Below are 144,179 nucleotides of genomic sequence, written 5' to 3' on the forward strand. Positions count from 1 at the left end.
AGGAAACGCAAGCAGGGCAGATGACGATTATTGTTGTGGGACAAATATACACCCCAAAAGGTGCAACCATTTTAAGAGTGTACACTCTTAGAAAAATTTACACCCTTTGGGGCGTATCTTGTCCCACAACAATAATCGTCATCCGTGCTGCCCGCGTTTCCTTTCTTTAACGCTGCGAACCCGGTACTTTCCAGTCACGAACGGCATGCGCCTTATCAGTGTGACGCAGCATTCTCGACAGGAAAGTAGCGAGCGCCGAGTTTTCAGGAAAGGAAACGCAAGCAAGGCAGATGACGATTATTGTTTATTGCTCAGGTCTCTCCTCAGGACCCCACACACACGATTATTGTTGTGGGACAAATATACACCCCAAAGGGTGCAACCGCTTTAAGAGTGTAGAGTCGGAGAATTACAGCCAGAGGTTTTAATGGAGAGATATGAAGGAGAGATTGCTCACGCAATCCTCTATTTTGTAGCCGCCCCGTTCTGTTCCGTCTATCAAAGAATACTCTTCTGTAGATTTCTCTACAAAGCGCTAATAGCTATCATCGTCATTAAAGCGGCGGCGCTAAGAGCGGCTAATCTCGCCAAGACGTTCAAGTTTCGAGTTGCAGAGCTACATAGGATGACATAGGTGTGTAGGTGTTCAGTGGAGCTACTACAAGCTGGTGTTCTACTACACAGAAGACGCTACCAAGCGCGAGAGCTGACTCGGCAAGCTGGTCCTTTTACTTTTTTTCGTTCCGATACAGGGACGCTACACGACGCACGGTTACCGTTTGCCATCGCCTGTCGTCACCACCCTGTTGAGCTCTAAAAACTGCCAAGCTGCCGATTTTAAGCATGACTAACGTCGTCATGCGACAGTCTAGCTCTTTGGACGTCGTAGCCAAGAAGATTAGGCATGGTAAGATCCGAATGTTTCAAGGCGCGCGGCCTAAATGTTGCGACGCAATGATTTGCTATTTCGTGTTTTCCTTCGTCCACGTCGTTTAATCGCATTTTCAGACGTTTCAGGTGAATCCTAGTACCACCTTCGTGAAGCATAAATATGAAAAGAGCACGAAAGCCAGAGCGTGGCGGTCTTAGTAGCGCAGGGACGCAGCTCGCGCATTAAAAGCAGCAAAATTTTCGAACAGCGCGACACAAGACAAAGAGGCACAGTGCTCTGTCCTGTGCCTCTTTTGTCCTGTGTCACACTGCTCGGAAATTATGCTGTTTAAGATGTACCAACCAGCCCAGGTGAACACACCTTTAGCAAATTGAGCAACTTTCAAGATGAGCTTTGAATGCGACTCTGTCGTGCACACATCGCGTCTTGATGGCACTCGAGAAATTCGGTAGACTTCATATAGAATATGACAGCCGCCCATGAATAGCTTTTACAGCTAAGTGCGATTAGAAGTATTCGAAAACGTTATATGCCAGTTTTTACCATGTCCTGAAAGAATTGGACCGTTCTCACCAAGTTTCTGTAGGAATGGGGGCATGCTAGCTAACTGAGTATTGTTAAAGTACCGTTTTCTGCTTTGATTATGCGCTTACAAAATTACCCCGCTGCCCTGGGAGAACCAAAGGTGATAGTGATTCTATATTTGCGGAGAATCGGGGGGCAATGTTATGGATAATGTGTGCCAACAGTTTGGACAGTGTAGGTTAATCACATCCTATGTAGGAGATTTTACAAGTGTTCCAGAGCTTTAAAAGCGTATATTGCTAATCGTGCAGGAAGTTTCCCAATGACCTGGAAGAACAACAGCATGTAGCAAAGTTGAAACTTTGACACAATGAACAGTATCTTATGCATTATGCATGTTCAGAGTGCCAAGAGTGTCATTTAATTACAACTTTTACACATTCTAAAATGTTTGAAAGCATCGTACAGCCGTTATGAGCGTTGTTCCCTTAGTTCCAAAGAGAACTCCGTCACACAAATTGACGTTTGGTGAAAATGGGGCAAATGTTAAGTGTAATGTAATACAAACTTTATCAAGTTTCTGGCTTAACAATAAGAGTTGCAAATGATTACTGAACCCAAATGTTTTCCCCTGTTTTCATACATAATGTGAGGATTGTAGCTGGTTGCCCCAATGCCCTTGGTAATCTAAATGAGGCACCTTGTTTATATTTGGTACCCACCGCAGTTGATTAGTGGTTATGGTGCTGGGCTTCTAAGCACTAGGTCGCGGGATCGAATCCCGGCCACAGCGGCCACATTTCAATGAGGGCGAAATGTGAAAACTCCTGTGTACTTAGATTTAGGTGCACGTTAAAAAAACCCCAGGTGGTCCAAATTATTCCAGAGTCCCCCACTACAGCATGCCTCATAATCAGATATTGCTTTTGGCACGTAAAACCCCATTATTAATTTTTTTTATATATTTGGCAAAAATAAAGGGCACATTATATGTGATGAGTAGGCAAAGTTCAAAGTGTGGGTTAATTGTGACCTCTGCAACAAATGATGTATGCATGTGCTCCGGAGCATTATGATTGTGTTGTACGAGTCTACAAAATTTAATCTGCTGCTCCTTGAGGACTATAAATGCCACGAAGATAAAATTTAGCAATAATTGGGAAACGCTGTAGTAAATCTGTATGCAAATGCATATGGATCAAATACAGTCTTTGTAAAAAATTATTTAGCAGGTGAGCCATATTAAAGCAATATTTTAAAGTGTGTCATTTAATTTCAGGCAACATATTTGTAATGAAACTGCTCAAGAGGAACAGCTTTGCTGGAAATTGAGCTGTGATTATACAAGGTCACACAAGTCTGCTGTCATTCTTTTTCTCCTTTGCTGAAGGGGGAAGTCCACGCAGTGTCATGCTTGAGGATCGTTCAAGGCACCCATAGAAAGTTCAGCATGCCTAGGTTTCCAGCTGTTGACTTGCCTGCCTACAAATGTACTTCACGGACATTGCCTCTTGGTGCACAGAGTCTTCTATGGGGGCTTAGCACTATGTCAAGAACCATGTGTCATGAATTGTGCACTATAGTAGGATACAACTTAAAAAAACAGCAGTTGGCAACCAAGGCACGTGGACCACTCGGGGTTGTGTTACTCCGCCAGCCAATCATAGAAGCAAACAAAATCGTCGTCATGTGACCTTTTCAAAATGGCGTCATACTTAGTACCTCAGGAGCATGTGCTGTTCTTGAAGAGTCTATTCATCGGCGGAAGCGATGAGGCGTGCAAGAGACATTGGACAAAGTGTATGGAGTGTAAACATTTCACTCTTCGGATGTCCGCGGTACATTTCATTTCACTGCTGAGCCCATTTCGCTCATTAAACTTCACTGCCAACTGAAGTGAAACTTGACAATAAATAGTTGCAGCGAAGCAAGCATTTTATTTCACTTCAATAAACAATTGGGCGTTCACCATTCCGCTATAATAGACGAGTTAAAACGCATAAGATTACGTGCTTATAATTTTATTTTTGTGGTTACCACCTTATTTAGGTAACAAGGAAAGTTTGAAATAGAAACTATTTGCAGCCTCACGGAGGAACAGTGGCTGGCGGTTATGAGGGTGTGGGCGAGGCTTCACTGCAGACTTAAGTTGTATCCAACGATATGTCGTGAACCATGAACCAAAAAGAAGAAAACAAATAAATAGAACCACTGTATCATAATCACATGTATTAAATTTCAGCAATGCTCAAATTACTTCAAAAAATGCTCAACCACCGTTAGTCAGATACTAAAGCTCACCTGTGTAATTTTCTTGTTACTTCAATGACGAGATGCTGCCTGTGCAGATGCCAGGAATGTTCCCCATCTACTATGTTGAACACTCATAATTAAAATGTTCACCCCACATTGTTGGCTGAATTGGTTAGATGGCATATTCACTTGCAAAGTAAGCTATGCCAATGGCATTCAGTACTGTTATAAGAAAAAAATTTCATTGAAGAATATTTGTGTCTATACCTAAGCTGTTGCAGTATGTTGTACAGTTAATCTATCACTGGGCACTATTTTTCTCGGCACAGGTGCTAGGCTTCTAGGTGCTTATGCATTGTCATTTAGGTGAGAAGACAATAAAAATTCTTCTTACTTTTGCTATGTAAAATGCTTGCAGGTACTTTAAATGCAGCAACACTTTCATTAGCTTCTTGTTGAATGCCGGTCAAACATATAGGTTATTTACAGTGTTCATTGTTGTTTTGACATCACTTAAGGAAGGACAGGACATATTTCGATGTAAATGAAGGGAATACAGGCATGTGTTTGAATTTTGCACGAAGGAAAAAAAAAATATCATGCAGGCTCATTGAAACTTCATTTCATAAATTAGTTACAACTTTTTGAGTGATTATCCCACCCTCACATTGCTGCCTACTAGGCTTCTGGTTAGCTCAATCGGCAAAGTGACTGCCCAAATGAGGCAGTAGGACTGGATTTGAACTCCAGTTCACTACAACTATTAGTTCAACTGAGACCCGCCGTGGTTGCTCAGTGGCTATGGTGTTGAGCTGCTAAGCACGAGGTCGTGGGATCGAATCCCGGCCATGGCGGCCGCATTTCGATGGGAGCAAAATGCAAAACACCCGTGTACTTAGATTTAGGTGCACGTTAAAGAACCCCAGGTGGTCAAAATTTCCGGAGTCCTCCACTATGGTGTGCCTCATAATCAGAAAGTGGTTTTGGCACGTAAAACCCCATAATTTAATTTTTTTAGTTCAACTGAGATGCCTTACTTTCTTTTGAGAAACTAGCATGGTTTCTTTGTAGCTTCCTGCTACATTTCAGTCTGAATTGACCAATCAAACACACCAAGTTCCTATGGATACAACCACTGGAATTCACTGTTAATGTTTGCCTATAGTATTCATTCTGGATGAGTTAACCTTCTTTTGAAGGCAGAGGACTTGAGCAAGGAAGAGCCCTCCAACTGGTTTTCCCTTTATTTGATATAGTGTTTTAGTGCGGAAACCTTTTCACACAGACGTAGGAGGGGACACACACAAGCGCTAACTTTAAACAGAATGTTTATTGGAAGCCGGATCGCTACTTGTATGTTTATTCCATGCAACAATTCTTTCCTTGTTAAAGATAGTGAAGGCATGCTAACAGAATCTTGGCCTAGCTTCTCAGTATTCAGTTATCAGTCTTGTGTTAAAACACTATATCAAAAATGTTGCACCAACAAAGCTAGAAGTCAATCCTTCGCTTTATTCCTAAATTCTGAAATAACTGATTTTTCTTTCAGGCACTCTTTCACTTGACTCTCTCAAGTATCGGGCCTTAGAAAAGTGGTCTCTCTCTCAAGTATCCAGCCAGGTACGTGTTGTCAGCACATTTCATTATACATATCCAAAATGTTCTGCCTGTGAAGGGTAAGGATGCACAATTGTGGAGTAATTTGAGCTCAATTGTGAGATCTTTTGTTACTCAATTAAAAATAGCTGTGAGATTAAGTCCTATTCATTTAGCATTGCGCTCATGTGTTTTTTTTATCTGCCTGGTATTTCAAATTCCGTTGAACTAAGGTCACCTTTACGTCGCACCAGCTGTAGTGTGCTGGTTTTGTATACGTTGGTGCATGTTCGATCCCCAGTCATGGCACCTGCATTTTAATAGGAGTGGAATGCAAAAAGTCTGTATGTTCAAATTTGGGTGCACATTAAGGAGGCCCTGCAACACTTCTTTAAAACTGGGAACACACTAAAGTGAGTGCAATGCCTTTCAGTAAAATATATGCCCGCAGAAATTTTTTAGGACTTACAGGGCAACTCTGGAATTTTTTTTACCATATTAGAATATTGTCATGTTCAAATGGCATTGACAGTCTTGTCACCGGTAGACCGGTGGTTCAATTTGCTTAGAAATTCATCAATAATTTTAAAGAACCAATACACGAGATACCGAAAGAGGTAGCCGCTTCGTGCGACATCACAATGAGTCGATGATGTCAGATCCTACACTACCATAATGTAAAAACTCAGAACACATGCTAAACACTTAGTGCATTTAGCGCTAATGCCAAAGAAACTAAATTGATGACGTCTCCTGACGATACAGGGAGCTATTAGATTTTCCCAAATAGACAGCGGCAATTTCAGCTACAATTTCAGCAACAGTGGCAGTGTGGTCTCTGACGTCACAAACACAGGGTGTCCAGTAAAAAGTCATAAATTGGGAACGCAAACAATCTTTAAAATTCACTTTCAAGATTTCTTTCCGTGCTGCGCTTATGGTAACCCTTCAAGGTTGGCATCTCACAAAGGAGCAGGAGGTGACAGGAGTGGTGACAAGATGGGCAGGGCGCATTAAGAATTGCTGCTGCCTCTTTTGCTACAAGATTGGAGGAGTGTGCATGCATGTAGGAGCAAGTAATTTTTGATTATGAACAATTGCCCAGTGGCTGGCATCTATGGGACCTGCTGTGGTAGCTGAGTGGCTATGGCATTGCTCTGCTGAGCATGAGGTTGCAACTGTGATCCGGGCAGCAGCGGCTGCATTTTGATGGGGGCAAAATGCAAAACCACTCATGTACTGTGCGTTTGGTGTACTATAAAGAACTGCGGGTGGTCAGAATTGCTCCGTATCCCCCACTACGCCGTGCTTCATAATCATCAGATCATGGTTATGCCAGGCAAAACCCCAGACTTTAATTTTAAATTTCATGTGTTTTCCTAAGGGCTGTCATAGGGCTGGATATTGCAGCACTGCATACACCATGGAGGAAGGAAAAAAAACTAGGAGGCAGCGTCAGGCGATTCTGCTAGCCTCGGCAAGCCAACTTCCTCTGAAGCCATCCCTCCCGCCCGTTGGGGCCTGGGGCGCAGTGGTGCCTTTTGGTTAGGAATAGGCCCACATTGTTGTCAGACCATTCGTGTTTGTTTGGTATGTGGTAACGATTAGTGGCTTAGTGGCGCCTGCTGTCAAAGGTGTGGAGGCACGTAGGAAGTATAACGCATGAGTTTCTGCTACCACGGGCATCATTCTTCGCTTCAAATGCGTTACGTTGCCTTGAAATGTGGACAAAGACTAGGGAGCCAGACCCATGACGACATAATTTTCCTAGCATCACCTGCGCTTAGCACCGCAGTTAGTCTGCGCTCTCACCGCGAAACACGTCCAGAGTATGCTGGTCCAAGCATGGTCTATTGTTTAGTCAAATCTGCTGCCTGTCACCTATATAGGATGAGACGAGATCTTTCGCGGGATAGTTATTTGTCGTGTGTTTTGCTTAGTAATAGGTTCTGCTGTGTGTCTCTTGTTGTGAAAGAGATACATAGCATTACCCTGCACTCTAAACACTGAAGTCGTCGTCTTGAGATTTATGCACACTGTTTTGTAAGGTTGTGTGCTGTGATGTCCTTACACTGTTGGAGACGTGCCTATTGAGTTCTCAGTAGTCTTTTGAAAGGCAGAAGGCATTGAGCAGAACGACAGCGTTGACTGGGACCGTAGAGACCCAGCTAGCCAGCCAGTCCATCGTTGGGCACAATATGAGACAAATTTTTTCACATGGAAAAGCAGTTGCTGCGGACCTTGGACGCTCACTTAATCGCCTGCCGGGGCATAAGATCCGGGGCATAAGAGCCGGGGCATAAGTTTGCCGGGGCATAAGATCACGGGATCAAGTCCCAGCCACATCGGCCCCATTTCAATGACGAAATGCAAAAACATCCATGTACTTTTAGATTTAGGTGCACGTTAAAGAACCCTAGGTGGTCCAGATTTCCATTATGGTGTGCCCCATAATCAGATCGTGGTTTTGGCACTAAAACCCCATAATCTAATTTTTTAGGGGCAAAAGACGTCGTATTGTTTCCTAGAAGATGCTCCCAAACGCAACGAATCGCCTTCGGAAAGGCGGCTTGGTTGCCTTCACACATTTGCAACGTGAAAGGTTTCCTCGTTTCCCTGAAACTGCCCCAAAACGCGACCAATCATCCTTGAGGTGGCCGTAACGGGTTGTGCACAATGCTGGTTAATTACCCGACGCCTTCGTTCGCTACAGCCTTGGCGTCTGTCTGCTGCTTGTTTAAGCGGCGATCCGCTTGGTGGTTTGGTGCATTACCAGACTGACATAAGAGACTCGACTGCTTCACACACTTGAATTCCTTCACTCAACCTCTGAATGCTTTTGCCACACCTACTGTGTGCGGATGTTCCAAAACCATCATAGCAGACGCAACCAAAGCGAGCCGGCTAAATCTACCACTTGCCTACCACGTGAGGGCCTATTTCCCATCATCCCATTCCTCTAAAGTTTTTATGTCTAGGCTTCATAATTGTCACGTGATGCTCCTTCCTAGTCCTTTCTTTCGTCCATGGTATACACATAGCAAACTGTGTATGGCAGCGGGGGGGGGGGGGGGGGGGGGGGTTAAATGTTTGAAACATGTTGCAGAGCACCTTTCAAGAACATCGTGCTGATCAAAAGTAATTTCGAGACAGCAAGCTTAAGCCGGAGAACCTTACACGGTGTTCCAGGACGCAGACACGGAATGGAAATAAACCATTCAATGCTTTAGTGTGGAAGAAGTGCTTCAAGACAGTGCTTGTGTCCTTGAGAACATGTGACTGCAACAACCTTGGCTGTGCTCAAGTTCAGTGAAGGTGCAAGCAGCATTGAAGGAATTTACTTCTAAACATTTACATAAACGGTTAACTGGACCCAGGTTGTTGCAGTTAATAATCCTGGCATCATGGTGCACTGGTGTGTAAACTTCAAGGCAGTGGCACCACAAATGTTTTCTTTTTTGAATTTTTTCTGTCTTACTAAGCCTGTTCTCAGAGTAAAAGAATCAGTATTGTTATTCCAAGAGCTCCTCTAAACTCTAGAAAAAATAGGGACAGGCCTCAGAGGCTGTAAATAATTTAATAAAATAGCTTTTCTACAGCCAGTTTTGGTATTTTTCCCAGGAGGAGATTGTCATGACACAGTGTGTGGTCACATGGGAGCAGTACATTGAGACGTATTGATACACGCTTGGTTGATCCATATGATGCTGCTTGTTGTGAGGGCCGATGCAGCGGCATAGATGATTGTAGTGTTCTGCTCTCAGTAAGGTTCGTACCAACCAACTGGCCCAACTTGCCGTTCTGCTCTCATGTGACCACATAATGCATCATGACATCACATCAAAGTAGAAAAGAAACAAACTGGCTGTAGAAAAGGTATCACCGTATATCAAATTATTTAGGGCACTATGAGGCTTGATAGTATCTTTTCTGGGGTTTAGAGGTGCATACCTGGCCTTCACCTAAAGGGGAAGAAAAAGAAATACTCAGAAAAATTTGTGTCACTACCCCTTTAATCTTTCTCTTTAGGGGAGTTGGAGGAGCTTTCTTGGAATGGAGTTCGGCGATCTCCTTGATGGCTGAAGGAGCTGTTTTTGTATTAAGTTTACGTTAACATGCGCTTAAAAAAACTTGCATTGCGTGATATAAAAGCTCAAACTAGGTCTGAACAATTTTGTTCTCATGGAGGGCATATATGGCTGGCTTGCACATCCTGCTCTTGGTACCATTTTGATTTTATCTGCTTGAATCGCTGTGTGCTTTATTTCTGTTATCTAGGTGAGCTTGCCACATTTAACAAGTCAACTAAGTGAAACTGAAAAGTTGTGTGTCAGATTTAGTGCAGAGCATTTATATTACAAACTTTTCTTGGTATCAGTGACTGTCATGAGCCTCAAGGAAGCATGGATTATCTGTACCCTTCCATCTTTTAGCAGGTATCTATAGACATTGGAAATCCTGCCATCAACAGTGCGAATTCCATCTACCATGCAAATTCTGGTGGCCTGGATCCGACACGAGCTCACAGCCCATTCACTGGAAATTGCAGTTCCATCACAGTCACGTGAGAGGCTTTAATCATCACAAGATAAGCACTTGCACTCTGGGGGTTCAAGAACATTGTTGCAAGGTGCTGTGTGCACCACTTATTCATTTTGTTCCAGCCATGACCGAATGCCTTTCAGTGTTAACCTGTCATTGTTAAGACATGATACAACAAAAACTAAAGCTTCTTAAATACATTTAACATTTGCATATTAAAAAAATAATAATAAAACATTATGGTCTTGTACAGGGCCAACATTGATAAACGAGAAACGTTAAGTAAATTGCTTGTTTTGCTAAATGACTGTTACTATCAGCTTTCATTGCTACTACTGTAAACACAAAATTGAAATAAAATTCATTTATACATTGAGATATAACCTAGGCCTTGAGCAAAATCTCTGTTGCTATTGCTACTAGATGAGTGAAATTTACAGGTAATCGATAAGTTAATGAACTGGTTTCAAAAATGCTGCTAAGTTTTTTCTACACAAATTAAGTTTATTGTATACAAGTTTCTTTGTTCCAAATTTTTTAGATGACTGGCAAAAAATGTTTTACAACAAGCAAATTAAAAGTTATAAGAATATGTTATTGAATACTCAGAGTGCAATAAGCGTTGTTTCATCTTTCTACCTGTATTCTATCCAAAGTATGAAAGTTCCAAGTTGTAACTTGACATGATTTTTTTTTTTTTCAGTTGCTCAAAATTTCAAAAGGTTTCAGGGTGTGAAAACATTGTATAATAAACTTACTGCACTCCTTGGAAGTATAGCTATATAATTTAAAAAGAAAGTTATTCAATTGGATTATATGCCTCTCGGTATATGCTGATGACCAAAAAGAGTTATATTAGAAAAGTGGAAAATCTAATCGCCCTGCGAGAAAAGCATTTTATTGACCTGGATGCAGGGAATTTGGCACAAAATGCAGCAGGAAAAGATGCTTTTTCAAACGAGACCAATATGGCCTGGCTCTGATGAGCGATTTTCTAATAGTGAACAGCAAATTGGGTCATTTTCAGTGTAAAAATTGAGCATTCTGTAGGATAAAAACGGTGTCTTTTACTCAACAACACATTGTTAAATGTTAATTGTGTTGTTGCCCCCCTTAGGACGAACGAGGAGCTGAAGTAAGCAAGAAAATGCAGCATACCAGCTACAGAACACAATACAGTAAAAACTCCTTAATTCGACCCTTGTTGAAAAATTAGATAATTCTCATCCTCTGGTCCTGGCAAGTGTATGCATTGTTTAATGGCACCACTTTCGTTGATTTGTATGCCATGGTCATCAACAGGAACCATTAGGGAACGGTGAAACTCTTCATGCCTATTTGTGCCTTGATAGCCTTTATTCTTGTGCATATTGCAGCACGTGACACTGCGTTGGCTCTGTCTTCAGAACTGTGTAGTTGCCATCCATGATGTTGATAGCAACCAAGGTTTCAGCCACAGTGGTTGTGCCAAATGGTAGTTTCATTTTGACTTGGTATACATGCTGGCTGCATGTTTTCAGAACTGCAGTGTTGCTGTCCATGATTGCGTCGATAATGATTGTGGTTTTGGAAAGGAAATCTTGAGACCCTCGCCGCTTCGAGCACTGCTCAGTTGCGGGATGAGAATTGCAGCTTCTGCACTTCTTTTGTGCAAAATAAAAACACAATTTGTGGACTCACTTGATAAGTAACAATGTGTTGATGCAAGCATTTGTTTATTGTTCTCTTGATACCCTCAATAATTTGATATTCAGTTAATTCAGACATTCTTTCTGGTCCCGTGAAATCTGAATGAGAGGTTTTACTGTATAGCATTCACTACCTGCTGCTAATGTTTGTCTCCTCTTATTTCTTTCGTTGATTTTAACCTTGCTCCACACATCCAAGTTACGCAGCAACTAGCCCAACATAATACTCTACTAATGTCTAACAATAGTTGGCCGTTTGTGAGTTTGTGTGTGTGTGTGTGCACTTCTGTGCATGCATGCTTGCCCCCCCCCCAAAACTACTATGTGTATACTGCACTGCATAAACATTTTTTGAAATCATGACGAGGTGCAGCCCTTATACGGTGGCAGGCCATTTTGGCCCTATTTTTCAAGCCACACATAATCGCTTTGTTCAAAAAAATGGCAATTCTATTGTTTTCATAGCACATTTATTTATTTGTGCGTGCATGCCACGCCAGCAGCATCCGTATAGTCCTCACCGCTGCTTAAGTTCGGTTCAGCAGCACACTTATGGATGCAGTTGACGTCAGTGCCACTCAGTGTTAGATATGGTGGCTGCGACGTCAAAGCTTTTCACAATGATGTTCAAAGATAGCGCACGTCACGTGCTCGGAATTCAAGAGCATGCACACAACTGCACCGATGCTCTCTTCAGTGGCTCAGTTGCCGTTTTAAGTTTCTTCACAATTTGGGCTACCAAGTTGCAGGTGCAGCTTTTACAAGTGCGGCCCTTAGCCAAGTATATGTGGTATGTGCACCCTTAAACTACAAAAATTTTGTCCTGTGCAAGAACTAACTGTTGCAGTGCACATCATATGTGTGCCACTTGTCAAAGCTTTATGTTTAAGCTACCTTAAATGGTCAGGCGGTGCAGCAATTGGCTCAGCTGTCAGCGCCACTGTGTAATTTCCGCAAAACACTGAGGTGGCCACTTCTACTGAGGTGCGCTTTCGTGGCACTCGCTTGAAATGTGGCAGTCATTCTGAAATGTGGGTTTAAGACAATCGAAAACATTGAGGCCCATTTTCGGCCACCAATGCCTGAGAAATTATGGCAGCTTTACGACTATAACCATGAATACTGTGTCAAAGAAGTAAACAGCACGGACATTGCAGCGAAGTGCTTAAATTAAATAAATTATGGGGTTTGACGTGCCAAAAGCACAATCTGATTGAGGCACGTCTTAGTGGGGGAATCCGGAATAATTTGGACCACCTGGGTTCCTTAACGTGAACCTAAATCTAAGTACATGGTTGTTTTGCCATTTCATCACCATCAAAATGTGGCCGCTGCACCCGAGATTGGATCCCGCAACCTCTTGCTTAGCAGCCCAACATCATAGCCACTAAGTGACCACTGCGGGTCACGAAGTGTTTGTCACAACAAAGCAAGCATGCTTACGACATCGAACTCAAAGTAAGTTAGCGAATAATGTTTAATATCTTTAAATAAAAATGTTTTATGCAGTTGTTGCTTTATTGTGCATTTTTAGGGATGCTGCCTGCTGGTTCCTTCTCTTTTCTTTCTTGTATTTACGTCTTTGTTCGTTTAACAGAAATTGGCAAGAGCGACACTTACTTGACGCGCTGAACTGAGACGTCCACTTGAGCCGTCGGATTGCCTCCCACGGTTTTGAAGGGAAGTGCTACAATTTGATGCCGACATCCCCTTTGCAGTTGTGACAATCCTTAATGCAACAGTATGTACGCTTGTCCTTTTCATCCACACTTCTCATGGAGGAGCTTCCAAGAGGCCACGGTGAATCCTTTGAAAAATTGGAAAAGGAGGCTTTCAGGCAGGCCTGAGCGCAGTACAGGCAATGGTGAAATGGTGGCAAGGGCCTACTCGTGGTTGCTCACCACCGCTATAGGTGGCGCGACATGTACAGCCAAACTTCATTGCAGGGTGCCTATGCCGTTAGCATATACTGAAACTGCATAGGATTGCAATATGCAATTCTCCATAGCCAATTCCTAAACTTCATCGTCATCAGCAGCAACAGCCTGTTTTATGTCCACTGCAGGATGAAGGCCTCTCCCTGCGATCTCCTATTACCCCTGTCCTGGACCAACCAATTCCAAATAGCTCCCGCGAATTTCCTAATTTCATCGCTCCACCTAGTCTTCTGTCACCCTTGATTGCGTTTCCCTTCTCTTGGTACCCATTCTGAAACCCTAATGGTCCAACAATTATCTAACCTGCACATTACATGACTTGCCCAGCTCCATTTTTTTCTCTTGATGTCAATTAGAATATCGTCTATACCAGTTTCCTCTCCGATCCAAACCGCTCTTTTTCTGTCTGTTATGCCTTTCTGTCTGTTATGCTCTTTCTGATATGCCTAGCAGTCTTCGTTCCATCGCTCTTTACGCGGTCCTCAAGCTGCTTTGTCAGTCTCCAAGTCTCTTCCCCATATGTCAGCACTGGTAAAATGTACTGATTGTACACCTTCCTTTAAGCTTCCTAAACATGGGATATTTCCAAATGCACATTTTGGAACCGTTATTTAAGCCATTGTTAGAACTGCAGGCACCCTGGGAACAATACATTCTACTCATTTTCATTCAACTTCACATTTTAATTTATGCTGATAGTAGTGCACAATGTGTTTAATGTTCTAACATATAACACCATTAATGTGGCTTTTTCAAGGTGGCTGTGTTCTGAAACACGGAAGGCAACAGCTCTTTCTTTAAATCTTTCTCAACCTGTTTTAGTGCAGACGAGATGGATGGCAGCTTCCAGCCTGGCGAGATCGGAGAAAACATCTTCGAAGGCCGTCTAAGCGTGGCTCTCGTCGCACAAAGGGCAGCTGCAATCTTCCCGCTCTCATTATCTCACGAGTGGAATACTTGTGAGCAGACCACCCCGTCACGTGTAGCTCTGCTAAGCAGTACTCTTTTTGATTCGATTTCACCTTGTGAGCAGACCACCCTGTCTGACTTTTTGTTTTGCATTTTTCTTGTGAGCAGACCACCCTGTCTGTCTTTTTGTTTTGCATTTTTCTTGTGAGCAGACCACCCTGTCTGTCTTTTTGTTTTGCATTTTTCTTGTGAGCAGACCACCCTGTCTGTCTTTTTGTTTTGTATTTTTCTTGTGAGCAGACCACCCTGTCTGTCTTCTTATTTTGAATTTCTCTTGTGAGCTGACCACCCTGCACTGTAATGGTCAGTGAAGTAATTGTTTCTTCACTTGTAGTTTACTATGTGAAGCCAAAGAGCGTGCCTTTTATAAAAGAATCCTGTGATATAACTGTTGAGAAATGCAGCTTTTGTAGCAATAGTGTCTTTGATGCTCTAAGTGCCTTGGCGTAGGCAGCTGTGGAGCTGCCGCATCTCTGTAGCTCAGAAGATGCGCTTAGTGTCTTTGTGGAATTGACCCTCTACATTTGTCATAATCATGACATAAAGGAGATAGATTTGCCAAAATTTTCAAAATTTGTTGGTTTGTCTCAAGCTGCACTTTGCAGCTTTAGGGCTCATTCACACCGGTGACTTGCAGAGGTCATGTGACTGCAGTTGCAAAGCTTCTGAACCAACCATATGTTCAGGAACTGTATACGTTGACGCGCACTTTATGTAGAGATAGTGGTACAAGCAGACGTGAACAGCATCAATGACGCAATATTTTGATGTTGCAGCAGACATGTTGCACTTACCAGGTGACCTTCGCTCACAATGAGTCGCTCTTTGGTAACCAGTCATGCTCAGTCGTGCAACCTGTCAATCGCCAATGTGAATGAGTCCTTAGATTGTTGTGGAGTATTACAGCAAAACAGCTCAGTGCACATTGAACATGGCAGGCAAGCCACTGGTGCAGAAGAGCAAAACTAAGTTGAAATGACAGCCAAATGGAGCAAGACATCAGCCAGGATTGATGCATCCATGTGACATGTCATGCTGACCACGCTGTAATCCTGGCCAAAATGCGTTCTCTGTGTTTACAAATTTCAACGCATGTAAAGAAAGCTAAAGCTGCACCACGCTGGCATTGCGTTGTGGCAACAGTGGGGCTTTTGTGTGGTGGGGTGAAAATGAATGCGTTGATGCCAGGCGGCAGCATGCGAAAAAACACACCACAAATGTGTCCCATTTGGTTGTCACGTGGGCACCAAGATATTGTCGTCAGCTTTCCTGACTTTTTGTGCTTTCAGCAGTTGTTGCTTTCCATATTTTAACATTTCTCAAGAAACAACGAAACATATATGTCAGAAGTATTGTGGTATTTTGTGTTATGCCTCAGTAGCTTAGATAAGAAACCATCAGTGTACACATATGAAAAGACATTTTATTGCACATAATGTTTCAGTCAAAATTGGGTTGTAACATCCTCACACACAGCATGTATGTGCTTGTGAACATAGCAAATTATTTCGATGAAACTGTCTAGCTGGGAATCTTGTTCATTTGTTGGCTGACTTGGTAAAACCTTGAAATTGGTGAAACCTTAAAATTTTGAAAGCATAAAGAATATCCCCAAACCAATGATAATTTCTGGCTGTGTTTTTGTAGTGATGAAAATTTTTATTGCCAGTTTGAATTGTTTTGAAAGTGCACACAGCCCATTGCTTGCATTTATACATTGTCCTTTAGCCACAACAGTGAAATGTTAAGAACAAGCACTGTTTCATGGTTCTGTTGACCAAAATAAAAGATTAGTTCATTAAAAACAAGCCATTTGTGTCAGGCTTTTCCTCTATGTCACTTAATAACTCTGCATGATATTGTTGTATGCAAAATACCTTTCTGTTTACTATATATATATATATATAAATATATATTAATATATTAAACAAAAAGGTATTGCATTATGGGTCCTCAGAGCTAAACTGCTCGGCAATTTTCCGCTGCATCGTGCCAAATCACCAGGATAGGGCAATAGCCCCTGGAACACTCTGTGTCTTATGTTGTTCGCACTGCATAGCCCACCTACTGTGCACACAACTTGCATGTTCCAAGAATGTATCGCTAAGAAACCATACGTAAACCAGTAGTATACAAAAATATGTGCGTGCATGCTGGTGAGAAATTTTAATAACTGGTGAGGTTACGCAAGTGAAAGGCCTGGCATGTTATTGCAGGTTTAGTAGGTCATGAGAGATCCAAAAAAGAGAAAATACAATATTGCAAACACATTCACTCGCACAATGAACTCAAATGTAGGCAACAGTGACAGCAGAAAATGAACAAAGTGAATAGTGGAACAGAAGGGCACACCTTATTTGACATTATAGAAAGAAAGCAATAGCAACGAATAGCTTCGAAATGTAGGTACCGTATTTACTCGATTACGACGAGTTTTTTTTTCATGATTTTCATTGCTTGAACTCTGCCCTTGCATTGCATTCAAATAACGGAAAAATTGATAATTTTAAAGCAAATATTCTAAATCTCGTGGTTTTTATTGTTATCTTGGCAACCTGTACGTCCCAATCCAATCCGTAAACAAGTTGACTGAAGTCAAAACTTAATTTTCGTTGGAAGAGACGCCATTTTCGCTGTGCTTGTGACTGGTGTTACGGTTACAGTGCTGCAGCACCCTTCAGCCTTTCGTGCTTGGACTCCGTTTATTCGTGACATTATGGCAACGTAGTGCATTCAGTATGATGCTCGCTTTAAGAGGCGAGCAATTTTGACGGCCGAGAGGGTAGGAAACTCAGCTGTGACTTGGCAGTTCGACGTCAATGATTCAACAATTGCCGATGGCAAGACCAATGGAAGGCCCTCTTTAAATCTGAGGCCGGCCGGAAGGGCTCTGTAGACCTCGTAGTGACAAAGAAAAGACAGTCTAGGTTAGTCTTAGTCGTTGTTGACCATAATAAAAAACGGTAACGTAACCGGGAATGAATAAGTTCGTAATATGTCTGCCTTTTCACCACAGACGGGATATGATATTGACATGTGGACTTGTCTTTTTTGGGTGAGCACTTTTCACTGTCTTAACAAACGCGCCCGCATATTTCAGAAGTTTCTCGTATGTTATCAATGGTTCTATCTGTTGTCTGTTATCACCGAAGCTTGTGTAATGTGATTGCATGTGCTACGCAAATTCTGTAGAACTTTCTGGAAGACACACAGGTACCAGCAATTACTCTGGAACCTTCTTTGACTTGTATAAAAGTCGATGCGCTTCACCAGCAGATCAGGTTTTCGACAATCGCCGGTGTCTTTGCTCATTGAGTGCAGCCTGTTTTTGAGGGCACAGGTTCACCCAATAAAACGCTGCTTTCGTCACTTACAGTTTTCCTGCTTTCTTCACCATCACTACCACATGATAATATCTTGCTTTATTTAAAATTCCAACAGCTCGCCCCAGGTCACTTCGGAGCTTGTCAACATGAGGCGTCCGTGAAAGGTTTTCTTGAAATGTCACCCTCAAAAATCTAACTGATAGATATTGTTCGATGGTAACATTCTGGAATTTTAGATCCAGTTTTACAATTGGGTGGGTTCCTCGAGACCGGAAGAGTAAGTATTTCGTTTTGCTGATGTTTAATTGGAGTCTTAGATTGAAGTCACAAATGCAGACCTGTTAGCCATTCGTTAGCTAGATGAAATACCTCTCTTATGTCAGCATTCATGTCATCTGCATATAAAATTAATTTCGTATTTTTGTAAATGTTTACAATATCATTAATGCATAATAAAAATAACCTAGGTCCAAGTAATCATCCCTGTGGTACACCAAATTTTACAAGTCCTCTGTCAGAGTTTACGCCATTTATGCATGTAAATTGAGCTCTCAAAGTTGAGTAGCTTTTTATCGAAGACCAAGCTTTGCCACGTATTCCACAGTATGGCAATTTCGTTAAAAGCACATCGTGTATATCATCATCATCATCATCAGCCTGGTTACGCCCACTGCAGGGCAAAGGCCTCTCCCATACTTCTCCAACTACACCGGTCATGTACTAATTGTGGCCATGTCGCCCCTGCAAACTTCTTAATCTCAACCGCCCACCTAAACTTCTGCCGCCCCCTGCTACGCTTCCTGTCCCTTGGAATCCAGTCGGTAACCCTTAATGACCATCAGTTATCTTCCCTCCTCATTACATGTCGTGCCCATGCCCATTTCTTTTTTTTTTATTTCGACTAAGATTTCATTAACTCGAGTTTGTTCCCTCACCCAATCTGCTCTTTTCTTATCCCTTAACGTTACACCTGTCATTCTTCTTTCCATAGCTCGTTGCGTCGTCCTCAACTTAAGTAGAACCCTTTTCATAAGCCTCCAGGTTTCTGCCCCGTACGTGAGTACTGGTAAGACACAGCTGTTATACACTTTTCTCTTGAGGGATAATGGCAACCTGCTGTTCATGATCTGTGAATGCCTGCCAAACGCGCCCCAGCCCATTCTTATTCTTCCGATTATTTCAGTCTTATGATCCGGATCCGTGGTCACTACCTGCACTAAGTAGATGTATTCCCTTACCACTTCCAGTGCCTCGCTACCTATCGTAAGCTGCTGTTCTCTTCCGAGACTGTTAAACATTACTTTAGTCTTCTGCAGATTAATCTTTAGACCCACCCTTCTGCTTTGCCTCTCCAGGTCAGTGAGCATGCATTGTAATTGGTCCCGTGAGTTACTAAGCAAGTCAATATCATCAGTGAATCGCAAGTTACTAAGGTATTCTCTATTAACTCTTATCCCCAATTCTTCCCAATCCAGGTCTCTGAATACCTCCTGTAAACACGCTGTGAATAGCATTGGAGAGATCGTATCTCCCTGCCTGACGCCTTTCTTTACTGGGATTTTGTTGCTTTCTTTATGGAGGACTACGGTGGCTGTGGAGCCGCTATAGATATCTTTCAGTATTTTCACATATGGCTCGTCTACACCCTGATTCCGTAATGCCTCCATGACTGCTGAGGTTTCGTCAGAATCAAACGCTTTCTCGTAATCAATGAAAGCTATATATAAGGGTTGGTTATATTCCGCACATTTTATCACCTGATTGATAGTGTGAATATGGTCTATTGTTGAGTAACGTTTACGGAATCCTGCCTGGTCCTTTGGTTGACGGAAGTCTAAGGTGTTCCTGATTCTATTTGCAATTACCTTAGTAAATACTTTGTAGGCAACGGACAGTAAGCTGATCGGTCTATAATTTTTTCAAGTCTTTGGCGTCACCTTTCTTATATATTAAGATTATGTTGGCGTTCTTCCAAGATTCCGGTACGCTCGAGGTCATTAAGCATTGCGTATACAGGGTGGCCAATTTTTCTAGAACAATCTGCCCATCATCCGTCAGCAAATCTGCTGTTACCTGATCCTCCCCAGCTGCCTTCCCCCTTTGCATAGCTCCCAAGGCTTTCTTTACTTCTTCCGGCGTTACTTGTGGGATTTCAAATTCCTCTAGACTATGCTCTCTTCCATTATCGTCGTGGGTGCCACTGGTACTGTATAAATCTCTATAGAACTCCTCAGCCACCTGAACTATCTCATCCATATTAGTAATGGCATTGCCGGATTTGTCTCTTAACGCATACATCTGATTCTTGCCTATTCCTAGTTTCTTCACTGCTTTTAGGCTTCCTCCGTTCCTGAGAGCAGGTTCAATTCTATACATATTATACTTTCTTATGTCAGCTGTCTTACGCTTGTTGATTAACTTGGAAAGTTCTGCCAGTTCTATTCTAGCTGTAGGGTTAGAAGCTTTCATACGTTGGTATTTCTTGATCGGATCTTTTGTCTCCTGCGATAGCTTACTGGTATCCTGTCTAACGGAGTTACCACCGACTTCTGTTGCACACTTCTTAATGATACCCGTGAGATTGCCATTCATTGCTTTAACACTAAGGTCCTTTCCCTGAGTTAAAGCCGAATATCTGTTCTGTAGCTTGATCCGGAATTCTTCTATTTTTCCTTGTACTGCTAACTCATTGATCGGCTTCTTATGTACCAGTTTCTTCCATCCCCTCCTCAGGTCTAGGCTAATTCTAGTTCTTACCATCCTATGGTAAGACGGTATCATATGTATCGTGTTGGACACATTCAAAAGCCTTTCTGAAGTCCAGAAATATTCTCAGTGTAACTATTTTCCTTTTAGTATTGTCTAGTATGTGCTCTTTTATTTCAAGAAGTGCACTTTCAGACAAGTTGTTTTTTCTGAACCCAAATTATTCGCTTGCTATTGTTTATCGTCTGAAAGTCTTTCACGTATTATGTTCTCCGCTATCTTTGTAAAAATAGGAAGCACTAAGATTGGTGTGTAATAGTTCTTGTCTTTAACGGAACCACTTATATGTATTACGGCCACACGGGCTAGCTTCATTGTGTCTGGGAACACTGCGGTCTTCCTTTCATCTCGCGTTACATTTGCAGTTTTTCTTTTCCGCTTAGCTGGAAAGTCGGCCCTTGCGTTACAATCGTGGTCGCGTTACATTTGAGTAAATATATAGTAATGCATTTTTCACAGGGAAAAAAAAAAAACATTCTTGTTGCCTACTGTGTGTGTATACCATGTGTTCCACGTAATTTGTGCCAAAATTTAAAAATATCAAAGTGCCATGTAGCTGGACTAAACCAAGATAATGTTTGCTGTCGCTTGGAGCAAGTCAGGTCATCTTTTTGTATATTGCCTAATTACATCATTAGTTATGAATTAATGAACTATCAAATAACATATTCAGCAATAAATGAGAGGAGAGGAGGTTAACGAAGGGGCCCGATTTTGATTAGTCATATCATAAGAAGCCAACAAACACTGACACCAAGGACAACATGGGGAATATTATTTGTGCTTAATAAATGAAATGAAACAATAAATTAACGGGAATGAAAGTGGATGAAAACATATTGCCCAAGATGTTTCTTCTTCCACTTTCATTTCCATTAATTTATAGCTTATTTCATTTATTGAGCACAAGTAATATCCTCCGTGCTGTCCTTGGTGTCAAGTGTTTGTTGGCTTCGTATGATATTCAGAGCAGGTGTCAATAAGGAAATTGTAGAATACCCTGAAAAATTCCTGATCAAGCTTTCTGTTGCTCAATATGTGCTATATAAAAGTTATTTCCAAGCCTGAAAGAAGCCTGTGATAAGCTCTGCAAAACACATGTAACAACAAAAGTAGGCAGAGCCAAAATTCACTCGGATTACAAAACACTGACTTGAATAGCTCACTGAAAAAATAGCAATATTAAAATGAAGCCAGATAAAGCACTAAAAATTCCTTGTTCCATGTGACAATATGGTCACACGAGGATTCTCTTGCATGTCACCTGTTGATATTTAATGGATTTAGAAAAGCTTCTAGTGGTGATGTATCACAGAATTCCAAAAGGCAACAGACCAGCATACTTAAAGGGACACTAAAAAAATAATTCTGTATTGCTAAATTGCCCTTCCACAATATCAAAACCACAACTTTTACCGCGAGAAGACGCTTGGTAAGCCAGAAAAAACAAAAATGAAAGACGGGTCATTCTCTCATGTAATAATCGACCCATTATTTTGAAATGACCGCCTGCAGGGTTCTCAAACAATGTTTTATCCGTATACACTGATTTAGTGTTTTGCTTTAGTGTCCCTTTAAAGCGGACAGCTGGGATAGTTGGAAAATTGAAATTTCATGCATTTTTACTGCCTAAAGAAAGTTGGAAAAAATAAGGACAGGTAGGACCAGGCAAGACCAGCATCGTACCTGTCCTTGTGTCTTTGCTCGTCTTTTTACTATTTCTTTTACGTGCTGGAAATGCATGAAACAAAGTGCATTTGCATTCGTGCCAACTTTGTTCCAATTCTAGCAATGTCATTGCAAAGGGTCTTTGACTTTCAAGAGTGACACAATATGGGTAGCAGTGTGTAGTACAGTTAATGCATAGTTAATGCGTTAATGCCTCGTTAATGCATAGTTGGTGGGGAATGTGGATCGGGTACACACTATAAGATGCACTAATTAACTGATAATTGCAAATGAGTGGCTATAGACTTGCCAGCCAAAGAAGAAAAAATTTAATTCTCGCTCAAATACACTCGCAATCAAGTTTTATTTGCGAGCAGGCAGCAAAAAATCTGATTTTCTCTTGCCACAAAAGTGGCCTTGTAGCGATGACGGCATCCTCAAGCCAGTTTCTTGATCAGGCCCCACTTCTCTGCAAAAGCCCTCATGATGGTCAATCCACTAGCCGCGTCGGATACGGAAGGGCCATCATCCACGTCATCATCCATGACAACAATGTGGAAACGCTAGAAGCTATGGGAGCAGCAAACATGTCATAGCTACCATGCTTTGACGTCACTATCAGTGGCGACTGCCATCCAGGAAGGGTCCATGTGCTGCAGTTTTGCAATCTATGGTCTGCGCACAACATTTTGCCGATGCGACACTTGTACATGCCAAAAAATGAATACTACGCATTAACCGTCAGCCAATATAGTGACAGGGCGAGATAGTTATCGTGACTATATTTAAACTGGAATTACTTATTAAGCGGGTACACATTGAGGTTTTACTGTACTAGAGTAGTCACCTATGGGACTGCTATATATTGCCATACAACTATTTGGCAAATCTATCGGCTTTCATATCGCACAGTAATGCACTAACCTAATTAACAGAAGATGCAATTTTTTTTTTCTTTTTAACCTGTTCATTTGACAGCAACTACTCCAGTGGGAAAGCCTCACACAGTCAGATCTCTCTCTCTCTCTCTCTCTATTAAAGAATCACAGTGCAGCCAGTATCTTTGCACTAACCGAGAACTGGACCATGCTTCATTTAGGCTCAATGGCTAATGGACCAAACCGGGCCAGGCCTGCATCTTTCCAGCCCGAGCTGGGTAAGGGCCAGGTTTGAAGCCACCTGTCTGGGTTCAGGTGGGCTAGCGCATGGAATTTCCAGGCCTGGGCCGGGCCCCAGTCAGAAAATACGGGCTGTGTAGCTGTCAAGTGTTTTTTGGCTACTGAAGCAAGAACCGCTGCAGAGAAGTAGGCTGTTGACAGGTGTTTAGTATGGTTAACTTCAAAACTATGATTGAATTGTTTGGGAAGGACTAAATGTACATTCCTTTCACCAGTGCTAATATGAAGAAGCCATCACAGAATAATAGTGAATTCCCACTCAGGAACGCTTAGTGCTAATAAAAAATTTTTGAAACCAATCCAACGGCAATGAACCATGCATACTACAAAGCTGGATGAGGAGAAGAGCTGGAGGTATACTACGTAAACCTGGTAAGGTTGGCTTGCGTGACGTCATTCCAGTTCACAAGGGGCATGACAATGACGAGCATATGAAGCGAGCTGCATGGTGTGGCAGAAGCAGCTAGCAGGGCGGTGCACTATGTATAGATCATTCTAGACAGACTGGCAATTTGGGCAAGCAAATAATGGGATGAATTTTTGGCATGTTATCCTGTGAGCTCCACAATATATGAGTGGCAGTAGACCAATCAAAAAGGTGAAAAAATTGCTTAATGATGCTGGTTACACAACAAGGGGCCAGTGCCAAAAAACAAGTGACAAGCATGTGCACGCCCCTCTGACACGTCAGTTGCCAGCGCAAAAGAGAATCTAGCTATTCTGGCTCCCAATACAACAACAATACAGCTAAGGGGTCCCCGTACTCTGTATATAGGCACCTTCTGCGCACTTAGCGCCCTGCTCAATGCATCGACAGCGACATCGCCTATGCAGACTCCAGCATCTGAAGAGCCCACAAAGCATGGGCCACACGCGCGTCCATTTTTACAATCGGCTTCACCTAGGCCCAAACTAAAGCTCTCGCCTAAACAAAGTCTAAGCCGATTCTTTATGTACTATATGTTTTAAAAACTCCCAGATCAAATGCGCGCCAGTGAACTGCATGTAACACCAGACGACAGTGCTATGTTCGCTAGCACTGACCTACTTTTTGGGTGCATGGGCCCTTACAGTATGGTACAGATTAAAGAAGCCTGTAAATGCAAATACCATTAGGCCATTCCAATGCTGACTGCAAAACTGCCACATGGTTTAATGTCCAGCCTGGGCATAGGCCCTTTGTACTCGGCATTTTTGCAACAGATGATACATGCAATTTCCAAGTAGTATGATTCTGAAATACAACAAATAGCATACATCTGTAATGCCCATTCTAGTATGAAACTCCGACGGTGAGAAGAGGAAGTTAGGAAAATTAATGCTAGTGTAGCAGTCCAACAGGCAAAGATCATTGCAAAAATAATGAGTTGTGAATTTTAATATCAGATTTTAACACACAATATCAACAGCATCTTGACGTGGAGACGACAAGTCAGCTTTCTTATTGTGGTGACATACTGAAACATTAATGTGCACTACCAGTGCATTTATTCTTCAAGGCGTGCTCTGGACAGGGACATGGAAAGGCAGAAGAGTCCTTTTTGGCGTTGTTGTTGTGTTCATACAATGGTATGTTTAGTTCACATCTTCCTCAACCACACCTTCTTCAAGACCGTTTCTTATTTTCTGCAAAGAATAAAGATGTTTGTGAAGTAATACATGATAAGCTGCCACCCATTGTTCAAGAAGAGTGTTTCATGTGGTTACAGTTAATTCCCAGCAAACAAATGAGAACTTGTACGGCACCTATTGCAATAACAACAGTGTGCAGAGCCGTTTTTCGAGCATCTGAAGAACTGGGTACAACCACCTTCAGAATCCAGCCCAACATGCAGAAAGCTAATAAATATTGGTTTGTGAATAGTAAAAATTTATCATAGAATACCATTACTTATAAAATACAAACTTAAAATATTAAACAGAATACTCTGTTGAAAAAACACAGAAATGCAAGTATGGCAAAAGAGAAACAACTTGTCCCTCAGCACTACATGCTGTTGTATGCTAGCCTATTAAACTAGTTGATTACATATGGGCACAAACTGAACACAATCAAAGGATTTGTGTGGTCATGACAAGGAAAGCTATGTGATAAAATGCATATAGAAATTAAGGTTGGTTACAAGTACAAGTATGAGTACAAGTATTAGAATAAAAGTGACCTCGTACTATTCAAAAATGTAACTGATCATTAATACAACTCGATAGTACATCCTTTAAGAGATGCAAACATGGTGATCCTTCTGCCAGAAGAAAACTTTACATCAATCAGGAGAATAAACAAAGAAGCAGCCCCCAAAAAATGCAGTGTGCTTGGCTTAAGGTCGTTGCAACAAAGAACAAAATAGATGAACTGCACCATATGCAGGCCTAGTACTAGTTCTAGAGAGTACTAGAGAATAGACAGCTTGAATCAGTCATCTGGCCAAGCTGGCTTAAAGGCCAACTATAAAAATCTGAGTGTGGCTAAATTGGTTATAAATGAGTAATACTATATACTACTGAAGCAATTTTGGCAAAGCTACCAGAGCAGGTAATTGTCATATTTTCTTATTAGCAGCTTTTACTTAACACCAAAGCAGACAACACATGAACAAGAATGTCGCTTGTGCAATTTATCAAAGAGCCGTGGACACCCATGAGCAGCCATGGACAGCGCCTAATCTTGGAGGTCATGCCAAGGAGACGTGCATTCAGAGTCGTGTGTCACTTCAGGCCAACGGTTAAGCCATCATTTTTTCCAGTTTTGGTATTGAAAACATTTACTTCTGTGAGCTTTTCATGATGCATCCACTTGTATTTCAAACTCAAAATTTTGCACAGAAGCTGCACTATATCTACACTATATAAAGTAGGCCTTTTACACGAGCCAAAATTTCTTCACAGTTGGCCTTGAACACTGGGTACCTAGAATACAATCGCCACAGAGAGGGTCTTTTCACGGCAACCACATTCCAATAATCTTAGTAATGTTGTATATTCAGATCTAACTGAATATGAAATTATCAAAAGTGAATGTCAGTTGAAAATGGAGGTATGTGGCTTGTATTCAAAATCCCAGATATTCACAACATTATTTCTGTCTCTTATCACATATCTTCGTGGTCAATGCCACAAACACCATTGTTTTGCTGCCATTTTACTAGGCAACGCACTTGTTACCTCACCACAAACCTGAGTTGGCTCAAAGCTAAATGAACAGCAGGCCAAAGAGGTAATGAATGATAAGAGCAATGTTATTACATATTACACTAATTTTTCAATAATCAGCCAATACTTTTTCTGTTCAACAGAAGATGAAGTGGCATTGGCTCTGATGAAGGCATGTGTAGATCTTTTGAAAATTCGGCCATGTTTCTGTAATTTTAACTACCTGAAAAATGGGAAAAATTATTGAAAGTAATGATTGTTGAAGCACCTGCAATGAAACTACACTGCTTTAGCTTTTAGTCGCAAAAGCTTTGTGGCAATGCTAATTTTTGGCCAATTTTATTTTTTACAAATCACCTTTGGTGACTTTTGTAATATTCAAGTTGAGGCTAGGAAGTGGAAAAAAAAAAGCTTGACTGTTCAAAAATAACTTGGGAGGACTGTAATGATCAACCATGTTTTTTAGAAAGAAATCAAAATGTCTGGCATGTTTAGAATGGAATGAGCCGACTTATGTTTGTGTTAAAGAACACACTCCTTTTGAAGCTGTCACCTTTTCATTCAAAGTTTCTATTTCATGCTAATGATCGGTCCAGAAAATTAAGTTTGCTAAGTGTACTATATTTTTTTGCTATGAAAAGGGCGTGTTCAATAAACACTTTGCAAAAACATTTTACTTTGAAAACATGACAGATCAGTTCAATTTTGTAAACATATGTGAAATTTCCAAACACAAATAATCAAAACTAAACAATGATGTGCAAATAACTTGCAGAAGCACAGCAAGGCATGTTACTGTTGAAAGACCAGCAGGACTACGAGGTTAACTTTCAACTGTCACACCAGAATGCCTCATGGGAATTGCAAGAGATATGAAAGAATGTAAATCTTCAATACACTAATTACTCCCAAAAATTCCTAAGCACTGAAATATATGAAATATATATTATTGTCTACAGAAAATATACCTGTGGAATTGCACAGTCGCAAACTACATCTAGCATTCTGATACACATAATGATGAACCCATGAGTTGTTCCACAGTGAAAAGCTTTGAATAAATTTAGGCTGTCTTCAGCATGCAAAGAAATGTTTGCGTTCTAAAATCTGTACGAGTTTGCTGTACGAAAGCTGTACGAGTTTGCTTTTGAAAAACATCATCACTGCAAGTGACTTTGGAAACAATAAGCTAACAGCTTCTTTCCTTCTATGATTCTTAAACACAACATGTCTTTTATGGCATCTAGTGTGTTGACCAATCATTGCAGCTTTATTTACGCATTCTGCTGTTAAAATTTCTCCTAGATATGATTTCTTAAACACAACATGTCTTTTATGGCATCTAGTGTGTTGAACAATCATTGCAGCTTTATTTACGCATTCTGCTGTTAAAATTTCTCCTAGATATAATGATGACAATAGTTACATTGTTGTTTATGGTGGTAGTGCACAGACAGAGGCAATATTTATTTAAACTTCTTTAGCCTGCCTTAATATAACGGATGTATTCTCCACAACCCTTGCGTAAAAGTGTCAAACAACTTTGTAAAATCAAATTCTGGGAATTGAATTCATTTTCTTCACCGCAACCAAACATCCCACAATAGAATTTCATTAACCAGACTACAAGCACCAACAAAATATGCTTTATCATTGACAGCAGATGTCACTGGATTACAGCAAACCATTTCTAAGAGCACCTTCTGAGTGCTAGACTCTGTTGCACTGCATTACCTCCACCAGTCTGATGAAGAGTGTGCCGTGGAAAGGGCTCAATCTGCAATTTTTGCTGCAACTCGAGAAGGGGTTCCTCCCAATGCTTCTCATAGTAGACACACATGAGGTTCTTAGCACTGAATCCTACACGCAGGGCCCAAGGCAGATGAACGTTGATGTAGTCTCGGCGTTGTCTAATAAAGTAGAAAAGACATTTTACTAAATCAGCTTCTGGAATGTCAGAAATATCCATGACAAGTAGCTGCTGATAATGTTATAACACAAATTCTTAAGAAAAAAAAAGAACAAATTACCACACAGTAGAGTAAATATGCAATGTTGTTATAAGCACAGTTGCACACTGAGTACTACTGCATGTCATCAAACTGTTTTGCACATTTGTTTATTAACCACTTCTGTGTCAAATGCCAAACAAAGATGGCCAAATTATTTTTAAAAACCTCAGTTGCCGACTTTTTTTTTTTTTACCGTCTAAAAAAGACTAAATCTGCTTCTGCTTGCGCTGTCCCATGGATTGCGTGCTGCCATCCACCAAAGGCACGGCTAAGCACCGAGACAAAACTAAGCTCGTCCGTGGTGTTGTTAGAAAATGCAAAATATCGCTGACGAGCTGAGCTCATTCTTGGCCGTTTTCACCAGAAATGCGTGGACGAACCCAGCTTTGTCCAAAGCACGGAGGAGGTTAATTACTTAAACCTCAACTTTAAGACACCATATGAAAATTACTGACAATAACGACACATGCACCAAACAGTCACCATGGAAAAACACAGAAATGCAATACCACAATCATGCCAGCAATTATTTGCACAGATCTTCAACAGAAAAAGAATAACAAATGCTGCAGCACTCTTGTCTCTTCCACAGTGACATTCAGGAATCTATTTCAAGAATAACAAAATCAACAGAAACAAGTCTTTCTGCCATTACAAAATGAAGATAAAACAGTATTACTTTAAGCTAAAGGAATTGTAAACGCCCAAGAGGCACACCTGGTAGCTACAGACACTCTTACAAGGAAGCTTTAGCTCGGTGCTCCTATCTAATTACATGTACGGAGAATTAGTTTTTCTCGCCAACCACTGTGCCAAATTTGACGAGGTTTGTCGCATCTAAAAGAAAAACTTAAAATCTAGTGACTATTGGTTTTGAAGTTTTGATTTATGTCGTCAATATTTTATTAAATATTGGCAAAAATTGCTAATTTTCAGAAAACAAAATTTTTCAAATTTACAACTCTAACTCAGCAATGAAAAATAACATCAGAATTATGTGAATTGAATCTAATAGTACATCTAAAGCGGACAAAATTGATATTTTACACATGAATCTCAAAAAATTTAGTAATATGGAAATACAGCCTTTGCAGAACCCTTGTACACAACGTAACGGATTCATGTAAGATATAAATTGACATATTGAATTTGTCCGCTTTGATAATATACATGAATGCCATTTACAGAACCACGATATCTGTTCTTGGTGCACAGCTATTAATTTGTAAACTTCATGTTTTTATTTATCTTTTTAACTTTAGGATTTTTGAAAATTCTTTTTAACAAAATTCAGGCCCTAAATTGAAATTCCGCTTCCAACAGTCACTGGAATTTACCTTTATCTTTAAAATGCAACAAATTCCATTAATATCAGTCCAGGGATTATTTTAGAAAAGCATTTCTGCATTTTATATGTATTTCAATAGGCTGCATCGGAGTTCGGCCCAAGCTAAAGCTTCCTCTTAGGAGTAGTGAAATTGTTATAGAATAGCTATACAAAGAAGCATTGCTACAAAGCTAGCTAACTTTAATCACATGCTCTTGTCATGGGAAAAAAGAAAATGCTTGGTGGACACACAAAGGTCTGAAAGAATGCTTTTTCACGTAATTTAGTTGCCCCACACAGGACAGCTGGCCTCCTGCTCATGGCACCATTTAACTGAGGGTAGATTTGCAAGCAGTGAGGATGTAGTGTGGAAAAGATGGTGTCAAACATAGTGGTGCCAGCTTGAGCGCTCTTACTTTATTTCCACTTCTATGGCAACGTCTGCCATAATGCGCAAGTCAAACAAGATGTGTGGGTAAGTGCACTTGCAGAATTTCACATATTGCCTAATGAGCCTCACATATGCTCAAAACATAAGGCTGCAAGAACAGCTAGAAAACAGCAACTCAACTGCCACAGATACCAGAGCTAAATTAAAGGAAAATTAACAAGCAACATTAAATTAGCTTAAACCAGCAAGCTTTACTTTCAAAATTGCATTTGCATTTATTTGGCAGAAACAAATACGGCCAAACTTCAATACATATTTTAAGTTTTACACACAAGCTAGAGCACTGGGTTTTCAATGTAACATCATGAATTTCAAAGTATTTTTGCATAATTCTCGCATCCCTACAAAGAATAAGTTCTTGAAAACCTGCTAGGCTCTGTCTTTGACTCCTGCAAATGAGAATGCCATTTGAGAAAATGAGAATACCAGGACAATTAGGATAACTAGTCCTAAGCATACATTCAAAATTCTTGACGCCACAGGATGCTGGTGCGGGAACTTCAAAAGTAGCCAAAGTTTCTCGCACATCTTTCTTTTCTGCTTTCTTTTTTTTTTCCTTACCCCACCTCCACTCATAGCATAGGTATTCATAGGTATTCCTAAAGTGCAATGGCAAATCGCACCACGTTTTGTTAAACAAATCACCTTTTCCTTCGTTCTACTAATACCTAAATTTCAGTCTACACACACTCGAAATATATTTTGCACAAGCTGTTTGCAACATCAGTAACTAAGTGGTACTGTTAATACTTTTCAGGAATGTAGTTCTGTGTTGTTGTGTGAAATGCACAAAGGAAATCAAATGTGCAACAGTGCCTCATGCCATCAGAGAAAATGCACTCAAGAAAGCATGCCATGAACATAACAGGTGTTGGGCATGGTGTAAATTTACCAGAGAGAACAGGTCAGTACCTAAAGTATCCCAAAGTAAGCCAACAAAAGCCTCTGCAGTTTTCATCACTAGAGTACACATTATACATGTTAAACAACTTTATGCAAGCAGCATGCAGAGCACAGAGGCGTAATGCAACCTTTTTGATCAATGCTTAAGGGTGAAATCAACACGAAGATTCAATTCCTTTTTCGTGCTTCATCAGTGGTTCAGTGTTGGGCTAGTTGGTGCTGCAAATCTGTTTTCTCAGTGTATTAGGCATGGACAACAGAATGGGCACACACAGAGCTGTATTTGTTCATTCAGTTGTGCCTGTCTTATTTGCTGGGAAAAGACAGATTTGTCAGCGGTCCAAGTGACACTCTGACTATATTACCAGGATCCACTGTTCATGAATAGTGAATAATAAACGACTCACTGCATTATATCAGCCAAGGATATGTCATTGAAACAGGCTTGAAAAAATTGAAAGAGTACAAATGAAGAGAGCACTAAACATTGCATTACTTTGGCTTCAGACGCATTGCTCCAAAAAGTCCACCAGTTGAGCACATGGGCAGCTTAGTGTGGATAGCTTCAACCCATTTGACAGTCACTTCACCCAGCATGTGGATTGGCATTTCAAGGATTGCATGGATCAGATCATGCACCTCGCGATACCTCTGAGCTACATAAGCCAACTCGGCATCATCAACAAACTGCACAGGAAGCCTAGAGTCGGGTGTCACATTCTGCAAGGGAAAAAAATTCCACTGAGAAATAAAAAGCAAGCAACTACCAAGCTCATCTCTGCCATAGACAATACAGAACACAAGGCAATCATATGCACGATCTGTGCAGCTTACTCTGTGCATATTCACATGCTGCTATGCATTATTTTTAAACATGGAGCAATACCTTGGTGGATATGCGACAAGAATAAATGCAGAATAGCACTGTTAAGATTAATCTTATGTTAGATTGTTTCAAACTTGACGTGTGGCCAAGCATCCTGCCTGAGTCAAGACAGCTTCATTCAGACACACACGTCTGAATGAGGCTGCCCCCATTCAGACACACGTCTGCCAGGGGCGATGTAAATACAGTTACAGCATCTTGTTTATCTTATTTTAGTGAAATGTAATGTTTTGCTTTTGTAGCAATCTGCATGGTGCTTTTGTAGCAATCTGCATGGTTCCGACATTCATCAGCACTGCATTGGCAGACAACGATTAAAACAGGTTCAAGTGTAATAATTTTCAAAGAGGCAAGATGTTATGAAAATGGATCTGTGCACACTTGTAACAGCAAAAATGTGCTGTGCTGCAGTTTTTTAGTTGAACACTTTTTTTAACACTTTTTTAGTTGAACGTAAAAGAGTAGGAATCAATATGTTTTCATGTCAGCTTAATTTTGTTCTTTATACATTAAATACACCCGAGATGTACTAAGGTCCATTTAAAGTGTTTGCTCAATATTTTTCTTTTTTCCCTGATCATTTATGAAAAGTAACTGTTTGTATCATGCAGGGCATTGTTTACTTTATGTCATTTTAACATATAACATTTTAGCTGCTAACTGTGGGCTCAGAGTTTGAGTGTCGAGCGGCACAATTTCCAGAACGCTTATAAAATTTGACATGTCAAAGTGCTACCATATTGCCCTTTTTATTTCGTACAGAAATAAATCCCAAATTACAAAATCTGCATTAAGAAATAGGAGGGTGTGGCAAGAGAAAGAAAAGAGGGGAGCGGGTGAGGGGCACACCGAACAGTAAGTCCCAGTGCTGGGAAGCCTAGTGACACCACTGAAGGATTTCATCCTTTTCACCCACGGTCAGGAGCTACACTCTTTGTGCATTTGCAATTGTTTTCTGTGTGCCTGTTCCTTATTGTGTAGTCTTAGAAATAAGTTGTACTCGGAAAAGTGCAAAGCATGCATATAAAAAAAATATGTCAGCAGCAGGACCTATGCCCCAGCAAAGGTCTGAACCATGCACTCAATTTGCTACTCTATAAAATGAACACAATTTTTTTTCACATAAATTATCTGCAGTGTCTAATTTACACTGTACAGTTTACATTCATGACATTAACATTCTGATTAAGGATAAATGCTAGGACTTAATTGCTGTCTAACTGTAATGAGGATCTAGTCAATATTGATGAAAGGTGTGAGAATAACAGATTAATATTCACATGAATAAACCTGGCTCTGTTATAATTTCTAGCCCTCAAAGTACTCCCAATCCATTTATACAGCAATATTGACACAAATGACAGTGCCATATTCTTTGGCACTGAAGCAGACAGACACCTGCAGTTGAACTTGCATGTTGTCTTACATGGCCAGCAGCATTTGCTTAAAATACTAGGCCTTACTTTAATTTCAAAATCTTTTTGTCACTTTATTACGACTTGCTCCAGTCAGATTATCTGCATCTTAATAAGGTGACAGACCCTATCCATTTATACTTAGTTCAACCCATCTAAAAACAAAAAAAATACATGTAAATAAGTACCATGACCTTCCGTTTTAAACAGCATCAAAAAACACACAGACAAGGAAGAGCACAGAATCAGTGCTGGGTTCTGCGCGCTTCCTTGTCCGTGTGTTTTTTGTCGCTGCTTAATATGAATGACCCGTACCAACTAGGTCACACCCAAACCCTTCTAAACCATTATCTTTAGCAACATTATGTCTAATGTATCTGCAATATATTGGTTCGAAAACCTGAACATTTTGTTGGGGATTCCTGTAAGTTTATGAATGAAAAGCTCTAGAGCAGAGCAGTCAGTTTCTACACAATACACCCACTTGCCTTGCGTCCTGAAAACTTCTATGAAAGCCTGAACTATGATAATTTAACTGGCACCTGTTTTATTATAGATATTGTAGGTTCCACCAAGTATACTTAAAATAAGTATACTCATATTTGTTGAATACATCATTGCTTTTTTTATTCACACTTATTATATCATGTAGTTTCTTATCGTATGTTCAAATTTGTGTTTACTGAGGTGCATGTCAGTTGTAATTATAGGTTTTGTACAGTGGAGTTTGCCAGCGACTCATACACCATCTGCCGAAACACTGGGAAGGTGGGCTCCCATTTGCCTCATGCAAAGGAACGCAAACATGTCACTTTGTGAGGCACAGTGCAATTTCAAAACACTTTTTTTTTTCTTTTTTCTCTTTTAGGGAAGAGAATAGTGACATGGTCGGGCAGAACATGAGCCCTCACAAATATGGTGAGCTAGGGCAAAGGAATGCGCACGTACCAAGATGTTGCAGGCTGGTTCGAAGTTTGAAGTTTATTATCACCTCAATACAAGTGTCTTACTACCTCGACACAAGTGTCTCGACACCTCGACACAAGTGTCTTACTATATATGTTACAGGGGGAGGTCCCAAACTGAAAACTGTCTGGGGCCTCCTATTGGTATGACATTGGCAGGCGAGTCTAAATGTAGTTGGTGTACAATTGATTTAAAAAAACATAAAGGAAACAAGCAATCTGAAAAAATAGTGCAGTAAGCACAGGATTAAGTATATCAGTAAGAAAGAGGCATTCTTTTCGGTCTGCCACCAATACAAAAACTTTCTGCCATCAAACACTGCATGTTTCCTGCCAGTACTTGTAAATTTGGCTTCCTATGAATCTGATAGTGCTTGGAGGCCATTCTTAAGAATTTAGGCCAACACAGCCATGCAGAGCACCTTACTATGTGCACCAATCAAAAAAATCCGAGGACACCTAAGCACTTATAAGTTGTGAATGCGCAAGCATTAATGTCCAATTGAACGCCACTGAGCAGTCCTTTGATTTTTGCACTGCAAGTAATGTTTTTGAATTTTGCTGCGGGCTGTTATCAAGTTTTGCAAATGGTGCAGGTAATCTTTTTGTACAGTTTCTATGTTAGTATGTTGGCTGTAAATTGAAATGATTCAGACAATATTGCTGAGAAATCACAGGCGCCGCATGCCACCAACATGCTGCGTTACGAGAGACCGAGGAAGCAGCAGTGGCCACCAAGACCAGCAGGCGCAGGCAGCAGGTAAGCCGAGTGGGGGTGAGAGAAAGATACAGCCCACACGCCGGCCAATGAGCACAAGAAGACTGCGCGTCACACAAATGTCTTGCTGCCGACAACCCGTCTCACCCTGTGGAGATGCGACAACGTATCTGCCCCATCGAGGCAAGCTGGTGAAGTGGCGTCATGGCAATGCCTTCTCCCCTTACACAACACCTGGTGTGTTATCGTGGTAACAGGTGTTCTGTTTAACCCGCTCTGCTCCGTCAAGGTGTGCAGGTGACATAGCGTCGCAGCCAATGGGAATTTAGCTGCCGTTTTTGCTGCTGCAACCATCGGCTTTTTTTTTTTTTTTGCTCAATGGGCCATTTGATGTCCTTGCATCAAAACAAAACATGGTTCTGTAAGCCAAGGGCTGGGGTGGGGGGGGTGGGGGAGGTATTCCATAAGAGTCCACCTAGTGGACATGTCCATTTCATCTGCTGCTGAAATGCTAATTGGCTGGGGGCGCCGGTCTCCTTTTGACGCGTACCCAAGCCCAGCCATTCAGAACTTGAGCAGCAGGTGAAATAGAACTGTTGACTAGATCGACACCTAAAGAATATAACCCCCCCCTCCCAACCATGGTGTGCAACCTCAAGGTATTTTGTGAGGCAAAATATGTCTTTATCCTAAGCGTGATACTGCTATGCACACAAGTCAGCATAACATGCCGTTTTAATTCTGTGAGATCACATAGCAGCTCACTTTATTCTTTAGAACCATAGGTTTCATTTTTATGCTCACACCATACCACAACCACAGCGATTTCTTGCTTCCGCAGCTGAAGTATTGGTTGAAACAATGAGCTGAACGGATGAAAAATTATCATTAATTGACCTGTGCATAAATTATTGGCAGGCCGTTAACAAAACTGTGCAATTCCCATTCACGACGAATTTGTTCCTAGTGCCTGCTTGCTAAAAACTATAAGCATTAATGCAATTGAAGCATCTAATTATATGCAAATTGGCAATGTGTACAGAAGAAAGTTCAAAGGCAGGCATGGGCAAAAATTTTACCTGGAAAGTGTGTTGTGTGACCTGCTACACTGCGACAAGTAAGCAATCACGTAAGCGAAAGGCTTCCTGAAGGGTGTTGGAAGCATGGATAATGCACGAAGACTATATGAATGCAGTGCAACATTCAGCTAACCTGCATAGCAAAAATTTATAGTGTGAGCAACTTTAGGAAGGGATTAAGACAAAAGTTAAAGTGCTTGTAGAATCACAAGGCAGATAAAGTAATGCGCTGTCCCCGCATGCACTTGGCGTGCAGTGGCTGTCATTGCTGTTTGTGCTTGATATTTTAGTTTCCACCTCAAGCATGTTGGTGAGACAGTACACTTGATTTCAGCCTTTATGCCTAGGCTGAGAAGAAAAAAGAAATTTAGTGGCAACTCTGGTCCTTAAACTTTTGCAGTAGACTGTACATATGTGGAGAGCAACCATGCATTAGAATCCCCAGTGCACCTAACTCTCGCCTTCAGAGCAGGTCAAACCATCTAAGTGAGCAAATTTCCATTGTGCCCTAAAGCTGTAGCAAAGCAAAGGGTTTGCAAGCGAATAACATTGCCAAGGAAATCATCAACAATAGGCTACACCTACAACGAAGAAGGTGTTCGCCCAAGCTCATTCGACTGAGAAATGCGTATTCACGACGCCATAGCTTGCTCAGTGCGGTTTACTTAAATAATTTGAAACAACATCCTATTTAGCTGGAAACAAATTTTCAGGTGTTTAAGCCATACAGCACACACAAACAAGTGCGGCAGTTTTTATACAATGCAAAAAAAAAACTACATTAGAATAGATGCTGGTGCAATCACAGTCATATTAAATGTTGGAAACAAGCATACAACAAGGACGATTTTATCGCCATCACCATCGTGCTTCAGCGGTTGCAACGTTGTAAAAGACAAACTAAAGCGGCACCATAGTATGCTTATTTCTACATTTCACCAGCCTTCAAGGCAGGCTAAACTTGTAAATGCCTGTTTATCTTTGTATTATTACCCTGAAAGTGCTTACTTCAGAAGACGCTATCGACATCACTGGGTCAGACGTTAATTTAAAAAAATTAAATTGTGGGGTTTTACATGCCAAAACCACTATCTGATTATGAGGCACGTCGTAGTGGAGGACTCCGGAAATTTCGACCACATGGAGTTCTTTAGTGTGCATCTACATCTAAGTAAACAGGCATTTTCGCATTTCGCCCCCATCGAAATGCGGCCACCGTGGCCGGGATTCGATCCCGCGATCTCGTGCTCAGCAGCCCAACACCATAGCCACTGAGCAACCATGGCAGGTATTGGGTCAAATGCCATTAAATTTGGACGTGTGGCAGCTCCGCCGAAAAAAATGTCATTCAGGAACTTAAGGCCTTAACTAGTGAATGCCATTTTCTGTGCCCGTGTGGCACGGGTATAATGTGACTCTGAAAATTCACATTCATTTCCGTGCTGTGGTTTCTCTTTAGTAGAGCCGACATTTAGTGCCTTTATAAGTCTGATACGTATGTAGATCAGCGCTCAGTCAGTGCCAATGTGTGTCCTCTTACTAGATCCTTAATTTCATTGTTCTAATCTCTACTGAATCACATCTAATGTCATTTACATTCTCATGTATATACCTTGATTGTGTCTGTGTGCCTGGTTTTACCAAAATGTACTCCTGCAATGCCACCTTTCAAAGACAAATTATCCACTTTCAAAAGCGCAGAAAGGTGAATGAAACATACACTGCCTCATTCCTCAACAAGCACGTAGAAACGTTGCATGTCACATTGCTCGTATTGAGACAGCCCACAGCAACTCTGGATGAAAGCCATGTTGATTAAGCATGCCACAGGTAGGGTAGGACACCTTCCTGAGCACAGCTGCCACTAGTGGCACTGGTCAGTGCTAAGGTTAAGAAGGCTATAAAGAAACATCAGGAAGCCTCCAGGGAACACAGGTGTTCCAAAAGTAAGGGAGAACCTGAAGCAGAAGTAGAGAAAAAATGGGAAAACTACATAAAGTACAGAGGGGAAGCATCCTATTTGATCAACAATAAAATCAAGACAAAAGGGTCCCAATGGCTATCAGAAGTAAGCAATAAAAAAGATAAACAGGCAGCTAGGAAATCCTGACAACATCTGAACTCCTTTGGTAATAGGACAAGCCTAGAGCAGAGGTATATAGTAACAGCTCAAGGTAAGGAGAGGAGGCAATGGAGCATATAGGAACCACGATGACTGAAAAATTTACAGAACAGAGAAATGTTACATGCAGTATGTTGAAGAGGGACAGCATGGCTAATCCATTGCTTTTGCTTGGACAAAGAGAGGGAAAGGGCCGCGAAGAGAATACCAAGTAGCACATTGGCAGGCCTGGATGGTATTCCAATTATGCTAATAAAGAAATTGGGCACGAAATCTAAGAAAGTGTTAAGGGAGGTGGTGAGCAAAATGTTAATGGCTGGTAAAGTACCAGACGAATGGAGGCTAAGTAGGATGAGAATTATATATAAGGGAAAGGGGGTCAAAGTTGACATCAATAACTACTAGCCTATAAATGTGACGTTAGTGGTTTACAGGGTGGTTATGCAGATCATAAAGGACAGACTGCAGGCATGGGTAGATAAACGAGGGGGTGCTTGGACAGCTACAAAATGGGTTCCGGTTGCATAGGAGGCTAGAAGACAATCTGTTCTCCCTGACAGTGCATTGAAATAGCTGAAAAATAACACAGACCCCTATGGCTGGCTTTTTTGGATATCAAGGGAGCCTATGACAGTGTATTTCAAGAGGGCTTGTGAGGCATTTTGGAAACTTTAGGAGTGCAAGATGGAGTAACCAATTTCTTAAAAGATATCTATAACTGTAACCGGGTGATTATACAATGAGAAAAGCAGGTTTCGGAGCCTGTAATGATTCAGCGAGGGCTTAGGCAGGGGTGTCCATTGCTGTTTATGTTTATGCTGTACCTACAAGGATTAGAGGCCAAAATACAGCAAAGCAGACTCAGCTTCAACCTATCATTTTTCAAGCAAGGAAAATAGATTGAACAGTCATTACCAGGACTGATGTATGCGGATGATATTGTATAAATGGCTGACAATACAGAAGATCTGCAGGGATTGATAGAGACATATGTGGTACAGAAGGAGACAGATTAGGCTTGAAGTTTATAAAAAAAAATCAGCAGTCATGATTTTTAATGATAACATTTGCGGCGAGCATAGGATACAGGAGGCCACGCTTGAGATAGTCGATAAGTACACGTACCTTGGGGTGTGGATAAATAATGGAATTGAGTACCTTACCGAGTACAAAAAATATGTAATAACTAAAGGTAACAGAAGTGCAGCGATTATGAAGAGCAGGGCACTGTGGAACTACAATAGGTACAAGGTGGTACAAGGGATGTGGAAGGGGGTAATGGTACCAAGCCTGACTTTTGCTAATGCAGTTCTATGTATGAGAGCAGAGACCCGAGCACAGTTGGAAACTAGGCAATGTGGTGTGGGTAGGCTCGCTCTGGGAGCACATGGCAAGACACCAAATCCTGGGCTGCAGGGGGATCTGGGATGGCCTTCTTTCGAGGGCAGAGAGGCTAGTAGCAAGGTAGCATTTGAGGAGTGATTGAGAAAAATGGGGCAAATTAGGTGGGCTAAGAAGGTTTCCAGTTACTTATACATGAGGAATGTTGACACAAGGTGGAGGAACTAGAAAACTGTCAAGCAAATACTTGGGCAGCAGTGGGGGGACAGGTAAGAAATCATCTGTCAAAAAAAAGGTTGAGGAGACAGAGAGGGTTATGTGGAAAACAGAGATGCAAACCAAATCAGCATTAGACACACAAGACATTTAAGCAAGAAATAGCCAAACAAAATATTGACGAGCACTCTAAGGGAAGCTCATTGTTGTTTGAGGCCAGGACAGGTGTACTGTGGACTAAAACGTACCGAGCCAGATACCAGGAGACAGACTTGTTGTGCGGGGCGTGTGGAGAGGAGGAGGAAACGGATGAACACTGGATACTTTCTTGTGAACGACTTCACCCTGCAGTTGAATGTAACAGGGAACTATTCAAAGCTTTGGGTTTTAAGGACAGTGAAGGTAAAATAGACTTTGGACAGGTAGAAATAACTAAACGGGGGCTATCTGATTGGTGGATAATATCAACGCAAAAGTAAAGGAGTAAATACGTAGGTGTGCATGCATATGGTACCATTCAAGGCTAGGTGGTGCGTGCCGCCGCCGCCAGATTCAAAGGGTTGAGCCTCATTCATCCATCCATCCATACTGCCGCCTAAACCTTGTACGGAGCCATGTACGGAGCCCATGCACTGTTAGCTACATGCCTAATTGCTATCATCTGAAAAGTTTTGATCTCTTTTTTTTTCTTTTAGTCTTTGACTCTGCGACCTCCTTTTGCTTTAACATTCGACGCCTTACACTTTAATCGATTGCGTGGTGAAACGTAGATTGAAATATTTGCGTTTTCTTTATATTCTGCCCCACCATCCTTAATTCGCATACCGCTTGCTCAGGTTAAACCAGCAGCTTGCACCAACGGGACATAATTCTCGTATTTCCGCAGCTGTTTTTATTCTGAAAACACTACCAAATAGAAGAATACCAGTACCCACGTTGTCATGCAGGAACCGATAGTATGTGTAGCCGAAAGTGTAATCAGGAAGGCGGCTAAGGTAGTCCAAATCCACCGTGCGAGTGTTGATTCTCGGTCGGTCTCTGCGAGAGATCCGTGTTAACAGTTGGCGCACTGCCTCTAGTGTTAACGCTTAATAATAGCAAACCTTACCTTAATATCTGTCGGCCTTCCTCGTCATAAGACATAATTCTGTGCAAATTCCGGAAAGCGTACGCTCCTGTTATTTCTCCAAAGACGGCCACCATGTCTGCAAGGACCAGCAAGTACTTCTATAAGATGCGCAGGTAATCTTGCAGTAAATTACAAAATATCTGCACTTACCATCCCTAAATGGGTCCGTTAAAGCGGCAAGCGCAGATCCGACTGATATGAGAGCCTTCTGAGCCAAAGTTGTTGGTATGTGGCCGGGATACAAGGGACCTTGTTCATGTGCGTCTGCACGGTAGAAAAAAAAATCGCCAGTGCAGCTGACTACAACACGCTTCCTTTGTGCTTCAAATATAATGAGAGCAACGTGTGAAACTGTTATGTGCTGCCTGACTATCGTTCTGCGACTTACCACCATGGTCTTGCACCTCTCCGTTGTTTCCTTGCGAGAGAGACCGACCAGTCACTAAAAAGGAATTGTAAGTATGCCTTCGTCCTAGCAGACGTGGCAAGCTGCAAGCGGCACGTTTCATAGTTTTACTCTGCCAAAGCACCACAGCTGTGATGGTAAGTTATATAAGGAAAAGTGCACAATCAAACACTCGGGTGCAGCCGAAGGACTTTTCACGCACGCTGCGTCACAAAACCAAAACCAAAACACCGTGATGTTGATGTCACTGGAACGCTGCCCCTTCATCGTGGTTCTAATCTTCCAGCACGCGCACATCCCCTCTTTAACCGAATTTTCTAAATATCTGCGAGCATTCTGGTATCTACTGTAAAATATTATATCTGTATAATGAATCACAAGACAGTAGCCAAATGAAGTAGATCCCAATAACAAGAAATACAAAAAGAAACTTAACATTTCGAGCATAGAGAAACTCTATGATTTCGAGGGCATCCTTAACGTTTTAGTGAGATAAGATACAAATTAACATGATGTTTTTTCTCGTGAACACACCAGTAAACGTAGAGTCTAGAGAAAGCGAAAGTGCAGTCGGCGGGCACATTCACAGCTCGCAGCTGGAAGGCCACTGAAATGACCGATAAGATGTGTCGCATTACACTTTTCGATAAGGCAGCAACAGAATCCCTCGCGCTCAAGCGCAGCTTCTCGTCCGCATTTCGAATGCGGCGTTGAAGAGTACGAATCATGAATGACGCAAATGACTTCAACTTTGCGCCATGCGTCGAACAGGTAGGTGAGTTAAGCTAAAGCATGCATGCACAGTGGACGAACTCTGACCATTAGCTTTCACTTTGCCATATCTCCTGCCCGGAAAATTGGAGTAGAAGGCGTAATATACGCCTTGTCCGAATGTCCTGATGCGTGTCTCAGTTTTGCTGAGTAATTGCATGATTCGTATTTGCCCTGTGTACCTGGCCTATCACTTTTAACTACCGTATTTACTCCAATATGGATCGACCTCTGTCTGTGTGTGCGTGTGTGTGTGTGTGTGCGCGTGTGCGTGCGTGCGTGTTTTCAAAATTTTACGCAAAATGAGCTATTGACCTATATTCGATCGTGACCAAAGAATCTCGACCAGATAGTAAACGTACAAGATTATAACGAAGTTCCTCCGTCCATCGCGCCCACCGTTCTTCAAGCAGAAGGGGCCGGTTTCACTGGTACATTAGCAACTATTTGTGGTTTATAGACACTCAGGGGAGAAAAAGAATAACATTACTAAATACAATAGAAAACGTTCAGGGAACGAGGACGATGTCGTTTGGGATGCCCAGGACGTATGCCTCGGAAGTATCTGACGAGGACGACTTCTCTGGCACGTCTGAGAGGATGCAGCTTTTGTTTCAAGTTTCAAGTTTTTATTGCTTCATTCATTAGTGGTACATATATGCAGTAGAAGTTTATACAGAAAGAGGTCCCACAGTTATAAACTGCAGCGGGACCTCTTGTTCTAAAGTTACATAATAACATATAAATAAAAAAGGCGTCAGTTGCGGTTATAAACAAAGAATGGATTACACAATTTCTACAGTGTTAAAGTAATTAAACCTATGGCAACACATCACAACATAAAAAAAAATTACATAATAAGCAACATAAACATACTTCAAAGAATAGATGCAGTTTACAGGGTATATTAATATAAGCTCTCAGTGAACGTTGGTATGACGATAATGTAGGTGAGGATTTCACGTGAGTAGGTAAATTATTCCACATTTTCACACTAGCAAAACCAACAATTAATTTGCCATAGTTGCTTCGTGATTTTGGAAGTAAAAGGTCATTTTGTAAAGATCTCCTGGTAGTGTTACGATTAGCAAGACTATTCCTGCCAATGACATAATGTAATTGTGGGTTTTTAAGAAGGCGGTAAATAACGATGCTGTGGTTGTACCAGATAATTTTATTTATTGTGAGGATACTTAACTCAGTGAAGATGGGGGTAACATGAGCGTTATAAGGAGCTGAGGCGATGATACGGACAGCGTTATTTTGGATGCGCTGCAAGAGAGCTATATGACAGCGATATGTAAGTACCCAAGAACTGATACAGTAATTTAAATGGCTATAAATGAAGGCATAATACAATGTCAGGAGAGTGTGCTTTTGAAAGTACTGTCTGGCCTTTAAAAGCACCCTGATACCACAGGCAGCTTTCTTTTTTATGAAGCTGACATGCAAATTAAACTTTAGAAAGGAGTCTAATTGAACACCTAAAAATGAGCACTTAGATGGTAATATTGGGTGAGAAGCTATGTACAGTGGTAGAAGGTTATGCCGAGGTTTACTGTGTGAACTAAAAACCACAAACTTTGTTTTCTGAGGGTTAATTAGCAATTTTTTTTTTTGCACCAGCTACTGACATTATTTAGTTCACCATTTAAAAGCTCATGCAGTTAGCGTAAAGATGTCATGTGAGGCGTAAATAGTGGTGTCATCCGCGTACAAAAGACATTCTGTAGAAGTTAGGCAGTTTGGGAAATCATTAATCAAGATTAGAAATAAGAGGGGACCGAGTATGGACCCCTGTGGAACGCCAGTGTTAATTATTTTTGTGTCAGACAGCACTCCTGAAATGCAAACCTGTTGCTGTCTGTCGTATAAATAGCTTCGCAGTAGCTCCAAAGATGGACCTGTTATGTCATATGCGCTAGTTTAGTAAAGAGAATGTTTTGATTAATGGAATCGAATGCTTTCGAGTAATCGACAAATACAGATCCTACGAATCTGCCCCCATCAATTTCCGCTTTGATCTTGTCAGTGAGGGTGATTAAAGCTAGGTTAGTCGAATATCCAGCACGAAAACCAAACTGTCTTGGTGTTAATAATTGGAACTTGTCCAAGTAATTAGATAGTCGCTGTGCTAATAGTTTTTCTATTACTTTACTGAAACACGGCAAGGTGGATATGGGCCTGTAGTTTGCTAGTAAGGTGACGTCACCTTTTTTGTGCACAGGAATTATTTTTGACCTTTTCAGGTCACTAGGAAAAACGGCAGTTTTAAAGATTAAATTGACAACATGACTGCAAGCTTCACATATGCTGTCAACAATTTCTTTGATATGATACGAGCATATGGAATCTAAACCAGGACTTCAATTTTTAAGATTCATAATTGTTGCGCGAACTTCACTGGGTGTAGTTGGGAAGAGATAAAATGATTGTTGTGTCAAGCGTGGCATGTGAGTGTCATTACCCCCAGGGATATCAGGCACAGTACCAAAAAAGTTGCTGAATACGCATGCAATATCTTCAGGGTTTGTAAGTGTGCAGTCTTTTTCTTGAATTTTCGTTATTCTATTCCTAGTAGGATTCTTATTCAGAAACGCATTATGTATCTGCCATTGTTTCCGGGAATGCTTCCCGGTGTCATTTATTATATCTTGAAGCATCGACTATAGTAGCCGAGATTATGCTAAGGTGTCTCATGTTCAAAGTCTTTTTTTTTCTAAAAAGATGTAGGTCGACTTATATAATATTCGGATTACTTTTTTTTTCTCAGCTAGTTAAATATGTATAGGGACCAACTTATGTTCGTGTTAAACTCATTTTCGAGTTATTTACTCGAAAATGAGTTTTAAACATATATCTGATGTTCATTAAGCTCTATCCCGTGTTAGATATGGCGCCGTTTCCTGAGGCTACTTCGAGTTCCCCAAACCACTTCGAATCGCAGCACAGCTAATTGAGGAATGCAGAAGCAGGAAAGCACATTCCAGAGGAGCACCAGACAAGTGCAAACGAGTTTGCGGCCCCCAGGTCGTGCGCCGCCGGGATTAGAAGGGGGCCTCGGACAATGGAGCTCAATCGTCCCCCTTCGCCTTTGAAGAAGGCATTTGCCACCACTGCGGAGCCGTACCACCGGGAGCAGGTGGGCACTCGTACAATGGAGCATGAGCGCCCCCCCCCCCTCCTTCTCCACCTTAGAAGTGGATTGCGATTCTGCGAGGCAAGAGCGCAGGAGGGTCAAGTGATCAAGAGAGGAGGACCAGGCGCCGACTGCCTTCGCCGGGTATGACACCATCGCACGGGCGCCTACCATTGGCGGAAAGTGGCGTCATCTGAGCGGACTCTCCCATTGGTCGAACATGACGTGACTTCCAGTGCTCGAAGGGTTTATAAGAAGCCTTCCAGAGAGACCAGGATATTCCCTGATTCCCCGATTCACCTCTCTCGAACTTCTTGCCGCGGGCCGCAGCGTCCGAGTTGCTGCCGGCCCGTAATGACAGTACAACTGGTACTTGACGCTCACCTCCTTGTAAATAATGTAGAATAAACCCTCCCAAGTTTTGGGTTTCCATCCCGACGTCCGTCCTTCAACCCCTACATCTGGTGGCAGCGGTGGGATCGCCTCCGAATGCAACAGCTGGTGGCAGCGCTACGGAACAACCTTCGTCGAGAGAGATCCTAAGGAACCGGGAAGAGCGAAGAAGAGAGAGCCTTCGTCGAAAGAGGTCCGAAGAAACTGGGAGTAGCGAAGAAGGAGCGAGCCTTCGACCCAGGGAGTCCGGAGGAACCGGGAACAGCGGACGAATGAACCGGATGGCAGGGTGCTGCAACCGTAAGTGAGCGCGTGGTTTTTTTCCTTATGATTCGCCAGACTCAAAGGTTGTGTGTTAAATTTTGATATTTCTTGGAATCGGGAGTTTTATGCACTGTGTATTTGCACAAATTAATTAAGGAAAACAGTTTTAACCACCTGTCGGGGCAGCTGCCATGGATCTCAGAAGGTTGACGAGGTTAGACTTGTTGTTGGTGTGCGACGATTTGGGAGTTGAGGCGGACGAACGGATGAAAACGCCAGCTATCATAAAAGCGATTAACGATAGTGGCAATGATGACAAAAGCATTGAGCTTGCTTGGGAGGTGATACAGGAGCCACGGGAGCGTGTGCGTCGTGTACGTTTGCGAGAGCGTCGTGAACTTAAGAGTGAGAGTAGGCGTGAAGAACGCGAGAATGAACGGAAGCATGAGCTTCAAGAACTTACTCTTAGGTGTCAGCGTCACGAACGTGAGAAGGAACGCGAACGTGAGTATCAGGAACGTAAGCTTGAGCGTGAGCAAAAGTATGAGAGAGAGAAGGCAGCACTGATCAAAGAGATACAGCATTGTGATCAGTTATTGGCACAGAGACAACGGCTGTCTGAGAATTCTGTAGGTAGTACAGAGCGAAAGAATGAGGAAGCATCTAGCAGATTTTCGCCAGAAGCCGACGAAAAGAGTAGTGCCTGTGAGATTGGCTGCAGATTCATAGGAAAAGGGAAAAGGCTAGCTGCTAACGATGCCTTAGTGGCAACAGAGGCCGTTAAAGGCCGTAGTGAGAGCGACGAGGTGCTGTGCCAACAGATGACTGTGGAGACAGCTAGGCCAGCTGCGAACAAATTGGCACAGTTACCGCGCGTGTGCGTCGCTGGTAATGTTAGCGAGGTTGCTAGCGAAGGAAAGGGTACTGCTGACCCGAGGGACGCGAGCACCCATGTAGAGCCAGATGTGCGTGCAGAAGTGAAGTGCGAGCTGAGCGGTGCAGTTGAGGGTAATTCTCAGGATTGCGAGCTGCGTAGCTCAAGAGAATACAACTGCATTGTTCAGGGATCGGTGCGGCTCGCCGCCAGTCTAGGTAGCCTAGAGAGGGTTGATTCAGTTATTAATCATTCGGACTGTGCGCGTGAGACAGCGATCGATACCGACGGGCTGTGTGCCGATGCACAGCGTGCGCTGGGCAATGTAGCAGAGGACAGTTCGCAAGAGTGCGAGTTGTCTAACTCCAGTAAAGCCTGCTGCATTGTGCCAGAGTTGGTTGAGCTGTCCGCCAGTCGAGGCAGAGAGAGTGTTGATTTAAGTGAGAATCAATCAGACTGTGCGGGTAAGAGACCGATCCGGGCCGACGAAATGTGTACCGGCCAGCACGAGGCACGAGAAGGCGACATGAAGGCGAGTGCAAGGAGAAAGCGCCGTAAAAAGAAGCGCGGTACAGACCGAAAGTCGGTAATTAATGTAGCACCGCCAAAGATGGCCAGAAACCCAAAAGGGCAGGGCGCGAGGAAAAAGGTGCGGTCGTCAAGGACGATGTTGACGCATCCAGAATGGTAGAGCCACCGGTCAAAGGGGGACCGCGAAGAATGTTCTGCACGGACGCGGACAAAGGGCACGAGGCTGTTAAACTCCTCGTCGTTCCGTAGTTCTTTTCATAGCTCAGCGTGCAGTTCGAAGAAACGCAAGGTGGCAGGACGAGACCAGGTGGGGAGTAGCGACGCGGTCAATCGAGTTTGTGTTGAAAGCGGGGCGCGAGGACGCAAATTGGCAGGAGACCGTAACGTCTTGGGGGAGCTGATAGTTAGTCACCCCTTTTGTTGTTCCCCGGCAGCCAGAGTAGCTTTCAGACCACGCCCACCACGGGTTCGACTCAGAGTATGAATCAGTCGTAAGCAATCGGGAACGGGAAGCCAAGAGAGCTTCCGTAGAAGTGAAATGTTATTTTATTTTTGAGCATCGGAAAATTTCGCGATTTGAGACTAGGTTTTCTTTCAATATGTAAAGGTATGAGCTTTGTTTGTGTTTTCATTTGAGAAGCTCGAGATTTGAAAGATGCGTTTTAAGTAAACATGTAGTCTCGCGAGATGCTCATTAATAAGTAGATAGGCTTTTTTTTTTGTGTGTGTGAGTAACCTGAAGGTCAAGGTTATCGTCGAAAGGCCTATGGTAAAGCGCGTGTTTTATTTAACCTTCTTTCTTTTTAAGTGTTGAATGTTCTAAGGTTAAGCGCGTAGATTTTCAGTGAGTGCATGATTTGCACTGAGAAGCGTTCTTAGTTCCATTAGCGCGTGTCCTGTGTGGACGGCAGGAAGCAGATTTATGACTGGGTTGCTCGTGTGTGTGGAGGGCAGCCGTATTCTGACTTCTCTGATAAGTACGCGTGGAACGAGTTATTAAAAGACGCATTATTTTAAGAGTTCTGCGGAGTGTGTAAGTCCCGCAAGTTTAATTGTTCGTTTATGTCACGTGACCTGTAGGACTTTCAGGGAAGAAACGTGAGTAAGCGTGAATGCAAAGTTTGCCTACAACGCAAGTACGCGTTCTGTTTAGTGACCACAAGGCTAGTGCGCTTGTGATTACGTACTTGTGAGGTTGACCAGATTGTTCAGTGGCACCAATACGTGCGATAAGTACGCCACTGCGATAGATTGGAAACATGCTGTTCGTGTAGTTAGGCCACTTAAGTTATGTTCGGCTGTTTTCATTTGTTGTTTGCATCGTCAACGACCCTTTTGTTTTGCAACAACAATAGTACTCTGGTCTTGTCGGCATTCGAGGAGAAATGTATAGCTGTTTGGAAGGGTGGTTGGAACTGCTTTGTCAAAATTGGGGGAAATAAAAGATCAGAGTTCATTTTGACTCAGTAATAGCCTGGCGAGTCAGGGGTGAAGAGCCTGCGCTTACACGTGGGGCAGCGCTGTGTTGTTTTGTTTGTTTGACGTATGTTCTCCACGGCCCAGGATCCCGAAGTTCGTCAAACGTGGCGCGACACCAATACCCTGCAGGTTCTTTCAGCGTTCCTCATGGCCAGCGAATTGAGTTCACCGGCCATTCAGAACTACCGGGGCGAGGACGAGCTGTTAGATATGGCGCCGTTTCCTGAGGCTACTTCGAGTTCCCCAAACCACTTCGAATCGCAGCACAGCTAATTGAGGAATGCAGAAGCAGGAAAGCACATTCCAGAGGAGCACCAGACAAGTGCAAACGAGTTTGCGGCCCCCAGGTCGTGCGCCGCCGGGATTCGAAGGGGGCCTCGGACAATGGAGCTCAATCGATCGTCCCCCTTCGCCTTTGAAGAAGGCATTTGCCACCACTGCGGAGCCGTACCACCGGGAGCAGGTGGGCACTCGTACAATGGAGCATGAGCGCCCCCCCCCCCCCCTCCTTCTCCACCTTAGAAGTGGATTGCGATTCTGCGAGGCAAGTGCGCAGGAGGGTCAAGTGATCAAGAGAGGAGGACCAGGCGCCGACTGCCTTCGCCGGGTATGACACCATCGCACGGGCGCCTACCATTGGCGGAAAGTGGCGTCATCTGAGCGGACTCTCCCATTGGTCGAACATGACGTGACTTCCAGTGCTCGAAGGGTTTATAAGAAGCCTTCCAGAGAGACCAGGATATTCCCTGATTCCCCGATTCACCTCTCTCGAACTTCTTGCCGCGGGCCGCAGCGTCCGAGTTGCTGCCAGCCCGTAATGACAGTACAACTGGTACTTGACGCTCACCTCCTTGTAAATAATGTAGAATAAACCCTCCCAAGTTTTGGGTGTCCATCCCGACGTCCGTCCTTCAACCCCTACACCCGGTGAATGAAACAATTTTTCAACGGACGGATATCCTTAGACATCCGCAGTGTACTTCCTGCCAACGTTTTTCCTGCATCCTGGGGATATTCCTTGTGTGTGAGTGTGATGCGCAGGTATACATCACAGTAACATGTCAATGGTTCTTGCAGGTTGCTTAGAACCAGTTGATCCGTGGCACTGTCTTTCTTGTTTTGTATATGGTAAATCACTAAATAACGCTACAACAGCTCTCAATTGAGTAACAAAAAAGTCGCAGTTTCGCCCGAAAGGCGAAGCATTATACGAAGTAAAGTTAGGAGTTTTATCAGCTGCATACACGTGATTAAGAGCGGCAGCCAGCGGCGACTGAATTCCCCTTCGTGCTGCTTCTCGCTTAATTCAATGCGAACTAGGCGCGCGAGAACACAGCGCCTACGAAGCCATCACCAATCTTGTGCGCGCCGCCGAGCCTTCGAACCCTCCGCGGGTTATTACCTCAGGGCGCGCGCGGACGCTCAGCCACCGCAGCCGGAGCAGAAGAAGCGATGCGCACTGAAGCGCACTTCTAGCGCGCGCACATAGAGAGGAAAGGGGAGAGTTGGCGCAATGTTCTGCAGCCCTTATGCAGTGCTCAAAGTAAGGTGAAGAGGGGGGCCCGGCCCCCTCTTCTAAAAAAAATTAGAGGCGGCTCGGCCCCCTCTAATTTTTTAAGGAAGGCCTCGGCCCAACACCACCTAGACAAGAGAAGGCCTGAGCGCTCGGCGAGTGACGTCACGGAGTAGAGGCCGGCGGCGTGCTCGCGGATACGGATTGAATGAAGGTATCGCGCCCGTATGGGCAACGTTAACCAGAGCGCAGTTACTGTTTTTTTTTTTAGGCATAGTTGAGCAGATGGCCCGCAGAGAATAGAGTGTGTTCCAAGATTATTTTATTTATGCAAAACTATTTACGCGCAGCATTATTAAAAAGCTCGTCCATAAACAATGAAATGGTTTAACCTTAGGATTGAGAACGAATTTCGGGTAAATGATGACAGGGAGCACGGCTTATATTGAAAAGTCACAGCGCTGCCCTCTTCTTCAGAGTAGCTTAATTTTTGCCTTGATTTATCGTCGGCGTCGAAGAGTCTGCCGTTCATGCGACCACAAAAGTTATTCAACAAAATGTTAGCACTACACCATAACACATATCTCATGACAACTTCACTGGTGTGCCCTTCTTCACATTCGGGACGCATGCATTTATTCCAGTCTAGATTAGGCTCTAAACGAATAATTTCGCTTTCGAGGCATTATTACATACAGTACCGCAGTCCACATATTTACAACACCTCAAATGAGTTTAGCAATGGAGATACAAAACATTCGTGCAAACGAAGAAACTGCTGCCCTATTCCGCAGAATTCCAGCTTTTATTTTCTATGCTTGGCATTAATTGGCACCCAATATCCATTGATGTTGCGGAAACATGAACGCACGATTGGTCGGCCCCGATTTGTAATTGCTCCAGCAAATGGGCACGCAGCACTTATTAGGAATATCCTGGCATGAACGTAATCCACATTCCACGGCAATGAACGTTTGCCGGACACACAACCGCAATCGCAGCACAAGCGCAGAGACTACATGCACGGTTCACGCCCAGAAAAAAAGTGCGCTCGGAAGCATGTCGCAGCATGCCAGGAGTTTTCTACCCCCGAAGCTATCCAAGCAGCGGCAGGGTTCCCGGAACTAATCAAATTGTTATCGCCGTCGTCGCCCACTCGGTCTTCCGCGTCTCATTTTCAACACAGGTGCGCCGCTCGTAGGTTCGTAGCTCGCTGCACGAAACTTCTATGCGGGCCTTTTTTGCGTGACGTAGCTCAAGGCCCCTCCTCGGCAGGTCAACTGTCGCACTGCGGTATCCATCCGACAAGCTCTGGTGGTCACTTTATTGCCAGTAGTGCTTTGTGCGGGGCTAATCTTATTCTCCAATTTTTCTATTAATAATTTAATCGCGATTAATCGGTTGATGTTGCATGAGCAAAAGCAGACTGCTGCGTGCATTTCCCCGAGGCACTGCACATGACGGTCACCACACTTTTTCGATTCTTGGCACAGCGTACTGTTTCATGAGCTATCTGCTCGTGAATCAGTGAAGGGAAGGTTCACCTGGCTTCTTCGTGTTACCAGTTCATTTTCATTCGTTTAGTTGTGTATTATGAGGGTTGTGTTATACCAAAGACGCATGCATTTTGTACACTTTTGTAGGTAAATAAATAAATTATGCGTTTTAACGTGCCAAAACCACTTTCTGATTATGAGGCACGCCGTAGTGGAGGACTCCGGAAATTTGGACTACCTGGGGTTCTTTAACGTGCACCTAAATCTAAGTACACGGGCGTTTTCGCATTTCGCCCCCATCGAAATGCGGCCGCCGCGGCCGGGATTCGATCCCGCGATTGTAGGTAAATAGGTGTGAAACCATGAAATTAAATATTGTAGTGCCTGATCGAGGTTGTCAAGCAAGGGAGGCAACTAATGTTCTGCGTTGCAGCTAGACTCTGAGATTTGCTCTGAGATGTCACATATATTTAATCCTTATCCTCCGAAATTATCTTTGAAAAAAAAGTTTCCAAGATGAATTTTTTGGCGTGCTTGATTGAATCGGCACATTAAATAAATGCTTGAAATACACTCAGAATAATCTATTTATTTGCAGAACACCCACAAAAATTTCATTCGAGAAAAAGTCGGCTTCACTACACTACCTGCTTTAGATATGGCTTTTTCAGCGCCAAATAAGAAAAAGTGAACGTCCCACACATAACTTGTGTCGCCTTTGAGAGTTGTGATGAAACCGACTGCCACGTAGAATCACATTTAGTCATGTAGGAAGGCATTATAGTAAGGCACACACGAACGGTAACTTGATACAAACGTTTCGGCAGGTGGTCCTACCCTCATCAGAGTAATCACTCTGACGAAGGCGCGCACGCGCGCGCGCGCGCACACACACACACACACACACACACACACACACACACACACACACACACACACACATATATATATATATATATATATATATCGAGGGTCTCGAATCTGACAGCTCTGATGTCATTACGTAGCGATGGCGTCACGCGTTACGTGACGCCATCGGGCAAAACAAGGATGTTCCACATCTGCCCACCATGGCTCTGAGTGGCGCTGGATAACACACCCAAGGCTAGTTCTACACATTTTCCCGCTCATTTTAATTCAGGCGCCGTTGAAAATAATCCAGGTGCCAGTAACTTAATCCAGGCGCCATCCGAATTAATTCGCGTACCAACTGATTTCATCCTTGGCCCGGCCATAATAATCCAAGTGCCACACATTTTAATCCCAGTGCCAGTCAATTTAATACTGCTGGAAATTGATAAAGAAACGAATCATTATTGTAAAAGAGGCCACCACGATTGTAACTCACATAAGTGAGTCACAATCGTGACGCACCTTACGCGACGACGTGGGTTGCGATCATGACATGCGATTTCCTTCCCTATCGTCATGCATATCGATGAATGGTTCGCAAGGGTAAAAACTTGCTCACCGCGTAACTCAGGCACTTGCCATAATCACTAAGCGACTCATTATAACTCACTTAAGTTTGTACCTTGCATGCACTCCTATACTACCGACATGCATATAAAACGAAATTGTTCTGAGAGTAACTGCTTATTCTTGAGTGACATGATTAGGTCACTAGTGACTCACTCAACGTACGTCACCGCCGTCGCACCTAATTGGAAACATGACCAGGTGCTTCCAAATATCTTACTTATAAACGGTAAATGAAGAAGACATAAAACAGGGGGAAAATGACATAAAAAAGCATTTATATAGCTGAATTTAATTGAATAGTTTTCAAGTGGTACTCTTGCTTGGTTTCATCCAGTCCGTGATGGATGTTTGGCGCTTCTGTGCAAATCGGCAAGCAGCCACAAACGACGTCATCTCACCTATATGTATAATAAAAAGCCTTCTATGCCTTCATGCTGCTGGAAAAAGTTCACTAGGGATTTAAAGCAGGCATCTGCCGCCTCACAAGTCATCGATCGGTGCAGGCTATGTGCTAGCGAAAGTATGAAAGAGCGCGCTGAGCGCGCAGCAAAGCAACGCAACCTAAACAAACAGCACTTGGCAACCAAGGCACACGGACAGCGCGGCTATATAACTTCTAGCGCGGCGTTGGGTGGGCGAGCTCCACCACTGCATAAGCTGGCGCCACCGTCGGCGTGACGTGCCATGAGGGATCACGTGGACACAGCGGCCGCGTCGGCTGCTTCGGAAGCGCCGAAGCGAGCTGAAAACGAAAGTTTAAGTTCCACGTGCGCTGCGGTTCTGATTAAGTGGTGAGGTTTTCCTGCCTTGGGTGTCTGCTTGACAACATTTGAAAGCGCTATAATAAGTATAGTGGCTGCCTTTGGAGGCGTGCAGCACGTAGGCTACTGCTCGGTGCCGCAGTGCCGGACGTACGCAACGGAACCCGGTGTCAGCCTTAATTATGCACACGTAGCCGCCGGACAAGAAGCTGCGTGAAGCTTGGCTGGCGAAACTTAGAACCGGCAGACAGCCGCCGGCTACAACTCGAGTGTGCAGCAAGCACAGACGCGAGGAAGATTTCTAATACGGCGTCGGGGCTGCGATGTTCGGCGAGTAGCACAAAGCGCGCACTCAGACGCTCGCCCTCGCGCTGCCCGGCTAATGTCATGAAGTTTGGTCTATGAACTTGTTGATGCTACTTACTGGCAAGTTCACAGTAATGGAAAGGGAACCATAAAAAGCACATAAAGAGAGGCACGACATATGCTCACGCTTGTGTAGCACCAAACAATGAAATGTACGGGATTAAATAAACGAAGCAGCGGGTAATTGCTCGCTGAGAATGCCGATAAACATACAGTGCGAGGCAACTTGAGAAATAATGGTATTTAAACGTCCAGGACCTTAAAAAAAGAAAAAAAAAGATTCAATCATCGCGGCGGGACATTCCAAGTCGCCCTGGTAGGTGTCGATCGAATTCGGTAGCTATAACGAAATTATTTTTGAACAGCTCCGAGAGTTTTCACGCAACGATGGTCGCTTGTGTGCTGTCAAACGATTATATGCTGCTTCCTAAAGCTCACGGCACGATGCGAAAACACGCTCCCAGCGAAAAGGAAACTCGTACATAGCTGCAGGCGCGCAGTCGGTCGCCACGAACCCGTGCGATCGCTGCAGTGAGGCCTCATTCTGTTATACTCCATTTAGTTGCACAGACAGCCCACTATAAGAACATATTTCACATGGTTTGCTCACAGCGTTTGCCTACCTTTCACGCAAGATGCCGGTTCGGGAGACTCCTTCGCGGCGACCGCGCGCAATGGCGTTCACTGTACGTATTTGGTAAAGAGATAGCATCTGTAAACGATTCTCCGCTTTCAGTTTGCCCAAGATTATTATTTCGACAGTAAAAAAGTTCGCTCGTTGTCCGAGTACTTACAGAAAAGTCCAGGAGGGCTGCCGCGCGTGGTGTTCTTATTGAGCGCCTAAGCGAAACCTAGCTGCTAGGAGCGCAGTCTTCTGTCGCGCGCATGGTACCGGAGGAGGGGGCATTGTAATTCGGCCGCGCGGTCACGCCGGCTTTATCTTGAAAGCGATCTTTTTTGGGGGGTACAGTCTATAGGTGGGCCGATGGCTCGTAGCTTTGCGTGTGCTGTATTCTCGCTGCTCACTTTGCGTTGAAACGATATCACGATCGGTCACTTCGCTCACTGCTGCTGCTGCTGCGATTCCTCACGCCAGCGTTTTGACAGCGTGTCCGCGGTCGTCGAGTGTGGTGTTCATGCTAGCCTGTGCGCGCTGACACCATGCTTGTTAATTTAGTTAGTATACGCATATTTACAAGGGGGTGTTCTACTCCGGCGGCTGCTGCGTATGGCGCGGCCGCGCGAGCCGTCTTGAATACGATCTGCGATGCGATCAGTGTAGGCGTCTAGGCGCACCGAGGCCCGATAGCTTCCTGTGCGCTATAGCACCCATTCGCTTGCGCGTCACCAGTGTTCACGATGTGAAACGTCGCCAACTTTTCTTTGTTTCCTCCTTTTGTTTTCGCCTGTATCCTCGGGCGATGTGCACCGCAGGCCTCCAGTAAGGTGCCTCGATGCGCACCCCCCCCCCCCCCCCCCCCCGGGCGCAGCGCAACGAGGCACCCTAGACCAACGTTACTAGACTAGCTTCAGTTGTAAAACTCTCCGCCCGCGCGCTTACAGCCGGTGTCCCCACTTCTGTGACAGCCGCCAGATGGCAGCGCCGTTCCATCGGGCTCCACCACGGAGTTTCCTTCCTCCGTGGACTCCACTGCAGACGCCTCGCCGCAGCCTTCAGCCCGTGCGGACGGGCAGTTTGCGCGTGTTTCACGCTCGCTGGCGTTCTCCCTTGTCCGAATTAGTGATACCATGAGAAAGCGGTATCCACCTACAGCAATAAGATTTATCGGGCCAGTTGGTTCATACTGTAATAAGAGTAAACAGCACGAAAGAAAGAAACGCATAGAGCGAAGCGCGGAAGCTGTTTTCTCCTGCCGTCTTAACGTTTCGCGCAGTTTAGGCTCAGAAGCCTGAACATTTGGCCAAAGTGTGTGATTAGGATGATCTTCATCCCCACCGAGGCTTCTCGCCACGCCAAAGAAGCGCAACAAAAAGAAAGATGAGGTCAGTCTTTGAACACACAAGCCACACACACACACACAAAAATATCATCTGTTCTTCCACTCCGTGAAGATGGTTAACCAGCGAAGCTGAAACGTGCGGCCTGTGTTTATCACTGGGTTAATCTGGAGGATTCATTAAAGTATTTCTGAATTATGCGGTCACACACACAATCGGCTGCGACGGAGAGAACGACGTCACTGACGGTATGCCCGTAGTCCGCCGTTGTCGCTTGCGTTCGATGTCTCGAGTTTGCTCGGAGGCGTGATTAGCTGCCTTCGCCCGATTTGCGATTATTCAAAATTAAGTTTCTTCAGAAATTAAATCTATCCGTTACGTAAGACAATGAGTGGCTCATACTACCTTAAGCAATGGCCCCTCCCACCGTAAACGCGGCCTCCCCATTACGATGACAAGTGAAATTCTACGCTGGAATGATGAACGGCAACGCAGCCAGCTGTGGAAGACGACGATGAACGTAGGGGCAGTGGCACGAGCGCGTGTGCCGGTCGGCACAAGGAATAGCCGAATTCATGGCCGTGGTGCTAGCATTACGCAGATTAGGACCATCAATTACGTCAGCCGTGATAGTTACTGATTCTTTGTCATTGTGCTCATCCCTTACTGCTTCTAGTGATTCTCGCGTGATGAGGACATTTCAATCATTGGTACCTGGTTACTTGAGAAGCGTGCGTTTGATTTGGGTGCCCGGCCATAAAGGACTAATCATTAATGAAATTGCAGACTCTCTAGCCAAGGCATCGATAAGTGGCCCGATTCTTCCTTGCTGCCCTTTGACTGCTTATGTAACTGCAGCTAGATTTCGCAGGAGTATCATTATACAGTCAGTATCAGGCTCCGAAATTACTAACTCTGTGGAGTACGGACATCTCCTGCACCCTTGGAACAGAGATTTTTGCCGAACACGGAAAATTGAAGTGTCCATCACGAAGCTGCGCTGCCGTATACCTGCATTGAACTTCTACCTCCACAGGTCTGGTCTGGTCCCCTCACCACTATGCTCATTCTGTGGCGAAGCGGAGACAATCGACCATTTCTTGTTGTCTTGCAGACGTTTTTCTATTATAAGAAAACGACTACTCGAAATCCCGCTTCGCTCTATTGGTCTGACTTTATCAGTGCCTGTGATCCTATCTTTTGGAGCCTCCATTGTTGGGTTCAGCAACAGAAATGTTTGCTTAGCGATCCAAAATTACTTCATTGAAACTAATCGATTTCCATGTTAGATTGATCGTTCTCCCTCCCAACCATAGCTTTCTTTTATTTCTTATCTTTTATTAATTATTATTATTATTATTGTTGTTATCTTATACCCGGTTTTCATCTGATTATTTCTTTTTTTCTCCAAACACAAAACGTTTACTTTTAAACTCACACGCCCAAATTGTTAACTCCCTTGTTATCATTATTATTTTAGGCACCTAATTAAACCGCCCGATTCTTGGCCAATCCCCCACTGTGGGTATGTGCCACGGCCACTCAGGACAACAACAACAGAATCGCTCTGTTCCACGCCGAGCGAAGCGTCGCATTGCTGGCGGCACAGAAAACGCAGCGCGCCGAACTGTCGACATCGTTCCGATAGCCGCCTATGCAGCCAGGTGCGCAGCACGTCGGCATCGTCTGCTTATATTCTCAACAAACTCGGCGAAAGCTACAGTTTCGCGGATTACATGCTTAGTCCGGCCCGCCCGCGTAGCCGGCTAGTGAGGAAGTGAAGCCGGGCGCGACTGCAGCGCCACGAAGGCGCGGGCGGGTGGCGGTTCCGCGCAACGGCGCCGAGTTTTAAAACTGAAGCTAGTCTAGTAACGTTGCCCTAGACTCCAGTGTTGGTAGCGGTGGTGGTCACTCCGAATGTTCGTCTTAACCGAAGAGTATGTGTGACACGTGCAGTTCACCTTAAGCAGATTTTTTTTTTTTGGCATTTAGTCTCGAAAATTAAACAAATGTTCCCATGCTGTTTGCTACATGCGATATATAGGACACATATAGATATGACATATATATGACATATATATATATGACACACACACACACACACACACACACACACACACACTGAACTCTAGTTAAGACAGACTCGGTTAAGCCAAATATTCGCATATAACGAACATGTGAACGTGTATATTACATGTGTGTGTGTGTGTGTGTGTGTGTGTGTGTGTGTGTGTGTGTGTGTGTGTGTGTGTGTGTGTGTGTGTGTGCGTGCGTGCGTGTGTGTGTGTGTGTGTGTGTGTGTGTGTGTGCGCACGTGCACGTGTGCATGTGCGCACTATACTGTTTGCCACCCTACGAGTCCCTCCTCCAGCGAAGCCCTGCCCTTATGGGAGCACGGCTCTTTGCGTGCTTGAGAAGATGTCGCCGCATCAAGCCACCATCATTCTCGGCTCACCTTCGCACCCACAGCATAAGGCACATGGCAGCGATATCATCACAATAGACCTTTTTAAGATGATTTTACGATGACATTTTATTGTGACAGCAATCATATGGACACGCCAGGCGGGAATCCATCCATTCATCCATCTTAGGGCAATCCAGTGGCCCAATTTGTCTACCTGTTTGGGCCACTAGGTATGTGCTCCTGGTCGTGATGCCGTCATGGTCATTCCATTGTCGTCATTCCAGCTTCGCGAACCAACTCTCATCATGCTGTCGTCATCACGCCTTCTACTCTGACCCAGTGGTCAAAGTTGTCTAATAGCTTATTGAACCACTATAGGTATGTGTTTGGGATCATGATGCCGTTGTGGTAGCTACAGTGTCGTGATTTCAACTTTGTCATCTGACTATTGTCACGCCGTTGTTATCACGCCATGGTCATCCCAGTCGTGTTATTATTGTCATCACTTCAGTAACGTCATCCCATTGTCACACCGTCGTCATACCGCTGTCGTTGTTCCAGTGATGTCAGTCTTTCTTCACTATGGTATTGTAATCATACTGTCATCATTCAATCATGATTACCTATGTCACCCTCTTCATGTCATTGCCATCCGTCGCTATTGTGCCTCCATTGTCAGATCGCTGTTGCAACGTCATTGTGGCCGGTCATGCTATTATCATCACTGCAGCTTCGTCATCCGACTCGTCACAATCAGGCTTCATGATACAGTAATCATCATGCCATTGACGTAATACACTCGTCATGCCTTTGTCCTCATGCCATTGTCATGCCATCGTCATCACTGCATTGTTGTCATACAGTAATTGTCGCATTCATTGTCATACCATCATCAGGATCGCATCGTGGTGATTCCATTGTCATTGTAACTTCGACATCTGGCTCTTGTCATGCCATCTTCGTCACGCTGTCAATTCACACTGGTCTGTCACTACAGTGCTCGATTCTTATTTGCATTACCATTGGCAGTCATCGTGAGAAGAGTTCTGCCATTAAGTTTTTTTTAAAACATTCAACACACACACACACACAATATATATATATATATATATATATATATATATATATATATATATATATATATATATATATATATATATATATATTCTGCACCTGCTTTTCCTTACAGCAAGAAAAAGCCAGGATGCAGAGCATGTAGTGAAAGAAAATCTTGCTTGTCTTCGAGTCCCACTGTCATTTTATTGCTAAAGCATTATAGAATCCGCCACATATGGTGTATGTGTTCCATTTAAGTGCCCATAACAAATGGCCAGGTCTATCTTTCTACATGTTATCTTGTTATCTACATGTCTGCAGACACTACTATTATTCATTCCTTAGGTTGCACACGAAATGCACAGACGAAGGAACAATTGGTAGCCTAGTTCTTCCCTTTGTATGTGTGTTTCACGCGCAACCCAAAGTTTGAATATAAATATGCATTAATTCGTCCAGCTTTCAATTCTTTTGCTGCATAAACCTTTTTCTGGCATACATGCTTAGTGCTGTAATTACTGAAGCACAACAATTAGGGTGTCAGTATTGCTAAATATAGAATTTTACATATTATCAGCACATAATAAGAGCTTGCAGCACAGATACACAACATTAAAAATGCTGTAGATTAACAGAAAAGTGAGAGGCAACTATGCTTCACAATCAGCATTTCATTTAACTTGCATGCAGTACACTGGCCTAGTTTAGTCATTTCTCAGAGTTATTCTTTCTGCACTGTAGACTATATTTCAGTCTTGTCAGTATACACATTCAGAGTCGACTTAATGCTACAAAACGTTTCAGTTTCAGAAGACAGGCCTGGTATCAATACCTGACTTTCTATCAGATGATGATGTCCAGCAGCTGAAGCAAGAGTGTGAAAAAATAATAGATGGCATGGAAGACAACAATGAGCAGCTAACTGTTTTCAACACAAAAAAACATGAGGTAATGTAAGGAAAGTTAGTAGCTAGTCAAAAGAGTTGTGATAAAGCAATAACAAGCTAATCAGTTGTGCAAAAATGTACTTTATTTGAAGGAAAGAAACACATACTTCTTGGAGTCTGGTGACAAGATTCGGGCCTTTTACGAAGAGGACGCATTTGATGAGCAAGGTAATATGGAATTGTACTAGCTATAACCCTGCCTTGTTGTATCTGTGGCGAATGAAAATTGGCTTTCTGTATTACAGGAAACCTGGTTGTAAGTAAATCAAGGAGCATAAACAAGATTGGACATGGTAAGCTGTAGACGCAACAAATGTTTCGTATAGCAGACATGACTTGTTAGGGTTACCCACCTGCAAAGTTAGAGCTGTAAGCAAAACAGCACTGCAAGGTACAGCCTATAAAATTCTGTGGGTATAAAAGCATATCATGCATTCAGTTGGGCTAGGTTTTGATAAAAACATTATATACAGATGAAACCAATAATATTTGTGCTATTTCTTTAATGATTTTAAGTAATAGAACATTTAACACCCACAATATATGAAAATGTAGTTACAGAAGTGTCGAATAGCAAGTTTTATTTCTTGGTTCAGCTGCAACAGCAGCATGCAACGTACCCTTTTGGTCACTTTTTGTCACAGCTGTGATGCAACAAATTCAAGCAGCCACAGTGACTATCAGTGTACACAATAGTGGTAGGGTTGCCACTTTTACCAAGATTTAAAAAAAAAATGGGGGTTGGGGCATGGGGCATGCACCGACATGGGACATGTTTTTTGTGAAGATTACTGTACGCAAAAATACAAACAAAATAAAGTTCCGATATGCCGAATGCAAACTTTGTACGACTGAAATTTATTGAAAGGCTTTATATAACATTTGGACCCAGCATCATGCAAGGGTAGGAGAATGAACAGTCTGCATCCATGATAAGCACCGACAGCAGGTAGTCACCAAGAAATGTATCAGAGGAACGCAAAGGATGTATGTACATGGACTCATAGGAGAAAGCTCAAAAGAGAGAGAGAAAAAAAAATAGGGCAAAAAGATGGACCATTCAATCTTGCAGTTTTGGATAACATGATGGAGGAAAGTTTGACCCCTTCCATGCCAAGCAATTAACTTGAATTCTGACCAAAAATGGAAGGTTAAAACTGCGCGAAAAAATGAGGACAAGCAGAAGGAACACACAACACACTACGAGTGCAGTGGTGCTCGTGGTGTTTTGTGTGTTCCTTCTGCTTGTCCTCGTTTTTTCGCGCAGTTTTAACCTTCCTTCAATTACAAACCAACTAGCTCTCAAGAACGTCCTACTAAAGACCAAAAATGGTCAGATTATTTTTAAAGACCAGCTTGCCAGCTTGCTTTGATTCCTCGGAAAGAATAAATTTGCTCATGCTTGCACTGCCCAGTAAATTGTGTGCTGACATCTACCAAAAGCATGACAAAGCATTGAGATGAAACTACGCTTGTCCATGGTATTGCTAAAAAATTAAAAGTAATTGTCGATGAGCTGAGCTTGTCCTTGACCATTTTTACCAGGAATGCATGGACGAACCCCACTCAACCAAGCCACAGAACAGGTTCAGAAATTGGGATTGAATTCTCTTGCAACAGATCGTCTGCTACAAATGAAATACGAACAGAGTGCTTGTGGTGCAGCTTATAATGTGCTGATTTAGAGAGAACCAGAAAACCAGCAAATCGCAGGACAGTGTGGGGGTAAAAAATAGAAAGGCTGGATGTGCTGGCAGAAAATCAATCGGTTGGAAATTTTAACAGGAGATAATTGACGCTCTTTCTTTGAAGCATCAAAATATCTATCAGCTGATAGTTCTTGTTAAGAAAAGTGTACCATAAGGTTTTGCCTTAGAGCTCTGAACTTTTCAAATTAAAAATCTTATGCAGGTCAAAGTCACCACATTCCACATAATATGGAGCGTTAAGAATAGGAAATGTGCGCATATAGTGTGGGCTCAATCGATACAGGACAAGGGCAACAGGAAACCTCTGGGAGAGACCTTTGTACTGTGGTGTTCTTAAAGGGGTACGGACCCAATATTTTCTACTATTTCTATCTTGCGTTGAATGAAAGTCTTAGACTAATTTTACAAGTCTGCACATGATTAACACTCTAATATAATAGCTTTTCTATGGTCAGTTTCGGTTTCATTTTTATGAGAATACTGCATTGTGACGTCATGACACAGTATGTGGGAACAGGACATTGTGACATTCTGATGCTCGGTTCAGCTCACTCGGTCGTCAGTAATGCTGCTGCATTGACCCTCACAACAACCAGCATATGAGGCGACCGAGCGAGCTGGAGCAAGTTTCAGGAGCAAGTCTCAAAACGTCATAATGTCCTGTTCCCACGCGACCACATACTGTGTCTTGATGTTGCAGCAGAGTATCCTCCTGGGAAACGAAACCGAAACTGGCTGTAGAAAAGCCATTATAATAAATTATTTAGGACACTCTGAGGCTTGTCACTATTTTTTCTACAATTTAGAGGTCTAGGACCTTCAATTAAGTAAAAGAATAAATGAAATATTGTATCAGTAGCTCTTTAAACAGCCTGAAGATTCTTGTGACAATAGTAGAGTGACTACAAGTTGACGGTCGATTAAAAGCTGTAATCAATTCTGCCCACTGTGTCTTAAGGTTTTAGATTTGATATCTGGCTGTTGTATATAGACAGACAAAATGCAAAAATTTGCATGCACTGGAACTTTAACACGTACCAATGAAGTACAGGTGGTCAAACTTATGCCCAGCACCTGTCCCTGTAAGACCCCTCATTGCCCATTGTGCGCAACATTTTATCTCCACAAGTACATCAAATCTTCAGGAAACAAGTACAATAATTCTATTTCTAACTGCAAAATTAAACAACAGATTAACAGCAGTTTACACTAAGATTAGCACCTATTTCTTAAATGTGACCATATGTGCTAATTTCATCTGCACAATGCATCATGTCTTTTCGGTTAAGAAAACACATTTACAGCAGACCACAATGTGACTCCATCTTTTAGATTCTCAGCTGTGGCCAGATTTCATATAGTGCCATCCAACATATACAGGATGTCGTATGTAACTTGTGCCAAAGTTTAAAAATATGCGAGTGCCATGTAGCTGAACAGAACCAAGCTAACATTATTTGCCTTCACTTGGAGCAAGTCAGACTATGTTTTGTATTTTGCCTAATAACATAAATAGTTACTATTAACTTTTCAAATATTATAATCAGAGAAAAATTGTCGATCAGAAAATTATAGGTGATCGTGAAAAAATCCTGATTCATCTTTCTGTTGCTCAATACATGCTACATAAAAGCTTTTTCAAGCATTAAAGAAAGCTTGCAAAACACGAAAAGGTTCCGCACGACTAGTGTCCGTGCTTTTGTGCGCTTCTTTCAGGCTGTGAAAAAGCTTTTATGTAGTACATATTGAGTAACAGAAAGATGGATTGAGAATTTTTCATGATGGCCTACAATTTTCTGATTGACAATTTTCCTCTGATTATAATATTTCAGAAGTTAATTAACAACAACTAATTATGTAATTGGGCATAATTAAAATGAATAGTCTGACTTGCTCCAAGCAACGGCTAACAACATCACCTTGGTTCTGTCCAGCTACGTAGCACTCGCATATGTTAAAATTTTTGGCAAGTTACATCGGACACCCTGTATGTGCATGTGCATGGCTGGTATAAAACCAAACTTGAATTTTGCAGCTTTGCACTGGCTGAATCCTGTTTTCAGATGCATCTCCTTCAGCTCCAAAGTGAAGGTATACACATCGGAAACATATCTTGCATTGAAACAAACAAACAGACGCAGACATTTCAAACATGATGGCTTCATTTCAGGCACTGGTTAAAGAAATTGGATTCAAGGATCCATGCATTGTTCAAAGCATGTACATTTTCAAGGTATGATATTTGTTATATTAATACAGTTACAATTAATGGTGGCATTGCCTAAACATTGATTTGCCTTCCTTTTTCCAGAACCCAGAAATTGGAGGCGAAGGTGAGATAAGATAGGTCCAAGGATAAGATAGGCTAACCACCAGACCAGGAAACTGAATGCTGTCACTCCTGTTATTTAGTGACAGCACACCAGGATGCAACATTCTTGTACACTGAGCCAAACAAGCTGATTGGCCTCTGGTTCCCACTGGAAGATGCCACACTGGAGAATGGTTGCCTCTGGTATATTCCTGGATCCCACAATACTAGTAAGCAAAATAAGTGTCTTTTCTAACTATACAATTTGCTTTGTGTCTTTGCACATGCTCACATGACTGCATGAATGAACCCTCATGAACTCTGTGCCAAGGTAATGTAATTATTAATTGTATGTGCCCATTTGCACAACATTTTCAGCATAGCAATGACATGCAAAATATAGCAAAATCTAAAACAAGAAAAAATAATCAAATTCTGTCGGAGTTGTCCCACACAAAAAGGCTGTACAACTACATTATTGTGTGAAATAAATACAAAAATGCGGGTACAACAGCTGAATCACTTTAGCTACTGAGACTCCTAGTAAATGCAAGAATGGTCAAAAGATGAGTCACATTCATTACTATAAGACATACCAAGAGCAAAGAAATATTACTTTGTGCTTTTAAATTGTGCTTAAATCAAGCTGGCACTTACTTCCACATAAGTTAATAAATATATAAATGTTTATGCATGTGAGTTTGTTAAATTACATTCACATAACCTGTGAAAGGTTCTGGCAGCATTTTTTGGTCTTGTGCATATCCATCAAACATGTTAAAATTCTACATGACTTGTATGTGATGCATGCACAAATTGATTCCTTGGTAGCAACTTCTTCAAAATATGCATGGTCCTTGCATAGCCATTTCCAACAGTTTTGAACACGTGCTAGACTTCATATGAAACATGATTGAGAAGTACTGATGTAAAATGATTTGGGCGAGTTGGCTCATAGCTATTCAAAAGGCGCAGCATGACTGAGACAGAGACAAAGAAACACAAAACACACATCACAAGTGCTGTGATGCTGGGCGAGTTCATATTCGTCAGCGCTTTGGTGGTTCATGTGGACTCTGTGACGTCTGGTACTCACGATTTTGTACCGCTCAAAGGTTATCTAATCACTCCTACTGGTGTGAATCTTGAAATCCGGTATTGTTCAATGAAAATAGTTTTATATTAAATTACTGGGGATATGACTGTTACCAGTTTGTTTCATTTAATCAGGCAACTTCCTCATTCTCAAAATACAGACTGGTGTGCCACAGGCATCCATACTTGGTCCTGTATTTAACCTTTACATTAATGACCTTCCCAACATTTCTTTCTCACCTAATATCATCATGTACGTGGATGATACTAATCTTTTCTTTGCAAATTCTTCCCTGCAATGCTTAGAAAAAGAAATAAATGATTACTTTAATTTATTATCTGAATGACTGTACAATTGCACTACAATTGAATGTCAACAAAACAAAGTATATAATATTTAAACCGATAAATAAGCCATTCCCTGTTAATATAACTGTTCTACTTCAAGCAAAGAGGCTAGAACAGGTAACAGTGCAAAAGTTTTTGGGGGTATGGTTTCAGGAGAAATCTCCTGGGACAATCATGTCAACAAGCTGAGCAATGATCTTAGTAAAGTAGTAGGCGGTATGTATAAAATTGGTGATCTAATACCATTATGGCTAAAGAAAGCAATATACTATGCCCTTTTTTTACTCGAAGCTAACTTAACCTTAAATTGGGAAACAATGACAGCAAGAAACTATGAGAAGTTATTAAGCCTGCAAAAACAAGTAGTCCGAATTTTTGAAAACTACCATGGTAGGCCACGTGACTTATCCATGCACAATCTTTTTGGCAAACATTTACTGACCCGAGCAAATTAAGTTTTTTATTATAGATTACTCTTACATATAAAAAGCAGACTATTTTGTCAGCCTGCCCTTTTCTCCTCCTCGATACCCATTACAAAATCAAATCGGAACAATAGCATTTGCGTGTACTAACTACGGACATAAGGATTTAAACTGTCATATACCTAGGCTACTAAACATCACTGAAAAAAAAAAATGATTTTTATGCACCTCACTTTAAACAATGTACAAAAAGCTTCCTCTTATTTATTTATTTATAGATACTGCAATCCCACATTTTGGTATTGCATTATCAAATTATAAAAGCTTACATTATCAAATTCTTATACATAAAATACTGTTGCACTAACATTTTTTATGCACTATATACGTATGTTTTAATCTGTGCTGCACTATGAATGTACAAACAAAAAATTTGAAGCATTGAATGCATTTACCCATAGTAATTGTATACTGTACAAACTATCTTGTTTATTTGTATTTTCTGCATCATACTCACTCTTTGTTGTGCTATATTTGCTTTTTTCCTGCATTTATTTATCATGTATACGAAAGGCGCTTAAGAGCAGGTGCCTTTGTCAGGCCACATGGCCTTTAGCGCATTTCTTTTTTCTGTAACAAAGAAAAAATAAACTTCAAACTTTATATGCTGGCTGTTACTATGTAACCCTAGATGCTGTGTAAGATCATCACTGGAGAATTTGGTGTCTGCGCTCCTTTAAGTGCCTGCCATCCCTTTGCCCCCTTCCCACCTTTCTTGGTTATGTCTGCGTGATAGTTACACTTCACAGGTTGGCAGGCATGCATATTCCTCCTCCGTCCCCCTGGCATGATGTCTGCATACTTTGAGATGACTACAGTTCCCTTACGTTTCCTTGGCTAAGAATGGAACACGTCACATCATCCTCAGATAGCAGCAAGTAGGCCGCTCCCAGAGGCAGTGCTTTTTAACACTTGAATGGCTTGATTCCAAAAGCAATAGGCCAAACACAACATGTGACTTTTGCACTCCTACTGAAGTCCATATAATGAGCAAGGAAAAAAAAACATGCATTAGAGTGAGTGAATCTGTGACAGAAGAGGCCATTTGTACTAGTAGTGCCTGAGCATACACATCAGAAGCACTGATTCTCATCCTTTAGTTACACTGTGTGTGTGTAGCAAGCATCAGACTTCATCTTACCTGTGTCAGATGCCAGTGAAACATGCTAGCGAAATTAAAGGCGTTTTGGATATGTGAATTCAAGCACGTTTTTACAGCTGATGTCACTATATTTCCTTCCATGTCCCTACGTTTGGCACCACATTGTCAGAGAAATTGTTACTCTTTACGCAACTTTCAGGGAAAATATCCTGTGCTAGCTTTTTTTCACTTGTTTATATTTCTGGATACATGTTACGCTGCTGCTGTTAGTTGAGCAGAATGCATTGGTAGATGCATTAGCATATCAGTTCTAGCCATTTATGTTTTGCATGCGCCACTTCGCTAGAGAAGAGCAAAACTGATCTGTGGTGCTGCAGTTGTTGCCCAACATTATAGCCAGTTCTGAAACTTTTATGTTTCTTGCAAATTTTACGCCACCAAATTTTTTAGCAGTAATATGTCCTTTTCTAATTTACTCTTAGAAAATTGGTCAAACCAAATTGATAAAGCAAACAGCAGCATTATTGTACAGTACAGGCAAAAATTGAGGGAAAAAATATTTAGTAATAAATCAAAACTGATTTTTATGCTTCATATATTTTCTTGGACAAAAATAATCACTGTCGCTTACCAAGCAGACATATGTTTAAAAAATCATAAATAGCAAACTTAAAGAAGTATAGATTCTGAAGTTATTCAAGACTAATTTCCTTTATCAGGTTAAAAAAAATTAAATTATGGGGTTTTACTTACCAAAACCACTTTCTTTATTAGGTAGAACATCGTTGATTGCCAACAGAGAAAATTATGGCCAAAGTTTTTCTTTTTGAATCTTGTGCACATAAAGCAACTCCAGTATGTCACTGCCATGCCACAACAAAGGAGAACCAATGGACCTGATTTTTGTTAGTCACAAACATATGAAGCCAACAGACAACCATTAATATTGATGTATTTCTGCACGTTTGGGTCATTTCTATGCCGAGTGCGTTCTTAAAACTTATTAGCTAGAGCTTTGAGTTCTTTAGCAATAGAATACGAGTAATCTTTATCAAGAAATATTATTTAGTCTCAAGCAGACACTGTACCCAAATCCATGACGTCACAGGGAGCTAAAGCGGGAACTTAAAGGTGGCATTGCCATCCTTTTATCATTCTTGCACCTTATCCAGCCTACTAACTCACCATGCACAGAAATACTGAATTCAGTGCCCCAGAAGTGTCATCTAAGAATCCAGCTTAATATTCAGAACTGGGATCACTGCCGAAATATTAATTAGGTGTTCCTATTGAGTTTTAGCTTACTGTCCGTTGCCTACAAAGTACTTATTAAGGTAATCACAAATAGAATCAGGAACACCTTCGACTTCTGTCAACCAAAGGACCAGGCAGGATTCCGTAAAGGCTACTTAACAATAGACCATATTCATACTATCAATCAGGTGATAGAGAAATGTGCGGAATATAACCAACCCTTATATATAGCTTTCATTGATTACGAGGAAGCATTTGATTCAATTGAAACCTCAGCAGTCATAGAGGCATTACGGAACCAGGGTGTAGATGAGCCATACGTAAAAATACTGAAAGATATCTATACCGGCTCCATAGCCACCGTAGTCCTCCATAAAGAAAGCAACAAAATCCCAATAAAGAAAGGCGTTAGGCAGGGAGATACGATCTACCAATGCTATTCACGTGTTCACAGGACGTATTCAGAGACCTAGATTGGGAAGAATTGGGGCTAAGAGTTAATGGAGAATATCTTAGTAACTTGCGATTCGCTGATGATATTGCCTTGCTTAGTAACTCAGGGGACCAATTGCAATGCATGCTCACTGACCTGGAGAGGCAAAGCAGAAGGGTGGGTCTAAAAATTAATGTGCAGAAAACTAAAGTAATGTTTAACAGTCTCGGAAGAGAACAGCAGTTTACGATAGGTAGCGAGGCACTGAAAGTGGTCAGGGAATACATCTACTTAGTGCAGGTAGTGACCGCGGATCTGGATCATGAGACTGAAATAATCAGAAGAATAAGAATGGGCTGGGGTGCGTTTGGCAGGCATTCTCAGATCATGAACAGCAGGTTGCCATTATCCCTCAAGAGAAAAGTGTATAACAACAGTGTCTTACCAGTACTCACGTACGGGGCAGAAACCTGGAGGCTTACAAAAAGGGTTCTACTTAAATTGAGGACGACGCAACGAGCTATGGAAGAATGATGGGTGTAATGTTAAGGGATAAGAAAAGAGCAGTTTGGGTGAAGGAACAAACGCGAGTTAATGACATCTTAGATGAAATCAAGAAAAAGAAATGGGCATGGGCAGGACATGTAAAGAGGAGGGAAGATAACCGATGGTCATTAAGGGTTGCGGACTAGATTCCAAGGAAAGGGAAGCATAGCAGGGGGTAGCAGAAAGTTAGGTGGGCGCACGAGATTAAGAAGTTTACAGGGACAACATGGCCACAATTAGTACATGACCGGGGTAGTTGGAGAAGTATGGGAGAGGCTTTTGCCCTGCAGTGGGCGTAACCAGGCTGATGATGATGATTAAGTTTCACTCATAATGTTAAATAATTCGGGCATGTGAATGCACATGCTTACTTTTCATGTATGAAATATTGGTCTTTTTGAATAATTACATAGATTTGTGAACAGCACACTTCTGTGTCCTCTCCTACAGTGAGCCTGTCAAGAAGGTTTGTTCGGAACCATGACCCAGATGGACCACTGCTAAAGATGGTTGAGATATCTTCCCATGACTACAGCAATGAAACATTTGTGCCTGTCCCAGTGTTCAAAGGTATGTAGCTGCAGTCTCTCACTTGGAATGCCTTTATAAGACATCCCTCCTTCTGTCAAGCTCTATAGGTCAGGTTCAGCTACTAGATGTTATATATAAATTGAAAGGTCATACACTGTATACATAAAATACTTATTCCTAGTCTTGAACAAAAGCGAGTGCTATGAAGATATAAAAATATGCTTAAGGTAATGAGAAGGTAAAATTACGTTGTACAGCTGAAACCATTCTGTAAAGCAGGTAGAGTCATTGTATACTGGTGTAACCAATGAATCGATGTTTACAATTGCTAGTGCAGCTTGAAATGTACGTGTACACACATACGACCATAGCTCCAATGTGTGATAGCACTACCTGACAGATCAGCTATTTCCTGAACCTTTTATGCAGCTTTGTGTATCAGGTTGCTCTTTTTGGGGGAGAGCGGGGGGACGGACGCTCTTATAGCAGTTGCATGTACTTTATTCCACAGGCTCATGCGTAGTCATCCATGGCAACGTCGTACACAAGAGTGAAAGAAACTGTTCTCTTTTCCCTCGACCAGCCTATACATTCCATATTATTGACAGAGATGGAGCCACGTACAGCCCAGAGAACTGGTATGTGTTACTTCCTTCGAAAGGCTCAGTACATCAATAACTGATAAGCTGCCGTATAAAAGTGCACAATGTTTTTTTTTTTTTTGGAATGGCATTTTGTTCTCTCAACTGTTGTATCACAGTAGTCTTATCTTGAATTCGCTGGTTTTGATTAAGTAAGGGTGATATTAGGCAAGCTGAAGAGATTAATTGGTTCTTCAAGGTATCCAAGACATTACTTTTACTGATAACACGGCTTTTGTGAGAAAATGGCAAACACACGACAGAATTCGTGCCACCACTGTGAAAGTATGATACAAACTCCCATGATGTAACATGTACCATCTATAGTTGGTAAATTGCAGTCAAACGCTGACAATAAAGGAATTCAATTATTTTACACTTCAAAAGAATATGCAGTTCGGTTAACTTTTTCCTACTGTAAAAAAAAAGATTATACCACTTTGTCTGCACTATTTGAGGGAGTGTGCTGCCTTTCTCTTGGCTCAACAAAGCAGGCAGTTACTACCAGCAGATAAAAACTAGCGAAGATTGCTGATGCAGCTTGAGACATGCATAGTGTTTCACACTAAGGTTACTAGAGCGGTGCTGCAATCGCTCAGCCTACAAGGCAATCAGGTAGCAACATAGATTTATCTTTGATTTGGCATGTATTGACAGAGCACGTTGCAGCTTCTGTTATCGTTTCTTGTGGTTCAATTCTGCAACATGCTAGCTTCACTATATCTATTTAGAGTTGTTAAAATGTTTTGCATTGACGGTTATTTTGTTTAGTTTTGCAATTTCCAGCACAAATAAATTTCAATATTTTTAGTGAGTACGTGTGTCGCTAAATCTACATCAAGTTTTCTAAGTAACACTCACCATGTATAATCAGTTCTTGTTTTAAATGATTATTTCTGTTTGTAGTGTTCTGAAAATCACACAATAATTAGGGGATAATTAAGACTACTGTTGTTACACAGACTTTGTGAGAAAAAAGGAGCTCCAAAAATATTTATATACGAATCCACATAGCCATCTGAAGACACTAGGATAAAACTTAGGCAAATACATGTACTGCCTACAATTCCTATGCTGGACAAAAACAATTGTACTGGCAGAACGCGCAGACACTTCCCCTCTAGTATTCCTAGAATAAAACTATGAAATTACCTACATAAATGACATGTTTATTGCAGATTTGAATTACACTAGAATTGTGTGGCCCTGTCAGTTGCTTCCTATATATTACCTGGCATAAAAGCAAACATAATAAGGTTTCTAGAAGGGTAATCAACAATCTAGAGGGTGTGTTTAGATAAGGACCTTTACAGAGGTGTCCAGATTATTTCTTGTTTTTAATGAAATTCTTATCTAACAGCAAAGTGACTTCGTACATTGAAACTGAGCTTGTTTTTTCCAATGCATGTCTTTGTTTCAGTATGACTGTGGGGAACTGTCATGTAGCTCAATATGTTTTATGTGCACATTCTGAGTTTTACCCCACTTAAGAGAGTAAAGTTTAATGATAATAAGGGCAGAGAGGTTGGTCTCAGGTTGCAGTCTCATAGCAGCACCTTAATACTTGAGCCACTGACAGCAAAAATTGAAATGCAAACAGGAAATAACCAATCAGAATGCCTTTTATACGCCTCTTATATGTAATAACACAAAAGTAAAACATGTAATCGCTTTGTAGCCAATTTTTAAGCATGAAGTAGTACTAAAGGTAGTTTTGGAGTCTGAATTGAGTGACTGTTACAAAAGCAGCTGAACCTGGACATGAAACATTGCATTGAAGTAGTTTTGCAACTGCTTGAATATTAATTTCTGCTAATAGTACATTATAATGAATGTCTTTCCTAAAACATTAAGCTTCTTTGTCAGGATGAAAGTTTCAGCAGGTTTCATAGCTTCATTCTAAAAATGAAATATGAATTAATGCAACATTATATGACATTAGTCTCCGTCTTGTTTAGCAGTGTCATAAGATAAGCAACACGGTCACCATTGATCAGAGAGGTAATAATCCTGTAAGTCCAGAGCAGCCCCCAATGTCCAGTTGAAAAGTTCTATAATTTCTGCCATCAGCACAGCTATGCTGGCTAGTAGCGTTTTGTTCTTAGGAATGAAAAGATATGTGTTGGAAAGACCAGCAAATTTCTCCAGCTCATACCATGCCGCTTAAATAGTCTCAGGAATATAATTATACAAATGTATTTTGTTTCAGGTTACAGCCAAGTGAAGAGCTGCCTTTTCCATCGCTTTATGAAAGCTCCTAAGCACGAAGAGTGGAACAAGGATGTGCCAGTTTATTCCACACCTGCACAGCACACTCTTGAGTAATCAAACGTACAGTAGTAAACAGGCACCTCACGAAATACTTTGCCTTGCTTATCACATATTGCATTTTCTGATTTTATATTTCATTATACATGGACTTTTTAATGGCTATTCCACATGACTGTCTGGGTGAAAGCTTACTACCTAACATCCTTACTATTAGCCAGAATAAGTCATTTTTCCTATGCCCATCAGCACATAACCTTCTGTTGAAAAAATTTTCTTGCAGCAATGCTAGCAAAACAAGGTGCATATGCTGCACTAACAATGTGTAGACTGGCTAACCTATGTGTCCTGCAATAATGACTAATTACAAGCCAGCTACACCTTGAACATAAAACATAAAACTAAAGAATGATACCTCTATTCATAATATCAATAGTGGCCATTACCAGCATTTACTAAGTGGAAGTTTCACTTTGCTTTTATGCCACAGTTGTATTTTTTAAAGCTGCACAAGGTAACTTTGCCGTAGATAATTCTATATTATGAGGATTCAAGAAGTATTATGCATGCTTCTGCTTTTTTAATAAACACAGCATTTATCTTTTGGCTATTGCAAGTCGTGTTTTTTTTCATAAGTTTCACTCTCATAGATTCATGCAAGAAAAAACATTAGACATCACTGCCAATCAAAACACACACACACACACACACACGGTGCCAAGCCTTTTGCACCAAAAATGTCGCCAACATGATTGAGAGCGCTGCAATCCAGATGTGCAAGCCTGTAGTGACAGTTATTATTTTTTTTTGCCTGATTTTGCTGGCTTTCTTGAGAACCCAGGAAAAAAGAAGGACCGTGTAAAAGATGATGTCTTAGAAACACATTCATTATGGAAATGCTCGACAAGTTTTCTAATGCAACTTATGCTCTAAAACGATTGTAAAATTTGCATAATTAAGCTTAGCGGAAGAAAAAAGAAACATTTCTTCTTTCCTCCGCTAACCTTTTGCACCGAAAACATCGACATGATTGAGAGTGCTGCAATCCAGATGTGCAAGCCTGTAGTGATAGTTATTTTTTTTTGTCTGCTTTTGCATGTTTTTTTTTTCCTCTCCTAATTTCCTGCACCACAAACATTGGCAACAACGCAACATATTTCCCAAGAACGAAGCACACATGCCCATTGCTAAAAGAAAGCAATAGGCCACAGCATCCAGTGCAAGCCATATCAGCAATGTTGTCATGAAGATGGAAGTCTGCCACAGACCTAAATGATAATGAGTGATGCCCATTTGTTCCACTCTGACTGCGAATTATGTTTGAAAAGTCCCGTTCACTCATGTTGTAAAGAGACCATACGTGCACGTTTGGCTTATCGTGTTTATTCAATGTATCTCTTAATTGAACTTTCAGTTTCTGCTTCTGCAACTTGACCTGCATAATTCTTTCTCTTTGTGTTGCCACTTTTCTTACACTAGTACGATGAATATCAACCAAGTTGGCCAAGTTTATGCTTTATTGCAATTTATTTACTGTGGGCAGAACGAAAAGGCACCCATCTACTTAGTTACCTGAACCTTAATAAGCCTCAGGTGGTTAATATTGAACCTCAGCCCCCAACTGATGTATATTTCGTAGTCCAAATGTAGTTTAGAATGTAAAACTTAATCAGTTATTCTGAATGCTACAATTCATGCAGAAATATAAATATAGAAAGAGCCACGAAACTTGACAGGTGCGGCCACATATATTACAACATGTGGCCGCACCTATATGTGGCCATCATATATTAGGAATATATGTGTGGCAACACATATATTCCTAATCATGTGGGCCTGAATCAACAAAATGTCATTGCAGGTACTCTAGTTATGAGACATTTACATATTTACTCATTACGGGACTGAGAATAAAGAGAATATGTAGTTTGAGACACCAGGGCAGCAAGGGCAAATTTTCATCTGCCATCATGGCTTCCACTTATGACATTTTGCGGGTGAGCATGAAGTCAAGCGTTTGGTTATTGGCTGTAGTAGCCACCTCATTACCATTCGTAGTGTAACGCGAAATCACCTATGCACTTAAGATTTAGCTGCACATCAAGAAACCCCAAGTGATCAAAATTAGTCTGAAGCTCACCGCTATGCTGTCCCTCACAACCAAGGTGAAGCTTTGGCACAATCATTAATTAAATACAAATTTAATCACAAGTAGCATGGTGACATAGAAAATAAAACGCAAGTAAATTCTAGAATATTCAACTACTTTTCTTTTTCTTTTTAGACTTCAAGTGTGAACTATTTCTACTTTACAGAGACATGAGTTTTACGGTGAAAATTGTAGAAAAAAGATTTATGCTTACCGCTGCTCTTTTCTTGCTCACATTTCATAGAAAGATAGCATTTTATGGTCCAGGTCGTCTAATGTAACACTTGGCACAGTTACTTGCCTGATCTTTCAGAAAAAAATAATATGAAGTTGATTTTGTCTATGGGGAAGCTAGCTCCTGCCAAGGCGGCGCTAGCACAGACTTGTATCGCTGCCGTTCCAGGAAGGTTGCCACGTGTTCCAGACATGCTCCTTACATGCTCCCGAACCTTACATGCTCCCAAAGCATACAGCGCATGGGGTACGATAGTATCTTATTGCACTTGGACTCTATATAGGGCATGATACTGCTAAGCTATCATGGGACACTCTTGGTCACAATTTAGAAGTGCGTTCTCAAGCAACCGCTTGTAATTCAACCACCTGACCATCTGTGTCCATGGAAGTTTCCATTTATTATATTGGTATTCCTTTGCAGTGGCAGTGAAATTTTGTTGCACTGAAATCGTGTATAAACACACTTCGTTATATCAAGGTTCTGAATGCAGGTGTTCTATGGACAAGAATTTCTAAAATTTAAATAATTCATTATATTGAGGTTTAACTGTACTTCATTCGCTAAGTATCCTTGCTAACTGTGTATACACCAAAGTACCTTGTAATACCTTATCAGTAACCTTGTACGCACCTTATCACCTTCCCCTTTCAATCGCTGCCACTGAGCACCCAGCGTTGTTCAAGTCTGCAGTTAATGAACACTTTCTGGTGTAGCTGCAAACTAATGTTTTTCTTTTGAATCCGTTATTATTTTGTTTATTTATATTGTACCGACCCCCTCTGTAATGCCCTCTGGGCCTTGAGGGTATACAAATAAATAAATAAATAAACAAGCAAACAAACACAAACACATAAAAAATATGTGCAGCCCAGAAAAATGAATGGCCGTTCTTCTCTGCTAAAGTAAGAGGAGCACTATAAATCTTTTAGGAAAATAATAATGCAGATATTCTGAGTTTTTTATTCCATCACATTTTCCCATAATACTACTTCCCATGACATTCTATACACTTTTGAATACTGGTCGATAATTTTTGAAAGCAGTCTTTCCATTCAGTTTCTCTGAGCTGCAAGTTCACTCTTGTAGGTATGGATAGCTTCTTCAGGGCTTGAAAGCCTGAAGCCTTGTTTTATGCCCTAAAAATAAATATGGCTAGGTTATATTTAAGAAGATCAGTCACATTCAAAATATTATGTGCATGTAACAGCTGATTTGAGCTAATGCTACGAGGTGAAAATGTTATTAGTCGAATAGCTCGATTCTGAATGACTTGCAACGAAGTTAGGTGACTGTTATAAGTGTTTCCCCATGAATCAATGTTATAGTTAATATGAGAATGAACAAAAGCATAATAAAGGGATGTGAGAGTTGAAAATGAGAAATATGGTCGTGCTTTGATTAAAACACGTGTTCCGTATGCAATTTTCATTATCACATCAGCTATGTGAAGGTGAAATTTAAGATGACGATCAAATTCCACACTTAAATAGGTGCAATGATCAACTGCAGTGATTAGGTGTTTGTTGATGGAAATAGATTGAAGGAGCTCAGGCGATCGCTGATGTGAGGCAAAGATGACAAAATTGGTCTTATTATGGTTAATATGCAGCTTGTTAAGTTGACACCATGTGGAAATTTTCACGAGATCTTCGATTAGCTTATCTGGTAGCATTGATATACAATTGTTAGAACTAAATATGGTAAGTAGTATCACCAGTGTACAGAATACACTTTGATGAGGAGAGGCAACTAGGCAGATCATTAATATAAATTAGAAAAAGTAGAGGGCCTAATATGGACCACTGTGGCACACCAATGTTAGTAGTAGCTTCTTTAGAGTAGTACCCAGAAATGTTAACGATTTGTTTTATATCTTGTAAGTAACTGTGGATAAGAAGTAGAGGCGGACCAGTTATTCCGATGTCTTCAAGTTTAGCGCAAAGAATTGTGTGATTAATATTGTCGAAGGTCTTGGATAGATCGACAAATATCGGAGCTGCAAATTTACCTTTATCAATTGCTTTTTTGAGATAATCAATAAGAGAAATAAATGCTAGATTAGTTGAAAAGCCAGAACAAAAGCCAAACTGATAAGGGGAAAGAATACTAAATTTATCTAAATATTTTTTTAGACGCTTTTCGTTTTCAATAACTTTATTTTTTAAAAATGGAACACAAATGGGTCTATAATTCTGTGTAAGCATGCGATCACCTTTTTTGAAAACAGGAATGACTCGACCGCGTTTAGGTTCACGTGGAAAAACACTGGTTCTAAAAATCAGGTTAATGATAGCTGAGAGGATGCTAGCGATATGTTCAGCGATCATTTTAATGTGGTAGGCATTAATACTATCTAGGCCAGTATTAGTGGCTTTAAGGGTTTTATTAAAATTACTTCATCAGGTGTTGTTGGAAAAAGGAAAAATGAATTAGGTAAGCATTCAAAGGACATGTTACAGCATGAAGCGGAATCAGAAGTGTTATTGAAGAAAGCATCACAAAAGGCATTTGCAATATCAAGCGGATTACTGTATACCAAGTCATTGTGAATGATTGTCGAAATGACGTTCCGAGAGTTACGGTTTAAAAAGGTGTTAACTATTTCCCACTTTTTTCTAGTGTTATTAACACATTCTATAATTTTTTTTCTTTATCATTTCTCTTCGCACTTCTCAGCTGTGCAGAAAGTGAGTTAGAAACATTTTTTATAACGGGCAAGTAGTTTAGTACTGAAAGGTTGCTTCTTTGGTTTTTTATACAAATTTTCACGTGATTGCACTGCTTTCGGAAGGCTATCTGTAAGCCACGGATTTTGTGGCGATGATACCTTTATTCTGCATTTTATTTTATGAGAGTGGCAGTTGAATTGCGATGAAAGTGTTGTTAAAAATTATGAAAAGCTTTTTGAGGTTCATTGGATGTTACAACTTCCGACCAGTCAGTCTTAGTTACGCTAGCAAGGAACATCTCTTTGTCAAGTATAACTCTATAAAATGACGTTTTAGATAAGGCTGAGTGATTGCGCAGGCATAGAACGATAGGATAGTGATCGGTAATATCGGTGGTAACAAAACCAGCATCAGGTGGATCTGTTAAGTTCGATAATGCGTGATCAGTTAAGGTGCCATCGGCAATGTTAGGACAACGAGTAGGGAGAGAAATTAAACATTCATATCCAAAACTATGGAAGATGCTTGAATAATTAGAAGAATTAGATGAATTGGTATCTGTGAGGTTAATGTTGATATCGCCCATGATTATTGCATTACAGTTAGCGTACAATATTTTTTCCTTGGTTTGATCAAGTACAATACAGAAGTCAGTAACTAAAGAAGAAGGTGAACGATAAATGCAGCCAAACACTAAGTTCTTGTCTATACTGAAGATGGGGGAATCAAATTCAACAAACACAGATTCACAGTTAGTAATATTCAACTCCAAGTCAGGCTGCCCTTTATATGGAATGTTAGATGAGACAAATATAGCTGAACTGCCGTGATTACTCATCTCTCTGTGAGAATACTCAGAAGTGTATGACTTAAAGCAGAATAGGTCCTTGTCATCATGACTAAGCCAAGTTTCAGACACACATATTGAAAAGGCATTGTTAAGTGTTGAAAACAGGTGCTGAAAATCATAAAAATGCTTGCGGAGACTTCTAGCATTGAAGTGAATAATTGAATGATAGTTGCGCGACATGAATTTATTCAGCACAGATGTTGGGAGGTAAGAATCCATGGTGGATGGTAACGATATTTATGAGTCAGAATCAAGGCAGTTAGTTGAAAACAGAAAGGTCAGACTCATCAGCAATGGAACAAACACAGCTCTCATTAGTCTTTCTAGCCTTAATCTGACAATTATCCATCCACGTGTGCTTCCAGTTGTTGGCTTTTTTTAGCACCAGTGCTTTGGAAAAGAGTGCTTTATTTTGCGGTGTCAAGTGCTGGAAAGTTGTTGTAATATTTGCCAATGTCATTCAGGCAGAGCCTTGCCTTTCGTGCCTTGCTGATAAAATCATTCTTTTTCATTCGAGAACAGAACCTAGCAATTAAATGTTTCCTACCCTTATCTTTAGTAGAGACTCGATGAACAACATCGACATCAGAGGAAGTCACGGGGCATCCAATTTTTCCTGCCCACTGTCTCCAAAACTGCAACACAGTCTTCGCCTTGAGTACAGGGGATACCCCTGATTTCTATGTTGTTCATGCGATAGTACTGCTCGAGCTTGGAGACCCTTCAGGAAAGTGAACAGTTTTCCGTTTTCAGGGCTTTGTTTTCTGCCACAAGTGAGGCGTTTTCACTGTGCAGCTTGTCGACCAGATCATTCAGAAATTTTAGACTTGAATCAAGGCTGTCAACATGCTTCTTGATCTCCAGTACATCAATCCCAGATGTCTTCATGTTAACAATAATCTTGTCAACAATGCGATCAGTCAATCGACCCGATTCATTAAGAAGTCTTGACTCCAGTTCATCAATTCTCTTAGCGAGCTCAGCACAGGTGGGCATATCTAACAGCGCTCAACTAAAAAACACAAAAAACTTAATGCAAGGACACAAGTAGCATAAAAGCAGTTCTTGGCAGCAGTGACAGTAACAGGATAAAAAGAAAATGACAGATGCTGTCGTAACCAACCTGTACAAGCAGAAATGAATGTGTAAGCTGGTGCGCGAGCACTGCCGCTGCTGCCAAGACTGGTCGACAGTAGGTGTAGATGGCCTTTAAGTAGCAATGGTGGGACAAGCGAGCACCGCCTGGTGGTCTTCTGTGAAGATCTTGATTGACAAGGTAGCTTCCTTGATGCCACGTGCAGTTGATCCAGCCAAATCCAGGTGGTCTTCTGAGAAACAAGGTAGCCTGTACAAGCAGAAATGAATGCGTGAGCTGGTGCACGAGCACTGCTGCTACTGCCAAGACTGGTCGACAGTAGGTGAAGATGGCCTTTAAGTAGCCATGGTGGGACAAGCGAGCACCGCCTGGTGGTCTTCTGTGAAGATCTTGATTGACAAGGTAGCTTCCTTGATGCCACGTGCAGTTGATCCATCCAAATCCAGGTGGTCTTCTGAGAAACAAGATAGCCTGTACAAGCAGAAATGAATGCGTGAGCTGGTGCGCGAGCACTGCCGCTGCTGCCAAGACAAGACGTGCAGGAATTTTGAAACTGCTGGTGATCTAATCTGTAGGGCCACTTCAATGCCCTTAAATGTAACTCTGTACTTCACATAGAGTTTTTAGAACGCAACTCTTAGGTGCGCATTCCTGCAGCGAGCGTCGGCGCCGTCGCTCGTAACCAAGTGAACAAGCACAGTGAAAGATAAAATCAAATGTGTGGCGCAGCGGGAGATGAAAGACAGCAATAGCAAATAGAGTGCGAGGAGGAGGGTGCATGGAAACCATGCGGTGGAGTGCATTGCAAAAGCGTGAGAAGTATATAGTGTCACGCAAGACGGGCTTTGTGGCAACGGTGGCTACGAGATGGCACCGGAATAGCAGGAGTCATCTCTATGGAAACAAAGTGTTGCATGAGTGGAGGCCTGTCCGCGGTGACTGCTGTAAATCGCGCCTATGCGTTACCCATGTGCTGCCTCTCGTGATCTCCCAATTAAAAAGGCAGTCGTTCCACACGAAACAGATTGTCCGTGCCAGTCAATATATTGTGAAATGAAACACGTAGAGCTGTGCTCAAATTTCGCATAAGGGAGTATCCGAATTGTCAAAGGATTTTTTTTCCACAGCTGCAATGTTTTCTTCGCTCACTGCTGTCGCCATGTGCTTATTCCTTTTATTGCATTTCAATTAGGTTCTGTCCCTTCTAAATTCTTGAAACCGGCAGAAAATTGTTGCATGGAGAAGCAAGACATCCTTAAAGGGCTACTTCAAGTGCTAAAGGCTTTCAGTTTCATTTAAACCACTTTTAAAATAATAAAGAATCATAGTATGAAAGTGCAATCTTTCCAGCTCCATAGTAGATGGCAAGAGAATGCTTAGCTGATGATAACAAATCACGTTCCTTCAAGTAGTGGCAATGAGGTGCAAAAGTTGGGACTTGCCCATTTGAATCAGAAAGCAGGCTGCTATAATAGAGGGTGTTCTCTGGTAGTGTAACAGTGAATAGTAATAATTTGTCTCAAGAGTTTTGTAGTAACCCTAGTACAGTGACAAAGAGCAGGGACCCATTTCCCCCAGATAATGAGGAGCAGCTCTTCTTCTTCATTACACTCGAAATGCTCAACCTTCATATAATTTTCTAATTTTAAAAGTCATCTAGCTGAAATGCCACAACCAGACATGTTGCTGTGACAATAAACATTGTGGAAGATAACTGCAGAATCAATTACACAGATTCTCAGGAAAGAATAAAAATAATATGCAGTGATGTGTTATTTGTAGTAAATATTTGTGGAAATTCAGTACTGCTCTAAAAATAGATTTTGTTTACTGCTGCTGGTGATATTGTCAAAAATTAAAGCACCACTTCAGGAATTTCTGCTATTTTTCACTGTAAAGTTCGGTGATACAAAGTGCTTATCCTGTGCTAAACAAGTATAAGTTAATTCGGCAATTTATATTACACTTTGGTAGGTCTGGAAACCACGAATGTAACCACATTGCAAGATGCTTCTTAACACATGTCCTACTTTAAGAAAAAAAAAAAATGCGTTCGGATAATATGTCTGAAAGCATAGAAAAAATTCATTTGCTCTTCAAGATTATTCAAATGCCATTTGAAAATTAATTACCATGGCAATTTCATTTGCTTCAACAAATTACTTTTCTGTATACTCCTACTAAATACCGATACCTCTCCACGGTGATAGATCCTTTGCACATGGTGCATTATGCGGATGCACTTTATTGACTACTTGGTCTTCATGCAGTGACAGAGTGTTGATCAAGTGACAGCTTTCAACATGGCACCACATAATGCTATTGAAGAAATAAAAGGATCCTGCACTTCTAATTTGAGAGCCTTAGACACAACAAGAGAGCCCACAATTGTGCCCACTGCCACTGTTTATACCATTATTTCAGTGACCTACTGCTACAGAGTTGAGGAGTGAACAAACCAAGCAAGCACCACTAGACAGATTATAAGCTGAAATAGGCAATGTAAACTCTCTGCAAACATGACAGGGAACACCAGACTTGTGTTCAAAGCCAGTAATTTTACTCATGCGTGCTTGTCTAGAGGAAAAGTTTCATAATCAGGATTCTTCTACAGGAGAACAACATAAACAATTAGGAGTGGGCGAAGTTCTGACTCTCACATTTACAAGAATCACCGTTTGAACAGATGAAGTGTTCCCTTTCATATTGATGGAGAGTGTACATCCTCTGGCTTATTTGAGCTCTAAGTGCAAGGGTGTTTTATGAACAGGCTTTTTTCAGTACTTTCCTAACAAGATATAATGGCATCAATATTGCGAGCACAAGTTTCTAACATACGCTAGACCTTGCCATTGTACGTCTTGTGTCACCTTAGGTCTGATGTAGCATTAGCAGATGTTGGTACAGAAGTATTTTACCAAGAAAAAAAGAAAAAGAAAGCAGAGTGGCAATAAAATGCAAAACATAGATAAATGCAGTGCTGCACATGACTATTTGTTTTGCCTTCTCAATGTTCGCTTTGACAAAATGATAGGTACAAATCCACATACATATACACACAAAAAAGATCTATCTAAGAGTAGAACAGTTTCAGAAGTAAAACTGCAAATTGTTTTCTGTGTTTAATAAACTCTCATTTTGTGAATAGCATACTTTAAATACCAGTACCACAGTGCGTACAAACAAGGGTGCTTTAGATGTATAATTCTATAAAAGTGAAACTAGTTTCAAAGATTAGCATGTGGTTACACTAAACATATATTTCTAAGAAGCTTCTACATTGTGGCTTTCTAGATGCAAAATACCAATTTCAGCCTATTTGCAAATGTTGTGCAACTGGCATTGGTTATTCTCATGATCAGTTAATGGTACTGGTATCCCATGGAAATGCAGCCAAATTTTATATACATTTGGTGCAAATGGGATACGCTGGCAGAATTTCCTTATATAAATTGCTAATCTATCGTCAATATGAAAGTGTTAATTACAATACAGAAAAAAATACTGCCAATTTTGGCTAGTTTGAACATCGACAGTTTCAAAAAACTGCGTAGACAACAGGACTATGCGAAGAGGACACCCGTATTGCTGCCTTCCCGTAGTTCTCTTGTCAGTGCTGTTATTTAAGAATGCCAATATAATAAGTTCACTTGCAGAACTTCATAATAAATTTAAAAAAAAAGGTTTTCGTCATTTCCACTGCATATCATGCTATTGTAAGCAAAGCAAACCTCTCCACCTTTTTTCTCCCTTGTGCCACCATTTCTTCCTAAGCAAATGGGGAAAGGAAACAGCCTGAAATTAGGAGGGAGCTTTCACAAAAAATGTTGCCCAAGCAACCGAAGAAAGAAGCACCAATGTGCACTTTAACAACTACTATGAATTTATTTCCCCCTTTTCCAGCACATTCACACATACCTAAGGGACTATTTTCCTCCCAACAAGTCCTGCTGTTTGGCTTTTGTCATGGCATCAGCTTTGTTGATTGTATTTTCTACTTCCATTTTCACCTGTTCCAGAAAAAAAAAGTAAAGATGAGACACTGCACCAGAGTGTTACAAAACTGCAGAAGGTTCACCCAAAACTTAGAAAGGCAATAATTGTTTGCCCATTAAATGGCAATGAATTGCAATTGAGACAATGTAAGTGCAGCACCTTCACAAACGGTGCAGTTATACATTTCCTTATATTTATCCACTTAACATTTTCTCAGTATATTATGCACCTGTGAAAAAAAAAAAACATTTTCTCCCCCCCCCCCTTTTTTTTTTCAATGGTTGAGTTAAAAGTACTTTAGGTAAAGTTCCAGCACTTTTTTTTTCATTTCCTAGTAAACTCAAGAACAAAGTGTGGCAGCAGTCCTATGGTGCTTTCTTCTCAACTCAATATTTTTGCAATTTTCTTCTTTTTTGTTTTGTTTCTTCACATAATGACAAGCTACTGAGCCCTGCACTACTATGCCAAGCAAGAGTGCAATGACTTATTTTCACAGAAAGAAAATTTCAGTGCAAATGCACAAGAATAAATTAAATAAAAAAGTGAACAATAGATAGCCAGGCGCTAAACGCAAAGAAAACTGCAAGAAGCCTGGGCCCACATTTTGCCTTTGATTCATGTTTGATTCCTATAACATATCAGCCATGACTAACACTACAATAAATTAAATCTCTGATTTGAAGCTGGCATGTACAATGTCACAGAACCATCCCTGAAATCTCAGTATGAAGGCTGTTTTGCATTCCATTTCTTACTGATCAGCCAAGAAACAAACCTGGGCCTCCCCCCATGATAAGCTGCAGAATGCCAGAGCTGTGAGGCACACTACTTTCTGGGAGGCTGCTCATGTTTATTTATAAATAGTAGCTGAAATAGATGTCAAGCTTCAAATAACATGGCCAGCAGTTGTACAGCCCTGTGCTATTGCTTTTCACTGCCAGGAGGCATGTAGTCAGTTGTTTGCCCACACTACCTTAAAGCAGAAGCAATTCTATCTACTTTAATGGTCCAGGGATTCGCAGCACACATGATTTACATCCTTATTAATTTTTACAATAAAAGTTACAATACATAAATACTATATCACACAGAAACAATGAAGCAAATCAGGAAAGCTAAGCACATGCCCAGTACGTGCTTCCTACCACAGAATTTCCAAAGCTCGTACTACATTACAGGTTTAATCTGACATGCCTAGACAGAATAATTAAGAACATTTGACTAGCATGCAACTAAGGCAGTAATGCTGTCAGTCTTTTACTGCATTGTGCAAGAGCAAGTAATGTCACTGTGTTTTGCCAGACAGAACACCCACATGCGTCATGACGCCAGGCTATAACCTTCCTCATTAGTGCATACCCAGGAGCCATAAGATTTTGCAACTTGAACTATAGCTGCTGAACATGAACATGCAGTGTGCAGTTCTCATGGACACTCGTAAGCATGCCACCACAACAAAATGCTTTCCAGAAGTAACTACAGACAACTTGCAATGTAGGCAAGCTCATAAAGGGGGCTAAGAAGCATGTCCATCCCCTAATTTTATATTGCAATAATTACTTTGATGCTGCAGCAATAATCACGCACACCTGGCCAACAAAAGAAATTTTTTGCAAGAGGATTCAACAAAACGGTAAATTTCCTTGCGGATTTTCACACAGCCTGAAACTTAAATGTGCAGTATAGTAGTCAAACGTAGTATTGCATGCTGCAGTTTCATAACGCAGGCATCAGGTCGAAGGAATGATATCTTTTTTTCCTTCTTTTTCAGGCTTTCCATTCTTCATAAGCACCTGTGATCAACAGTACAAAATATCTACACAATGCAATCGAAGATGTTCGTCACGCCTCCCCCAATTTTGATAAATTTCTGGGCACATATCTGCACTCTACTGCCAAAGCTTCACCACTTACCTGTAATGTGGCATTGTATGAGAGATCTTCTGAGACGTTCTGCTTATTTTTCTGGATCTCTTTGATATACTTTCGCTCTACGCTGAGCAGATCCTCTTTTGCCTTGTTAAATAAGGTCTTTGCATTTTTAGCTAGTGATTCTCGGTGCTCTCTTGTGATCCTGTAAAACACGAAAGGTGCTTTGCTTAATTCACTGATTGGGTGATTGCATTTAACATCTAAAAGTAACACATGTGCTACAAGACACAGCATAGTGGAGGGCTCCAGCTTATTTTGACCAGCTGGAGTTTTTAACATGCACCCAAAGCATGTACACAAGTATTTTTGCATTCCACCCCCATCTAATGCAGCTGTGGCAGTCAGGAATCGAACCCTCGACCTTCTGCTCAGCAGCCGAACACCATAGCCACTGAGCCACTGCAACAGGTCGACACTGTTTAGACAAGTTGCTAGCTAAAGTATGACTCCTACACAATTACACAATAAAAAAGTTGCAATGTAAAACAACAATGTCATGCAGTGTTTATTTCCACATACTGTGAATTGGTCACTATAAGGGGACTGAACGAAAGGCTTGAAAACTATTACTTCTTAAATCCCTAAACACAAGATACTTTCAAATTTCTTGAAGATTTTTTAAAGAGGAAGCTACGGATACATGTAGAATGCAGAAATGCTTTGCTGAGACAAACATTGGGCCGATTTTAATGAAATTTGTTGTATGTGAGAGAAAAAGTTAAAAGTTAAATTCTAGTGACTGTCGCAGATGAAATTTTGATTAAGGGCTTCAATATCTTAAAACAAATTTTCAAAATTTGGTAAGTCTAAAAATTATAGAAGCATGAAGTTTACAAACTTGTAGCTCTGCACCATGAACAGATATTGAAGTTCTGTAAACTGCATCCATTAGAGCATCCAAAGACGAAAAATTTTATATATCATTGTATACCTCACGGGAATGTGTTACATTGATTACATACGTTTTGCAAATGTCCTACTCACATATTGATGGTTTAATTGAGAGCCATGTATAATACATCAATTTTGTCCACTTTAGATATACTATTAGATGCAATTGACAAAATTCCGATATCATTTTTCATTGCCAAGTTACAGTTGTAAACTTGATAGTTTTGTTTACAGAAAATTTGAGATTTTCAACAGTCTTTATTACAAGGTTGACAACCTAAATAAAAAACTACTAGAATCAGTCACTAGATTCTAACTTTTTCTTTTAGATGCAACAAACCTAATTTCATTTTCATTTCATCAAATTTGGTGCAATGGTTACTAAGACAGTGATTTCTTCTTTCACATGTATTTAGATAAAAAAAAAAAAACAAAGCTAAAACTTTCTCTGAACTCAGTGGTAAATCTGCTTGTCTACCATAGTGATGTAACACTCCTTTCAGAAACAAGACGAAAATCTCTCGAGCAGTACAAATGCAAAAAACCATTGATCCTGTCTATTGTGAAATCACCATAAGGGCTGAAAAAAAAAAACAACAACAAAAAACTAGCAGGGTAACTTCCGCCCATCATATAGGAAGTGCACCAGTAGTATTCAAATAACCATTTACACATTCCGGGTTTTTTCAAAGCTAAATGAGGCGATAGGGAGACCCTTCTAACAAACACTTGATAAAAACACTCATGCTAAAGTGTACATGTGACATGCTTGCTGTGTTCACAAGTCTAGTATTTTCTTTTTTTCTAATGCCAAAGTACCTATATGTAATACCGTACAATATCTAGCACCTTCTTTAATGTAGTGAACACAACAAGACTTCTAAACCCACATTGACATCTGGAAATCTTATTTATTTTTGTACTAATCCTGCAGCTACAACTGATGCATTGTGAACCTCCATACTTCTGTGCATACTGCTGGCAGCAAATGCTTGCTTTCACAAAAGCAAATGTGCAATAAAAGAATGCATAAATTGAGTATGCTGCATAATTTGCCACTAACACTTGAGGGAAGAAAACATGACAGCACTTCCCTTCACCTAACGGTCATTTGTCAGGTGGAGATCAGACCAGCATATAGTAAGAGATGGGAAGGGCATATGCATAAGCATTGCCATCAGGCACTACAACATCTCAATAGTTTCAAAATGCAGGAATCAGGTGGAAGGAATCTCTTTTTTTTTTTTCGCGCTTTCCATTCTTCATAAGCACCTGTGGTCAACAGTATGAAATGTCTCCATGATTCAATCCAAGGTATTAGTTACGCCTCCTCCAAACTCGATAAATTTCTGGCCACATATCTGCACACTACAGCCAAAGCTTCACCGCTTACCTGTAATGTGGCATTGGGAAGAGGTGCATTTGCTGGATGAGACCAGAATTTGGGACATCCTGACTTTTGCTCTTGATGTTAAATATGCTGACATGCCTCTCTATTAGCTAACATGGTCACTTACGATCCCAATCAGTTTGTTTTAAAGCAAGTCATCCATACTAACCCAAACAAAGAAATTTCGTTCAAGAAACAATTTGCTTTTACACATAGCCATATGTAAAAGCATAAAATTCAATAAAACCTTGGTAATCTAAGGGGCATTATTTTCTTCCTCCCTGTCTATCACATTATTGGCATGAACACTATCAGACACTATTAGATGCCCTCTTGCAGCTTCCTGGCTGAAATCCTGAGGAAAAGTGTGCGTGTGTGTGCACATGTGAGTGTGTGTGTACGTGCACGTGCTTCAAGCCAAAATTTTTTGTAGGGTGGCGTTTACAAAGTTATCATGGTTTGGTTTAAAAAGTTTTTAATGTTGAGTTTTCTTCAAGGATACTAATCAGCTGGTGGCAGACATACGTGCTGTCCATAACCTAGTATAAACAGTGTCACCTGAGTGTCACGACACTGCAAAGCATTTTTTAAAACTTGGAAAAGCTTTCACCCTCTTATTCAAGGTCAAATTTTTGTTTATACTGGTGCTGTTCATATTAATGAGGCTAAAATATTTAAAGGGACACTAAACTGAAAAATGATTTCTTCTGCATCAGTAAATTACCGTTCTACAACACCAAAAACATCACTCTTACAACGATAAGACGTTCGGTAAGCCAGAAAAAGCGCAAGAACGAAATACGGGTGGCGACGCCTACTTAAGTTCCAGCACCTGGTGGCTATGACGTCTTGGATTTTGGTGGCATCTTCTAGGGCCTACTAATTATATAGAGTGGTACAGATTGACTACATTGTGTTCTAAAGGAACCAAATATAAAACATGGCAAGTTTTGGGAACCTTTATTCAGCCAACGCAGCCCAAAAGTGAAAACATACTTTGGAATCCCTGACGTCACGCTGACGTACTGGAGCAGGGGTTTCGGCGCGAAATTCAAATACTGATACTTGGACCTTCATTTTCGCATCTATTAATCAAACATTTTTTTTTTAAATGACTGCCTGCAGGGTTTTCAAACAATGCTTCATTAGTAAACTGATTTATTGTTTCGCTTTAGTGTCCCTTTAAACCTATATATCAGCTTTGCTCATTTTTGGCCTGTCCACTGTCTCACTGTCTGAATATTAACAAGGTATAAATGTGCTGGTTTGGTCACCCCCAAAGGTGGCCGTAATAACAGGGGTCAACAGCAAAGCACGATATATATTAGAGCCTTTTGTGCAGTCAAACAGGTATCAAAAACCTACAATGCAAACCTATCTTCAATGAAAGCACAGCTGCTACAACTACAGCAATATTGTCCTGAAATCAGTATGCACTCTGATTGCAACTCGCTGTAAGACATGTTCACAATTAACCAGTAAGCCATTTCATTAAGTAGGATGTCATGAATATTGTACAGTAAAGACAACATGTCCAAACCTTATAGGCTTAAGCACACAGTATCTCACTTGGGAAGGTGGCAGAACACGGTCGTTCCATCCTGCTGAGTAGAAATGTTCAACCCAGATGTCTGAATGGCCTGTATAGTTGGCTTGATAGCCTGTTCAAAGTAACAAACAATTAGAGTATATTCTTTTCCTATCAAAATATCAGAAGCTGTGTAATAAATAGCAAAAATGGATGCCTGTTTATACACAAAAAGCACACAGCCATGGGAATAAAAAAAAGGACGTGGCATGAAACAAAAATTATGTATGTTAATTGAGACCATCATGCAACCATTTTACAACAGAAGTAAGACCTAGACTCGAACAAACTATTAATCCATATATGTTTCATGAGAAGTTAAGCTTAGCTGTACTGACACAACACACCCGAGAGTGCTAAGTAGCTGTCAGTGAAAAAAGAAAAGGAAATGAGTGCATACAAATGGGTAGGCAATGAAATGAGGAAATTTGCGGGCGCTAGTTGGAATCGGTTGGCACAGGACAGGGGTAACTGGAGATTGCAGGGTGAGGCCTTCGTCATGCAGTGGACATAAATAGGCTGGTGATGATGATGCTGATATAATGATAATGATCGCTGCCATAAAGATATTATAATAAAATCATGAAATGCTTATTAGAAGGGCCACAGAATGTCCCATAACAATGTCACACAATGTATCAGTTAAGAAAGGCACTGTATGAGGAGTTTCTTTCACAAGAACTTTTTGAAAGTGAGCAGAGTTATCAGAAATAGAAAGCTGACCTTGACTATCTTTAATGCTATCCTACTTTTGTCATTCCTACTACACTAGATGATGCTACCATTAGAGTAGCACCACGCTCAGAGGGGTCTGCCCAGGAAGTCGCTGTCATCTTGCGGCCTTTTCGGCTTCCTCTCTTGCATGCCTAAACTGCCCACTGTACCAGAATCTTTTTACTATGATGTCAATTATACACACACTTGAGGTGCGCTCGCACCATCACTACTGTAGTGCTGTCACGGTGTCAATGACATATGCGCAGCCCACATGGGGAGGGTTGGAAGGTCTCCAGAGATGCAGAACAAATGCAATCTGTTTGGCAGCAAAAACGAGAAAGCCAACTAGACACACCTTCAGGCACCACTTAATCCGCTCTGCAGCAAGCATGGGCAGCGTTTTTGCCTTCCACTCATGTTACAGCATGGTCATGACCCAGTCGTGGTTCATACAGTTGTTTGCGCAAAATTCTGAGTTATTTTTTTGGTCTCACCCCCTCCACCATCGAGGTGTGACATCTGCAGTGCCGGTGGCAGTGCTGCTAACCATGCCAGTGTTGTGAGACGCCTAGTAAGTGCCAGGGCACTGCGTCTACTCCGCAACAGCAGTTGCCTTGCTTGCTGCATCGTGTCCACGTGTCAGCTCCACAGATTATTAAAACACCATCTGAGGAGCTTCAGAGCAACGGTAAAACTTGCCGTCCCTTTCAATTCATTGCCCTTCTGCCAAAACAGCCCAATTGTTTAAAATCACTTTTATCAATAAAAATAACAACTGAGCACCCAATACTTGTAGAACATAATACTTCTTTTGACAAACTTACAGACGGTGTGTCCAACAAAATATTTTTCAACTCTCAAGCTCTTCTTTTTTAACTTTGAGGAAGTGTGCTGCTATCTAATTGGAACGACTGCATTTCTGCTTCAGTGTTAGACCTGGCATGCCTTTGCACATACCAAATGTAATTCAAAGACCACTTGATTAACACTGGAGCATCCATTTTGGATGCATAACAGAGTGTAAATCTGATGCACCACCTCTCTCTCCTTGGTAGGAGTGAGAAAATAACCTTGGTTAGATCCCTGATTTGGGAACTCAAGTGCTTTTTTCAGTGTAGCTCTACATGTTGATGGCACTGTTTTCTAAAATGCTAGTTTTTCAAGAATTCAAGGTTCGAGCCAATGTTTGCAATTCATTTTCGCAACACACGATATTGCACTCACACAACTCACAGTTAGATATTACTTGCTGCAATGATCAGTGATATTACAGGCATCATATGTGAGCTCAAGTAGCAGAAAAATGACGGCTCAGGGCTGTGAAGGTCTTTTTCATGCCAATGCTCTCTATATTAATGATAAGAATGCATAGGCCACTATGGGCTTTGCAAATTTTTCACCTGTCTGTATCTCAAACTGCATGTTTCCATATTACCAAAGCATGAACACATCTATATGCCTGGTTCCCACAAAAATGTTCAATAGTTAAAGTGGTTGATTATATGCAAATCTTACGAGGCATGCTTACAATCTGAAGAAACAAAGTTGTGTGCATGATTAACTGATGAACTCAGCCAGTGAGCATACTAACAATTGACCACAATATACTCAAGTAGCGCTAGGAACAAAGAACAGGATAATGTAATGATTCTATTCCAATGCTATTACTTTTTGCGCTTCATCAAAGGTCCGAGCAGCGCTCAGTCAGTGTTATCACGTGATTGGCTGATCATGAACAGTGAATCAAAAGAAAGGAATAGAATCAAGCCAAGGAATCTTTGCATTATACTGGCCAAGAAGACAAGAAGATTACATGGCACAGTGTTGGGCTAACAACTAAGCATTTCTTCTGATACACGTTCAAATAAACACCGACATGGCTTGAGTGCCATGACCTGCCAATAGCCTAGTGAAATGTATCAGCTGATCACATTCAGTTGTCCATTTATTCACTGTGGTTATATTATTATTGGAAAATAAACACAGGAATTAGAAGCACTGTCTCATATAGAAAAACTCAGAACCAAAAGCCAGTCCTAGACACAAACATCACTTTAAGGAACCTTGTACAAAGAACTTACATCAGGGAAACTCGCCATATGAAGCACAATAAGCTGGGGATTCTTTTTGGCTATTTGGGCCACCTCTGCCAGGCTATACTCCTGTCCATCAACATGCACTGGTATTGTGTCAATGCTTCCTGCACATTGGTAAGAAGAGACAGCTAGTCAACTGCAGAAGTACAACACACATACAGCGTCACGACACGGCAAACACAACACTGCATACAGCATATGGCTTCTAGAAGTTACACTGAAATAAACTGAATAAAAACACACTTATGCAGATATAACACTAGCTATAGATATCAGACACTAAGAAAACAAAGCAAACAAACATCCACTAGAGAATGAAATATGTAACCAAGCTGAAGGCACAATTTCATTCCAAATGGAGCCTCAAATCAACTCCGTACTTGTAAAAATTGGTCTTAAGACTAAAGTTTCCAGCAAAATGTTATGCTTCAAGTACTGGTTGACTTCAATTCTGCATTACAATACGTCCATTGAACGAACTAATTTTAGGTTAATCTGTGCAATTTTAGTTATTCCTAATGACACTTATTAGAACAATTCCAATGTTCGCAACAGCTGTGAAGCTTGGTTGGCAAAATATATTTGATATGGAATCCTTCATTTTTAATAATCGAAGACAGTTACGGAAACTTAGCATATTCAACCTAGAACATATGAAAGTCATAAATTCGACTACAAAGAAAAAAAGTAGCATCCGACATCTAGCTTGCCCCCTTTTCACTGCTTAGGTATCATGCAGATACCTTCAGGAATAACGGCGGAGCTTGCCGCTAGTGCGAGAGATATTAGGTAACTCTCGTGTCATATAATTCAATATCATCGAGAGGTCCCAGCCAGAGGCACCTTAGCTGCCCAGTGAAGCTTGGACAGCTGCCAAAAAAAGCACCAAAGACTGGGCTAAGGCAGAAGTGGGAAAATGGCATTTTAGCCGTATTTCATTTTATAAAGCCAATTACAGTACTACCATGACCAAAACAAAGAACATGCAAACAGCTTACCTGCAGCAGAGTTCAAACTAAGATGTTTGATGAAGCTTTCCTCCAATCGATGCACCACTTTTTGCATTTCTGATCGAAAATTCTGAATACGGACCACTTCCGCAAGTTCATCATCGTTAAGTGTAATTTTAGGCTTGGTTTCCTTTGCTGAAAACAAAGCAAACATAAAACATAATCTACAGCTTAGCTCGTAGAAAAGTGTGGTTTTTCAATCTAACTAGATCACTTTTTATTTGTTCAAAAAGGCAGGTTATTTTCTTTTATGCACGAGTCTTCACCTAATTACTGCAGTTATAATTTGGTCCATTAGAGGAATCACAATTTAACAGCGATTAGAAAAGTTGTGCTTTGTACAGCAGGTTCTTTATAATGCTATTAGTGCTATACTTGGTGAAAATTACTTCACTGTGATTCACATGTTAAAAGTGCACCTGTGTAGCTTATTCTCTCTTTCAACACAATACATGATGGTCAGAAACTTATAGGACAAGAATCCATCATGTTGGCACATGTTGTACACATCTTTTCAATGCTGAAAACATAGAATGAGCTGTCAAGTGCTTCCTAAACATACCAGCATGTGGCTAAGTATCTTTCAACATTGCACACAGTAATTTCAACAAGGCTGTTAGACTTGAAATGAATAATCACAAGCCAATATGGCTTTGTCGAGTTAAAACTGTGAAATAAAAATAATGCTCAAAGAAGAAAAGATAAAATAAGCTAAAATTCCCACATGTTCTAGTGCATTGGGGCAACATATAATTGAACTCATCACAGTGGCTACAGCATTCTGCTGCTGAACACAATGTCATGGGTTCTATTCCCAGCTGCTGCTACTACATTCTGATGAAGGGAAAATGTGTAAACACGCCACGAGTGTACTGCTCGTGTGCCAGGCCACTAGAAATGCTGAAGTGGGCTAGCACGATTAGGTGATCAGAGTGTTTCAGTATGTCTTTTTGTATAGCTTCAATACCTCTATGTAGAAAAATACTGTTATTTTTCTACTCCCGAATAGTCCAGTAGTCCTGAATAAATCTATTCAATTTATTCAGGACTACTGTTATTGTGACAATGATTGAAACCTGAGGTGGTCAAAATTAATCAAGATAATCTATTACAGCACCTTCCACAGTCCTTATCTTGTTTTGGGATGTTAAACAGCACAATTTCATTTCTCAATGTGATTAGCATGCCGAGAGTACTAACCCCACCTTGGTTAGCCGCTATTTAACCACTACTGCATGACAACTTGGGCCACTGCATGCGCCCATACTTGGCCAACACCCCGGAAAGGAGGTGCACCCAGACAAGCAGGACAAGATCATTCAGTGGAACTGCGTATGTGCCACTGAATATGTATCCCAATAGAAAACTTGAGCCACTGGGTGTACGCCCTTTTTTGGCCAAAGCCAGCGAATGGGTGTGCACCTGAAAGATAAGCAGGGCTACACGCAAGACGTGAAAAAGTCCGCAACAGAAGTGGCCAAGTGTGGAAACAGAACTGAACTAAACAAACTGGGACTTGAGTGTGCTTTGAGCGAGGTTTGTCCTTCTCGACTCTTGTCCTGCTTGAGCGTGCACTGAGCAAGTAGCTTTGAGCTACAGAGAAGTGAAGTCAGCAACAGAAGATTAAAAAAGTCGGCTACACAAAAGTGCGTAAAAGTACATTCCAGTTGTGTAGTTTTGTACAAACATTTTCGTCATTAGCATTTTGTTTTACACACCATGTGCATTTAACATTTGCAGAAACATCAAAGGAAGCTTCGCTTAACATTTATTTCTACTTAAGCATGGGATCCGTACAATTAGTAACAAAAACAAAGCAATGCAAATCTCAATAACCACTACAGATGGTAATTAAAGGTGTCTTCAGCAATACAGTCTGCTGCTACAATGCTTGAATGCTAATTGCATTAATGTCAACAGTCATTGTGAGATGGGCTTTGCCAGAATTGTTTAATATATAAGTGAGGATGCAAGTATGTAAGTCGCAACTTACGAAATGCCACAAAAACATAAAACAACACAGAAGCGAATATACAGAACATGTGTTCTGTGTCTTCCGTTATTATGCAGTGCTTCACAAATGATGGATTCTTGACAGCCTCCCCTCCACTACCAACTAGCAAGACAAGACCTAAATAAATTCATAATTGCCAATGCAATGTAAGCTTCAAGCCACAAAGCAAGACAAAAGGAACACTATTTTGTTATGTGCTGAACATTCATGTACAAAATTAACTCTGCCCACCACACAACTTGTCAGACAACAATATGATTACAACTACAAAAATAATGATAGTAAGAGGAACTGAAGTCACACTGTAACCAATCTAACCCACATCACAGGTTGACCAAAGACACACTAGTAATAAAAAAAGCAAAGAAAGTTCAATGGCATGAAATTATTTTCTTTATCCTAAATTGGTACACTGGACTCCAATTGCAGAAGTGACACGTCAAACATTACAATATTTAGCATGGGCCAACTTTTTTTTTTCAGCAATCCTAGAAGGCACATAATTTGTTATTGTGGACAAAGAACTTAATTCAAGTGTGCAAAAACCGTCCTGAGCAAGAAAAACAAATGCCAGAGCATTTTAAGTGAACCTGCGTTTTAACTGGCTACTTCAAGCAATCTGTAGATCTGCTGAGCCCATCAGCTTTATCTAGGGCGCTGAAACGCTTTGCTAGGGAACTAATAAATATTCCACTGTGCTGCCTAATGTGAGAGACAATGCCAGTATGCAAGGTCAGCCACACAGGCATGCAGTAAATGTACCTTGAGCGCAGCAGCTGCTATCAGGTTTTGCCTTTACTGCTCTACAGAGCCTTGCTTGAGCAACTAAGACAAGTTCAACTTTTTGAAATAACAAATCAATATTATAATATTCAGGAATATCAAATACATTTTTATTAACTTTGGAACTATGAGCATTGAAGCCTGAATGGCTGAAAAGCAAATTTGAAGCACACAGGCAGTAAACCCTTGCAAAAGTACATCAGGGCTGCACCATAAGAAATATACACTAACACAGAATGCAGCCAGGCCTATTTTGGAAGTTGCAATTCATCAATTACAGCCAAGGGCTTCAGAACTGGAGGGAGGGGGGAAGCTCCATAAGTTACATTGCAGGAGGAGGGGGGGCACTGCCCCACCCAGCCTTGAGGGCCAACCCCCCTCAAATATAGTACATTAAGTCTTGGTTTCATAATACCAAAAAAAAACATTAACCAAAACATAATACCAAAAAAGAAACCTAAATGTCTAGGGCAAATTTTATGGTTGATCCTGATATCACGGCTCAACCAAATATAATATTTGAGCTGGAACCAACAAGTTTTTATTTCCCACTTAGCCCAGCATTTACATTAGCAGAGCAAATTCATTAACTCTTTCATTACTACACCTACAGAAATCAATCAATTTGATCGACAGTTTTTCTACGCATTGTTAAACATTTTCCTTTGGAATTCTTCTACCAGCAACATCATGCAGAGTCTGAAATCACGACCAAACTTTAACTATTTGGCAGATTTGACCATTTTTGGCAGATTGGGAAGTCTGTAAAAATAAAACTTCGACTGAGGGTATCAGATGCAAAGTTTGTGCTTTGGTCGACTCAGCAACGTAATTTTTAAATGAGAGCAGCAGTGAGGACACAGAAACTTGTCTCGGGTTGTTGATATTCTAATCCCACGTATAGGCTGTTTTAACGATGTCTCAAACAATGGTGCACGCTCATGAGTGCGTGTTATTTTGATAATTGTTTTCGACTAATATCAAGTGCGGCTTTATTTTCCCCACAGTGAGTTGCTTTTATCCATCAGCACTTCAACAGTGTACGTACAATTACAAGCAATCCTTCTCGTCATGGGGGTTTTCATTTACACAAGAGTTTGCAATCAATTTCGGACTGACCTTAGACCAAAGCATTACTAGTTGTCTAATCTATTACATTTTGAACACCATCTGTGCATGTGCCTTATTCACTGCTTCACAGTAATGTGCAACACTCCACATTACTGTACAGCACTGTACAGGAAGTGAACAAAGCATGTGGAGGCTCCAGTGCTAGGTGAATGCACACTAGACCACCTCGCTTGCAAAGAAAAACTGATTGAATAAATAATCACTTATGAGGAAGCTTCTGCATGCTCCATGACCTAACAACCATTGCTTCACGAGCCTAAATAATGCAGTAAAGAACAAACCAACTGCCTGCTGCAAGGAGTAAAAACCAATGCTCCCTGCATAATAGGAACCTACCCATTGTGACATATGCAGAGCTACTGCTTTCCCGCATAGCTTGGGCATCACTATGGCTAGTAATGATGCCAACAAATCTTCATAACTGTATTGCGTGATCTGACTTACAAAAGTTGGCAACTAGGAACCAGGTGCATATTCTGTATATTTCAGATTTCTTTTACTCTCAATGCTTACACTAAAAATAGCTAATTATAACTTTCATTTATGTTCCTAGAGGTGCTTCTTCGAAGTTTCATACAAGAATTCTCTGAGCAAACTATGCTGCTATACATCCATTCAGAACACCAGTGATCAGTTTACAATTTTAAGTACCTCAGTATAGGTTGCGACTACTTTGTCTTGAAATAAAATGTGAAAACATAAAAGCACCAAAAACAAGAACAAGGCATTAACGAAAGCGTTAAGCTGTGAGCGGTCTCTAGCTGGCTCAGCTCTCTTTCAGAGATGCTGCATTTTTGTGGGTGGAGCTGGTTTGTAATTGTTCGTTTGTCACCGACTATAGAAATCTGTAGTGTACGAATAGTTATGTAGCGTAGTACACCTGTTGCTTTTACTGTTAGTTTCGGCATTGCTCATTCTTGACAAGAAGGAGAGTTCTGCAGCTTGGCCTAGTCTAAAATTTATTAAGCACAAACCATGAAATACTGTAGCAATTACTGTGACTCGGCTTTAAACAAAATACTGTTTATTCCACTACATGAACCATCAAAAACTATGCAAAAATAGCTATCTTCAAAAATTCGAGCGGGCGTTTCATTATTGAAACCCCCCCCCAACTCATTCTGGGATTGTGGTGTTCCAAGTTTGTAACATAATTCTTGCATGTTTTTGAGTGCTGTGTACATGCCTTTCTGTGTTACACATGTTTTCACGCCACTCCTGCAGAGCTCGTGGGAGAGTGGCATTATATCTACAAATGTCAAACTGGCCTTACCATGGATTATGCTGTAGTGCCCTGGAAATTTCATACCGACCTCTCTGCCTTTCTTTAAATAAGTTTTGTCTCTTTCTTGCTTCACTTCATTAAAGCATCACCGTATATTCATTAGTGATGCTAAGTACACAACTTGAAGCTGTGTATGTATTCAAAGAACATGTACAATTTACAGCCATTTCTACTAACGGCCCTACAAGAAGTTTTAATCTGCAACGGCCTTATATGCACACTTAAATATGATTTTTCTAAGTGTTGTACAAGTCAACATTAAGTCCTATATATCAAAATTTGTTTTATCTGTGGTACACTTAATTTTTTCGCCATCCTCAGCTCATCTTTTAAATTTAATATCTGACAATTTCAACTTATAGGAGCAAAACTGTTCATATTAAAGTTTTTATGTGTGCTTATTAGCCTCACTTATTCATATTAAATGGAATGCCAGTCTGTGCTTCAATAGGTATGGGGAAAAAAAGCTAATTCTTATCCTAAACCCCTAAATCTGTATTCAATTTACAGTGCAAAAATAATAATAAAAATATAAATAAATTTAAAAAATGCTCACAAGAAATGATGCTCTATGAAAGAATACATATAGAACACGAATTGTCGATTTCCACAATGATGCATGACAAGAACACTATCTACGGCTTCCTTGGAAGCTTCCATGAATGTACACTATAAAAGTGTTGTACCCTTAAGGTAAAATTTTATACCAAAACAATACTTGTCAATTGTGAGAGCATCTTATTTCTCCAACAATGTGTGCCGGCCCGGCTACTTTCCCATCAAGAGGGCTAAACATGTCTAATGCATTCTTCATGGGAAAGCATCATGCACACAAAATTTGAGTAATCAACCATACGACTATTGTGATCACTTATGGGTTAAAATTACGTCCTAAAGTTTATCGAGATATTGTTTATTTGTAGGGAACAGCAGAAAGCCCGAATCTGCCAAAACTTAGCCAGCTACTCGGCATACTATAGGGACGGGGAAAAGGAAGGCATGTGGCTATGACACAACTATGAGGGCCAAAAGTAGAGCGAGAATAATCAAGTAAGCCACTGGACTTATTCATATCCTCAAGTTCAGAACTGTGGCTCACATGAACTAAACCTTGTGGGGTCGGCTGAGAAAAGCCACCGAGGTAACACGTTAACATCCGTGCAAGTATCAACTTATAAAAAAATGTTCTTTTTTTTTTTCTACGCTTACAGGGGCTTTTAAAGTAGGTCCCCCGCAATCACAGCCACAAACATGGCTTATAAGAAATTTCTAGATTTGCTTCCAAGAAATGTTAATTACATCAAACCCATCAGACCTGTTTGCATGTGTTATAATCATGGTACATGTCAGGATTTGCATGTAAGGCACCGAGCATCACGGCTGACTGCACGTTTCTCAAAATTCAAGGAGTTTCTTTTTTAGTATTTTGAGTGTAGCATGAACACTACATGTGATACGCTATGCATGCGGACAAGCAAGCAGAGTTCAATGTACCAGAGTGCTTGGGTCGATTTGCTCCTTTCGCATAACAGCAGTAGCTGATAATAAGCGGTTGCCTTTGTGCATTATGCAGCACGGGCTGGTGGTGTACTGGTTGATTCAGCATTGTCGCAAGGGCACCGCATGCTGGCAAAACGCTGCGAAGCCTGCCCATAAGTTGCAGTTGGTACCGCAATGCCATGCTGCAATGATAAATAACAGAGAACAAAAATCGGGTCAATCATGCTCCAACCGGTTTTGTTTCCAATTCACTTCCTTACAGCGATTCGTTATTCGTACAACCTCCACACAAAGTAAAGCTGATTTGGAGAGACAGTTTCGGCATAGAGAAAGAAATTTCAACTATGGTTTCGGCGACTTTTATTTTCTCTCACCACTCGCACATGATATAAAAAAAAAAAAATGTAGCAAGCTATCTCATCTCTTTGAGGTAGCAAGGCTTCTGATAAAATTTATAATGTAACTGCAAGCACAGTGCACAAAAGCTCCAAAACACCACCCGAAAGTAAGCATTTACGCACATGTTTACGCACGTGCTCTTGGCTCTCACGAAGTTTAACCATAGAATAAAGAGCGAACGACACTGCCCCCGCCGCCACTCTGTTGTTGTAACACGAATACGCGTTATACAAGCAGTGAAGCGATCGACCTTCCATTGATTAAGTAACGAGAAAAACTACAAAATCTGCAACATAATTGTGCGTATGATGTTGAAAAACCTGACAGTAATTTTGAAACTAAGGTTGCCCAAAAATAACCGTTACGAAGACGACGCCATCTCGCGCGGCACTCGCGAACGTGCGCGCTAAAATGCACTATTTAATTAAAACACACAAACACACACACACACACACATTGTATATATATATATATATATATATATATATATATATATATATATATATATATATATATATATATATATAATCATAGAGTTTCGTACAAACTCTATATAATGTGCTCGCAAATCTCCGATGGTGCATCGTTTTCCTCCATGTTTTCCTCCATGGCTGCGAACGCTGTAGCGTTGAGGCATGGGATACGAAAGTGGATTGTGTAGTTGTGGCTTTGTCCTGGCGCAGGGTGTTTACAGCATATGTGTTTAAGCATGTTTAAGTGCCACCAGTGACTGAATAATAGAGATGTGAGAACTGCAGCAAGATTGAGAGCTAGCGCCTACACTCGCAAGTGACGACCTTCACCTCGATGGACGGCATGTTTTGTAAGCCAACTGCGTGATGAGGAGGGGTCTGCGGTTAGAAGCGCTCTAGCTGTAATTGACAGAGATACCTCGCGCGGATGCTAGAAACCACGTTTGATCACTTCTCGTTGCGTATACTATGCGAAACGTAATGTTGTGGTCTGTTTTGGCATTAACGAGCTATTTCAGCCTGTGTTGTACACTCTGCTATGTTCGTGTATGTTCTTGTTTACAGTTCGCTAAAGTGCACAATCGACTGCTCTGCATTCGCTCATGTTTCTTTTCTATGTTGCGCAGGGTAAGCAGGCGCTAAAAGGAGCACCGTGAATTTCCTGCTGAACGTTGGACATGTGGGAATCACTGCCTTACTCGTTGCTCCTGCGCGTCTTGTCACATCTTTCGGCGAAAGACATATGCCGTTGCGGCTGCGTGTGCGCATCTTGGTCACTGGCAGCCGATGATGAGTTGCTGTGGCGGAGCAAGTTCCAACAGGACTGGAAAGTTGACCGGAACATTCCTGTTCTGGAGGGCGCCCGCTGGAAGTCCGAGTATCGCCGCTTGTACTACGAAGCGCCCGTTGTCGAAGCCGAAGTACTGCTTGAGCACAGCCATCAGGTCCTGCACGTGAGCTTCTCGCACGACGGCACCTGTTTCGCCAGTTGCTCCAAAGACGGCCACGTGAAACTCTGGAGTGCTTCATACCCGGCGACAGTGATTTACTCGAGGAATATGCGTGACCTGAGCTGGAACTACACGCAGTTCTCGCAGTTCAACGAGTCTGACACGCTGCTACTTGTGTCTGGCGTGCACTTTGGAACGCACACAGCTTCTGGGGAGATCGCCGTCTTCAACCTGAAGGAAGAATTTATCCTGCAGTGCAGAGTTTTCAACAAGCCCTACGATATCTTTGGGACGTGGTATACTGACCACTACCTCCTCTCAGGGAAGTTGCACTTCCTTGGGCACATGTTATCCTGCTCAGATGTTTGGCTGAATAAGGCCTGGCAGGAGAGTGAATCTGAAAAGAAGCCCATCGTAAAAAAGCTGTTCAGATTTTTCAATACAAATGCCAGCTCAGTGCGCACTATTCTTGTTGCCAATTGCGAGCCACCACACGTCCCCGGTAATCCTGTATCTGACCCATGGACATCACAAGATGATGATGATGACACAGATGAGGACAGTGCTGATGCCGATGATCCCCTGGACCCACGTGAAAAACTGCTCATTTTCACCACCGGGTCTTTGACCTATGCACCACATCAAGTGGGTTTCAAGCGCATCAAACCTTTCCGGTTTGCTGAGCCAGAAAAAGAGCCCCCTTCGTTGCTCCAACGTATTGCCAGGCAGCAGGAAGCAAGACGCGAGCCACCTGATCCAGTCGAGCAGTCTTTCGACGCCGTTGATCATCTTGTGGATCTGCATGGTCACATTATTGGCATGGGGCTGTCACCTGACCATCGATTTCTGTATATAAATAGCAGGCCTTGGCCTAAGAACTATGTTATTGAGCAGCCACTATCACCACCGCCTATTGCACAAGAGATCGACATCCATGTCATAGACCTGACCACCATGGAAGAAGTTGGCAATCTGTTGCGTTCCCATCGTGCATACACGCCTAACGATGAGTGCTTTTTCATCTTTCTTGATGTGAGTGAAAAGTATGTGGCTAGTGGTGCTGAAGACCGGAAGGGCTACTTGTGGGACCGGCACTATGCTGTCTGCTTGGCCAAGCTTCCCCATGATGACGTTGTGAACGCTGTGGCTTTTAATCCCAAGGAGCCAGAGATGCTTGTGACTGCAAGTGATGATTTCACACTCAAAGTCTGGAGGTCACGAGCAAAAGCTCGGGAACTCGGGCTGCTGCCTAGAGACCATGTGGAAAATTCAGATTGTGCTTCAAGCAAATCTGGTGTGAGAGCAGGGCCCAGTGCTTCTTCAAAGGGGTGGGAAACAGCTTGAAAAATAAATGGTGTGTGTTGCTGTTCACTACTTATTTGAACTATATTTGATTTAATGTGTTTTGTTGACAGTGTTCACAGTTATCTGTGCTAAAAGAGTCGGTATAGACACTTACGTCTATCTTCTTAGTGTGAAACTTGCATTTGCTTCCTGGTTGTGTGGCACTAACAGAGCGAACAAACCCCAGTGATTTAAAAATGCTCAAGCACTTTCATATATGCTTTACTCGCTCGGCCGTATACAGTGTGCCAAGACTCAAAAGATAGAACTAGTGTGTGCTGCACTTGGAGAGTACTCATCCCTCCTAAAAAAAAAAAAAAAGGAACATTTGACAAGTGATCTTTAATTTATGCAGGAAATGAAATAGAGGGACAATGAACTCTCTGAACAATGTACCCACACTCTTGGTGCGCCAGCTGTGCGATTCTAGCATTCTGGCTGTTATTGACAGAGATACCTCACGTGGACGCTAGAAGCCATTTGATCACTTCCTGTTGCGCATCTTATACAAAACGGGAAGTGATCAAACGTGGCTAGTGTTGCCACTGGACCCACAGGACACCAAAAAATATGCTCATCCTATGGGCATGCTGAATGCATACCCGAGTATGTCAACACTAAAACGTCCGCATGGGCACAGCCTCAGCCTTTAGGATTAATTTTGAATGAGAGATTGCGAGTAGGCCCGCTAACAGAACTGCATCACAGTGCCACTGTGTCGCACCTATTTAAAATAATTTTGCATAACAGCATACAAACTGAAAGCTAGCTAAATAGATTTGTGCAGTTGTGGCCAACTGATTAACCCTTTCATATCTGATGCACATATAAATCAAAATTTCAACTTCTCAGTATGTTCTAAATTAGATGAAAAAAGTGAAAGGTTATCTGGTTTAATTTTCATTGAAGACAATTTCGTACACCTTTATGTATACCAGAAACATTGAATTACTCCATGTGGACGCAATGAAAGCAATTCAAAGGTCTACTCTCTTTAGTACCGAGATAAACGGAGAGGCTCTTTATTGAAAATGAGCATGAAGAGGAACTCGACACTTTTTAAACTGGTTCATCACATGTATGTTGGCAGGTACAGTAGGGACATTGTCTTGGGACACTTCAATGGCCATATGATGTATGCCACTGTGCCCAAAATAATCGAGTACGTCCGATGCTTTAACGATACCACATTACTAGATACTCCACTATGTTTAAATTGCATTTTGATGGCCCATTCTGCCTTTACGAGCTTGTCTGCCACTTTCTGGTCTATATGGAACTTGTACCCTTTTACAGCCAAGTACAGATGTCAGTCCTAGTTGCATTCCAGTAGGGAATAGATAAAGAAGTGAAGTTGGGCCGTTCATATAATGCGTAGAGCAGATGACCGGTGGTCTATTACACAAACAGATTGGTTGCTGGGAAAGAAAATGCCATTAAGAACAGAATATTGGAGTGTGTGGGAATTGTAGCAACCTGCGGATGCAAGATAAAGGAAAGTGATCACTTGGAGGAGGCTAAAGTCCCTAGATTTTCTGCTTTCAAAAAAATAAATATCAAGGGACTTCAGGAGAAGCCTTTGACCTGCAGTGGACACCAGGCTGATGACGACAGAAGTCTCTCCTTTCTTCCTGGAAGCTTGAGCATATATACAGAACAAGCCTTCAGCTTCAAGTAGTTCCTCTAGAAGGAACGAATTTGAGTTAGCCCACTCGGTTCACTCCACCCACACTCTTATAGACATCGACAAAGATGGACCTCAGGTCTTGAATGTTTTTTTCGTCGTAGTGACTACGCTCTTCTACTGGTTTTGCGCTTTGTGTATTGCACCGCAGCAGAATGCTTTCACCTGGAAAGCAACTGCAGCATGCTCCAAATGCTAACAAAAGGGCTGAAGTCCTTCAGACTTGTCATTTCTGCAGTTTATTTTGCATTGCAAGAAAGGGCTGTTAATTGGCATATGGAGGGCTCATTGGCTTACTAGTGGTAATGGGGTTGAGAAAACAGAAAAATTAAACAATTAGATTTTACGTGTCAGAACCATGCATGATTATGTGGCACTGATGTGGGGGCACCGCCAGTTTTCATTTTGACCATCCTGAAATTCAACATGCACCTAAATCCAAGTACACTAACGAAACATTTCTGCATATCGCCCCATTGAAATGCAGCCGCCGGGATCGAACATGCGACTTCGAGCTCAGCAGCACAACGCGATAGCCTCTAATACCGGTGTGACACGGCCACTTTAGATCACTATCAAGCCCGATCCGGATTTAATTTCTCGACCGCAATTGGCACCCTCCAACACTGTACAAAGGAGCCAATCGCGACCGAGAAATTCAATCCGGATTCGGCGATGAAGTGTGCTCTGCGACACCCACATAAGCTATCGCGACAGGTGATAACAGACGTCGATATGGCAGCTATAAAATAAAATTATGCATACTCGAAGCAACATTTAGTGACGCTTAATTGTAGCCTAATTAATTTCAGTAAAATACCTTAAACTGCGTTTTGTTCAGAAGACACGTCATGCGTAGCGGCAAGCCATGATGCTTTGGACAGAAAACTGAATTTGGGCAAGTTTTGGATATTCTCTGGTTATTGACGCTCTGATGCAGACATCCTGGGGACTTCCTTAGTATGAGCTGGGGCAGTGTAAACACCGAACACGCGTGGTAGTGCAGCATGTGTACAAGGTTATTATGTGACTGCCTGCGTCGCGCGAGTTCCTACCCGTCAACAAAGGAGATTGAGAGCAACGGGCTCCAGCATGAAATTCACGATTAAGATTTCGCCAAAAAATGAAATGGACAATACGTCATTACTTGTGGTATCGCGCAATGAAATGGGCGCAGCAAAACTATAGAGCGCGTAGCATTACGTTAGTACTTGCTACTAGTAGGTGGCATTACAGCTACCACTAACACTAACATTAGGAACAGAGCCCGTGTAAAGGCTACTCTGTGCCGCCTCAAACAACCCCGCATCTTTCCATCGTTAGATGACTAGGAGCATGAAAAAAATGAAACGCTACAACATATGCTCACATGCTGGGACCATTAATTACTATGTTATTCCTTCCGTCACTGCGCGCGCATTATAGATTCTGCAAAAACACACAGGATAAAAAACTACATGGGAACACACCAAACCCACAAATTTGCAAGAGTAATGAAGCACTTGCCAACAATAAATGCACCATGCCATGCAGCGGCATATATTGTTCTGCGCAATTTTGTCTGCTACACATTAGCTCCACCGTATTTGAACGCGTCACCTGCACACCACACTACAGGCCATACACTATGTTTCTAGCGTAGCAGGGAGAGACCAAAATGAAATTCTAGGCTAACCAATTTCGGATATTATCTTGCAGATGTAGCATCTGGCGTTCTATCCGCTTTCTTGGTCAACAGCTGACTGCCGAAGGTTATCCAATCGCACGGACATATTCTCGGACGTCACTTTCAGTGTGCACCAATTGGTTGAGGAAAAATTTTCGAATACAACGCGACACCACGTACTACGTCACGCTAAAGTATCGCCAAAAGTGACCAGAAAGAACATGTCGCCACTGGCCATGATACAGTCACAGGGACGCGGTAGTGCTGAACTTGGCATCACAAGTTAGCAGCTGGGCACAATTACATTTCTTCGATTGCATTTTTCCTAGTTGCAACAATGCGTCATTTCGTATTATTGGCCGTGCCTCCATGACAACAAAGCGGCAACGGAGTTGCCAAAGCTAGAACCTGGACTAATCCATGGGTTGGGGCTTGCACAGGCCTGCACGTGCCAGCGGTGTACAAGTTCTGCTTGCCGCATAGTGAACAGCCAATCCTGTATGCGAACACCTTGGCCTCGCGAGCCCCAACCCAGGGACCACCACGCTTCCAGATTCGATTCCCCCGCTGCCCCTTGGATGCCCCGCAGATCCTGTGCCACCTTTATTATAATTTCAGGTTCTCTCCTACGGCTTCCATTTGCTGGTTACAGGTGCCCTCTTGGAGCAGTACTTGTAAAAAACGTATCGCGACGAGAAAAGCACCCAGGAACAAAGTGCCCCACGACTTCTACAACACCAGTCCGAACCTTTACTGCACAAGGTCCCAATTTGCCAAGATTTCCACGCTTAATCCTGCATCCCACAGGTGCAACAAACTATGTTACACAATAGAAAACAATCTAGTACCTGCCCATGCAGGAGCTGATACTGCTGCAGGCATTCGCCAGTACTGGAATTGTTGCAGTGCCTTAGGCACTTTGCCAAAAGCACCGCATAAGCTGCGAGTGTTGCTCTGGGAACTACAGCAGCAGCAGCTTAATATTAGACCACAATGCATCAGCACTGCTCAAATATCTCTGTACTTACTGTATTTACTTGCATAATGATCGCACAATATGTGGGTTAAATTTCCTGCTAAAAAAAAAAAAACATTCCTTTTTCATCCCGCATTTGCTGTGGGATGACAACGGGTCAACAAGCAGGTGGCTGCAGCTGTCAGTGCGGGACACCAAAACAAATGGCGGCCAGCGGAGCAAGTAGAACGCGCCAAACTGGATTATTTTTCTTCTCACGAGTACATTACACGCACTGAAGCAGTTTCTTCCGAATCAGTAATGAATAATATCGTTAATATCGGCAAGTTAACGACAACAACATAGTCATGTCCACTTTGAGGGGACACAGAGATGGGCTTAGCTTAGCTGCCAGTGACAGAAACACATGCGGGCATGCTGCTGAAACTGCAGCATTTGTCTTCACTGCTAACCTAATACAGCACGTTTTCACTAAGGGTGGGCGAATATCTTGGCTGCGTTACAAGCGTCCGCATATGAATAGGGTACACTTCCAACGCATCAGTGTAAACGTGGCCACTATCGTTGCCGCTCGCAATTTGTTGCGTGCCCACGAGTGCAGACGAGAAGTATCGAAAGGCACCTTTTATGTTGTTGACCAAAACCAGTATGAAGACTACAAATAATAAAGCCGAGGAAAGTTTGGCGTTAGCTTTTTTTTTCATGGAAGTGTGGAAAGCAATGAAATGAATTAATGGGGCATCTGCTTAATAATGTTGGGTGCGTGCAGACCACTTGGTATGTCTTCAGGAGTCTTTCGCGTAGCATTTGACAGATGGTAAGTGCGATCATCATTAGCTAGACTTTGCACACAACATATCGCTGCGACAAGTTCAGGGTGCGACCCTTACGCGAGTGAATACGGTAAAAACATTTGTGCACTGGTCTTCAATTTCTAGCAAGTAGCACCATGATACCAAAGGCCTTGCTGCAAATTGAAGTATGTAAAAAGCCAAGGGTAACACTTCCACAACCACAAATTCATCCACAAACTTTAATCTGTGTTGTCTCATTTTTACAAAGTTCCACATTGAAGGGGAAACGGGAAGGGAAGGAAGGAAGTTAAAGTAAAAAGGCATTACAAAAACTGCCATAAAAAAGTATAAAGCTGCGGGCATGTACAATATAGCGCGACGATGCACACATGGACACAGTTGAAAAATGGAAGTAAAAGGGACATACAAAGAAGGTTGATCAGGCTGAAAATTTGTTCACACAAATGGCCGAGCAAAAACGCTGTAAAAACTTTAGCTGTAAACACTCACATGAGATCTACAGTATGCTATATATGAATACAGTAACAGCACGTATGCAAAAGGTGGCGAGACAGCTGTTAAAATTTCCTTGAGCAATTCCGCATCGAGACCTCAAGATGAACTCAAGTGGCAGGAACAAAAACAGATCTCTACAACAGAAACGAGCATATAGTTACATGTGTACATAGATGTTTAACAAAAGAATGTACGACAGATGAAAAATACATTGAGAGCAAATTTACAACTTTGATATAATATAATATGCATTGCTTTGAGTATGTAGTGGATCATGAGTATAAGATGTCTTCAGCTCCTCGATCTGACCAGCCCTCCAAACAAAACATGCACGGAAGTTGGCCACCCATGCAAAAGAAGAGGAACAAAAATTGCAAATGCACTGCCGCCCCTTTCCCTCCTGACTTGCTCTGTAAAAACACGTAATGCCCTGTGCAACGAGCTCCCTTTATATAACTTTCTAGCTCTGTGCACAATGCTAAAAACCACGCATGGTATCAACTCCACAGGATCTCCCTTTCCTTCCATACTCCCTGAAAAACGAACGGCCCACCATCACAGAAGCATGAAAATGCGACAGCTCGCCTATGCTTCACTGCACAATGAGATGAAAACGACCCTTCTTTAGACCTCATTAAGAACAGAACTATTACCCCCCTCCCCCCACCCTTGGAACGGAAAATGACTAAAGCCTTTCTCCAGCGCTCGAATGGCTCACTCCTTGACCTCTGTGGGGGTCTTAGTAACAACCTCCTCTACAACTTCCTTCTTGATGACCTCTTCCTTCTTGACCTCCTCAACAGTTGCTTCAGACTTTTTGACAGCATCCTCAGCAGCTGGAGTCTTGTCATCAGCAGCTGGGGCAGACTCGTCAGCAGCCTTCTTAGGCTCCTCCTCCGGTGTTTTTTTGGGAAGATGAGTGTTGAGCTCCAGTGTCTTGCAGATCTCATCCCAGTCAGCCCAATAGCGCTCCTTCATGCGCTCTACAAAGGCTAGCAGATTGGCACATTCCTGCTCCATGAACTCCAGGAGACCACCAAAGGGCACATACACAAACTGGCACAGGTGAGCAAAGGCCACACAGTCGAGCTGCACATAAGAGGAAAGGCTGTGAGCATAGTACAGGCAGCAAGCTTTTGAAACATGAACATGAAACAGGCATTGCAGAGTCATGCCACAGCACAGAAGCTGCAGGTTCTTGCCAGAAGGACTTGCAACCACTGAGCCAGGATGTAAGGGCTGTCATCTAAGTGTGCAGAGCCAATTTATCACCTCAAGGTGTATGCTTACAGGCAGGTCATAAGGCCTTAATTGGCTGGAGCTAACAGGACATTTTCCAGGTTTTAGCATGTCTTCCGTACATCGACTTCTGATCAAAGTGTGTTCACTTTGTGGAACATAAAGTGAAAGTACCTGCCTCCTTATTAATTGAGAAGTTAGTCTGCTGGTGGCGAGAGACAAAATACAGAATTGAAAGAACACATACCAAGTGAGGCTCTGTACCAAAGAAGAACTGTTTGGTGCCCAAATACTGCGACAGGTGTTTGAGGTCTTCCTTTCCAAACTCCAAGATCTCGTCTGTTGTGTGACGGCCCAGGCCATGGCCAATGGTCTGCTGCACATTCTGTACAAGAGCAAGGAGAAATTTATTAGACCAAAAAGGCTAAACCTGCACACAGGACTGCACAACACCAGATAATTTTAGTACAGTACATCCAAGAGGACTGGGCGTTTTACTGGAAGAGTCAGGTCGCAAACATGAATGGCCTGCACGGTGTAGCCATCGGGCGGCACAGCACAACCAGAGAAATGCAGAGATACTGCAGTAGTCGAGTGCATTTTACATCGCTGCAGGTGTAAATTTCCAGCAGCGTCGTAATCGTGCTACTGCCAAACACTTATGCCAGCAGCAAAATAAGATACGTTTGGTTGCTGCCATATAGTGGTATTTGTCTGGTTGAGCTCTGAACCACCAGGTGGGTGCGCCGTGCAGGATCTTCATGTGCACCTCTGCTCACCTGGAAAGACAGCCAGTCCGCCTGCATTTACTGGAATACCGGACACATTAAACTAGTAACGAATGCGCTGCAACATTTGTCATGGCAGCAATCTCCCTGTGCGACTACTGAGCTTTCCTGCAGTGTGCAAGTAACATCGTTGCTAGCAATCAACAGAAAGGAAAAGTTGCTTTTGATATGATGTGCCGAGGCACTATCTCTCTGCATCTGGAGGAAGTTTTGAAGGAGCACAACTACCTGGGGGGTCACGACGTACCAGAAGAACATAAAAAGTGACCCACCGGTGGGTGAACATGCACAGGAATAGAGCCTTGCAAAAAGTGCTGCCGCAGTGAATGGGAAAAGTTTGCAATACAATACTTGTGCAATACATCCCCATAAAAATGCATTGCCATGTTATGCAAGATGTGAAAAAAAAAAAAAGCCTGCGAACAAAATGAATTGGAAGAAATGGTAGCAGTTAAATGCCTTTTTGCACACCCTAAATAACAGCAGCACATTATTAAAATGTGCTCTTCATCAAGATAGCCCAGAATCCTGGAATGGACTTAGTAAAATACTGTTCTTTATTACAGAATAGCCAATTGGTGAAGTGTAGCTGCTGCTGGTTCGAAAGGCAACCAGCACAATTGACCACTTGCAGAAGTCGGAGCGCCACCTAGCACGAAAAACGGGAAGCTTGCGCCTCGCCGCTTGGTTGGAAAACATCCCGGCTCCAGCCTTGCTTTGGTACGGCGGCATCAAGTGGCAACGTTGTGTTTGCAGAGCTTCTTTCGCGTTTTGTGAAAGCGTCGACGTTCTTTGGTAGTCGCCATATATGACCTGCCTTAAATATGATTGAAGAGGACTTCATTCTCTTGCCGTTTTTGCAAATGGGACGGACAGCTGACTTCTCAGAGCGCTGGATAACGAGCGACAATGCGTGGGGTTATCTTCATGCCAACACTTCGTCCGTTTGTCAGGCACACCGCTGATGGGCTAAAAAAAAAGGGTTAAGTTAAGCACATAAAACTTAACGTAAACACCGTGGACCTTCCACTTGGCCTCATAGGAGCTACGTACACACCATCCATGAAGTCGGGCATCTACGTGGTTACAGCATGGTTCACAAAAGCCATTGGCGACATTGCCGGAGAGCACTGTGAATGTGTGGCCGGATGAGTGCTTTATGCCTGTCGCATTCCCCGAACTCTTAGTTGTAGCATGGAACAACAGATGTACACGTTCTAGCTTGCAAATTTGATATTCATCTCGTGCTGTTTCGCCAAACTGCTGTGTTGCATGCTTGTGGTTTACGAAGCCGTATCCCAAATTTCGCATGCGGTACATGTACGCGGTAGGTTATTCAGTTTGTTTTTGCGAGCGCTAAGGCCTCAAAGCTTACGCCAACCTATTTTATTATATGTTATATTAGCTTAAATATGGGCAGCGCGTGCGTCCGCAGGCCAGTACGCTCCCGCTTACTCGCGAGTACTCATCAAGGCAGATAGTTTGACGAATTGATTCGAAGTCATGGTGGAAGAGAGCGCAACACAACTGACATGTACGGAAAAAAAGAAGACGAGCGCAGACTCGCAAATGACATGACGTACATAGACTGGCCGCATCTGTTTGTGCGCTGTTCTTCACAAATCGCTTAATCGTATTCGCATCTACTCAGGGTCACTCAGTGACGAGCGCGAAGGAAAACTGCATTCTTTATATTTTAAAGCCTCAGCGGGCCCTGCCAGCACGTCGCTGGCCTTCTGTTCAGCGTTGCAGAACTGGCAGGAGATGACAAGGGTATAGTGCCTTGAATATACTTCTAGAGTATAATTCTAGGCACTATAACAAGGGAATAGAAGTTGCCTGCATAAGCCACAGATCCTAGAATGCACTGTTAGCTGCAACGGCGTGCCGTCCGGGTTCGACCGCTTCACAGCTGCCGTCCGCAAACTTCTCCACATTAACCTTCGCGGGCGGAAATCTGAAGAAATTACTATTTCCATTTTCATAATAATAGCTCGTGCAGCCGAAAGCGACTCAGTTGGCCGGCATGTCACGCCCGAGCAGCGCAGTTTGCTTTCCAACCACGGAGACGGCGCTCACGAAGCGCCGCCCCGCGGCCGGTTTTTGCGCATGCGCAGTCGTACTTCTGCAAGTGGTCAATTGCAAGCGAAAATTAGGCAGCCACAATAATATTCAATGCCTAGACAAGGAGTCCAAAATCAAGTGGCACAATGCACATTGTGGGCTAGACCTGCAGGTCCCGACGTGGGAGTAGCCGGGTGCGCGACGAGTTCGTGTCCTCGCCGGACCTGCAATGTTTCTTCACTCACTCACAATGCACATGTTCGACTGGTATCGCAAGCCTATTCCACATTGGGCAGCAATGTACTGCCATCATGTGTGCAGACAGTAGCGTCCTGTACAAAGCTGTATCTTAAATTATGGTACCTGTTGCTTAGAGCAGCATAGCCTATGTATTCAAAACACCAAACTCACTTCTGAAAGCAAGTTTTCATAGATGCTATGCCCTTCTTGCCGACGGTTGCAGGTTTCCAATGAACCTGAATTTTCGGCAAATCAGTCCTGCAGAATTAGCAAGGTGGAGGAAGGTTCATCAAAAAAAAAATTGACAACCACCCGCACGTAGCAAGAAGCTACAAAGGAAACCCACATGGGTTTCTTGGAAACGAAGCTTTGTAGTCTAACAATAACTAGTCCTGGTTCAGGATAAACCCAAATTTTATATCTCCAGGCAACTCTATGAAGTGAATGAGGCTGCCTATATGCATGCCACTATGTTTGGTTTAATGGCTTCGGTCCACAATACTGACAATTTGATTTAAGCTCATATCGTAGGAAGCTAGCATGATCAAGATTTCAAGCATATGCCACCATGTGTGCAGACAGTAGTGCCCTTGTACAAAGCTGTATCTTGGAAAATTATGGCACCTCTCGAACAGAGCAACACAGCCTATTATATTCAAAACGCCAAACTCACGCTTTTGAAAGCAAGCTTGAAAAAGAACTGCAAGACGCCTTTGGGCAACTTCGAGTTGAGCATGCGCTTGACGTCCATTTGGGCTGCTTTGAGAAACTGGCCCGGGTGGCGATAACGCCAGCAGCGAGACACCCAGCCTGTGTGGTTGTTGAGCATAGATGAGAAGGCATGCGATACATTGCACTCCTCGGTGGTTAGGCCAGCATCCAAATCCTTGCCAAAGTATTGGCTCAGCTGCTTGATAATGATGTCAGAATCTGCAATCTCCTCGCCGTTGAGCTCCACAAATGGGAGTTGACCTTTCTTCGATTTAAACTTGAGCTTGTGGTCCACATTCTGAAAAGCAAAGTACAAAGTAACAGTTAGTGAAGGAAACACTGCTGAGCTGCCACTCTGCATGAAGAAACTAGTGAATCTGCCAACTGGTGCGTAGGACTACTGGGTATACTGCAGTAGACCCAGAGGTCTAGAGTAATTCATTTGCAGAGGGCTCACCTGGTGGTCTGGCCAGGTTTACCCTGTGCATAATGCAGCACATGTTGCTGGGAGAGTAAAAAGAGCAGGGCACCTGAGCAACAGCGCATGCAGTAATGTAATTGCGTCGACATGTGTGTCATTTGAGGCGGTGTGCCATGATGAGTAAAAATAGAATTAAAGGCATGCTTGAAGTGAAATGAGTCAAGATTTTCAGTAAAACAAATACGGGCGCCAAGCTGTGTCTTCCGAGCATGTGAGTGATGTGCAAGGGCCGTATCAAAGATGAGGTTAAACTTGTATAGATATCGCAACCGTTTGTCACGGCATGTTTCGGGCGGGCTACTCTAAGTACGAGGGGGCACGCTACGAATGAGTCACGCGCAGAAGAGGGCTAATTGCCGAATACATTGAGGTTACTACGCATACGGGGCTAGCAGAACAGCAACGTGTTGCTCACGACGGGGCAGAGCAACGTCTAAGGCGCAAAACGTAAAATACCGCTGATGAATCATATTTATGTGAGTCAATTGTGGAGATAAGTGCCAGAGGCGACACGCAACGATCATATCGGCTCTTCAAGAAAGAACTAGTCCACATTCACACAGGGTCAATGTAAATGCAGCAACGGAACTCACTTTTTTTTAAAATTTGCAGCTAATAGTGAGTTGGGCAGATATTTTCATCGACCGGTTTCGGTGAGCCGGATTGACCTGCAAAGGCGGGGCGGCACGCCAAACGACCAGCGGTCTTCGCGCACAATGCTTGTCCCATAAACGCCTGTAATAGCTTTGTGCTGCAGAAGAACACTATGAAGCAAGACCAACGTACAACGTTCGGCGAGCGTGAGGGCGACCGCCGAACGCTGTTCCGAGTCACGCATCGGCCATGACAACACGCACTGACAGCTCTTAAGCCTAACACCGCGTCACACCAAGCCGGCCGACGCAATCCCGGCAGTGGGCAGATTTGAAACAAACGGCGCGCTGCGAAGACGACCAGCTCACCTCATACTTCACTTGTGTCATGCGCAGCCAAGTCTCAACTTTCAAACAGAAAGGCGAGATTCCGGGCAAAGTTGGACAGCGAGTGAACTGGTAGAGATAGACTACATCTTTTTCGTAATCCGTCTTGTGAACGCTGGGCTTGTTTGCCGGCGCCGACGCGGCGGTCGTGGTAGCGTCGGACGTCGGGCTGGCTGCCGTCTCCTGTGTGACTGGAGTTTCTGCAGGCTTTTCGGCCTTCGCCGGGGGTGCGGTACCTGCAGAGTTCTCGGTCTCGCTGGGGCTCGTCATGGCTGGAAGAACTCCGCGGCAAGGAAAGAGCGACGACGGGAGACCGGCGCAAAATGGCGCAGAGCAGCAACCCAAGCTTCACGTACAGTCTGACAGGCGGTCGATGATTGGCCAACGCCAGGGGAGCCTGGGAGGGGGCGCTTTATACGCGGCTCGACGCATGACGTCATGCGGACTGCGATGGATGAGTTCGATAGCGGACGTGACGTTTTCAGACTGCTGCCGTTTTTGACAGCTCTCCTCGAATAGTCGTCGGCTGAAACCGACGCGTTATCCAAAGCGCGCTGATACGGGCGCGTAAGGGCGTCCCTTCTCATGATGTCACGCTGCTTCGCTTCGGGAGCACGATAAACGCTGACTCACTCTCGTATTCCACATATTCTAAGTCGCAAAAGCGTTGTGTATTTGCGAGAAACAACAACCGTGAACGATTCAGTTTAGCCGCTGACGGCACAGAGCGTGAATTTCACGAAATGCTTTCTCTGAATTAAAAAAAATAAAAAGTAAAAAAAAAACATTATACTGAAACTGCCACATAAATGCCATTACTGTCATCGAGCTGGTCTAAAGGCGAGTCATAGCGCTCCGATAAGAGACTGCTGATATGAGCCCAGGTATGATAACTTTCGACGTACTGAAGCAGCACTAGGGAGGTCAGCAGTGTTAAATATGCCGGAACGAGGGATACAGCCATCAAACTAATGTATTTTTTTTCATTCTGTATACCAATGTCTGCATTTAGTAGGGTTGTACCATTGCACCTCTCCCTACCGCAGTCGCATTTACTGTAAGCTCATGTGGACTGCCGCGTGACGGCATAAGCTGCTTATCAGATATTGTACGTATCAGTGAATGAGACACGGTGCAGAAAGCACTGAAAAAAAAGTGCACTGACACCCCAGCCTGTTGTTCCACGCCCTGCCGACCAAATAGCGCAGACTGGAGCAGGAAAAATAGCGTAGAAGACGGGGAAGGGGCGTTCGCTGACTGAACTCAATTGTATCGTATGTTTTGTACCGCGACGATTGTGATAAATTACTAGAACTATCAAATGCGAGACAAAATGGTGATTTTTGCAAATTATACTTCATAGCAGCGGCGGACGTCCAAATTTGCGCAATAATCTACAATTTAATTATTAATTAACAAAGTTTCGTCATTTGACTTGGAATTTATTGACTTTAGTGAACATAACATAAACGAAGAATTGAAGTCAGCCAATGCACAAAGCATGCATATATACAGCATACCGGGTGTTCCTGTGAAGACTTTAAGTAATCTTTAACACTCATCTGTGGCAGATAGCATAATTATAATCCTTGAGCTTGATTGCCCAAACAGGCGGACATTATTTGGGTGAGAAATAGAAATGCGTAATTCAAGAATTACTAAAACTTCACTAATTAATTTTATTGTTTACTTTACAGCACATATTGCAATATATAAATTGTAGCCTGGGGGACTTCGCAAAGTAGCTCCAATTGAACGAATTCTCAGGATGACACCAGTTTCGAGACAATTCCCAAACTTTGCGAATAAATAGACTGGTGGTCCAGTTACTTTTATACTTCAATGCATAATACGGCGTTTCGTTAAAAACTTAGGGGAACCACAATGCATTTCTTAGAGCAAGTTTCACGGTGCATATTTCGAAAATGTCGTCCACAGAATCCTTTTCAAGTGGATATGCCTTGCAGTCTCACGAACTAAAATTGTGTAAATTGTATATGTAACGAAAGGTAATTAGTTAATTTTTGTTGATTAGTAGATTAGGCATGCACATCGGTTTCTCGCGCAAGTAACGTCCGCCTCTTCGAGTAGACCAGCTCAGGGAGTAGAATTTGGCTACATCTGCCGCAGGCGATTTTTTAAAAGCTACCTAAAGTAATTGCAGAAACACACGGCCGGTATACTTGTCGCTACAAACTTCACGCCTTGCCCCATTCTGAAGAAATAAAATATTCAAGATCTGCCGTCGAATTCCCTGCTGTTAATAGCACGTTTTAAGAAAGAGAAATTCAGAACGGTAAGCTTTAATTGGAACAGCAATACGTTTCGCGGCATATTCAGAGTCCATATTTGTCCGAACTAGAGCCGTAGGCACTAGGTTTCTCGCAAGAGGTTATGCTTTGACTACTGGGTGACTTCAATTCTGCAATTACGACGTGTCGCCTAAAGTCGTTAATTGAATAGTTTAGTAAAAAAGAATTTCGCTAATAATTGCATCGTCGATTATCGCGCAGATTCCGGTGCCCACCAACGCTATGAAACATGGTTAGTAGGAGTTATATTTTGTTATCGAATTGCCGCAGTTTTATGGTCTGAGAGGGTCGTTGCAGGAGCAATGTCCATATTGCACAAAAATGGGGTGGGCAGTGAGGCTGAGTAAATCGATCAGCTGACACAGCCTCAGAAGAAAGTTTCACCAGTTAACGTCCCACTGTTTTTCATTTTGTTCAAACAAAAGCAGGAGGGCAGTGACCTCTATGCCTTTGTGGATACGCGAAGTGCTACAAGTACAGCGTAGCCATCTGCGTGTCGGCACTTTTTCCCTTTCATGGATATTCCTCCACCTTAATTGCCCATTTTAGCTGAATTGATTTGCCATATAAAGTCTCCAGCGAGGCGACTTGTTGATTAATTTGGTGTCGCTCTTCGATCAGCTTACCTCAGATGGTAGTAATAATAATAATAATATTTGGGGTTTTACGTGCCAAAACCACTTTCTGATTATGAGGCACGCCGTAGTGGAGGACTCCGGAAATTTTGACCACCTGGGGTTCTTTAACGTGCACCTAAATCTAAGCACACGGGTGTTTTCGCATTTCGCCCCCATCGAAATGCGGCCGCCGTGGCCGGGATTCGATCCCGCGACCTCGTGCTCAGCAGCCCAACACCATAGCCACTGAGCAACCACGGCGGGTCCAGATGGTAGAGCGACCAGCCTGGAAAGCCGTTAGTCCCGCGTTCGACTCCCGAATCGGGACGAACTTTCCTTAGAGATGCGAAGCTTTCTTTCTGAGAAACCCGTACGGGTTTCCTTTACAGTCCCGTGCTATGCTATAAGGAATGGAATTTCTTTTCTCTCTTTCATCAGCATACAACGATTAACTTCGAATTCAGATAAAATTACACGCACATTCTTCCGTCTACAGAACTATAATACAAGCTGAAATTAAAAAAAAGAAAAGAAGAAAAATGTGCATACCCCGCTATATAAGCGTATTCGTTAGCCAAGCTAGCGGACTGAGGTTTGGAGTGCACGCAGAAAAGAGGGCTCCCGTTTGCCCAGTGTGCGTTAATTAATCAGAGCGTCCATCGTTATGACCGCCGTATACCGCTACTGTTTCGCTTATGCCAACCTACCCCGAGAAGGGGCTGCGGAATGTTGGCAGTACAGCGCCCAGTGTGGCGGCCACTTCAAGGCGCGAGCTGGGTTCATCTGTTGGTTCGTTGAAGAAAGCTGCTCGAGTGACCAAGGTCTCCGAATCACCGCATGAACACGCCATAAAGAACGACTCCTACAAGTCGTCGGAACGCTCGCTGAGAATAAGTCGACGTGGAGCAGTAACTAATTAAAACGTTCATATGCCCCGACACGATTTGAAAACAGCACCCTGGGAACATTGTGAAACGCACAAGTATAATATATGCCTGCGCTTCTTGGACCATACTTCCTTTTCTCCTATAGTTCTCGCATAAATGACGAGTAATTTTTATATTGCTTAGTGATGCGTGTGCTCCCGATAAGAACTGTTTGTTTCGCGCTCATTACACGAAGCTCGCGAAGTTTTGCATTTCGCTCAGGGACTCGGCCTCGGCAAACAGAGGGAAAGAGAAACACAGACTGGACTTATGTCGCTTGGCTTCTTATCTCTACTTTCTTCCTATTCTTGCCTACATCGTTTCACGTGCTTGGCGTTTAGGACTGCAACAGTAAATATACTTGTGTAAAACAGAACAGTGAGCAGCCCTGCAGTAGGTGACTCGGGATCGCCCTAAGTTGGAGGGGGGACTATAGGATCGGTAATATACTTCTCTGAAGAGGTTGGCTGACACAAGCCACCGCCTTACCGGTACAAGAGTACCTGGTGCAATTCGTCAACGCTGCGTTGAAACATTGCACGCGCTTAGGACTTAGGACCTCCTCCAGCTCCATTGTTGATTTTAAATAAAGTCTTCATCTCTCTCTCTCTCTCTCTCTCTCTAAAGAGCCGATACACTTGCTGGGAAAGCGAGAGTTACCAAGTTACATGTCAAACAACCAAGTATGGAAGTGAAAACATGCATAAACGACTACGTGGCGCTTATGCGTCTCGCCCAATTAGTTATCGCTTATAAGATATCAGTTAAATAGCCCCGGTAGTAGCACAACGTCAGTGAAAATTACGCTTTAGAAATAGCGTCCCCCGAAGCGCTTTCGGGTACCCAATATTCGTTGCGCGTACATGTACATTTCGCGTTCTTTTGTGCTTCTCTATTTCTCTCTCTCTGCATTGTTATGTGCGACCGGCCGACAGAGTGCCTCAACTTCCATTCGGGTCCCCTATCATATAAAACTTCCAAACTATTTTGCGACACTATAGTTCCTTCACTTTTTCTGTCTCTTCGTGTGTCATCGATCGCCACGGCCAACCGACGTAACCAGTGGATAAAACTAAATAATGTCGTTCTATGCGTAAGGCAGGGACGTGCAGAATCAGAGGGCGGAACGCGTGCAGCTCTGCGTGCATCAGCAGATAAAGTGCTCGAACAGTGACCTCGCACGCTTTCGCCCGAGCTCCGCTGGCCGCCACCACTGCCGCATGGTTTGCCAGGGAGTTTCAGGAGAAACGGAGGGGGGAGGCTGCTTCGGCAGTCGGTGGCAGCATGCAGGCACGAGCTCCTCTTTGAAGGAGCACTACTAATTGTCTTATCGGGGCCGGAGCGGAGAGATAGTCATCCTCCGGTCGCCCACACGCGGCTCGGCGAAGCCTCCGCTTCCCGTGCCATCCGGTGTGCGTGACTTTCGCCGGAATCCGCGTCAGTGCGGGAAAACTCGGCGGACGATCGAGCGTCGCTTGCGCGTGGCTCACTTTGACTCGCGGGCCCGCCCGCCCGCGCCATGCACACGCCGTTGCGTCGCCACGGACTTGGTCTTTCTTATTGGTTGGGAAGTCGGTTGGTGCCGAACGGTTCAATTTTGCGTTTAATGTTACGAGAGCCATCGGCACGTTCTTTGCGAAGTCACTCTGCGCAAAGACATTCACACACGGCCAACTGCTATTGAACCCGCGTGCACACGCTGTCTGTAGAAAGCATTAACATTAACAATCCTACACATTTTAATAGGCTCCCCTCAACACGAAACATAAAGGAAAGACTACTTTAATGTATTTTGCAAATACTGTATACACCTCTCCATCCCCCCACTCTTAACTGGACATGAGCCCCTCATTCCAGTGGGAAACGAGAACACCGCTGGCTAACAACTGAAACTTATTGAAGGAATGCAGGAACTTGCACGCTCCTGTTTTCTAGCTTTTTCTTGTGCGTGTGTGTGTTTGTGTGCGCTTATATCCGCAGTGGCACGGCCCTACATACAAATGACTGCATCCCTCCAATAAATTTCAGTTTTCGTAGTCAGCAGTGATGTCATTTCTTTTCTGTTGCCCATATGTGCAACGCCTTATAGCCGAACCGGCCGTGTACACACACTCCCATACATCATCTCGGTCCTACTGGGAAACAATGAACCGTACAATAATCGCTACATTTACACGCCATCCGACCCCTCCGGGTGACAACTCCGCCTCTAATCAGACAATTTCACGAATTTTATCGCATATTCTTATCGGTCGCTGTCCACATAATACACGCTACACAACACCATTTGGCCCATTCCTTAGTTGATGTTTCATATATGAGAGTTGCGCCCAACCATGCAGTGAACGCGTACTTCCTCGTTCCCTTGGCCCTGTATACGCGCGCGTGTATATATATATATATATATATATATATATATATATATATATATATATATATATATATATATATATATATATATATATATATATATATATATATATATATATATATATGTGTGTGTGTGTGTGTGTGTGTGTGTGTGTGTGTGTGTGTGTGTGTGTGTTCTTCGCAAGACGTGCGCCGCCGCAACGAATCGTTTGCAGGGCATAGTTCAGTGCTGTACTATGTGAATAATTGCTGCCTTGGGTGCCGCGGCTTTTATCGGGCAAATTGTTTGCTTTTAGCAGCCCTTCCTCGTATACTCTTCTGCCAGTATCGTGTGACAAACAAACAAAGGTCATGCTAGTGGTTTCAGAAGAGAAGATAGGGAAGCCGGTCGCTTGTGCCGCACTGCGATCGTTGTGGCTCATCGACAAAAACTACGAAAACAACGGGTAGTGTAAGAAATTTGCATTGCAAAACCTGGCGTAGGGTGGAGTGTGGTGCTCGAGTATCGGCTCGTCGCAGATCACGCATTCACTATTAGACTTGCTTGACATGCGAGCGAAAAAAAAAATAGAGAAAAAGAAGCGACTACCTAGGCTCTCAGGTCGCGCGTAAAAATACTATACGTAAGGCCCGAAAAAAGGAATGATGCCAATTTTTAATTACTTATATAGTATGCAAAGAAAAAAAGGCGTGTCCTTCTTTATAATTTTTTTGTTGTTTGCCCTCGAGTTTTTTGTTTTTCGACCCACTGGAGCCCAGTTGCCATGTTCGATTTCAACACGTTTATCTCGTAACCCTCTCCACGCTGTAGCGTATGCAGTACGCAATTTTTCAGACCGGGACGGCATGCAATTATTATTATTATTTACTATTTGTTTTGAAAGCATATATACATTTGAAAGGAAAGGGAAATGGAGGAGCACGCTGGGCGACTGCCACCGGAAGGGGCACACATTCTGCCTACTCTTCAGAAAGAGGGACCCGCGTAATGATTCAATAGGAGCCTCGTTGCGGGTGAGTGAGTGAGTGAGTGAGAGAACTTTATTTGGAATCCGGCGATTGGGAGGCCCGGGCCTGGGGCCGCCTAGATGGCCACTGGGAGCTGCTGCTCCCGTGCGGCTTCCTTGGCTCGCTGGACGGCCCAAAGTTGGTCTTGGAGTTCTGAGCTGAGCAGCACGGCCGACCACCGCGCCCGTAGATTTTCTGGGGAGACTGCCATTTTATTTTGGTATATTTCACATCCCCACAACATGTGTTGAAGGGTGGCTCTAACAGACTTGCATAGCTTGCACATATCGCTCTCGTATATATCGGGGTAGAAAGTTTTTAGTTGCACGGGACTCGTATAAGTTTCTGTTTGTAGTCGCCTCCAAGTAACGGACTCAGCTCTGTTCAGTTTAGTGTGAGGCGGTGGTAATACCCGCCTCCGATTTTGATAGAATTTGGTAATATCACTAAATCTAGTTAATATATCTTTTTCTCTCCAGATTTCATCCTCCGCGTTCTCCTGTGGTCGAAATTATCCGAGTCACGGCGTCCGTTGCCCGTTGAAAACAAATGCCGGCTTTCGGTCGTGCGCTAGTACACGACCGCATTTCGCCTGCGCGCATTCTTCGTTGCGAATCGGTTGCCATGGGCCGACGCGTCGGCGTTCGGCTGCGCCACAATCGGAAAGAACCGCGCGCCGGGGGCGGGAAGGACTCGCCCAGAGATACCTGCGTGCCTCCGAGATAAGCGACGCTGTGTGCTCTCTGTCGCCGAAGCACGCCCACGGTCCTACGCTGTGCACACGGCGCGCACGCGGGTCCTCGCGGAAGGAATAGGCCAGCAAATGGCAGCCGCAGTGCGCGTCTGCAGGCAATACGAGCGCACGCCTCTCGTGGCAAGAACAAAGCGTCGCGTCGCCCTCGCCTCGGGAGAGCGCGTCCCTAATTTCCGGCCGCCACTTTGCGCCCCCACCTCGCGAGCGAGCTCACCAGCCTGTTTGGCCTCCAAAGGATTGATGTCTGCCAAAGCTACCGAGGGCTCAGCTGACAGCTATAGCTGCGCTGCCCGCAGAGAACGGGAAACTCGTAGGACAAAGGAGCTGAAAGGAATATCTACATACGAACACTAGAGGGCTGTTCGAACAGTGAAAGTTCCCAATCGAATCGAATAGGAACATTGTAGCAGAACGACTTTCGAACATCGAGTCGAATACCGAATATTTTCACGTACCTATACATGAAATAGACCCACCAAAGTGAAATATGACGTGCCGTTCACGACTGGAAGTCCGGTCTACTAAGTAGCCCGTATCAGATAGGTCGCTGCTCTCGGTTATATGGTTATGGTGCGCTATGAGAAGGATAGCAATGAAACAAGGACTCGGATTTCGCATCGGCACCTTTTCCAATGCTATTCCTTTTCGCCTTTAGTCGGAGGTCAGAAGATAAGCAGAGAGAAAGTTTAAAGCCTGACGCTGGCTGCGAACAATACGATTCTCGGCGCTTGTGGCGTCTGGCATATTGCGTCCATTTGACTTCACTAAAGGTTTTTTCGTAAGTACAAATTAGGTATTCTTAAAAAAAAATATCTACCGTTTCAATACAACCCCTGCTGCCACATTGCAGATCGGTACACACTAAGGAAAATTGTACCTTTAACGGTGTTTTCTCGTGTCTATAATTAACCCCCTTACACCCAATAAAAGGGATTTAGGCGAACTAATACACCCACTTGAAAGGGTGACATTTTTATTCTAATTGCACTCTTTCCTTTAATGTGTGTTTTGACCAAATGGACCCTACGTTTTATTTTTACAACAACATATTTATTCTATGACTACCCTATAGTCTTTCGGACGTCCGCCGAAGCAATCCCGACGTGTTTTCCTGAGACGTGTAACAAAAAGATCAAGAAATAAGATGAAGAAAAAGACGTGCAGCCTGAATTAGAACTGGGGACGCTCCTCAGCGCTTCAGTTCATCTATAAATGAGCACCAAGGTGAAACAATTTGAGCGAAGATAGCGTTAAGATGTGAAAAGCAGGAAAGAAAGAAGAAGATAAAGTGTATTAAGCTTAAAAGCGCGAACGAAGACGGGACGACGAGAGACACATGGTCTTCGAATTGCAGTGTGTACTAAATAAACGTTTAAGAAATAAATGAAGGTCTAAGCAGGGAAAAACTAGAAGCAACCTTACAAGCGCTCTCTACAAGCAATAGACACATGTGGTTCCAGACAAACAGTCTGTACGAGCCACATATTAGAATTTAAGAAGTGTAACAACTTCAGTGCTACTTAACGCTTGCAGAAGTAAACGTTCCATTTGGACGCAACGAAGAAAAAATGAAAATGAAAAGAAATTTTAGCTTTGGCGCTAAAAGGATTTAGTCAAGATGGCGATGTCTTGTCAACCACGATAGCAGTGACTTCAGGTATCTGATTAAGGGTGAAACGATAGTTTTTTTTTTTTTAGTATGAGAAGAATAATTTTAGCTTATTACTTTTTTTTGTCGCGATTGTAGCATTGGGCTATTGCGTTCTCTCATTAGGCTAGTTGAGTGATTTGGCGTGTCAGTTCCACAATACCCGGGAAAAAGGACAACAACAACAATGGAAGTGGTCCAGACCCCCTTTGTTTATGACCACAGGGTTTCGACGGGTGAGAGCAGGCTCCTTTCCCCGTGCTGTTCACCCACGACAAAAAAATGTGAATATCGAGCCGGAAGCCTCTTAAGCCACCCAGTTTTAACCGGTGCCTAATTGGAAGGCAGCGTGTTTCTATCCCACGGACTCACTGAGCCGGGACATACGTATATATGGGTGTGTGTGTATACAAATATCCCTTGTCATTCATGCTACATAGCTGTAGGATTGGGAGTTTACCGTCGCCCCTCTCTTTTGATATGCAGGAAGTAAATGAAAAAAGGTGTCCTGTCACGTTCAGTTCCTGGTCCTCTCCACTTGCTCGAGACCCTCGGGGCTTTTGGTGAAACTTTTGTGCGTCCTTGTGTATACGCGAGCGCATGCCCAAACGCGGTCATAGCGTGGCGGGCGGGAAGAGGGCCGGGGGGAGCCGGGGGGAGCCGGGGATACAAGAAACGCGGTTGCACTGCATGCAGACACAAAACGCCGCGGCTGAGATAACGGGACTGCGAATTCCGGCGCGCAGCGGTTCTTTGCAGCTGACATCTGACGAAAACAAAATAGTTGTGCGGACGCGAATGGCGCGCGTGGCCCTCAGGGAGGCCCTTGGGCTCTTCGGAAACTCCGACAGCAGCTCTAAATGAATAGCGCGTATTGAATGGATCTCGCAGGTGACCATCAGAATCAGACCCTTGGCTTTAGATCCAGAGCTGTAAAAGTCTGTTTCCGGTTTCATTCATTCATTCATTCATTCATTCATTCATTCATTCATTCATTCATTCATTCATTTGTGTTTGCCTCGCCGCATATAGGCGCTGTCGACTGAAAAGTTTACGGGATATTGGAATTGGAGGCGCGAGAAATTAAAATCATCCAATTTCCGTGCGGCGTGCACTTGCAAAGAGACTCGCGGTCTTCAAAATTCCAGGCTACAAACACGGGCTGCTCGGAAGTTCCCGTAATTGTTGACTACAGTGATACACACTGGTTATTCTAAGTGCCGGGACAACCATCGCTTCCCCCTTGACCATCACTCTGGTACGAACCGCTTCTTGACTGACGGTTCGTCAACCCCCGGGTTCTTCATGGGGCATTTTAGCCGTGCGCAGGTTGCAAGGCAACGGGTGACGGATCACCTCGAGCGAGTGACATCAAGCACAGCAGCATAACTTTATGGACTCGAGGACCTGTTGTTCACGTATATATATAGTACATTCCTCGACAACCATGCAAAACGTACATACGCAGCGTGAACAGGACTCGGAATTCCCCACTCGAGATATCGGCTGTCGTCATCACAAAGCCACCGTCGCGGGTCACTCTGTTAAATTACAGCGAGTTCCCCGACACTGTTGTCTCCGCGGAAACGAAACACCAGATGGAACTGCCCTCAGTACTGTTAAGAGCACGAACTACTTAAAGGCATACACTTCACGAAAAAGCGATTCATATTAAGTCATGACGTAATGTTGTGCTCGTGCTGAAAATAATCGATTCGGCTTCCAACCGCTCCACTGTAGACCGAGCCTCCCTACGCAGTCGGTCCCGGCTCGGTCCTCAATCCAAAGCATCCGCACGTCAACTTCCACGACTGCTTAAAATTTTATATCGACTGCGCCTGACCGCTGGCCTTGGACGCTCTACACACTCAGGAAAAATTGCTCTCTCGAGGGTGGGTCCGATGTTGAAACGCCATTTGTGCACCTTTACTTTCTCTGAAAATTTCGAAAATGGTGCTTTCGTTAGCAGAATTGATACCCTTACCGCATTAATTCAATAATTTCTGGATGATAAGAGGGCGTTTTTGTGAAACACACACCCTGCAGAATTTAAGGGTGCTCGGGCGCTTCAGCATTGCAGGCAAGTAAAAAGCCGTAAGTCTCCTTTTTTCCCAGCGGTTTGCGCCAAGTCATCGTTCGAGCACGTCATATGGATGTGAACCTGTTATTTCATGTATAAATGGCGTTTCCGGTGGTGAAGTGGAAGGACATAGCGTCTTACTTTATATTTCCTACTCTGTTTTTTCTCTTTTTTGCCACTGGCTTTGTTTAAGTCGTTTCAATTTGACGTTGGTTTTTAGATCAGACACCATGCAAACAGTTGTTAGCGAATCATAGTTGTTCAGGTGCAAGTTCTCTCTGATGTAGCATCGAGGCCGGCGCAATATTATGCGCCAGGCACGTACCCAGGATTTTTTTTCGGGGGGGGCCCACCACCTCCACCACCACTACCACTATCATCATCATCACCATCATCATCATCATCAGCCTGTTTTATGTCCACTGCAGGACGAAGGCCTCTCCCTGCGATCTCCAATTACCTCTGTCCTGCGCCAACCGATTCCAACTAGCGCCCGCGAATTTCCTAATTTCATCGCTCCACCTAGTGTTTTGTCGTCCTCGATTGCGTTTCCCTTCTCTTGGTACCCATTCTGTAACCCTAATGGTCCAACGGTTATCTAACCGGCGCATTACATAATCTGCCCAGCTACATTTTTTCATCTTGATGTCAATTAGAATATCGTCTATACCCGTTCGCTCTCTGATCAAAACCACTCTCTTTCTCTCTTAACGTTATGCCTAGCAATCTTCGTTCGATCGCGCTTTGCATGGTCCTTAACTTGCTCTCAAGTATCTGCCCCATATGCACTGGCAAAATGCACTGGGAAATGCACTGGCTAATGCATTGGCACTGGACATATTGCATTGGCAAAATGCACTGATTGCACACCTTACTTTTCAATAATAATGGTAAGCTTCCAGTCAGGAGCTGGCAATGCCTGCCGTATGTGATCCAACCTATTTTTATTATTCTGTGAATTTCCTTCTCATGATCAGGGTCCCCTCTGATTAATTGACCTAGGTAAACGTACTCTTTCACAGTCTCTAGTGGCCGACTGGCCATCCTGATCTCTTGTTCCTTTGCCCGGCTATTTATCATTATCTTCATCTTCTGCATAATAATATTCAACCCCACTCTTACACTCTCTCTGTTAAGGTCTCCAATCATTTGTTGTAACTCGTCTGCATTGTTGTTGAATAGAACAATGTCATCGGCAAACCGAAGGTTGCTGAGATATTTGCCGTCGATCTTTACTCCTGAGCCTTCCCAGTTTAATAGCTTGAATTCTTCTAAGCACGCAAAAAACAGCTTTGGAGAAATTGTGTCTCCCTGTCTGGCCCCTTTCTCTATAGGTATCTCCCTGCTTTTCTTGTGTAGAATTAAGGTAGCTGTAGAACCTTTGTAGATATTCTAACGCGAAAGACGAGTCAGTAAGACGACAAACTATTTACAGATTATATTTACAACAACGGTTGCAGCGCTAACCGGTTAGATTCACAGCGCGAGCCCAGTTCGTTCTTCCTCTTCTTTTCTGGAGTGATGGCGCCTACGCGCCTCGTTCAAACAAACAAATACCTCACGCATGTAGCAATATTTTCCAAGCTTTTTACGTAAGCGTTCTGTACTCCTTGATTACGTAGTGCCTCTCCGATTGCTGGTATCTCTACTGAATCAAATGCCTTTTCGTAATCTATATAAGCCACATAGAGAGGTTTATTGTACTCTGCAGATTTCGCGATAACCTGATTGATGACATGGATGTGATCCATTGTAACGTATCTCTTCCTGAAGCCAGCATGTTGCCTTGGTTGACAAAATCCAGGGTTAACCTTATTCTATTGGAGATTCTTTTGGTAAATATTTTATATAATACTGGGAGCAAGCTAATGGTCCCATAATTGTTCAATTCTTTAACGTCTCCTTTTTTGTGGATTAGTATAATGTCTGCATTCTTCCAGTTTTCTGGGACCCTTGCAGTCGATAGACACTTCGTATAAAGAGCCGCCAGTTTTTCAAGCATTATGTCTCCTCCATCTTTGATTAAATCGACTGGTATTCCACCTTATCCTTCCGCTCTTCATCGTTTCATGTCTTGCAGGGCCCTTCTGACCTCATCGCTAGTTATAGGAGAGTTTCTGTATCCTGTTCATTACTATTTCTAAGTGAACAATCGTGACTCCTCTGGGTACTGTATACAGGTCAGCTTAGAATTTTTCCGCTGCTTTTACTATATCTTCGAGATTGCTGATGATGTTATCCTTCTTATCTTTTAGTGCATACATCATGGTTTGTCCTATGCCAGGTTTCTTTTTTACTGATTTCAGGCTGCGTTCATTTTTTACGGATTTTTCAGCCTTTCTCATGTTATAGTTTCGAATATCAGTTATTTTTGCCTTGTTGATCATTTTTGACAGTTCCGCGAATTGCGTAACTCTGTGCGGCCGCCAGTCCCATACAACCACGTAGAGCGCAGGACTGTGCGATTCTAGACGTACTGCGCTCACTGCAAAAGGTTAGAAAAACGCCCACATAAGCACAACAGAGAAGTGGCTACGTGAGGCGGTTCCACCGATAACTGTAGAAGCGTCATTCAAAACAAGTAATTGTTCTCCGCTTCCGGCGGCGTTTTCTGTACTTCCTTTTTAAATAAAAAGATGTTGATCCATAAATATTCTCATAAACAACGGTTAACTTTTTTTATTATTCGCTTTTGCTTGCAGTTTGGTTGTTGCCTTGGCTCTCTACTTAGTAGATCGCTTAATTTCTCAATCCCTTGCGATTTTTGTTTCCAGTTGCCAATTTTGCACGAAAAGTGCTATACAGTTAGGGAAAAACAGACGAGGTAACGGGCGACAGTCATCTTGCTTATGGGTTTAAGGGTTATTGCAGGGTTTCATGATGGACGCTCTTTCACATTATTTCCCACCTTATCTAACCCATACCACGTGTATATGGTTCCGGGCATCTGCCAGCGTCGCGGCGAGCCGTAACTCAAGGAAACAATGAAGCAAAGGGATAAGTTAAACGCAATTGGTGTTTTCTTCGGCCGCAATTCGTTCCATGAGCGTACAGACCAGCTGAGTAATAGCCACATCCCTCTCCTGGTCCCAGGATCAGCCTAAACAAAGAAGGTTGAACTAACATAAGCAACAGCTATGCGCGTGATGGTTGAATAGATGGTGACAACTGAACGCACCTCGAGTTAATCGCGCGGGTGCGGAATCTACGAGAAAACTGTCCTTCACAATACAAGAGATGCCGATAACTACCGCCATCTAAAAGGAGTGAAAAAGGCAGCATAATGCTGACCGATGAACCGCTGCGAAGTCTCAACATTGATCTGGCGGCTTTTTAGGAATGTGTGAAAAGTGGTGGCGTGGGTGGGGAGGGGGGGGGGGTATGCCACTTGATTTCGGGGGGGGCCCGGGCCCCCCCGGGCCCCCCCTTGGGTACGTGCCTGTTATGCGCAGTGTGTCTTGCACTGTTTCCTGCAATATCGCTTGGAATAAACATTCGCAGGTGCATGGCTGAGCAATCTATACTACCGATGAGAGAGAGAGAGAGAGAGAGCAAATGATAAATGAAAGTTAGGGAGGTTAACCAGGACTGCGCCCGGTTGGCTACCCTAAACTGGGGAAAGGGAAAAGGGGACGGAAAGAATAAAAGAAGAAGAGAAAGTCCACTGGGTATGTCATTCGGTCACTCAGTCCGGATCACAGACGCTGACCAATCAGAACACAGCCATTTGTTGTGGAGGTGGCGCGCCCCGGTCTAAAGTGGAAAGACACAGCTGCTTTATCCTTAGAAGGGTGGCAGTTTCGGTTGGACCATGTTATAGTTGCTATGTTATAATTGCTCATCCTTTCCTACCATGATTGTCTGTACTTTCGTTGCTGCCCACTAGTATATATTGTGCTAGTTGCCCCTCCTGCATGAATTCCTTTCGGGTCTCTAAGTTTTTTTCGCAAACAAAGCAAGCAAGCAAACAAACACGCAAACAAACAAACAAACAAACAAACAAACAAACAAACAAACAAACAAGCAAACAAACAAACAATACTCTAGAAAGATGCACCTGTTTGGTGGGAAGGTGGTTCGACGTAGGGTCGAAGAAGTGCCCCCCAAAAAGAGGCAACGTCCTGCACTTTGCGACCCACCGCCATGCAGTGCCTTTTACGTATTTATCAGCGAACAGGGCAAGGAGCAAAGCGCGACGATCATCTACGACGCCGGTGCGAAGGCACTCGTTGCCTGTCGCGGTTGTGGTTGACGCCACCCTCCCCCCCCCCCCCCGCACACACACACGCACACCTGAGGTGGGGCGCGCGGTTTTTAGGCGTCCCGCTTGAAGCGTCCTCAGCGAAGCACCGGAAACGACGGGTCGAGCGGCGGCGCATTCCGAGGAGTTTCGCCCATTTCGCAAGGGCGCATTTTTTGCGGGTGTTTCGACAGAACAACCTGTGGCGAGAGCGAGAGGAAGATTAGAAAAAAAAATTATATACAAGCTTGCACACCTATCGAATTCTCAAATCATTCACTGCTCAAAGCAGTCATAGCTATGCTTAATTGGTATCGCTTGTTTCATTCAACCGCAAGCGAAAAGCACTTCCTCCGCGCCGCTATTTCAATTTATTTATTTGTTTATTTACTTGCTTGTTTGTTTATTGATATTTGCGGCGACATGATACACGATCTGTAAAACGCATTCATTCAATTAGCCCATTTCAGCAAATTCATTATGTCTATGGTAATTATCATAGGACCTAGAAAATCCGCCAACCCGAACTTCAGTTTTCCGACTGCATATATATATATATGTATATATATATATATATATATATATATATATATATATATATATATATATATATATATATATATATATATATATATATATATATATGGGGTGTTTCAGCGAACACTTCCAAAAATCTTTAAAAGTTGCCTGCGGCATATATCACAATTCTAGTTCATGAGCTGGTCTACTCGAAGCGGCGGACAATACTTGCACAAAAGATTGAGACGCAAAATCGACTAATTAATAAAAGATTCACTAATTAAGTTTTTAACTAACTACATTATGACCCATATTGCAATTAATAATAATAATATTTGGGGTTTTACGTGCCAAAACCACCTTCTGATTATGAGGCACGCCGTAGTGGAGGACTCCGGAAATTTTGACCACCTGGGGTTCTTTAACGTGCACCTAAATCTAAGCACACGGGTGTTTTCGCATTTCGCCCCCATCGAAATGCGGCCGCCGTGGCCGGGATTCGATCCCGCGACCTCGTGCTCAGCAGCCCAACACCATAGCCACTGAGCAAGCACGGCGGGTGATATTGCAATTCACAAATTCTAGCCGTGGAGTTCGCAAGGCGGATCCACTTGGATCGAATTTTCAAGGTGACACCAGTATCGAGATATAAATTCCCGAACTTTGCGGAGAAATGCATTGACGTTCCAGTTAATTTGTTCACAAAACGCTGTTTCATGCACTCAAGCACACAAGTAACTGGAACGCCAATGCCTCATAATCAGATCGTGGTTTTGGCACCTGAAATCCCATAATTGATATTTAATTTTTAATTACAGGGTTAATTTTAACTGTACCTGGGGTTAAATCTCCGTGCACGAGCGTTTTTTTTTTTGCATTCCGCCCAAGCGGTGGCCGCTATATACAGAGGCAATCAGCTGGCGACCTCGTGCCCTCCGGCAGAAGAACGCCATAACCACTGACATCGCGTGCTGTATACCGAAGAGCCGCCTGGCGCGCCACCAAAGCGCGAACGGCATCGATCCGGTGGCATAGAAGCACATCAGACTGTTTTCAGTGGGCACGGCAGCGCTACATCGCTGCTGAACTCGTTACACAACTATAGGAGCAAACGGAGCGCGTTGCGCGCTCTTCAATGACAAAAAAAAAAAAGGCAACAAAGTTCACGGAAGTTCACGAAATGAAAAGCTGAGTCGGTCGCTCGCGTGTCGCTGCACGCGGCTGTTATTCATCGCGAACGGGTACCGGCAAGGTTACTCTCGATAGCGACCGATGTAACGTCCGGAATGCACGTGTATCAGATATAGTGTGTAACGAGTATCAGAAAGGCACCGAGAGAAAAGAGTGACTACGAGCAAATACAAAAGACCTACTGATTGCACATACAGCGAGAAATCGGCTTGTAATCTATACACACGTTTCACTCTACACACCACATGCAGCGTGCGCGCTGTGTGTGAGCACACATATTGGAAAGTGTACGTGTGAAGGAAGGGTGTCTCTGGTTGCAGTTCCACTGGGCACGCGTGATTGACAGGAGCGGATGTGCGGCCGTTTCCAATTATCCACGCGGCGCGGCGATTGCCCAAGGCCGCTATCTGGAATGTATAGCACTACATACAACGTTATATACGGGCCCGCGCAAGCGGATCAAAACCACGTGCGAGCAAATGCGGCCTCCCACGAACTGCAGGATTGCGCCGAGCGGGCTACATGTCCAAACCCGAGGTCGAGCGCGCGCCGCGAACGCGCGTTTATACTGCCTGCAAACATGTGCACTGTTGAGACAGAAGGCGACGCACTGTCGCGCAGCGGGCGCGAACTCGTGCCTCTCGTCCTTTGTATATTATGTGCCAGTGGAGAGCGCAAGTTACACCGCGTGGCTGGTGTCAGAGAGAAGAAGAAATTAACAACATTTGTTCCTTAATTGCGACGCTGCCTGGGGCAGCTCCGAAGATGACCCTGTCGCAGAATGTACGCGTTCACTTCTCTCCTCCCTTCCTTTTGTCGTCATTGCGTTAACGTTCCGTCAGTTCGCTGAACGTTGCGTTGCCCCTTTCTGAAAAAAGAAAAAAAAAAGAAAGAGCGACACCTTCCGGCGAAACACATGAATACATGAAAGGAAAAAAAAAATTGTCAGCCACTCGAATGTAACACGTCCTGGTCCAGGATTCGAATCCCGGAAAACGAATCCCGGAATCCCGGTAAAAAAGCCCGCAAAACACGAGAAAGTGCAGAGCGACTAGTCGCTCGGCTCCTTTCACGCTCGGAAAAACACGGATCGGGAATTTTAACGCGACAGCGTTAAGGAGCCCGTGTCGCAGAAAATCCGGCGTCGGCGTTGGACGTCGCTTCCGCAAAAACGATTCCGCACCAAATTCAGAAACCACGCACACCGAACCACTTCTCTAGCACCAAAATTGCTCAAACCTTTTCTTTCACTCTTTACAATGTTATCCCTCGGAATATTGAGAACGGCGGCCCACACACAAACGTAATGGGAAAAAACACCGACAGCCCATGTCCTTTATGTTAGCTCTTTTCAGACTGAAATATTAAAAGTGCGAAACAATAACAGGAGGTCGACCCTGGCCGCGTTTCTACCAGAAAGCTCTCCCCTTTGTGCATAGCGTTCACAACCAGCGTTTCCCGAAAAAAAAAATTATGAGGTTTTACGTGCCAAAACCACTTTCCGATTATGAGGCACGCCGTAGTGGAGGGCTCCGGAAATTTCGACCACCTGGGGTCCTTTAACGTGCACCTAAATCGAAGTATACGGGTGTTTTCGCCCCCATCGAAATGCGGCCGCCGTGGCCCGGATTCGATCCCGCGACCTCGTGCTCAGTAGCCCAACACCATGGTTACTGAGCAACCGCGGCGGGTCCCTGTAAACGTTACCGTTACATAAGCTGCAGTTGCCGGGAAGTATGAAAAGCAGTAAGGGGTCGTTGAACGCTGTCGCGTTCCACTCTTAAAGGCGAAGCTTAAGCGTCCTCCAAACTTTTTCTTGACAACCTACAATTTTATGATCGGCAATTTCGCTCTCATTATAATATTTGATAAGCTAATTAGATAACTAATTATGTAATTAGGCGAGATACATTAAAAACGTCTGACTTACTTGCAAGCGACGGCAAACAACGTTACTTTGGTTCTGTCCAGCTATGTGGCACTCGCATATTTCTATATTTCGCATGCAGCAACACCCCTCGCGGAGCCCAATACGCGCGCGCATGTAGGCTTCCTATGTAGAGCCCCTCTCTGAAAAGTTGCGAGTGGATGGATGCATAAAGTGCACATGCTGTGTACATAATCATTTGGACCGGTGCTTACGTTGCCGGCCGCGCAACCGTAATGGGAGCAGTGTGGTGATGGCCTAGGAAACTCTAGTAGAAAATGCCTATGTTTATCGTCTACCGAAAGCCATCTCGTGCCCACTTCTGATACGAAAAGAAAATTAATTACTTCATACGGCCTTTCTTATTAACTGTCGAGACAAGAGACCTGCTTGGTCACATCGCTTTTTGTGGGCGTGTCTTCTGCAATTGAATTGAATTTGATTGAATTCTGTGGTTTCGCCGTGCCAAAACCACGATTTGATTACGAGGCACGCCGTAGTGGGGAACCCCGGGTTATTATTGACCACCATGCAGCGGATCTTTAACGTCTCCTCAATTCCCGGGACACGGGCGTTTTTGTATTTGGCCCCCGTCGAAATGCGGCCGGGATTTGATCCAGCGACCTCGTGCTTAGTAGCGTAACGCCCGCTAAGCCACCGCGGCCGGTGCGTGTCTTCTGCAATATTTCGCTGCAAACATGAATGCAAGTTCTCAACCAACTAGCCCGCTTTACCGCTTCGAGACTTGTTCCCGTCATCCATTCGAGCCGCTCCGCGGTTTCTGATGAACCACTCCGTCAAGCATTTAAGTGAACACAAAGCAGGCAGATTTAGAGCAATCTCTTTGACTATAGAAATAATTCTCGACGGGCCAGCTCGCTTCCTTAAAAAAAAAAGAAAAAAAAAGAAAATCTGAGGAGCCTGTGGAGAGCTTCCACGGCAAAAGAAGCCGCGTTGGCTTCGACACATCGCTAGATCATTATAGTCAAAGGAATCGCTTGAGGTTGGTTGCTTTGTGTCCTGAGCCCCATCCAGACTATACTATATTTCTGTCAAGCGTTTAGCTTCAAGTTATCATGCTTCGGATATCGATCACGAGGCCGCACAGCTCGTAGAACGCGGTGTCTCCTCATCAAAGCATCACGTAATTAGTTGTAAATCTCTCTCTCCTCAACCCGCCACGGTGGCTTAGCGGATATGTGGCGTTGCGCTGCCAAGAACGACGTCGCGGGATCAAACCCCGGCCGTGGCGGCCGCATTTCGATGGTGGCGAAATACAAACGCGCCCGTGTCCCGTGCATCGGGGCCACGTTAAAGATCCCCTGGTGGTCAAAAATTAAACCGGAGTGCCCCCAATACGGCGTGCCTCATAATCAAATCGTGGTTTCGGCGCGTAACACCCCCCGGAATTCGTTCATTCATTCCCTCTCGTCAAGACGCCGTGCTCGTGGCGCGACGCGGAGCACACGTGCACTCTGCGCCGTTCGAGTGGCCCCCACGTTGGTCGTCGAGTCCCATCGGCGCGACAAAAGCGGGTGTCCCGCCACGTATCGCGGCGTGCAAACCAAGTGCCGACCCCAACTCGGGTCGCCGCCTCGAGATAGGTGCGTGTTTGGCGCGTATACATGGAAGCTAGATAGCGCTGCTCTATCCGTGTCACGTACAGAGGCATACAGAGGGTGTTCCAGCTAACCTTAGCCGGAGTTTTAAAAAAATATGCGGATGCCATGTGGCTGGACAGAACAACGGTATAGTGTTGTTTACGGTCACTTGGAGATACTCAACTTATTTTTTAAATACCGCTTAATTCGATAATTTGTCCTAATTAATCAACTTCTCAAATATTATAATTAGATGAAAAGTGTAAATGAGAAAATTCTAGAGCAACCTGAGAAGCTCCCGATGAAGCTTTCTGTTGCTCAATACGTGCTACTTAAAAGTGGTTTTCCGAGCGTGAAAGAAGCCCGCAAATGCAGGCAAAATTGCCGCGCGACTGGCTGCTCGAGGCACATTGCGTGTATTCGCGGGCACTTTCACGCTCGGAAAAACACTTTTATGTAGCACGTATTGAGGAACAGAAAGCTGTATCGGGAGTTTTTCATGTCGCTCTACGATATTCTCATTACACTTCATTATCTAAATAGGCGGAATGAAATATATATATATATATATATATATATATATATATATATATATATATATATATATATATATATATATATATATATATATATATATATATATATATATATATATATATAGACCGGTGCCATATGTCACACCACACTTGCTAAAATGTCGGTGCGGCTGTTGGCGAGGAGCTCAAAGCAACTTGAAGCAACTCGAAGGGACTGAGACTGTGCCTGCTCCCAGTTTACCTTCGCAGCATCATCCGGCTCTCGGCCGGATAGGTATTTATATATAGTCTGGTTCGGCGGGCCGATTAGTGGAAGTTTCCTACATTTCAGTTGGTACTTATGCGGCTGACTATGTTCATAGCTGCAGATATATTGCTTATCACACCCTAGCCTATAGCACACAAACCAAGCGTGTACGAACGAGAACCAGTTTTGTATGTTTCCGTACCGCGTGTGCTCCAGGACGCACGAAAGGCTCGCCGAGGAATCTGTGGACCCGTCCGGGGTTTATTTCTGAATCAGCGCGAAGACAGCCACGTACAGGCGGAGCTTGAAAACGCGCCTCAATCCACACATACGACGTCTCGTCCCAAGCACGTCGCGGGACGAGACGCGTCAGAGGCTTCTCTGGTGAGCGCGAAAGCATGTCATATATGCGGGCAAAATGGAGTTTGTCATCGGTCCCGGTGGCATCCAGCATTCCTCCATTCATCTTCTTTCGTAACTGGCTCTCCAGTGTACTACAGGACTGCGACCTTACACTGCCAGCCCTAAGTTTGACGACTGATATCGTGCAGCTTGAAGCCAGCCTTATCGGGCGTCGCATTCCGTGCAGCAGCGTTGTCGCGCCAGAGTGGCGAATGTGCGTCATATAAACAGGGAAGGCGTCAGTGCATGGGGCATGAACAGATAGCGTCCGCGCCCGAACGTACGGTGTACGTTATCGGGCTTGACCGATAAGCATGCCGCTATTACTACTCGGTGTTCGCCGCAGGAAGCAGTGCCCCATACGCGTCCCGATGGCAAGTGATCGCTTATCACGCGCGTGAGCCGGCAGCAGACAGCGTCGACTCAGGGCCACAGTCGCGACTGGTCGCGACAACAATCGCCGGCACCTGCGGCGATCGAGTCGCGTCGCCTGAGCGGCGCAACAATAAGCCCGCGCCTGGCGCCCGCGAAGCGATATCACAGCGGCGGCACACTTCTAATTGGACTCCGGTGCGACACCGGTGGATAATACGCCGGAAACACGTATGGCCACCGAAATGCGCGTTTGGCGCCGCAGATCCTGATGCACTTCAAATAGTTGATACACGATGTATGAGAGAAGCCCTTTATGAACTGATCATGAGGAAAGTTATCGTATATCCGACCCTTTCAGTTCTTCAGTGCACACACAAAAATTTTTTTAAAAAATATGAGGTATTACGTGCCAAAACCACTTCCTGATTATGAGGCACACCGTAGTGGAGGACTCCGGAAATTTCGACCACCTGGGGTTCTTTAACGTGCACTTAAATCTAAGTACACGGGTGTTTTCGCATTTCGCCCCCATCGAAATGCGGCCGCCGTGGCCGGGATTCGATCCCGCGACCTCGTGCTCAGCAGCCCAACACCATAGCCACTGAGCAACCACGGCGGGTCAGCGCACACTGAGCACCGAGTTATGCCCGTCGCAGCGTTGCTTGGGGCTCACTCGAACGCGGCACTCTGCGCGTGCCTCATTTCGAATGCCCCTCGCTTACCAGCCGGAATAAAAGCCTGGTACGAAGAAACATGTCATGAGGAGGCTGGACGCGCCCTTCGACGTAGAGCCAGTGGAGCCTTGAATACGCACCAAGGGCATCCAGACGCGTTAGCTCCACTCCAGCAAGTCGCCATAAAGATCGACCACGGCCTATAGAATTCCGCACGCGTTCTTAAGAAGTAAAGAAAAATGAAAAAAAAATTAGGAAATTATAATTTATATTAAACGGAACAAAGCACGCTTGCTTGTATTTATAGGCTCGCAAGACCATAGAATGAAAGCCGAATTTGTTTTTATAAGTTTTATTCAGTACTGCCACGTTCTAGTAGGAGACGAGAAATCCAGAGTACACCACGGATAACAGCTCTTGCTGTTGGAGTCGTCGGAGTCTTACAGTCGTCAATCGTCCATGATGGGGGCTCTTGGGAACAATTGCATAATTCACATCACCGATGTAGCGCAGAACTGTGTATGATCCGAAATATCTCCGCTGGAGCTTCTCAGCCCCTGCCGACGAATAGGGGTCCAAACCCACACCTGGTCGCCGACGTTGTACGTGACGGGTCTATGCCGAAGATTTTAGTGTCTGGCATCGTAGTCCTGATGTTCTTGGATTCTCAAACGCGCTAGCTGCCTGGCTTCCTCTGCGCGTTGTGTAAACTTCTCGGTACCAGTCCCATCATCATGCACTGCACCCGTGTGGCAGCGTCGCGTCCAACATTGTCGTAAATTCCCGGCCGTAAACGAGGTTGAAAGGTGTCACGCGTGTTGTCTCTTGGCGAGCCGCGTTGTACGCAAATATAAGGTAAAATCTCTTCCCAGTTCTTGTGGTCGACGCCGATGTACGTACTCATCGTGTCTGCCAGAGTCTTATTCAAACGTTCTGCCAGCCCATTGGTTTGGGGGTGATAAGCTGTTGTCTTTCGATGAGTGGTACCACTCAGTCGCAAAACAGCATCCAGAAGCGCGGCCGTGAACGCAGTAACTCTGTCTGTTATGACCGCTGCGGGAGCGCCATGCCTTGGCACGACGGCTTCGATGAAAAATCGTGCTGCTTCGGCTGCTCTTCCCCGTTGAAGAGCACCTGATTCGGCGTGTCGAGCGAGATAATCTGTGACGACGATTATCCATCTATTGCCGGCAGTACACATTGGAAATGGACATCAAAGGTCCATGCCAATGTGTGCGAACGGCGCTTCCGGTATCTGAACAGGATGTAGGAGTACAGCTGCAGCTTGACGGATGAAGCTTTGCGGCGCTGGCACTTCGGGAATCAATCAATCAATCAATCAATCAATCAATCAATCAATCAATCAATCAATCAATCAATCAATCAATCAATCAATCAATCAATCAATCAATCAATCAATCAATCAATCAATCTTTATTTAGCATTCATTCATTTACAAAAAAATGAACACTAGGACAAGAACTAAAAGCTGCTTTTTTGCAGCTTGACATGGTTCTTGCCCATATCCATTACAACGGGGACAGAATAATGTTGTACACTTTAGTGTGTGCAATGTACAAATGTATAAGTGAAAACGTGTCAGGCGAAATGTACAATCAGTGGTACAAAGCAGTGTGTTAGTCAGTACAAATGACATATATAAATATACAGTATATAACAGAAATACATAATTACTTTCAACTGCTGAAAAAATTATCATATAACGTTTTCTTGACATACGGAAACATAGATAGCAAATGAAGATGTGCATACATTTCTTGCAGGTTACATCCTATATGCGAAAATGGCATCAAAAGAAAAACTACTTAATTTAAAGGAGGTAAGTAGTGACTTCCCCTAGCCAAAGTAACGTTAAAAATTATTACTCTGTTTGAATTAGGAAGTCTCGTATTGTTTTCTTAGTAATGTCTGGACATAACGTTTCACGACTGTGCCGGTCAATTGTGCAAGCATCATATTGCACTATTATGTACAATATGACCGGTACCCTATTACTAATTAATACAGTGGTACCTAAACGTGCATCTACTTCTGCCTCCTATTTTTACCGTCTATAAAAGATGCTGGGTCAGCAGCCAAACCAGCTCCTTCTGCTGTGCTACACTTTACTCTCAGATAACCGCTACGAGGAAAGATACCGCAGCAAAATTTGGGTTTCAGCCCTGGCTTTGCTAAGTTATCCGCGAGAGTATGTATTGATTATGACTGCAGATATATCGATATCGATATACGATGAAATTTGGTTTCTATACTTGTCGATGCACACCTATAAGTCGTTTCTAGTGAACTCGAGAACTCTCCATCAGTGTACGGTTAGGGTGTTCTCGGTCAAACTTCAAAACACAATGACTCATCGCATGGACAATGTTCTGAAAATAGGGTGACTTTCAATTCGTCAACTTTTCGAGAAACATTTTGAGGAGTGCTTTCGCAATCTCAGTCGAGTTTTCATCTCTTACTCATTTGATAGATGAGGAAACCTTAAAGCTATAGCTGACTTTCCTTTTTTCTTTTCAGAAACGTTCTATGAAGGTTGAACGCAGTTTCATTTATTAATTTCATCAGAATTCGTTATAGGCACTATTGTATTGTATTGTAGTATTGCATTGTATTGTATAGTGACGTGAGTTTCTTTTTCTCCAATCTTCGCCTTGTCAGTTTCAGTTAGCGTTGATGCCCTTAGTCGTCTTTTGCGTTTACCAGTATGTGTCACTCACATGGACTGACTAGAAGCACGAAGAGCACTTCTGGATAGTTGTCAGAGCGCATGATTGATCACCGAAATGAGGAGTTACTTTTAGCTACTAAATCTTGTTGAAGATGGCTCTTCAACGAGAGAGAACACAGCTGTGGGCTGTTTCACCCACAGCTGTGTGCTTTCCGGAACGCTGGCGGATGCTCGGTTGAGTCACAGCGCTTTGCGAATGACTCCTTTGATAAAAGGCGTACTGCCTAGCGTGGCCTCTACCGAACAAGCATCAAGATGTTGGAATGAACACAAGCGAAAACATTCATATGTCTTGCTCTACAGAGCAACACTTCAACTACGAGTACACTAGCAGAAAGCAGGCGCCTTTCACTACAAATTCTACAAGCGCAAAAGTTGATTCGTGGTCGAGTACGATATGTCGCCAGCATTCATGAACATACTCTTGCTGGCACACGTCTTTATAAATGGGTGCACCTTGTTCCCTTCTCACTACCAGTGTCCTTCCTTACCTTTACTTCCTCCCTGGATGTTACCTACCTGGAATATCACTGCCACTGTGTCACGATAAAGAGCAAATCAAAATCCCCGAGCCAACATTAAAGTACTTTACGCTGCAACACATCCCGTGCTGCTACCAATAACGTCATCACGTCAGCACTGAAGGTTCTGTAACACCTGTTTCATCCGGTATACGCTCTTAGAAAAGAAATGTTATTAAAAAGGTTGTAACAGGTGCAGTTACTAACTTTACCAACCATTACAACCTGTTGACTAGCTGTTTACTACGTTCGATAGTTCAGACTTAGGTGCTTGCTTTACTTAGTAGTTAGTATAGGTTTGACAGACCATGCAGTTAGTAAAAGTTACTATCTCGTCTTACCTATGGCCTTTTATATTGTGCGGTCGCTGTCTTAATGCGATGTTTAGATAAACTATAGTCCCTATCATTATGTTTCAATAATAGTCATGTGCTGCGTGGCGGCGCACATTTATGGAGGAGGAGAAAGCAAACAGAGAAGGCAGGGATGTCAACCAGAAATGCGTCTGGTTGGCTACCCTACACTGGGGGGACGGGAAAGGGGAATAGAAAGACGAGATAGAGAGAGGAGGAGGGGAAATAAATACGTGGTGAGTTCGCGCACGCGCGCGGAGGGCCCCACCCAGTCAAAAACGTTCACACAGGCAAGTCGCCCTCAAGAAAGACAAAGGTGCCTTCACAGCTTTGCGGACCCACGAGTGATGGGGGCAGTCTTCAAGCATCGCCTGCACGGACAAAAGGCCGATCGTCCTGTCGTCGCAATGCGATAGATAGTGTTTGTCTTTCCGAATGAAATCGATGGAAGGGGCACAAAATAGATGTTCGATGTTTTCTTCGTTGCCGCAGACGTCGCTGTCCATTTTCCAAATATCCGAATGTCCAACAGATCAACCTGTGCTCCTAAAGGCTGTGGCTAGGTATGATCACAAGGTCTTTTTTAGGAACAGTGTCGCGTATAGTATCCCGATCATTGTATTGTGCGATACGTTGTTTCCCATTGTCAGTTGATCCTATCTATATACGGTGCAGTTTACTGCATGGAATTACCCTATCTACCATGCATGACCCTTAGGTACCATCATTTGATTGGTGTTAAATATACCTTAAGCTGTGTAACAATGCAGCCCTTGTTTTTTCTCTCCAACGTGTTTACAATAATACGCGTACTTTCAAAACAGAAGCGAAATAATTATTTTTTTGCAATGATGAAAGTGCCGCTTAA

The 144,179-nt window shown here is 42.9% G+C and overlaps 6 protein-coding genes across 13 annotated transcripts; 3 read left to right on the top strand and 3 right to left on the bottom strand.

Moving 5' to 3' along the window:
- The first annotated feature begins 530 nt into the window (after nt 1-530).
- On the top strand, nt 531-14,643 carry LOC139047569 (uncharacterized). 4 transcript variants are annotated; one of them, XM_070521413.1, is made up of 5 exons: nt 531-634; nt 753-907; nt 5,220-5,290; nt 9,700-9,830; nt 14,256-14,643. In XM_070521413.1, exons 2-5 carry the CDS (start codon nt 844-846, stop codon nt 14,548-14,550), a joined length of 561 nt encoding a protein of 186 aa, XP_070377514.1. In that variant the 5' UTR covers nt 531-634; nt 753-843; the 3' UTR covers nt 14,551-14,643. The 4 variants fall into 4 exon arrangements, with proteins under 4 accessions (XP_070377514.1, XP_070377512.1, XP_070377520.1 ...); XM_070521411.1 differs by having other exon boundaries at nt 589-907; XM_070521419.1 differs by having other exon boundaries at nt 589-907; nt 14,261-14,643.
- Nucleotides 14,644-24,688: 10,045 nt separating this feature from the next.
- Coq4 (Coenzyme Q4) lies at nt 24,689-41,689 on the bottom strand. Its single transcript, XM_070521428.1, has 7 exons — nt 41,443-41,689; nt 41,205-41,318; nt 41,034-41,130; nt 40,861-40,963; nt 31,680-31,903; nt 28,225-28,400; nt 24,689-24,966 (listed from the first exon to the last, which is right to left on the bottom strand). The coding sequence occupies exons 1-7, from the start codon at nt 41,561-41,563 to the stop codon at nt 24,947-24,949; spliced, it is 855 nt and encodes a 284-aa protein (XP_070377529.1). The 5' UTR covers nt 41,564-41,689; the 3' UTR covers nt 24,689-24,946.
- A 318-nt stretch (nt 41,690-42,007) lies between these two features.
- On the top strand, nt 42,008-74,237 carry LOC139047580 (phytanoyl-CoA dioxygenase domain-containing protein 1-like). 2 transcript variants are annotated; one of them, XM_070521437.1, is made up of 11 exons: nt 42,008-42,235; nt 60,756-60,899; nt 60,991-61,066; nt 61,144-61,191; nt 64,643-64,698; nt 64,778-64,840; nt 64,919-64,940; nt 65,020-65,148; nt 70,632-70,751; nt 71,224-71,350; nt 73,563-74,237. In XM_070521437.1, the coding sequence occupies exons 2-11, from the start codon at nt 60,849-60,851 to the stop codon at nt 73,612-73,614; spliced, it is 744 nt and encodes a 247-aa protein (XP_070377538.1). In that variant the 5' UTR covers nt 42,008-42,235; nt 60,756-60,848; the 3' UTR covers nt 73,615-74,237. The 2 variants fall into 2 exon arrangements, with proteins under 2 accessions (XP_070377538.1, XP_070377536.1); XM_070521435.1 differs by having other exon boundaries at nt 42,008-42,231.
- Nucleotides 74,238-84,483: 10,246 nt separating this feature from the next.
- On the bottom strand, nt 84,484-101,743 carry mRRF1 (mitochondrial ribosome recycling factor 1). Of its 3 annotated transcripts, none has more exons than XM_070521449.1 (7): nt 101,490-101,743; nt 100,951-101,138; nt 94,232-94,378; nt 93,219-93,337; nt 90,402-90,493; nt 86,534-86,693; nt 84,484-84,633 (listed from the first exon to the last, which is right to left on the bottom strand). In XM_070521449.1, the coding sequence occupies exons 2-7, from the start codon at nt 101,135-101,137 to the stop codon at nt 84,550-84,552; spliced, it is 789 nt and encodes a 262-aa protein (XP_070377550.1). In that variant the 5' UTR covers nt 101,138; nt 101,490-101,743; the 3' UTR covers nt 84,484-84,549. The 3 variants fall into 3 exon arrangements, with proteins under 3 accessions (XP_070377550.1, XP_070377541.1, XP_070377540.1); XM_070521440.1 differs by having other exon boundaries at nt 101,478-101,742; XM_070521439.1 differs by lacking the exon at nt 101,490-101,743 and adding an exon at nt 101,217-101,404.
- A 164-nt stretch (nt 101,744-101,907) lies between these two features.
- Fbw5 (F-box and WD repeat domain containing 5) lies at nt 101,908-104,156 on the top strand. 2 transcript variants are annotated; one of them, XM_070521456.1, is made up of 2 exons: nt 101,908-102,178; nt 102,455-104,156. In XM_070521456.1, the coding sequence occupies exon 2, from the start codon at nt 102,506-102,508 to the stop codon at nt 104,120-104,122; it is 1,617 nt and encodes a 538-aa protein (XP_070377557.1). In that variant the 5' UTR covers nt 101,908-102,178; nt 102,455-102,505; the 3' UTR covers nt 104,123-104,156. The 2 variants fall into 2 exon arrangements, with proteins under 2 accessions (XP_070377557.1, XP_070377559.1); XM_070521458.1 differs by lacking the exon at nt 101,908-102,178 and adding an exon at nt 102,222-102,374.
- A 5,311-nt stretch (nt 104,157-109,467) lies between these two features.
- fax (failed axon connections) lies at nt 109,468-116,670 on the bottom strand. Its single transcript, XM_070521463.1, has 4 exons — nt 116,244-116,670; nt 114,763-115,098; nt 111,245-111,382; nt 109,468-110,847 (listed from the first exon to the last, which is right to left on the bottom strand). The coding sequence occupies exons 1-4, from the start codon at nt 116,529-116,531 to the stop codon at nt 110,473-110,475; spliced, it is 1,137 nt and encodes a 378-aa protein (XP_070377564.1). The 5' UTR covers nt 116,532-116,670; the 3' UTR covers nt 109,468-110,472.
- Between the last annotated feature and the right edge of the window lie 27,509 nt (nt 116,671-144,179).

This window comes from Dermacentor albipictus, chromosome 1, assembly GCF_038994185.2.
Source record: "Dermacentor albipictus isolate Rhodes 1998 colony chromosome 1, USDA_Dalb.pri_finalv2, whole genome shotgun sequence".
Lineage (NCBI taxonomy): Eukaryota > Metazoa > Arthropoda > Arachnida > Ixodida > Ixodidae > Dermacentor > Dermacentor albipictus.

Bases quoted from the DNA above. Each gene is read 5' to 3' on its own strand.
- LOC139047569 (XM_070521413.1), top strand. From the start codon at position 844: ATGACTAACGTCGTCATGCGACAGTCTAGCTCTTTGGACGTCGTAGCC. The intron at 908-5,219 runs GTAAGATCCGAA...TTTTTCTTTCAG, and splicing joins AGCCAAGAAGATTAGGCATG to GCACTCTTTCACTTGACTCT. The intron at 9,831-14,255 runs GTGAGAGGCTTT...AACCTGTTTTAG, and splicing joins TGCAGTTCCATCACAGTCAC to TGCAGACGAGATGGATGGCA.
- Coq4 (XM_070521428.1), bottom strand. From the start codon at position 41,563: ATGAAACGTGCCGCTTGCAGCTTGCCACGTCTGCTAGGACGAAGGCAT. The intron at 40,964-41,033 runs GTAAGGTTTGCT...GATCTCTCGCAG, and splicing joins GAAGGCCGACAGATATTAAG to AGACCGACCGAGAATCAACA. The intron at 31,904-40,860 runs GTGGGTACTGGT...TTTCCCTTGCAG, and splicing joins ATCGGTTCCTGCATGACAAC to AATGTGACACCCGACTCTAG.
- LOC139047580 (XM_070521435.1), top strand. From the start codon at position 42,187: ATGAATGACGCAAATGACTTCAACTTTGCGCCATGCGTCGAACAG. The intron at 61,067-61,143 runs GTAATATGGAAT...TCTGTATTACAG, and splicing joins GGACGCATTTGATGAGCAAG to GAAACCTGGTTGTAAGTAAA. The intron at 70,752-71,223 runs GTATGTAGCTGC...TTTATTCCACAG, and splicing joins GCCTGTCCCAGTGTTCAAAG to GCTCATGCGTAGTCATCCAT.
- mRRF1 (XM_070521439.1), bottom strand. From the start codon at position 101,281: ATGCCGAAACTGTCTCTCCAAATCAGCTTTACTTTGTGTGGAGGTTGT. The intron at 94,379-100,950 runs GTACATTGAACT...CTTTGTTTTCAG, and splicing joins AAATCGACCCAAGCACTCTG to CAAAGGAAACCAAGCCTAAA. The intron at 86,694-90,401 runs GTGAGATACTGT...CGTGTTTTACAG, and splicing joins GTGTTCTGCCACCTTCCCAA to GATCACAAGAGAGCACCGAG.
- Fbw5 (XM_070521456.1), top strand. From the start codon at position 102,506: ATGTGGGAATCACTGCCTTACTCGTTGCTCCTGCGCGTCTTGTCACAT.
- fax (XM_070521463.1), bottom strand. From the start codon at position 116,531: ATGACGAGCCCCAGCGAGACCGAGAACTCTGCAGGTACCGCACCCCCG. The intron at 111,383-114,762 runs GTGAGTTTGGCG...GCTCTTGTACAG, and splicing joins TCAAGCTTGCTTTCAAAAGC to AATGTGCAGCAGACCATTGG. The intron at 110,848-111,244 runs GTATGTGTTCTT...TCTTATGTGCAG, and splicing joins TTGGTACAGAGCCTCACTTG to CTCGACTGTGTGGCCTTTGC.